General features: G+C 36.9%; 2 protein-coding genes across 5 annotated transcripts in view; one reads left to right on the top strand and one right to left on the bottom strand.

Annotated features, from left to right (window-relative positions):
* The window catches only part of LOC150086894 (sorting nexin-6-like), a 375,374-nt gene extending 361,536 nt beyond the window's left edge, over positions 1 to 13,838 (top strand). For all 4 annotated transcript variants that reach the window (XM_090371664.1, XM_090371665.1, XM_090371666.1 and 1 more), the window contains exons 13-14: positions 1,938 to 2,126; positions 13,681 to 13,838. In XM_090371664.1, the coding sequence (XP_090227790.1) occupies positions 1,938 to 2,102 (165 nt within the window). In that variant the 3' untranslated portion in view covers positions 2,103 to 2,126; positions 13,681 to 13,838. The remainder of the gene's footprint in view (positions 1 to 1,937; positions 2,127 to 13,680) is intronic.
* Positions 13,839 to 30,887: 17,049 nt separating this feature from the next.
* Positions 30,888 to 142,805, bottom strand: mRpL2 (mitochondrial ribosomal protein L2). Its single transcript, XM_090372791.1, has 4 exons — positions 142,757 to 142,805; positions 98,582 to 98,899; positions 78,964 to 79,212; positions 30,888 to 31,395 (listed from the first exon to the last, which is right to left on the bottom strand). Exons 2-4 carry the CDS (start codon positions 98,865 to 98,867, stop codon positions 30,977 to 30,979), a joined length of 954 nt encoding a protein of 317 aa, XP_090228917.1. The 5' UTR covers positions 98,868 to 98,899; positions 142,757 to 142,805; the 3' UTR covers positions 30,888 to 30,976.
* Positions 142,806 to 144,179: the final 1,374 nt, after the last annotated feature.

Below are 144,179 nucleotides of genomic sequence, written 5' to 3'. Positions count from 1 at the left end.
ATATAATGATCTGAAGAAAACTCACCTAAAAAAAAAAAAAAATGTGGAACCATTTTAAACTAGTAAGAGCTGGTTGAATAGATTTTAAAATCCAGGGAGAAGCCGCAAGTGCAGATCAAGGAGCCGAAGCTTTCAAAAAAGAACTTGTTAAAATTATTGAAGAGGGGTATTATGTGTTATACTTCTCAACAAGTTTTTAACATAGATGAAGTAGGAGTTTTGTGGAAACGAATGCCTAAAAGAAGTTCCATATTGAAAGAAGAAAATAATATGCCAGGTTTCAAAGCGGCGAAGGATTGGTTGACTTTATTGTTGGGTGGTAACGCTGCGGGGGATTTAAAATTAATACCCCTTTTAGTTTATTTGGAAGAGGGCCAAAGTTCAACCAAAATCGACACATTTTTCATGATTAAATTTATCAATTAAATTAAATCAATTTAGATCAATTAAATTCATAGTTTTAATTTGAATTTTAAGTTTAATTTTGATACAGAAGTAGTTACCACATAATTATATATGTATGTAATGCAGAATATTTTATATGTACAAATATTTGAATATTAAATATTTTGACCGACATTTGTGCATATTTTCACTACCGTTTATTATTGATTAGGAAATATCCTATGGCACCGACCGCAACTCACAAATACATATGTTACCTTGTGGGAATGTGGCGTTTGCTTAGCGCCGATTCACTTAGTGCTCTGTTTTTCCGGAACGAATTATCAGCGTTAAGCGTGGGTCACCTGTACTAGGAATCAAAATGTGACTGCTGGAAGGAGCTGGGATTGGTGCAGCATAAATAAACACTTTTATTTGAATTAATTTTTATTATAAACTTGGATTTATTAATTTTTTTTATTTGCATTTTCTGTGGCACATCTGAAACATACTCCTGGCACACAAGTTGAGAAACACTGGGTGAAAAAGTGCAATTGGAGGGTGAAAAAGTGCAATTGGAGGAAGCAATTAAAGTTTTCAGCTTGGAAATCCAGGACTTTAACTAAGAGTAGTCATGCAACTGGATTTCTGGAAAACTTTAACCCATGGGTGCTATGGCCTATAGGCAAGGTGTGGACCTTGGCTCCTCTTCATGTATTGGTAACATACAACTAAGACTGTTTCTAGGATTAGTGTGCAATTTAATCAATTTGATTTTGTTGAGCTATGAGATCATTATTTGGGAGGGCAGTTTTGGCTTTCTTAAGGTAGTGGATGACTGCTCATAATAATCAAAAATATTATTAATTATTCTACATGTACCACTTTGTTTTGGGAGAGGGAATTTGTTTATGAGTTCTCCAAAATAATTGCAGCAGTTAGGATGTCACTGATTTTTGGATTGACACTTTTCTGCATGTGAACTCAGCATTATCTTAAAATCTGCTTTACTTTGAATTGCTTTTTTGAAGAAATCTTTTGAATCATTTTTATTTTGCTCTACCTTGAATCCTTTTTTATGACTCATTCTGAAAATCATGTTGCCATCATAATGTGATTTGTTTGCTTGCTTGATTGATATATATTCAGTTTATCATATAATGCTTTTATCAACATTTTCAGTAATGTTAAATACAACTTTCTTACCTTGACTATGAACAAACTTTTCTCTTTAATACAGATGCAGTTCATCCATTTGTATATTTTTAAGATGCCAATTAAATTACATGCATACAGTAAATACCCATAATACTCATAAAACCAAGAGTTTGAATTAAGATGTGAATATTCATACTATAGAATGGAATGTTTCTGGTGCATTGCTAGTGAGGGGGACTAACTAAAGTAGATGAGCTATAATATTTAGTTTCAGTCTGGTCAGAAAAACATGTTTAAATATTAATAAATTATGTGCAAAATAGAACAGAAAATTTGAACAATTTTTAAACTCCTTTAAAAATAATTAATGTTCATAAACTAATACTTGTAAACAGATCAAGAAATTCCACCGACAAAGGGTTATAATTTTCCAAGAGAGTTTAGAAAAGTATGCAGAGGCCCAATTACGAATAGCACGAGATACATGTTCAATGTTCAGCAAAACTTTAATGAAGTTAAAGGAGTTTAGCCTTCCTAAACTATCAATTACTGAAGAATAAAGAAAATTTAAAGAGAATTTAATGGTAAGCTTCTTTTTTGAATTTTAATTATATGCTATGAATAAATGAATAATTTGTGTTATCAATTATTAGCTTAATTTACATGTTCTGTTTGTTAAAAACATTGTTAAAAACAGATGTTGTAATAGTAATGTACAGTAAATCCTTGATTTAACAGACAAAATTCTTCAGTGCTCTATATCAGTATTTCCCCACTATGTCATGTATGTATGTATGTATGTATGTACTTTGGCAGTTGTGCTGCTAACATAATGTGTATCTAGTCATAGATCATCCTATTGCAAATTAAATTTGTGTGGTGCTGTTTTGGTTTGTTCTGTTACAAATACAGTATATTTTTTTGCAAATTAATACACCATGTACAAAAAAAAAGAAAAAGGACAAATTTTGGTTGTACAACAAAAGTTAGAATTGATTGAAAATTGGAATCAGGAGTATCCATTGCCAGGAATATGGTGCAAAGTGACAACTGTGTCAGATATTTGCCAAGCAAAAGAGTTAAAAAAAAAATTTAAAAATAAGCAAAAAAACATAAAAATGGCACAAGAATCTTCACTGGAAGATGCTATGTTGCAACGGTATGTGCAACAATGTCCTTGCAGTGTTAACGAGTGGTAGAGTTCAAATCTGCACAAAACATGTTAGCAAGTCTCGTGAAAATCAATTTCAAAGTGAATGATTGGTGGCTTTGGTGATTATATAAATGGCATGGAATTATGAACAAGAGAACTTACAAAGAAGCTCTGAGTGCCCCAATGGAGGAAACAGAACCATTTAGACAAAAATTGACGAAAATGATAGAAGATAAACATTTTTTAAAGTCTCAAATCTACATGGGTGAAACTGGTTTGTTTTGGTGTTCACTTCCAGAAAACACTCAATCCTATGGGCACGAAATGTCAATCCTGGGAGAAAAATAAGTAAGAAAAGGATCTCAGTGCTACTGTGTGCAAATGCTGATGGTTCATGTCAAATCAATGCCAATTGTTATTGGCAAGTCACATCACCCAAGAGTCCTGAAAGATTGTATGAACCAACTACCAGTTATATATTATAATTTAAAAAAAAAAAAAGAAAAAAAAAAGGAGCATGGTTTATGTCGGACATTTTTCACAATTGGTTTATTGAACATTTTGTGCCAGAAGTAAAAAGATATGAAATTGAGGAACTGAGCATACCACCACAAAATGTAAAAGCTCTTTTACTATTAGACTCCTGCCCGTCCATCTGAGAGTGTTTTTTATGTACCCAAGATGGAAATTTTAAGTGTATGTTTTTGCCAAAAAATACATCATCCAGCCCTTGAATTGGGATAATTCTTGCAATGAAAAAACTGTTCAGGAAAGGTTTTTGGAAGGGTCAGATGTTTTAGAAGATGAAACTGACAAAAGCAAAGACATAAGAGGGCAATGTACATTACAAAATCTGAGGAATTACATTTGAGCAATTTTAAACTTTGCAGCAGTATAGCCAAACACAAAAATGAGAAAGAGAGAGCCAAACTCTCTTTCAAAACAGTCTGAACACGTGCCAACATCCATTTACTGTCCAACTTCAAACTCACAGAACCAACTTTTCATCTTCCTTGTTTATTCATTCAACTGCCATTTTCTGAAACAACCTTCCTTCATACGTATTTCCTGAAAATTACAGTCAGAAGTTCAAGTCTAATGTCAACAAATATCTTTCGTCTTCTCAACCTCCAATCCAAGCACGGTACTAAGTACTATAGGTTCTATTACGTCTTGTGTTTGGGGTTTTCATAAAAAAAAAAAACGATACTAAGGAGTCGTAAGCAGATACTTGAGCCAAACCTTTACATCTCATTTTTGAACCAAGCCCATTAAATAACTCAATTTGTGAATTTTCTAACGTTTGATATGAACGTATATCAAACTTTAATGCAGTAATCATCATCTGTATTCCAAGGAAAATGATTGACCATCGAATTAACATTTATAGGAACATTTGTTACTTGGTCACTAAATACAATCTAGGCAGATGAGGTGGAATACCAGGAGTGCTCTTCGAAAATGTTGAAATTGCATCATTTTTGAGAGATGCTCGACAAGTATTACATAGTCGTTACGTTATTTCAGTCGTTACATCTGCAATTGAAAATTCTAATTTTACATCATTTTCATACCATAATTAATCACAGATATCACAAAGAGCTCCAAATGTATTTTTCAGAAATTTTCGTTCAAATTCTTTATAGGAGTTACAGTCATGTTCTTGTAAATGATTTCATGCTTGACTACTGTTAAAACTTGTGGAGGGTCTACAACAGGCTTTTTGGATGATGCAATTGAAGCTGGTTGTTGTAGTATACACTGTCTAGCTGGTTAAGGTAATTCATTTGAACTCAAATCTTCTGGATCGAAATCTTGGAAGTTCTTGAATATAAATCGTGATGTTGACGGTCCAGCTTCTTGAGTAGGAGATTTTATTAAACTCTGCATTCTTTTTTGTTCTCTATGTTTTTGAACTCATTCTTTTGTTAACGTGGGAGGCTTCTTCGGTGGCTTTGAAGCTTTTATTCTTGCACGATATGCTCAATTTTGCTCGGCTGGAGTTTTTGTCAGCACCCTTTAGTGGTGGCCAATACGATGATCATTTAATTTTAAATTTAACATTTAATTTAATTGAACAGTTACAACTGAAGTTATGAATAATGTAATGTTTTATGCTCGTATTTGTATATTTGCAAATATTTGTATTGTCATGTTACTCTGCATTACTACTGCAGGAAGTATGATTGTAAGAATACAAATATTTGAACGCAACACTACAAATAAGAAACTAGTTAGTAGTGATGTTTTGTTTCGTATTTTTGTTACATTCCATTGTTAGGCACCACTAAACATGTTTTCACATAAAAAAGAGGTTCCAACATGAGAAATTCTTCCAACAACAGCAGAATCACTACACTCATTGTGTCACACTAAAAGGAACTGTTTCAGTGATGACATCACGAAATACCTCTTGACTGACAATTTTGTTTTTTGTTACAAATGAGTACCTCATGTAACCTACACTTGCTTCACTCTCGGGTAATAAAATAAATGTCTCAAACATCATTACTTTTCTGAAGATGATTAATATATATCACCTCCTTAGCTAATAAAAAAAAAATTTATTTTGTAGTCCTAGTTAAGAATCCCTATCTGCAAGAAATAACATTCATACTTACCATATATATGGTGCACTATGGCCATAGATGCCGATGCACCAATAAAAATCAACCAACCTCGTGTAGCCATAATCTGAAAGTTCATTCGTCTTGTTCTCCTTTGTGCCTATTATATATTTTATTGATTTTAACATTGGGTTTCAACTGTGAACATAACAATCCTTGAAGGATGAATCGCCCTCAATCTACATAGCAGGAACCTAAATCTAGATGTTGAATGTTGGGATCTCTGAAGGCATCATCTTTCTTATTGCAAGATGAATCTGGAGTTGGCCTTCCTCTCATTCTGAACTTCCTTGTAGCAATTATCAGGTTTAACCTAACCAGACCGAAGATCTTTTTAAATTTGGGTATTAATTTAGAAGTTTCTTCATCACCTTCTAGTACTTGAAGAAATCCATCAGTGCCAAAGTTCTTGGCACTGATGCATCTCTTCTGTGGGTCTTTATTTCACTCAGTTGTACAGGTCTTGAGTGCTAAGCTCTTCAGCATATGTTTCCGATTTTTCTTTGACATTCAGAGAGCTGCAAACTAATTGATTACTCAGTTTAGCAATCCCTGTCCTGCATTTCCTGTTAGAATCCAGGGAAAAACAGATATTCAGGTTACAGCTTCTTCCATACAGCATTCTGGGAATTAGGAACAGACTTAATCCATGATGATTGCAATGTTGTCGATTGCATTCTTGACATTGAAACTTTTCTAAAATTCCCTTGAAGTGGGCTTGTTTTTTCAGTCAGTTACTTACAAACATTTGGTGAATGTGGTCATATGGTAATAATGCTTGAAATCAGTGGCCACATTTTGATCCATGGGTAAAATGATGCAATCAACCCAGGGGCTAACATATGGTGAGTATGGGCTTGGCACACCCAAGGTCCTGAGCTGTATATATCATCATTCTTCTCTTTCTTGGTGATTCCCTTCTACTTCTCTCTCTCTCTCTCTCAGGGTAATTCAGAATTTTTTTTTTTTTTTTTTTTTTTTGGCTGGTGCAACAAAAGCCTCGGGCTTCCTTGCACCATTTGGCTAATAATAACCAACTCATCCAGCTTTTCTAGGTGGCCTAAGCATTGTTGATAATTGGTAATGCCTTCTCTGCCAAGTCATACTATGGTAAAGTTTGGCTGCAGAGCAGAAATGGTGTTAGAACTACTCTTAGAATAAGGTCATGGTAATCCTTTCTCTCCTCTTTTGTAATGAAGTTCTTTTGGGCATCTTCTTCCAGAACAGCCTTGTTCCAGCAGTGTTGAAGGCTTGTTTGGGATTGTCTCTGTGCTCCTCAAATAATTTGCAAGTTTGTTGAAATAACTTGGTTTGGTGTATTAGCAATTTAACTCACTAAGATACAAAGCCAAATCAGTCCAGTCCTTAATTTAGATTTATTGAATGAGTTTTTACTTGTATAAAATTTATTTATAGCTTCAAAATCAGCAGTAATTTTTCAGTGTTGTTTCCAAAGTGAGGAGTACTCTTCGCCTATTACCTTTCTCATTTGACTTTGTAGACGTGGGCATTGAGTTTTTAGCAAAAAAAAAAAAAAAAAAAAAAAAAAAATCGGCACTGAACTGGTTTGAAAATCTCACTAAGAGCATTCCTGATAGACCAACACTGCCGAATGATAAATGACTCAGAGAGAGAGAGAGTAAACATAACCGGTTCACATTTACGTGTTACATTTTTTCACATGTGGTTTTGATTATGTAGCTGATCCATTTGTCATTTTCTATTACTATCCTATAAATACATTTCACTGTAAACAGTGCTCTGTTTGAAAGTGAGTTTTCAATAAATATTTACAATTTAGGTTCATTTTTAGACCAGAGTACTACTATTTAATATTTTTTATGTTCAAGTATTATAGATACTTGTAAAAGCTACAAGTATGGAGATTAGCTCCTTCCCCTCCCAAACAAACTTCTTGCACTTTCACAATAGTAGAACTGTTAGTAACTCTAGATATTATCTCCCCCCCCCCATGCAATTTCTGAAACTCTGCACTTACGATACTAGAGGTGACCACCCAGGTATGAACCAAAGCAGGAGTGCCCTCTGTCTCACCAGGCAATACTAAGTGGTAGATGATTCTCATCGATTGTGCAATACCACCACTCCACTTTTTTGGCTTGATGTGGTGTAACCCATGTTTGGTCTCCAGAGCAGCAAAGTTTGAGCAACACCCATCTCTTCGTCATGCAGTATAATTGATGTTTTTTAAAGTTGTGATGGACTTCCTTATGTTTCATGGGTACAGCTCTAAAACAGTTTTTTCAGGCTGCTGCTGGATAGCCTTCCAGACAGAACATACTGATAACTTTCTAGGAGGCATCCAGATCAGCTAGTGTATAGTATATAACCTTGCTGCCTCTACTCTGCAAGCTAGTGACTAGGTGGTGTCCAAGCAATGTGCATGTGGGGAGCATTATCAAGGATCTGGATATATCTTGCTGTGTGTATGCCATATCTAGAAATTTTCATTACTTCATACAACGTGAAGTAATGAAATTCCTCTCTCACTTTATCCTACTGAAGTAATTTTATTATTTCAGTTCAGTAGGATGAAGTGAGAGGAATTATTCATGATGTATTTCATTACTGAAGTAATGAAATAGATCATGAATAAACTGATTGAACAAATTTATCTGCAAAAAAGATCTAAACCTCCCAAAAAACTTCATTTATTTCACTCACTCACTCACTCACCATTCCAATCTCAGTGATGCTCATTTCCATCTGTGGTCAGCCAAGCCCCACTTTTTATGGAAAAATCCCAATTATCAGTTGTCTCAAACACTGCTCATATCAGCTCCCCTAATTATTCACTCTACGATATGTCTCCTCTGATATTCCACCAAAGACTTACTAATTTGGAATATCCTCTTTTTGAGGAGATTCCATCTATCTTTCTATCCCATGATGGACACAACAGATGAAATTCATCTGTTGTGTCCATCATTCTCTGGAATCCACTAATTACTTGGAACTCTTAATTCTTTTCTTTAAAACTCAACTTTTTCAACAGTGAAGTAATTTTACCTTGGTGATTTTAATGTTTACTATTCCAGCTGGCGTCATTCTCAATTTTCTAGTCAAATGGACCCAGCTAGGCAAGATGCTGAAACTTTTAGTCACTGATAATCTTGCACAGATTGTTCATTTACATACCAGAATACCAGATTTTCCTAACGACACACACACACACACACACACACACACACACACACACACACACACACACACACACACTTACTTGATAATTTTCTCACAAACAACCCCTCAAAGTACAGTCAGTGGTCCTCTAGGTGCCTCAGATCATAACTTGGTGATGTTCTCTTCTCCAGTGGAGTCTTTCCTCTTGTGGCCATTCTCAGTCTCATGTTGTTTGGCGTTACAAGAATGCAAAATTGGATGACCTGAGAGAATTCTGCTCTCTTCTTTTCTTTGGTAGGATTAATGTTTTAAATCTTTTGATTCCAATGTTTTCTCATATCATGTCAGTGAAATTATTATTTTGAGGAATGAAATCTTTTATTCCACATTCCACCTTAAAATATCCTTCATCTAAACCATGGTTTTCCAATAAATGTGCTAAGGTGGTTCAAGATAAGAATGTTATACAGTATATTGCAATTTGCTTGCATCCAAATATCCAAGTTTGATTTCTGTCTTCACTACAGCTTGCTACAATTGTAAAACAGTTATTAATTAATCCAGCTTGGTTTTGAACAGGCTAAGATTAGAAAACTTGCTTCAAATCCAAATGGTAGTTGAGTATTCTAGTCTCTTTGCCAAAGCTACTGGCTGCAACTTTCATCTGTCTATACTTTCTCCTCTGTTGAAACCTGATATTAAAGCCAAATTACTAACATATTACTTTTCTTCTAACTCTTGTATTGACATTTTTGATAAGTCGACTCTTACCATTCCCAGTACACTCCTCTCAATGTGGTCTTCTGACAAAAGCATTAGCAGAGGGCATTTGATGCAAGAAAGCAAGGTTATGCATTATCAGCCAAAAAAAAAAAAAAAAAAAAAAAACTACTCCCATTTCACCCCTCCGTTCGTTCGAAATACCTGTCCAGTTGAGCCTTAAATTTGTTTAGGCTATCAGCTTCCACAACAAGGGATTGAAGTCTCTTCCACCAACCAACTACCTGCTGGTTAAAGGCAAATTACCGCACATCTATCTTACATTTCACAATAGTAGAACTGTTAGTAACTCTAGATATTATCTCCCCCCCCCCATGCAATTTCTGAAACTCTGCACTTACGATACTAGAGGTGACCACCCAGGTATGAACCAAAGCAGGAGTGCCCTCTGTCTCACCAGGCAATACTAAGTGGTAGATGATTCTCATCGATTGTGCAATACCACCACTCCACTTTTTTGGCTTGATGTGGTGTAACCCATGTTTGGGTTACACCACATCAAGAAGTTTCCTCAATTTGAATTTATGGTGATTATTCTGAGCAAGAGGAAGAATCCCATCAGCATTGAGCATGCTCAAACCATTCAAGGCTTTATACACTTCTATCAGATCACCTCGCCAGTGCCTAATCTCCAGACACTGTAATTTGCAAAACTTGAAGCCTTTCTTTGTAAGAGCAACTCTTTGTTCCATTCACTAATCTTGTTGCCCTTCTCTGTACTTGTTCCAGCGGCGCCTCCGTAGCCAGGTGGGGAAGGAGCAGCAGTGAGTAGCACACGCTTCTTGATTAGACCGGGGTTCGAGCCCGTCACCACCAAATACAGAGGATGCGGAAAGGTCAGGAATGACCACTGCATGTTCACGGAGCAATATGGCCTTAGTTGCTAATGCTCCTAAAAAAAAAAACCAAACCAAACCAACTTGTTCCAGCAGCTCTACATCCTTCTTGAAATGAGGCCTCCAGACCTGTATACAGTACTCAAGATGTGGCCTTACCATTGCCTTATACAAGGGAATAATCACCTCCTTATCCCTGCTAGAAAAATTCCTGTATATCATTGACAAGACACCATGAGCTACTCTTGCAGCCCGTCTGCACTGCTCAGAAAACTTCATATCTGCCTGCACAATTACCCCCAGGTCCTTTTCATTCTCTACCACTGTCAGTGTAGTACCACAGAGTTGATACGTTGCTCTGGGGTTACTGTTTCCCATATGTAGTACTTTACATTTGTCAATGTTAAACTTCATTTGCCACCTCTCAGCCCATCTGTTCAACCTTTCCAGATCCTGTTGCAGCAGCATAGCGTCAGTAGTGTCCTTAACAACCCTGCCAACCTTTGTATTGTCTGCAAACTTGGACATTAAGCTTGATATACCATCATCAATATCATTTATAAATACAGAAAACAATAATGGACCCAACACTGAACCCTGAGGGACTCCACTAATAACATTAGCCCACGATGAGCAGTGTCCATTGATTACCAATCTGTCTTCTCCCCTTCAACCACCCCTTTATCCATAGCAGCAATTTGTCTCCAATGCCACACTACTCCAATTTATGCCGCAGTATTCCATGTGCAACAGTATCAAAAGCCTTTCTAAGATCCAAATATATAATATCAAAGTTATTCCCTGCATCCAGTTCTTTTGTGACTGCATCATAGTATCCAATCAAATTGGTCAGGCAAGACTTTCCCTTAACAAAACCATGCTGTGTCCGAGCTATAACTGAAGTCTTGTCTAGATGATGCTGCAGTGCTTCTTTAACCAGTACCTCCATTAATTTTCCTGGAACAGAAGTTAAATTCACAGGTCTATAATTACTTGTGTCAGCCTTTGATCCTCCTTTGTGAATTGGGGTCACATTTGCACATCTCCAGTCTATGGGTACCTCCCCTGAATCCAAGGAAGCTCTCATAATTATGGCTAAGGGTTTGCTTACTTCCTTTGCTGCCTCCTTTAATATAACTGGATAGATCCCATCTATCCCGGGTGCCTTTTTTATGTTTATCCTCAACAATTTTTCCTCCACTTTCCTCTCAGTTATTACAAAATCATCTAGCACACTGCCAGAGTTTACTTCACCTCTGGCATCCCCCTTCCTGAATAACTCATGTGTGAATGTAGATACAAAATACTCGTTTAGTTTGTTAGCCACCTGAGCAGGATCCTCAACTGTTGAATCATCAATATCCAGTGGACCAATCTGATTCATCCCTTTCCTTCTAGAGTTTACATAAGTAAAGAACTCTTTTCTGTTTTTCTTTGCATCCTTTGCCAAGGTGCCTCCGTAGCCAGGTGGGCAGGAGCAGCAGTGTGTAACACACGCTTCTTGATTAGACTGGGGTTTGAGCCCGTGAGCCACCAAATATGGTGGATGCGGAAAGGTCAGGGAACAACCACCGCATATCAGCGGAGCAATATGGCCATAGTTGCTAATGCTCCTAAAAACCAAATAACAACAACAACAACAACAACAACAAAACCTTTGCTAAGGATTTCTCATAATCTGCTTTTGCCTGCCTAATGTCCTTTGTGATTTGATTACAGACCAACTTATATCAATCATAGGCTTCCATGTCACTCATTAATTTATATGTATCCCATGCATTTTTCTTCTCTGCCATATTAGTTCTGTCTTATTAGTTCATCTGAATTATAATTCATATTCTGTCTTATTAGTTCATCTGACTTATAATTCATATTCTGTCTTATTAGTTCATCTGACATCCATTTAGGCCTAAACATGGTTTGTAAATTGTATCAGTTACCAATTCAAATCATTAAAATGCACTACACTTTCATCGTTATCATATGTTCCATTATAAAATCAGTTTTAAACGCCTTTGTGATATTTTTCTAAAGCACATAAAACAACCATAAAACAAATCAAATAATTAGCACTTTCTGGTTTATTGGGCTTTTCTGTTACTGCAAGCAATTATAAACGGTAGTAAACTTGATCTTCTTGCATTTGTGAAAATACCAATAGCTGGAATTGTGTGGTTTTTTACGTGTTATTATCGTGAAATGTGTTTCCCCTATACTGAAATCTTCAATCGTATAAAAAACGTAAGTAAATTTTCAGAATGTTCTCTTCATTGCTTTTTTTTTTTCTTTTGAAGCTTGTTAACTTGCTACTCCGTGCGAATCATGTTAGTTGCAATTTGTGTGTGCATTTATGCATGCATGAAGGTGTGCTGGTCGGATGAGTCACGTTATTTACTGCACACTGTTGATGGATTTGGCGTCAACAATATGAGGCTTTTGATCCATCATGCATGGTATCAAAAGTGCAGGCCGGTGGAGGCAGTTGTATAGTGTAGGGGATGTTTCACTATCAGGAACTTGGACCCCCTGGTGCAGATGGAACAACGTATTACTGGTCTCCACTATCGTCAACTGCTTGCTGACTGTGTACACTTCGCTATGTTACACTTTTTCCCAAATGGCGACTGTGTCTTCCAAGATGACAATGCTCAGAGCCATCGGGCACATTGTTGTGCAGGGATGATTTGAGGAACAGTTCTGACTTCCAGCATATTGATTGGCCTCCAATATCAATCCCATAGAGCACTTGTGGGACACTATGGAAAGGCATATCACGCATCTGGATACACCAATCACCTCCAAACCTGCATTGCTAGCCACATTACACACAGCTTGCTTGGCCATACCTCCCGAATGCTTCCGACATCTTGTTGAATCAATGCCATGTCGGATAGCTGCTGTATGAAGTATTAGATAGGTGGTCATAATTCAGTAATCACTCAGTGTATATAATGTAGTAATAGGATGTTTCAGGATCAACTCAGGACCTGAAAACAAAGTTTGTATATACACACATCTCATTCTGAATGGTTGCACTGCTATGATGACTGTTTGAATTTTAAAAAATGGCTATGGAGTTTTCAATGGTAAAAAAATAACTAAAATAAGAATAAGCAGAAGACACATTAGTAAAATCTTTATTCATATTAGGTTTGTTTATTTTTATTTGTTTCCATTTAAAATTCCCGTCACTTTTTAAAATTCAAATTATTATTATTATTATTATAATTAGCCATATGATACAAGGAAGCCTGAGGCTTTTGCTGCACCATCCAAAAAAAAATTTGATTTACCCTGTGACCCAGAGAGAAAGAGAGAGAGAGAAGTAGAGAGAAATCACCAAGAAAGAGAAGAATGATGATATTCAGCTCAGGACCCTGGGTGTGCCAAGCCCATACTCACCAGATGTGAGTCCCTGGGGTTATAGCTCTATAACAGTTCAGAGTTGTACACATTCATACAGACTTTTTTTTCTTTGTGTTCAGGACCTGAATCAATATCTTGAAAGTGTGGCCCATGTATTATGAAACACAGTGTGCGTGTGTGGTTTAAGTAGAGGTTTGGTAACCTAATTTTGATCTTTTTTTTTCTTCTCCAGAAATTACAGAATGCAGTTTTGCTCATCTTCCAGTCATCAGGATTTGTGATACCAAAGCTCTGCATAAGAAACCTGACTCCTACAACAGTCAGTATAATGACTGTTGTGAATTGTAATTTTTCTGTACATATAATTAGAACTTTTCTGGTTGAAGACTACCTGGGAGTGTAGTTCTCAATATACTGAAGTTAAAAACTTCATATGAAGATAGCTGTCTTTAGAAAGAAATAATTTTGTATATTATTAAATAGAAGCATTCCTTTTTCTTTTCTTTTTTTTTTTAAATCTGAATATTTACATTTTATTTAAGAGAAAGCTATATTTGTCTATACTTTCTGTTATTAGGGAAAAAAATTCAAATCATTCTGCTGCTCTCCCTTACCTCACCCCAAAGCCATATTCTTAGTTCTTTTTATATGGAAATAATTAGTTAAAAAAAAAAGGAAACAGTGAAATAGGCTGATTTCTCTAAAGAATTTCCTTTACTATACTAAACAAGATCTACCTACCCATTTTTAACATTTTTACTCCCCTATCCCCAAACATAAGTATTTAGTCATGATATAATTATAAACCAAGTGCCAGTAAAAGTGTATAGAGATTTTAGTACACTATTTGTACATAATTCTAGACTAGTCCTGTTTCAGTTATCTTGAATTACTCTCAATGGTATTCCACATGGTTTTGAAATTTACTTGCACATAAAATGTTAACAAATTTATGTGAGATTTGTACAGAAAGCAAACTTTGTACCATTATTGTTACACAGCTTTATATTTGCACATAAAACTGCAAAGTGCGATTAAATGATTTGTAAAGCTTGAAAGGAAGATGTTTGGAATTAGTATATTCTCTCCTTTTTAATCCAAGGCTCTTTTCATTACTAGGATTTTAAGTTTGCTCACAAATGAACTTTTTTTTTTCATCATTTTCAGAACCTGAATCAAGATTAAAAGCCATATTAAGAGTAAAACCTGACTGGTCATGTATTGTTCTAGGATATTTTTTAATTATGTAATTAAGAATTTTTATCTGAATAACTAAATTGTATATGATGAAAGACAGGTGAACAGAAGTGATTGCTTTATTTACCTTTAGACCTTGCATATTTTCTAAAATTATTAGGACTAAGTGTTTTAACAAGTTTGATTGTCCTGCCATATCTTGTGAGGGGAAAAACTTTATGCTAATTATTCTGATGTACTGTTTATATATCAAAATTATGTTTGAGGTACTTTTAAGTGAGAACATTGAAATTTTAAATAATGTAGCATACATCATGAATTATTAATATATATCATAAAACCACTCTTATACCACATGGAGTTACTAATATATTTTATTTAAGCATTAGCCTAAAGTAATATACATTGGGTAACATTTCAGGTACCTTGCCGATACCCATCATCAGACCGTGCTGTCTGCTGACCGAATCCTCTTTTCGGGTTCATAGACCTGAAGCAAATGCATTCACTTCAGGTCTGTGAACCCGAAAAGAGGATTCAGTCAGCAGACAGCACGGTCTGATGATGGGTATCGGCAAGGTACCTGAAATGTTACCCAATGTATATTACTTTAGGCTAATGCTTAAATAAAATATTAGTAACTCCACATGGTATAAGAGTGGTTTATGATGTATATTAATAATTTGTAAAGAATAGCAACTGCGTAACGTCATTCCTAAACTATAATAGTATACATCATTTTGTTTCCTAGATTTTGTTGTAGTCATTTGTAATCTACTTTTGTAAGGTAATATATAAACTTTTCAATTCTATCCCCATAAAACTTTTATGGAGACAAAATCTTTAAAGAAGTGTAAAGAGAGAGAGAGAGAGAGAGTAATAGCTGAGATCTTTGCAAAGTTCAAAATGGTTTCTGTGTGAGGCTGTATAGTGTTGTCTCTTGTGTGTCCAGTGCATTTGTAAATTCTGTATTCAAAACAAAATTTAAGGAGATACATACTTATAGCTGAGAGCAAAATAATTGTGAATTTTAAAGTGCTTCTCCCACATTGCCTTATATAAGTCAGAAGTACCAATTATTAATAAACTTGTTGTTCATGTAGAGCTAAAATTGTTTTAAAATTTTCATCTGTTAAGTTTCTGAAGTTGCATTTTTAAATTAAATAAGTTTTGCTTTATCATAAGCTTGAATTAGTAGGTAATAAATATTCATTCACAGATATATATGTCATAAAATATTTAACCATATTTTTGTGATTTACATGAAAGAGAATATCTTCAAGTTTCCTAGTGCTGTTTTTACTAGATATAAGAGTTAACCACTTGAGCTATTTTATAAAACATACAGGAGCAAAAGTTCAGCTTGAACAACTTCTTTACTTTGTTTAAATTTTTGATCTACCATAACTATCTCTAACTAAAATATAAATCATATACCAGATTTTTCCATTTTTGCAACATGAATTGAGATCTAATGTTCTTTCTTAGCCATTTGTCTGGAAAACAGGTTTATTTGCTATCAGAATTCACTAGTATGTTCCTAATATGTATATTTAAGAATTGGGGGGTAGAAAAAAAGCGAGTTCGTAAAAGTGTTTGTTTTCTTAAAAAAAAAGTGGATACATTCTTTAACATTCCATGTAGCCATTTTGGTTTGTGTTATATGACAAAATTTATAACTACAAAGATTACATTTCAGTGCATTTAACAAATATTGATTTATGCTATCATGTAGAGGACCAAAAAACATTATTTAGCAATAAATGTGAAGTTATTGCCATTCTTATTTTGTATTTACTTCCTTTTCTCAGGATAGTGTTTGATTGAAATTATGTTAAAGGGATTTTTTTTCAGGATAGTGTTTGATTGAAATTATGTTAAAGGGATTTTTTTTCAGGATAGTGTTTGATTGAAATTATGTTAAAGGGATTTTTTTTCCCCCAATGCCAAATAAAAATAATACATTTCTTGTAATATACAGTTAGTAGACACTTTGAACAATCTTCACGTCAACTAACTGGTTATGGATAGCAGGCAAAAAAAAAAAAAAAAAAAAGTAAACTGCAGCCATTATCAACCCACTGCAGGATGGAAGCCTCCTCAACAATTCATGTTATGGGAAATAGACCATAATCTGCCACGCTGGTCCATTGTGGGTTGGCAGATCGACCGTATTTAGCAGTCAGGGGCTTGAACCCCGGTCTACTCAAGGAGCATGTGCTACTGCACTCCCGCTCCTGACCACTCGGGTACGGAGGCCTCTGGCATGGATAGCAGGTACCACTTTATAATATAACTTAATTCACATTACAGTCATATTCATTGCAATAACTATAAATATCATTTTACTGAATTTTCCTTCAAATTCACCATTTCATCTGCAACAATTTATATTTTTATCCTTAGTAGAATTTTATAATTGGAATTATATTGTTTAAGGTTTACCAGAACACACAGGATAAGAGATGACAAACATTTTGTTATAAAAGATGAAGTTTCTAATTGTGTTGGTAGTAAACCGTCTCTGGAATTATTCCCTCAATAATGTTGAGATTTCTTCTCTGGATTCTTGATTATGGATTACAAATCCATAATTGACAATCCAGAGAAGATCTAGGAAAACTATGTTTTCTTTTCCCAACAAAAGGAGCCATCTCACTTTTATTCAGCCTATCAAACTATATTTTTTCTTTACAGTTGCCAACTTTTCATATTTTTCAGAAAAAACCCACTCACTAACATAAGCAAACTTTTGGTGAAAGTAAAAAACACACTCCCTGACTAGTGAATTTTCCTGTATTGCACTTTTCAGAAGGTGACAGCCTGCTGAATGATTATCTGGTAATATCTTGTTGTTTGTTCATGTTATAAGATTTAAGCAAGAAATTTCCTTGTGATTAAAGGAAAGTAAGTTTTAAATGGCATCTCCTGGTATTCAGCTAAATTTTCATTTAGGCTTCTGAAGTAAGGGATTAAATGTAATTTGAACATTTAAGGTTTCTTTAAAGAACTGGCACAATATGGCCATAGTTGCCGATGCACCTAATAAATCCCCAAACAAACAAACAATCTTTAGAGAACAAGTTTATCACATTTGATATCCTAATTCAGGAAGAAACTTTATTTGGCATATTGGCTGAAAAGTAATAAAGTTTCAGCAGATTAGTAAATAGCAATTTTAGAGATAAAAACCTAAAATTTTTTTGAGGGAAGGACAACTCCCTCCTTGCTTCAAAAAATGAGGACATGACCCAGAACATCACTTACAGTAAAACCTTGTTAGTTCAAACTAATATACTAATGTATATTAGTTCAAAGGACTAATATACATTAGTTTCAATATAAATGGGTTTTTAAAGTAGCCATAATATTGAAGTATCTTCAGTATTAAGAGAAATACAGAAATTTCCCGACTTCGACTTTACATAAGTTTTAAGTGTATGTTTAAGTGCAAACTTAAAAAAATCGTGGAAACATATTTTGCATCCCATAGGAATAAATGGAGGTATCATGAAAATATTGTAATGTGAACCCAATAATACATTGGGTTTTTTTGTAATTCGTTCAGAGTAATTCGACCAGAATGGTACACAATCATATGCTTGTGTACCATTCTGGAAATCCTCGTGCATTTCTGATCGAACCAGAGAGCATGGATAACAATATCTCTATTTGAGGATTGGTTTAAATGCTGCCTCATTCCCAAGGTTGAAAAATATCGTAAAGACAATGACATTCCTTTCAAGATTTTGCTTTTATTAGATAATGCTCCTGGACATCCTACACGTGTATCTAGATGATTTCAATTCAAACGTGAGACAAATTTCGACCGCTAAACACAACTTCACTCATCCAACCTATGTTATTAGGTGTTACAGGGTGTTATTTCAAATTTAAAAGCTTACGCACATTTGCTCAGGCATTGTCTGCAGTAGATGATGAGAAAAATTTTACATTAAGAGACTTTTGGAAATCTTACAATATTTACCATGGCATCTGAAACATTAATAAGGCCTGGGCAGAAATTTAAGCATATTTTCTTCCATGGCCATTTAAACCGTTGTTTAAATGGTCATGGAAGAAAATATGCCCACAGCACGTAAAAGGCTTCAAAGGATTTGAAAAAGACGAATCATATGAAGAGGTTACAGATAAGACTGTAAAGGTTGCAGAGTTACTTCAGTTGGAAATTGATGCCAAAGACGAGGAGTTAATAGAGGAAGAAGAGAAGGAATTATTTAATGAACTTATTGATTTGCAGGCAGCAACAGTGAAAGAAGAAAATGCTGACGACGCTCAAGATGAACCAAATGAGGAGCCGAGATGCTTTTCGTGAAATTGCATCGGCAATGGCAAGGTTTGAGAAAATGGATCTTGACATGCTTGCTTGCTACAAAGAAATCTACGATGAAAAGAAAAAAGCCACCGTCCAGTCATCCATTAATATGTTCTTTCGTAAGGTTGAGCGGCTGACCCCTTCTAAATCTCCACAGCCCTCAACCTCTACAGCAGCGTACTTATCAGCTGAAGATGTCGATTCTGGCAACGATGCTCAAGAGGTAAAACTTACTGATGTTAAGCCTATCTCCTCTTTTTTTGTAATTTTATAAGTTTGAAATTTTTTTAAATTGCACGCTTTTCTAATTTTCCTGCGCATGAGATAAAAACTTGAATAAATACAATAAATAATTCTATTTACATGTCGTCGAACATTTATTTTTTTATTCAATCAATTCAGCGAGCACAGTTGCAACACAAGCACGGGGCAAATTCCAACTTACATAGCATTCTGCGGAACGCAACCCTTACGTATATCAGGGAGTTCCTGTGCTTAATAGTGCTAATCCAGCTAAAAATTTCTCTTAAGAGAAAATTTTTAGCTGGATTAGGCTAAAAATTTCTCTTAAGAGAAAATTTTTAGCCAAAGAAATTTTTAACCAGATTACCATTGTACTGAATTTTCACAATTCTCACAAAGAATCTTTTAATTTTGTTAAAGTTTCATTTTTGCTGATATGGCTAATTGTACAGCATATTTGTTTTTTCTCTCTCTCTCTCTCTCATAATGAGCATGTATATGTGGCTACTTAAAGGAAAGTCTCCATCGGGAAATCGCACATTTTGTATTGTTAGTGATCAGTGTATTTTTGTTTTAGTGTGTTACTTGTGCACCCAATAATGGTGATTTAAGGGTACATTAATTCCACATGCATTTCTTGGGGAAGAAGAGAGAAATGTAAAATTTAAAAGGTAGTTTCAAAAAAATGTGCATTCATTAGTTCCATTCAATTTCATTATAACAATGACAGCATTTTAATGGCCAAATGATGCAAGGGAGGTGGCTTTTTCTGTATTTGCTAAAAAAAAAAAAAAAAACACTATCATCCTCATCAAAAAGTATCTGTCCAACCAGCATAGTCTTCACATCTCTATCTGATGACTATGCTGGTCCCTATCATTATTGAAGCTGCATATATCAAATATCTAGAACCAGGGTCTCACATCTGGTGAGTTGGGCTTGGCACACCCAGTGTCCTGAGCTGAATATCATCATTCTTCTCTCTCTTTCTCTCAGGGTAACTTGGAAATTTTTTTTTTTTTTTGGCTGGTGCAGCATAAGCCTCAGGCTTCCTTGCACCATATAGCTAATAATAAATCTATTAGTTATCTGGTGAATTTTTTATAAATTGGTTTTATATCCTAGTGTACAAAGTATGTATTAAATCTAGTACTCTTCTTCTACAAGAAGATACAGTTCCTAGAACACTAAATGTCTGAGTATTAAGTTAGAACAGAGGATATGGATTTGACTAAACGTTTTAAATAATGGTTTGAAACTAGTTTCTGATGACCTGAGTAATAATCACTTGTACAAGTGAAAGAACTTGATCTACAGCCTTTATAGGTTGATCTGTGTACTCTCATAGTATCAGAACAGGTATGTATAATTGCTGATTCACTGCCTTTCTGGGCTCCCAGAGGCTTTTTTTTTTTTTTGTCTCATAACCTGAGACTATACAAGTCCTAAGTACTGGCCCATCTTCCTGTGGTGCGGACGAGTACTCAAGAACAGTATTCCAGGAAATTGCTGCTTCTGGGTAGCCAAGTGGCCAGAACATCATGATGTAACACATGCAGACAGTTTACTACACTACACACATATCTGGCCCTTTTTGCAGTCTGTTGCAACAAAGTAGATTTAAACAAACATTCTAGGTGCTAGCCCTACAAGTCCATGTGTCCAATTCAACTGAACCCTACCAAACTATCAATTTTATGACTGTTGCAGGCAATTCACTCCATTGATCCACAATACACTGCCCAAAAGTAAACTTAAGAGAGAAAGAGCCAGGGGACAAAATAACTTTATGGATTCCTCTCAGGGGCTTATGCACCTCTATCAGGTCCTCACCCCAAGCTGCAGACTTTGCAGTCTGCATCCTCTCCAGTTACCCTTTTCTGAACTCCTAGAAGTTCTGTCTTCTGTACCCAAAAATAATATTCCAAATGTCTCACCATTGTCTTACACAAATGGACAATGATATTCCCTTCCCCACTTGCAAAGGTCCTGTATATCACAGACAAGACACAGCGTGCGTCCCCAACTTCCTGTTTTACACTGCATGGAAAATTTCATGTCTGATTGAACCACAACCCCAGATTATTTTTCATCCTGGACCACTTTAAGCTTCGCTCCCCCAGCTTGTAATGCCTGAATTTCTCCTCACCAGGTGCAAAAAATTACATTTAGAAGCAAATGGCCCAGTTTTGGTTGTCCATATCCCTCTTATCTTTAAACAATCAGCAAACTTTAACAACTTCCTTATCAATGTCATTAATTAAAAAAGAGAACTGGCCCAACACTAGCTGAGGCACCCTGCTTGCTACACTCGTCCACCCTGAGTTAGGTCCATCTGTGACTACCTTCTGTCTCCTATCTTTTAGGCAGTCATTGCATGTCATATACTGGCTACCTGGATTTATACCTGACCCAGATTTTGGACCTTTCCCCACTTTTATATGATTAGAAGGATATAATTTTGTAAATAATCTCTTTTGACATAATCATACAAAGAATCTTGCCATTAATCTTAATTTCTTTCAGTTTATATAATAGGGAACTATATTGAAAGCTTTGCTGAAGTCAAGGTAAATAATATCAAAGTTGCCTCTTGCATCCAATTCAGTTAATTAAATTATTATGACTGTGTAATAAATTAACTGAGGTGGTCTGGTACGACTTCCCTTTCACGGACCCATGCCCATGTTCATCAAGGATACTATTCCTATTGAAGCAATCCCACTGTATCCTTAATCAGAGGCACTATGACCTTGACCACCATTGAGGTCAAACCCATCTGCACATCACACTCCTTGGACTGGGAAGATACTGCCTTGAAAGTATATTTGCCCAAAATATACTTCAACCTATTACAGTCCCATGTCTTGAAATTGAAGCAATCCTCTTTTCCCTTGACCACAGCAACCTCTTTGGACACTACCCATTTTTATATACCTTATATTAAGTCATTGGTTCTGTCATCAAATCTGCCAATTGCTTTTTCAGTCACTTCTAATAGAGATAGAAAGCTGAAATTTTGTACATATTCCTAATTCACATGACAATGCATTCTATCAAAATTTGAGCTAAATCACATGGTGCAGCCATTGCATGTCATGTATTGCCTACCTGGATTTATACCTGACCCGGATTTTGGATCTTTTCCCCACTTTTATGTGATTAGAAGGGCGTAATTTTGTAAACAATCTCTTTTGACGTAATCATACTTTATTTATAAAAAATGTATGAAAATTTCTATTCACTAAAAAAATAATAAATAAGAAAATAATCAAGTTTTTCAAAAATATACCTTTACACTTGCAACTTAAAATGTCTGATTTTAAAAAACAGTAATGGCCACACCTCATATTTTATCGGAATTAAGGTATATTTTTGAAAAACTTGTTTTTTATATGACATTGAGGTCACTACCTACTATTGGTTCCTGAATTGTAAAATTTTGGATGCAGTTTGATCCTTGTTAACACTGGAATTGGTTTTGGCAGTCGTTTTAAACTAGACAAGCTGTTCACATGTAAAATACAATTTAGACTTCAAATTTCATTATAGATTTATTTCAAATTATCTGTACTAAAATGCATATAACTGTATCATTAGGGAATATAGTGACTTTGAAATACATCACATTGAATAATCTGATATTAAATTAATGAGGATATATTTACTAGGTGTCAAAAATGCAATGCAATATCATTAGAAGAGCACTTTGTGCTATTTACTGATAAAAAAAAACAATACTGCAGCCATGACTAATGTTTATGCAGCAAGTTGTAGATAAATATTGAAAAGATTAGAATAACAAGTCACTAGATGTTGTCAGCGATAGTTGATGCATCTCTGGGACATCTGCCAGCTTGTTATTTGTGTTTCCTTCAAGTCATCTCTCTCTACACCCATTCTCCGTTTTTTAAACTCTGCCTTTTCATTTATTCCTACTATATCTATTCTCTATAAGGATTTCACAAACTTTATATAACTGGAGAACAGTTTTTTTCCCCCAGTACATTTTTGCAGCCCAAAAATATAAATCCATATAAACAATATTAAAAAATAAGAGTTTTTCACTCTTTATTTAATCTTTTAAATAAGTTATTTATTGTGTGTTCATTTTGTAGCTCACTTAACTAAGAAGAAGAGTAATGTGAATGGTGGTGTTTAACATCACATAACAACTGAGTTTGGAATAGAACTATCAATGGATTCTGGCTGGTTGGAATAAAGAGCAGAATGGAAATCATTTTCGTGGGAATATCTGTGAAGCAGCAGCAGCCTTCTTTAGTTAGCACCCATTTACCTATGGCAGGTAAGGGGTGCTAACTGAATATTGAAAAAAATATATAAAATAACAAAACTTAAATACCAGAAAATGTGTAACATCCTGCAGACTTTTGGAACATGCATGTAATAGATTTCAATATACCTCAAAAAAGATGCAGTTACGTCAAATTATGTACAAATTGATGAAAATCTAATATTAAGAGTTACAGATAAATATCAGAGTCAGGAATAACAAGTCACTACATGCATCAGAGATGGTTGATCATGTAACTTTTGTAAAAACAGGATACATGTTTACTTTTGCAATTGGCAAATATGAGTTCCATATTTTCCTTTATAAACGAACCAGAAATCACTGAGTGTTCTTGAACTTCAGTAGCTTGAATTATTCTGAATGAAAAAAAAAAAAAAAAAAAAAAAAACTCTGGACAGACAGATTAAGAAACCGCATTAGAATTTTCAAGAAAATGAATTTAATGATGGGTGTTACCTCCACCAAAATTCTTTCATTAACTGTCTGTGGCTCGTGCCTTAAATGGAACAAAAGTCTGTAAGACTTTTGTTCATTCTTAAATAAGTGTAAGACATTTTTAATTATAATTTTTTTTTTTGCCAAAGTTAAAACTTCTGTTAACTATGATTTAAAATTCAGTTTCAAAATATCAAACGAAAATAAATGAGAGAAACCAATAATAATGTTGTCATGGTATTTCTTACAGAGGGAATAAAAATTTCAGTCACTCTTCTCTCAAAAGGAAACACAGATGGTCATGTGGCATCTGCCAGCTGCCACAGCTGTTTATGCAGGGTCGGATTTACACATGTGCTAAACAAGCTACAGCTTAGGGCCTCACATTACAAGGGGCCTCGTTCCATCTTAAAAAATCCTTTTTTAAATATTGTCACAGGTAAGAGAGGAGGGCCTCATACCTGTTATAGCTTAGAGCCCCAACAAGTTTAAATCTGGCCCCATGTTTGTGTTTAATTTGAAACCAAATATCAAAGAATACCAAATATGGAAGATTAGACAGTTCTTTCCCTCGCTGATGCCAGGTTAGGAGTAAAGTACAAGACACGGATGATATCACAAGCCTGACATGTTAAAACCAAACAAAAAATAAATTTATTGTTATTCATAGTGTAGTATATCAAAACAATGTGTTCTTGTAAACGCTTCTCTGCCTATGTGGCTGTCCTGGATTATAAACAAAAATATTAAATTTAAAATACTGTATAATTATTTAAAGAATATTGGTGAAGAAAAGTACGAAGATTTGATTTATTTCCAAAGTTTTCTTTTATGTAAATATTTAAATTCAAGTTGTTAAAAATAGGACTGAAAACTGCACAATATCAACTGAATGTATTTTCTACTCAATTAGAACCAAGGAATCCATTAAAATCTGGTGCAATAAAACTGATATGATTAGCAAATAAACTGCATCAAAACTTACCAGTGCTAGAACCAATAATAGATACTAACCACAATGCCATAAAATAAGTAAGCCACAATTTTCATTTTCCACAGAGAAGCTATAGTGGATTGAGGTATTTCTTGGATTCAGTTAACTGAAGAGATAACTAAAAACTGTGGGATAACAAGTTCACAGAAGTATTCAGAGAATTTACCTTGAAGCCACAAATGGCCTTGTTCTAGTGGACAAGTTCCACAAAATGGATGGCAAGATGTTAAGGGTTCAATTGAGCAAAAGAAAAAACATCAGACAGTTACAGACTAACATGAGGATCATAAGCATGTATATAACAAGACCACAGATGAGAGATACAACAGCTGAAAGCTGAATATGAGAAATTGCTCAAAGAGAACTATGGGGTCAAGTTATATTCTTAACATGAACATAGAAAAAAGTCAATCAGATAGGTTCCTTACTTGACAAAGTGGAAGGATATCAGGAGAAGTGGCAGATGAATTTAATAGGTATTTTGCAATGATATTACAGTTGAAAGCCATGGGGTAAAAGTGACAAGGAGTCAGATCGTCATAAGTGATATAACTCAACTATCAGAAGTCTTCATCAGATTAAGTAAATACAGACACTGTCAAGTGTATTTACTAAGTGGCAGATTACTAATGAGTAGTTCAACTCTATCCTTCAGCATTTACAAGTTTCCAATACAGTTTCTTTAAAGAAATAAGGGTAACTATATTCATTAATGAGTACTAGTACATATCATAACACCAGGGTCATTCTTTATGTGCATTTCCTCAGTGACATAAGGAGTTAGCTGAATGGAAAATTTAACATTATGGTGATCCACTGAACTGCTAAGGTAAAATTAGGCCTTTCACAGAAAATGATATCTTCAAATTGTATGAGGAGGTGAGCTATCATATCTGTTATCCACTTGCAGAAATGCAAGCAATAGGCAGTGTTATTTGGTATTAACTCTTGAAAACCTTGTACAGGGAAAAACAATGCAGTTTCAGGATTAATCATACAGTAACATGGCTGCAGCAGCATGTCACTGTACTATGGCTTTTGGCAGATTCTGTAGAAAATGACTAGAGCTTGCTGTGTATGTTAATAACCCTGCTAGGGCTAGTCCTCAAGTTTAGGGGACCCAGGTACAAGAATTAAAGTTTGGTCCTGGGTGTTTGTACTCCCCTCCCCAAAGGACCAACCCTAGCCTCACTGTTGTGTGTACTAGTTTAGGATATTCCATGTTTCTGATCTGTAACAGAACCAGTTTTGTTTAGTCTTTATAGTACAGGCAATTCTCGTTTTACAAGTTCTTTTTTTCAAGTATCAACAAAATCGAAAATATGAACATTAATTGCAATAAATAAATGCTAAACCTTCATAAATATGAAATTTCAAGTCACGCACGTAGCTATACAATACTAAAGTATTACTGTAGTATTGTATAGCTAGGTGTGCGTCCTTTGTTTGTTCAGGCAAATGAGAGCTCTGACTTTACATAACATAAAGCAGTTACCATGCTGATGTTACAGAGTGGCTGTGTTGCTCTTCATTTTTGCTGTCTTGTATTATTTTAAATTTATCCTGCTTATTGATACTGTACAGTATGCCAAAACAAAGTAATACTACAGAGAATGATATTAATAAAAAGAAACAGCGAAAAGGAATAACATTGGAAACAAAATATGAGATTGTAAGCAGTCTTGATGCTAAGAAAGCTCCAGGTCCTGATGGTATTTCTCCACGTTCTCAAAACCTGTGCTCCTGAACTTATTCCTGTTCTTTGCCGCCTTTTTTCACTTTCTTATTCCAAAGGTGTTTTTCCTTCTGCTTGGAAATTTGCTCACATCCAGCCAGTTCCTAAAAAGGGTGACAAATTCCTCCCATCCAATTATCGTACCATTGCAATTACTTCTACTCTTTCTAAAGTAATGCAGAAATCAATTAACCGCCAACTCTTAAACTACCTCGAAACCTTCTGTCTGATCAACGATCGCCGGTATGGATTCTGTCAGTGTTGATCCACTGGTGATATTCTGGCTTATATTACCCATTTATGGATAAATTCAATGGAAAAGTTCGTGAAACACAAGCAGTTGCTCTTGACATCTCAAAGGCTTTCGATCGTGTTTGGCATAAAGGTCTTCTGAACAAGCTTCCATCTTATGGTTTGCCAACTGTTTTTTGTAATTGGTTATCCTGTTTTCTCTCCAATGGCTCACTGAGGGTGATGGTAGATGGCTCTCTGTCTTCTAACTTCTCCACTAATGCTGGTGTCCCCCAAGGTTCAGTTCTTTCCCCCACTCTTTTCCTCTTGTATATTAATGACCTTCTTTCATTGACTGGAAATCCTATCCATAGTTTTGCCAATGATAGCACATTGCATTCTACTTTCCATTTTGAGAAAACTTCCCTGCTCAATCAGCTTCAACTTCTCGAATATCTGCTACCAATTCCTTAAATGCCGATCTCCAGGTAATTTTCCAGTGGGGCAAAGACAACTTAGTTGATTTCAATCCTTCTAAAACTCAGTCTTGTCTTATATCTCGCAAAAAGGATTCTTCTGCTCCTATGCCTATTTTTGGCGACACTCAGATTTCTAGGCAAAATGATATATCTCTTTTGAGGATTACCATGACTTCTAATTTCTCTTGGCACAAGCACATTACAAATATTGCTTCCTCTGCGTCTAAAACTTGGTTTTCTCTTTCGCTCTTGGCGTTACTTTTCTTCCAAACAGCTGTTCACTCTGTACAAATTACAGATCCGCCCTACCATTGAATATTGTTCCCACATCTGGGACGGTGACCCCAATACTTCTCTCAGGCTTCTAGATTCCATTCAGAAGAGGGTAGTTAGGTTAATTAATGATTCATCTCTAACAGAGTCCCTCCACTCGCTGTCTCATAGATGTACTGTTTCTGCTGGATGCCTTTTCTACATACTTCCATGGGTACTGTTCTTCTGAATTGGCTTCTATAATTCCTGCTCTCTCTCTCTCTCTTTCAAAACAGTCTGAACATGTGCTGCCAACATCCATTTATTGTCCAACTTCACACTCACAGAACCAACTTTTCATCCTCTTCCTTTATTCATTCAACTGCCGTTTTCTGGAACAACCTTCCTTCATACGTATTTCCTGAAAATTACAGTCTACAGAAGTTTAAGTCCAATGTCAACAAATCTTCTTTCGTCTTCTCAACTTCCAACCCAAGCATGGTACTAAGTACTATAGGTTCTAATACCTTTCGTGTTTGGGGTTTTCATAAAAAAAAAAAAAAAAAGAATGTGATCTCATTATTCTTCATCATCATTGACTGATGATGATGAAGAATAAACATTCCTTTAACATCTGTATGACCATAGAGCACTTTAGGGCTATAAGCCTCGGGTTATGAAATAGTTAACTGACGTGTAAAGTGCAAGTGCATCATTTCTACATGCAGCCCCGCATGTAGAAATGATGCACTTGCACTAACTTACAAATTTGTATGACAAATAATTTCTTTATTATTATAATTTGTTTGATTTTAAAGGCTGTTTTCATTTCTTTGTATAAATTAATCATTGTTTAAGCATAAACTACTGTTTTGTTGACCTTTATTTAACATTACTATGATCAAATTTCATTGTTGAGAACATAACCTCTGTTTTTAACACTACATCTATGGGAAATGAATTTTCACTTTATGAGTTTTCACCTTATGAGTGCACGTGCTAGGAACGAATTAAGTTGAGAACTACCTGTATTTTACCAATGGAAGATCGGCTCATCTTTTTCCTGGATTCTTCTATGAAATTTAGTTCAGGGCCTCTTTCTTGCTTATTCCAGCTATGTGCAGCAATCCTAATTCAACCTTCTCTTTAGGGGTACATATCACAATTTAGACTTGCAAAAGATGAAAAAAACTTAAAACTCTCTGATGCTGGAATTTTTTAATACCCTTTACAATGTGATATATGTACATCACACACATATATTACATACAGAAGATACAATATATTAATAAATATACATGGTGAATATCACTTTATTAGTACACTTAACCTAATACCAAATTGGTTCCCCTCTAGCCATCAGAACATATGATTAATCATGGTATGGACTCAACATCATGGTGTCAAAAGTGTATTACAGAGATGCTGATCCATGTTGACTTAAATTGGTGGTTGACGACCTTTTTCTACAGCAGGTCACATCTTGTTTTGCGAATTTTTTTGATGGGTCATAACAGTTGATTGGTAATGAAAACTGTATACTGTGGATAATGCAGATTTAATTAATAAATAAATAACATTCACGAATCTCTTATTTTTAAATTCAATTCTAAATTTATTTAACTACTTATATTAATAATATTTAATGATACATTTTTAAATATAATTTTTAGTAATGAATTGTAAGAATTTTTAATAGATTCCTTCCTTGATGATGAATTTCTTTAGAAAGGTTTAATTTGAGAAAATATTTGTTTGCACATATCAGAAGAACCAAATGCAGATAAAATGGCAATTGAAATTTCGGGCATTGCATGCATATCAATATATCATAAACTCAGGAATGCAACCTGCTGCCACATACTACAACCATGCTTGCAAGGCACTTGAATTGAAATTGTGTTGCAGATTTTTAATTTTTTTAAATGAATTAAAATGTTCAGCTATCACTGTGTTGTGTTGTGTTGTGTACCATTTTAATTTGAAAGGTTTTATTTTACGAGTCAACCAAATCATGCTGGCGAGTCAGGTTGGTGATGCTGACTTAAATGCTTCCCACATTTGTAAATTGAACGGTTGCAGATATCTACTCTTAAGAGCTCATTCTACATCAAATGTAAGCACTTAGCTGAATTGAGATCTGATGACAGGAGGTCACTGCAGTAAGCTGAATTCACTCTTATGCTTCTGGAACCAGTTTTATATAATCTGGCTTTGTGACGTGGCACATTAGAACCAATTGTAGATAGGTACGCTGCGGCCGTGAAGAGTGTGCTTGGATGGAAACTATTTCTAGATCACCTGTTGCTTTCCTAATATCAAGAGGCCTAATGTACACCACAAAAACCCTCCCTACATCATTACAACAGCCTACATTATTGTAACACCTGGAAAGATGGGTCTGCGGACTTGTGCTGTTTTTGCCATATTCTGCTCCTCCCATCAACGGGAACCTAGATTTATCAAACCAGGTAACATTTTTTTCAATCCTCCAGTGTTGGCGTTCCTGAGCCCACTGTAACCCTACAGTTATAGTGGGCTTAGCAAAAAATAGTCTTGTTTTTGGCTGGCAGAAATGGAACCCAGTTTGTTCATCTGTGATGCATTGTCACTGAAAAGTACAATGAGTAATACATTCTGAAGTGCCTCTTTGGTTATCACCGACCTCTTGCATCAAGAAGCTGTTTCTAACCACAGGGTTGCAGTTTGCAAGATACTTATATATTGGCATTCTAAGTCACTTAAATCTTTTGTCTTACTCATTCTCACACTGAATTGTACACATACAGCATCCCTACATATTTGTCCACCTGCTTTATATTGCACAGTATGAACATATGATGCTGTTACTGAAGGAGCACTCAGTTTTATGAAAAGGGCCACTGAGTGCACTATACATATAATAACACAAAGGTAGTGTACCTTTTAACCTTTTTAATTCAAAAGGTTTTATTTTACGGCAAGTTCAATCCATTCATTTCGCCATAACTTAGCAATTCCATTATATTTCCCTTCATTCTAGTGTACATTATATGTCAAAAGTTCTTGCTTTATACACTGTCTTATTTTGTTCCCTTACAAAATTTATTTAGATTTTTTTTTCTTAAATTTCTCAAATTATTTTCAATAAGCAATGTTTTCAAAAAAATGTGATTAGCATTTAACACTTAACTAAAAAATTAATATACATGTATGTTCCTATGCTTCAACGCATAATACTGAAACAAAAACAAAGAAGAGTGGGGGGATTTTTTTTAAATTTATTGTACACTGATATATAAAACTATACTTATTTATATCATCAAAGCACTTCAAAGGGTTAACTGATATGGTTCAGGTGTTGGTAGTGGTTTTTTATGCTCCAGCATTACTAACAGAGGTGGTGGTGGATGAATCTTTCTTCCACAGTATCCATCTTTTCGATGCCACAATCCTGATCGTGGTCTTTTCCCCAGCCAACGATTTCTTTGGGCACTTCCTATGGGTCTCTTACCGTGGCCTACATCAGATACTCGTCCCACAACAGCCATACACTTTTCACTTAAAGACACTTCTTGTTTAGATGGCAACTGTATAATACACCGATCCTTAACTTTCCTTATCAATTGTGCACTTGTAAAAGCAGCACGACAATAACTTCCTCCTTCACCAGGCAACCTCTCTATATTATGAATCTGTGTCCCGATTGGAAGAGCCCCCAAAGGATGAGCATCTCCTTCATTAGGAGAAACTAGAAGAAAATGAGGTAAAACATAAGCTATGTAAGAAATTCAAAACTAATATAACTTTATAGAACATGTTTAAAATATCTTTCATCAGAGTTTATGACAACATACAGCATTCCTACTAATCTCAAAATGTCAACTAATCTAGAAAAGCATATAAAAGTAGACTTTCCTTTAGACAGTATTGTATAAAATATGTATTATAATCTGTAACATAAAACAATAAACACAGAAACAACCAGCAAATATCCCTTCAGGGCAGACTTATTTAAAGAATGCTAAAACTATCAGCAGCATTTGGTTATGGCACAAATCTTATTGGTTGAAGGAGCTGTCCCTACATGATAATGATAGCTCGGCTGTTTACATTTGGCTTTCATTATGATAGTGCAGGAACAGTCACCTGAGGAGTATCATGCTTTCATTATGCAAAGCATTTTATACAGGGTGTCTCAAAAATATTGGTACAAACGTTTAGTGGAGGTAGGTAACATCTAAAGGAATATGAATCGCATAGGAACCCATAACCGGAAACGTCATCACCGTAAGTCAGTACACTGCGCTGTTCATCAGTTCGCGAGAGGGAAAATTTCTGGTTTACTAATTCAAGCAGTAGTCGCTGCACGAAAAGCATGCATCGATATACTATGAGCTGGCAGACATTCACCTAGTGTATGGATTAGCAGAGGGCCCACACGGTATGTGGCACAACATCGCTTTGCAATAAATGTGTGGGCAGGTATGGTCGGTGACTGCTTAGTTGGCCCATATATGTTACCATCCCGCATGAACTACGCTAAATATTGGATCTTTCTTGAACAAGTTCTAACAAATGTGAGACGCAACATTTGGTTTCAACGGCCCTGGAGGGATTGTGCAAGGCTCAAGGGGTAGAATTTTTTTCAGCCTGGACTGTACTTGTTAACAGGAGAGATTGCTTCTACAGGGATGGGATACACTTAAATAGAAAGGGTGCAAGAATTTTTGCTGATGCTGTCGAGGCAGTGTTAGGTGGGTCGGAAAACTGCTAGTTGGGGGGGATACAAGGACTAATAGATTAACAGTAGCCACTGGCAGAGGTGGAAGTGATTCTTGCAGTGCTTCTATTCAAATGAGCAGAAGTCTGAAAAACAAGATGCAGGATATTTCAGAGACTGCTGGTAGTCATTGCGTTACAAGTAAACACATGGGTTGTGTTAGGGTAGCTAAGAATAGAAACAGGTGCATGTATACCTGCGTGTACACCAATGCTAGGAGTTTGGTAAATAAATTTGATGAATTTGAGGTATTGCTCAAAACATCAAAGGCAGATATTGTTGGGATATCAGAGACGTGGTGTCACACAGATATAAGTAATGCGGAACTGGAATTTGGGGAATACAATGTATATAGAAAGGACAGGAGGGGAGGAGGGGTTATGCTATTAATTAAGAAACACATAAAGTCAAAGGAAGTGAAGCCAGTTGACATCGATGGACAGGGCAGTGTCGAGTCAGTTTGGTGTGACTTAAGCATAGGGAAATCAAAATTGAGAGTAGGAGTGTGCTATAGGCCTAATGACTCTGATGAGTATAATAATATATTGTACAGGGAAATAGAGTGGGCCAGTAAATCAGAGAGTCTTATAATGGGGGATTTTAATTTCCCAGATATTGACTGGAATTTGTGGATTGGTCACTCGCACACTAGCAAGGCTTTTGTGGATTTATTGGATGATTGTTTTCTACATCAGCATGTTTGTGAGGCAACAAGAGGGAGCAATACTCTTGATCTGATTATCAGTAGTGATTCTTCATGCATTAAGAACCTGCAGATAAATGAACCACTAGGTGGCAGTGATCACAGTGTGTTGAAGTGGGATTTACTCAAGGAGGTAACTACCATCAGAGGTAAAGGGAAGGGCTTTTGTTTTCGTAAAGGCGACTATGATGGTCTGAGACAGTATTTAAATTCTATACAGTGGGACCAACTGATGATGTTACCAACAGCAAACTCAAAATGGGAAGCATTCAAGGAACTAATCTTGGTGGCTACCAGGCTTTACATACCAACTAAGAAATATTGTTCAAGGTTTAGGCCTAAATGGTTGTCAGATGGACTAATGAGACATGTGGCAGAGAAGAAAAATGCATGGGATACATACAAATTAATGGGTGACATGGAAGCCCATGATAGATATAAGTTGGTCTGTAACCAAGTCACAAAGGAGATTAGGCAGGCAAAGGCAGACTACGAAAAATCCTTGGCAAAGGATGCAAAGAAAAACAGAAAGGAGTTCTTTACATACTTGAACTCGAGAAGGAAAGGGATGAATCAGATTGGTCCACTGGATATTGATGGTTCAACAGTTGAGGATCCTGCTCAGGTGGCTAACAATCTAAACGAGTATTTTGCATCTACATTCACGCATGAGGAGTTATTCAGGAAGGAGAATGATGTAGGTAAAGTAAACATTGGCAGTGAGCTGGATGATTTTGTAATAACCGAGAGGAAAGTGGAGGAGAGATTGTTGAGGATAAACATAAATAAGGCACCTGGGGTGGATGGGATCTATCCAATTATATTAAAGGAGGCAGCAAAGGAAGTATGCAAACCCCTAGCCATAATTATGAGAACTTCTTTGGACTCAGGGGAGGTACCCATAGACTGGAGATGTGCAAATGTAACCCCAATTCACAAAGGAGGATCAAAGGCTGACACAAGTAATTATAGACCTGTTAGTTTAACTTCTGTTCCAGGTAAATTAATGGAGGCACTGGTTAAAGAAGCACTGCAGGATCATCTAGACAAGAATTCAGTTATAGCTCAGACGCAGCATGGTTTTGTTAAGGGCAGGTCTTGCCTGACCAATTTGATTGGATACTATGATGTAGTCACAAAAGAACTGGATGCAGGGAATAACTTTGATATTATATATTTGGATCTTAGAAAGGCTTTTGATACTGTTGCGCATGGAAGACTGCTGCACAAATTGGAGCAGTGTGGCATTGGAGGCAAATTGCTGCTATGGATAAGGGGATGGTTGAGTGGCAGAAGACAGAGAGTGGTAATCAATGGACACTGCTCAACGTGGACTAATGTTATTAGTGGAGTTCCTCAAGGTTCAGTGTTGGGTCCATTGTTGTTTTCGGTGTTTATGAATGATATTGATGATGGGATATCAAGTTTAATGTCTAAGTTTGCAGATGATACAAAGGTTGGCAGGGTCGTTAAGGACACTACTGACGCTATGCTGCTGCAACAGGATCTGGAAAGGTTGAACAGATGGGCTGAGAGGTGGCAAATGAAGTTTAACATTGACAAATGTAAAGTACTACATATGGGTAACAGTAACCCCAGAGCAATGTATCAACTCTGCGGTACTACACTGACAGTGGTGGAGAATGAAAAGGACCTGGGGGTAATTGTGCAGGCAGATATGAAGTTCTCTGAGCAGTGCAGACGAGCTGCAAGAGTAGCTCATGGTGTCTTGTCAATGATATACAGGAATTTTTCTAGCAGGGATAAGGAGGTGATTATTCCCTTGTATAAGGCAATGGTTAGGCCACATCTTGAGTACTGTATACAGGTCTGGAGGCCTCATTTCAAGAAGGATGTAGAGCTGCTGGAACGGGTACAGAGAAGGGCAACAAGATTAGTAAATGGAACAAAGGGTTGCTCTTACGAAGAAAGGCTTAAGTTTTGCAAATTACAGAGTCTGGAGACTAGGCACCGGCGAGGTGATCTGATAGAGGTGTATAAGGCTTTGAATGGTTTGAGCATGCTCAATGCCAATGGGATTCTTCATCTTTCTCAGAATAATCACCTCAGAGGGCATAAATTCAAATCGAGGAAGGACGGATGTCGGATAGATGTGCGGAAATTTGCCTTTGGCCAGCGGGTGGTTGGTTGGTGGAACCGACTTCCATCACTTGTTGTTGAAGTTGATAGCCTAAACAAATTTAAAGCTCAACTGGACAGGTATTTCGAACGAACGGAGGGGTGAAATGGGAGAGGGTTTTTTTTTTTTTTTTTTTTGGCTGATGCTGAATAAGCTTGCTTTCTTGCATCATATGCCTCTACTAATGCTAATGCTAATGCTGGGGCGCCTGCCCATTATGAAAGGTGTGTTCATGACCATTTGAACAGGCGTTTTCGGCGTCGATGGATTGGCTGTGGTGGACCCGTTGCCTGGCCCCAACGCTCACCTGATTTATCGAGCCTTGATTTCTTTCTGTGGGTGGGGGGGACCTGTGGAGACAGAAATGGATCTCGTGGCGAGACTCGTCTGCACTGCTACTACTGTCAAAGAAACTCCAGGTGTGTTCGATCATATCCGCCAATTCATGCTGCGTCGGTGTCACGCATGCATCGCTTCTCATGGTGGAACCTTTGAGCATCTGTTGTAACATCACGAAATGCATCCATCTCGTACTCCATTGTTAATATTATGTAAAATAAATGTTTGCCACTAATTACTGTCTTGTGTCATTTCTGCTTCTTGTGCCTTTGATACTACTTTCCCGTGACGTTTCCGGTTATGGGTTCCTATGCAATTCACATTCCTTTACATGTTACCTACCTCCTCTTATCGTTTGTACCAATATTTTTGAGACACCCTGTATAACTGATAGTGAGAATTTGCAATTGGTTTTGTTGTGATTTTTTTATGACTACATAATATGTATCAGTTTTTGGACAAAAACTGATGCATATCATAAAAGTAATAAAGTAGCTGTATGTAGTATTTTCAGTACTTGAATATGATCCAAAAAAAAAGTAAATTATAAACTGCAACAGATGCTGAAAATTTTTTTAATGTTATTGTCACTGCAGGTACAACCATTAAATTGAGTAAGCAATATATTTAAAAAAAAATGTTATAAGAGATCCTGCAGTAATGTACACAGATACTGAATAGTTTAAGAGCAATATAAGATAACCTGGAACAGTTAGAAAGTGACAAAAAAAAGCTCTCAAGCACACAAAGCATAAAGGGTGTTTCTATTAAAAGACACTAGGGGTAATCTTGTTTACCATTAGTTTAGACTATTTCCCATGTGGACCTTTTTCATCATTTTTTAAACTGAAATTTTTGAATTTGACGTTAAAATCTAATCTAATCAACTGCTTCTCATCCTCAGTTATTCTAAAAATATCAGAATACTACTGAAATAAATGTAAATTGAATTTATCTCAAGGGAAAAAAAATAATAATACAAGCGTTGTAGTATGAGGAGACATGGCACAACAGTAATCATGCAGCTAAGTGCACCGAAATGCAAACAATCATTGTATTTCTTTCTTTTTTTTTTTCCCTTCAAAGAAAATATGTTTATACCAGAAGTACGCCAATAACATTTTTAGACCAAACTGATAATAACAGGAAACAGCTTTTCCATTGAGATAAAAAGCAGCTGATTAAGCAAAATTTTAATTTATCACCAAACCCAAAATTTAGATGCAAATATGACAAAAAATACAAAGAAAAAACCAAATCAGCTTGGATGCTTACATTATACAGTGTAGAAGTCATTAACAATTTGGAATAATGAATTTAATGAGCCTTCACATCAATTTTTATAAATGAAAGTCCCTTCACAGCGAGTTTGATTTGATTTGGTAGTTGTTGGCGCATCGGCTTCTGTGGCCATATTGCACCTCCCAAGGTTTTTGCAGTACTTTGATCCAAGCCCGAGGCGGGAATCGAACCCGCGACCTTTGGGTTGCCGGGCAGGTACTTTACCCACTCGGCTAGCCCGGTCGGCTCACAGCGAGTAGAAACTGTGTTAGTGAATGTAAGAACTGTGAAATCAGTGATATGGAAATTACCAAGGCTTTCTTACTATAAAAAATGTTGAGCCTGAAGGCAAGTAAGAACCCCAGGGTAGACTGTACATAACCAGTTAAAGGCAGCAAGGGAATGCATCAAACCATTATAGTTAATCATAAAGGTTAAACTTGGATATATCACCAATCCATGCAGGCCATTCCAAGAATGAAATTGGACAACTACAGACCAGTTAGCCAACCTTCAGTGGGAGGAAAAATCATGGGGGCAATGATTAAATTATGCAATACAGTGCCAAATATGGTATTATCAATAGAACAGAGCACAATTTTGTCGATACCTTTAGTAAACTGTTATGACTGCTACAGGTCAGATGCAGGAAATAACTTTAAAATAATGTTTTAAATGAAACTAATGTTCTGCTGCTGGTACAGAGATAGGCATCACGAGAGCAGAAATGAATACTGTCACAACAGGGGCACAAATCAAGGGCAGCATATAAGCATGAATACTCTGCATCTTAGACGCTGGAAAAATAATTCCTGTAAAAAAGGGAGCAATAACTCAGGCAGCACAAGGAGGAAGCCACACACACATAGAAATAAGTTTATGAATAGAGAACCAATAGTTGTGGCCACCCTAGGACATAAATGGAATCATCCAAGTCAAGTGAAGTGTTATAGGTGTAGCAGATATGGGCATATAGCCAGATTCTGCCGGACCCAGATGGTGGATCAGGGATTTAAGTATGGGAACTCTGACCCCAGAAAATTGTGGAAGATCAAGACAGGTCGATTTTATCCGTGGCGCTCAGAAAATCTTAAACTCGGTCCAATAGAGAGTAAGGATAGGCCAAACATGAAAGGGATTAATTTAGAAAGGCCAGTGTGTGAGAGAAATGATAAGAGATCAAGCTCAGTAATGGAAAGGAAAGAAAAGAAGTGGAAGGAGACTGAAGAAATTGATGTGAAAGGGCGAAAGAAGGGACCCAGACGGCGGATTAGAACAAAAACACTACACGTGGGAACATTAGAAGTAAAGGAGCAAAATAAGGAGAATTCCGGGCAGAAAACGCATAAAGTGGAAGAAAGTGGCAGTGATGAGAATGACAACTTATTAAATGAATCAACAGAGCTGAAAAGAATCGAAGGGCCATGGAAACACAGAGCTGAGGCTTTCAATGGGGAAAGGGCCCTCAAATTGAAAGAGACAAACAGGCTACAGCAAATGTATTTAGGAGCAGCATTTAATGAAAGTATGGGATGGGAATAGTTTTAGTGTAGCCCAAAATATACATTTAATTAATGTACATGTATATAATTGTAAATATTTGTGTATTCCAAAGGGTAATCAGAATTGAGTATAAATCCTTCTGGTGTTAGAAGTTAATGGAGAGCTAATGTATATTAAAGAGATCTATAAATAGATGTAGGTGGTTAAATTCCAGGGAAAGTGATGGAGTATAGAAAAAAAAAAAAAAATTTTTTTTACACAGGTATGAAAATTTTTTTTGGAAAAGGGGCGGCAATTGTAAGATCTGAAAATCTTACAAAAATAAAATATTTTTTTTAAACTTTGGAAGTTAGTTTTCCTTTGATTCTTGCCGTTAATAGGATAAATGGGTAATATATGCAGTTTCAGAAATAAGAATTATTCTGGTAAGAGGTATAAAAATTAAAAGGGTAGTAGGATCGAAAACAGTGCCATTAGCTTTACATCCGTTAAAACTGGGAACTGACGGAGAATACTATGACAAACCCAGCAGGGGGTCCGGCGCTACAAAAACAGCTTAAGGTTTATGAGGAGTCACAGACCGGAAACGTATTCTGAACAACACACACTAGTTTCTAAAAATAGACGCTATGGTAGCCAGTGTCACGTTTTGTGGTTTTTTTTGAGTGCAATAGAGACAAGCTGTTATGAGACAGGAAGAGTTGTTTTGAAGTATTCGGCCGACATCAAAGAACACAACGGATGCCAACAGGTTGTAAAGAAAGGGGTATAGAGAATCACGTGCTACAGGGCAGGATGAACTAGGCCTTCCAACAAATGAAAAGAGAAAAATGAGAAAAAGAAAGGGTGATTGGAAGAAAACACTGTGGGGAGGCGTGGAAAACTCCGGGAGAAAATTGTGGATGGATACGGACACAAGAGGAGGGAGAGTGAAAAAGGGAGAGAAGGAGAGGGGAGAACTTTTTGAGCGGTGCTAGTGAAAGGGTGAGTCGGGAAGAGTTGCTTGAAAGATGATGAAGAAATAGCCGACGAAAAAAGTCGAAGTGGGGTTATCAGTAATGTAGTGAGTGAGAAATTAGGAGATGAACTGGAAAGGGGTAGTAAAAGGAAGTTCTGCAAACAGTGAGAATGAGAGAAGAAGATTCCCTTAGAACACCCAGTCTGCCGAGGAAGGCGATAATATCCTGATATAGTCTTGAAAGGCAAAGTAACAACCCTGGAACAGAAGGTAGCCGTCCTGACAGGAAAAGTAGGAGATCCTGAAAGCGGAGTAGCAGTTGCGAACGCCATATGATGATGCCCTGGAAGCTGTAAGATGTTGCCCTGGATGGCGGAAGATAGCAGCTCTGGATAAGGATAGGATAGAAGGCCCTTATGAAGACACCAGACCATAGAAATTAAGTAAGTGAAAGTTAATTTGAGAATACTGTAAGTTAACTGCTAGAGAAAGGACTGTAGTGCGATAATTGGGGAATTTAATGATAAAGATAAGATTAGATGGGTGAACCAAATAGGAGTAAATTCTACTCTAAGGCAATTATGGTTGGTTTAGGCAGTAATTTGGAATAAGGAGGATAGTAATGTAGATGAGAAAGTTAACGGAAGGAATTGTAGTAAAAATAGAAATATTAAATGTGTGGAGATAAAATTTATGTATATTGCCAACCCTTAAAGGTGTGTTTGAATGTGACATTGTATTTTGGTGATCAAGTTCTGTAACTGACAATGGTTAAAGAAATATATAAGAAAGAGGAATAGGGAATTAAAGAATAAATTGGTAGTTATGATGATACATAAAAGTAATATGATCAATGATATATTTAACTTTAATGATAAAAAAATGTTATTGATACCTATGAGGTATGATTTGATTGTGTTGTAATAGGAGCAGAAATAAGGTGAGCATATAAAGAGTGTAACTATTTAACCTGTGTATGCGTAATGAGAAAGGTGAGATAAAAAAAAAAAGTCAAGTCTGTAAAGGAGCCTGTTAGATAGGAAGAGACTGGAGATGTTGTAAGTACCTTGGTGTTGAAACAGTGAAATTCTATTCTTAATGAGATTTGTTATGATTTAACTGTAAATATGCATAATAAACTTGTTTTTTTGTATAACATTTGTGTAATTATTTGTTGTACTGGACACAAGCCCATCCGAAGGGAATAATATACATCTAGAAGTTTCCCCCCCAAAACCTGAAGTCTTCTGTGAAGTTGAATAGTCAGATGCGCAAGTGGGGAGATATTATAAAGGGGAGTTGTTTAAATAGGGGAATAAATTAAAATAATATAAATAATATGGGCGAGTTTGAACCCTTGGTTAGAAAAACTAGCACTGATATAACAGGAGCCACCCAGAAATTTGGGATGATGAGGATTGCTATGGCATTTATAATTAAAAAGTGAGAGATTACCTCAATCTTTTTCGTGGAATGCTTCTAGTCAATTCTCTCCCATATATATGACGAATAAAATAAGATGAAAAAAACGTGAAAAAAAAATGAATTAATGAATTCCCTCACTCATAGATATACGACCAAATCCGATGCACAACGGAATAGAGAGCCGAGAGCCACAACCCGACCCCGAAACACATCAAACCATCACAGTAAGACCATGAGTGAGAGAAGACATTGTGTCAGAATAAATAGTTAAAACTGCTTCCGATAATAAATAATTAAAAACACTATTAAGATTAAAAGTTACAATTTGGATGAATACTCAAATTAAACGAAATGCACAGCTGTTTCCCTTCCTTAAGCAGACCACGCTTTTTGGTTAATCGCCGTGTTCACAGGATGGGAATATTGCGAAGTGTTTGTATATGTATTTGACTCTGAAATTATGGCATTTATAATGCATTTAGGAAAGACAGACAAAATAAGAAGGGGTCATGCTCCTTATCAAAAACAGAGTGCAACAAAAGCATTCACAGATTTATAGCATACACATGCTAGCACAGAATTTGTGTGATGTGAGATAACTGGAAACAAAGGGAAAATTAGAGTGGATGTAAGCTATGGACAAGCAGGTTGTAAAGAGTGCCTCTATATGTAGATGGAATGTGTAAGTGTGAATGCCTTCTTGGTGATTTCAGTTTGCTCCTTATTGACTGGAGGAGGCTAGAAGAAAACTCATTATGGGGAAAAAAATTTTTAAATAAACTATTTGACCGATATTTACATCAGCACATTAAGGAAGTACTAGGGTAAGAATATTCTAGACCTAATCATCACTTATGATACAGATAGTATCATAGGACTGACATAAAGGAACCCTTAATCATGCAATTATAAGTAGGACAAAGAAAAAAGACTGCAGTTGGTAAAAAATAAAGGCAAGTGTTCCAATTTTAGACAGGCTCAAGACACTCTAAGATGCCATGTAGCCTTTGTTAATTGTTTACCTTCACTGGGCTACCGGGAGGGCAAATACAGGGAACCTATGTAACACAGAATGCCTTTAAAGAAGTAGTCAAGGAAAGCGTAAATGTATGTATATCATTAAGAAAATATAGCACAAGGAGGATGACAAGATGAACAAATAGCATAGGTAAGTTATTACAGGCTGTTGAAAAGTACAGTCAGTTCTGCTATAATGCCATTTTTACAACGTGAATTTACTCCAAAGCGACTGATGTATTAGGGAACAATGCAGTATAACACGATTTTACTTTGGCTCATGCGCGATTTCGCCTGCGAGTAACACCAGGTGAACGCAAAACCAGGCACCAAGCTGAACATAGTGATCTGTGCAGCAATACATACAAGTTTACGAAGCTTAAAAAATGTCAAATGTGTGAGAGCTATATTTCCATTTACTGTAGTTGTACTGGTCAGAGACACACTTGTCATTCGCTGTATTCACAGGATAACAGGTGATATTGTAGGCCAACTCACATTTTCAGCAGCTCACATTTTTCTGTTTGAACAGAAATTTCGTAAGGCGGGATACAGAAATTTCGTAAGGCGGGATAGTGTGAGCTGGGGAGCACTTTTCTGGAGATCAATACCATAAAACAAAAACAATTTGCAGTTCCCAGTTTATTGGGCTTTTCAGTTAGTTAGTGCAATCTAATTATAAAAGGGTAGTAAATTCGATCTTATTGCATTTGCAATAATACCGATAGCTGGAATTGTGTGGATTTTTATGTTATCATGGTGAAATGTGTTTGCCCTTCCATGAAAGCTTCAATCCTATAAAAAAATAATAAATTTTCAGAATCTTCTCTTAATTCCTATTTTTCAAGCTTCGTAAACTTGTCTCACTTGTGCAATTTGTGCGTCCTGTGTTCATCGTTATTGATTGCTTATCTTTTTTACTGTTTTAAATTTTACAATCCAAAAAAAAAAAAAAAAAAAAAAATCAGTGAAGAAATATCAGTCAAGCAAAACATATCTTGTCAAGGTTTATTTATTAGAAATTTAATATATTTAAACCTGTGTTAGCAATTTTATTGGGTTTCTAACTTTTTTTAGTGTTTTATTTACTAAGCTGAACGTGTTTTTTGAGTGCTCTGCCACTATCCCTATTTTTCCCATATGCCATGTTATTTTTAATGCGCAAAATACTATAACATGGAGATTTTTAGGAACACACGTACCGCATTATAGCAGAACTGACTGTACTAAAGTTTTCAATAGTTAGAAATTGATCTGTAATATTACGACAGAAAGGGTTAAGCTGGCAAAGGCTGCTTAGGAGTAATCATTGGCTAAGAAAGTAAAGAATGGAGATGACGTTTTCACATATGAACAGATCTGTAATAGTTGAAGAACAGAATGAATCACATCAGACCATTATGTAATGGACACAACCCTCCTGTGTTGTGTCCATTACACAACCGGCTGATGTTGCTGATAAAAGACCCTCTGTGGAGAGGAGAAACTGAGTGAAGCTGAGTGGTGTGTAATTAGCAATAATGAAATTACAGATGACTGTTTATTAGAAAAATGTTTGAACCTAAAAGCAAGTAAAGCTTCTGCACTGGTTCCACACACCCAGTAATTTTAATTAAATACCCAGTAATTATCACTACCATTATGATTAATCACAAATGCATCATTGGACTCAGAAGATTCTCTGGACTGGAGAAGAGCCAACATACTGCCAATTCATAAGGCAGTTATAAAAGCAACGTGAGTAACTACAGACTAGCAGTCTAACTTCAACATAAGAGAAAACTGCAAAAGTGATTATTAAATATACAATACAGAGGCATCTCCACAGAAATAGTAATTTAAATAAAACAAAGCACAGTTTTCTATTCTAGTTAGCCATTTTGAAAGAGTTACTCATCAGCTGGATGTAGGAAATAATTCTGAAATTCATTTGGACTTTAGCAGGGCATTTGAAGCCTGCATGAGAAGTTACTGTATAAACTGGAATATGTTGGTAATGGGGTAGGCTCCCTAGGTAGATTGCAGTGTGGCTGCAGGACAGAAGGGCAAAGGATTATGATTAATGGTTACTCTTCAGATTGAGCTAGCATTATAAGTGTCCCTGTCCCCTTCAAGAATCAATGCCGGACCCTCTGTTTCTTAAATGACACCGAAGAAGGGACATAGGAAGTGATGTAAAATTTGTATATAATGTCAAGACCAGGTGGGGGGATCAATATGCCAAGTGGCACTCCTTCAGAACAACTTGGATGGGCTTCAGAAATTATTAGTAAAGTGACAGTCATGTTTTCATGATGCAAAATGCAAAGTTTTATACTTGAGAACAACCCCAAAATAATTTGTAGATTACAAGGAGTTCAGTTAAATAGCACAGAAGGTGGGATTACTACCAATGCAGAAATAAAGGTCTCCATGCAGTCTAGACTGCAAAGAGGATCCATCATGTTCTATTGATGATTTATTGAATGTTTTCTTGTAGAGATTGGGTGGTTATAATCTAATGCTTCTATTGGAATGAGCAGCAGCCTGGAAAATAAGATGCAGGATATTTCAGAGACTGCTGGGAATCATTGGGGTACAAGTAAACAAATGGGTTGTGTTAGGGTAGTTAAGAAAAAGAACAGGTACATATATACTTGCGTATACACCAATGCTAGGAGTTTAGTAAATAAATTTGATGAATTTGAGGTATTGCTCGAAACATCAAAGGCAGATATTGTTGGGATTTCAGAGACGTGGTGTCACACAGATATAAGGAATGCAGAACTGGAATTTGGGGAGTACAAGGTCTACAGAAAGTATAGACAGGATAGGAAGGGAGGAGGGGTTATGCTATTAGTTAAGAAACACATAAAATCCAAGGAAGTGAAGCCAGTCGACATCGCTGGACAGTGCAGTGTCGAGTCAGTTTGGTGTGACATAAGCATTGGGAGATCAAAATTGAGAGTAGCAGAATGCTATAGGACTAATGACTCTGATGAGTATAATAAGAAACTGTACAGGGAAATAGAGGGGACCAGTAAATCAGAGAGTCTTATAATGGGGGATTTTAATTTCCCAGATATTGACTGGAATTTGGGGGCTGGTCACTCACACACTAGCAAAGCTTTTGGGGATTTATTGGATGATTGTTTTCTACATCAGCATGTTCGGGAGGCAACTAGAGGGAGTAATATTCTTGATTTGATTATCAGTAGTGATTCTTCATGCATTAAGAATCTGCAGATAAATGAACCACTAGGTGGCAGTGATCACAGTGTGCTGAAGTGGGATTTACTCAAAAAGGTAACTACCATTAGGGGTAAAGGGAAGGGTTATTGCTTCCGTAAAGGCGACTACGATGGACTGAGACAGTATTTAAATTCTATACAGTGGGACCAACTGATGATGTTACCAACAGCAAATTCAAAATGGGAAGCATTCAAAGAACTTATCTTGGAAGCTACTAGGCTTTACATACCAACTAAGAAATATTGTTCAAGGTTTAGGCCTAAATGGATGTCAGATGAACTAATGAAACATATGGCAGAGAAGAAAAATGCATGGGATATATACAAATTAACACGTGACACAGAAGCCTATGATAGATACAAGTTGATCTGTAACCAAGTTACAAAGGAGGTTAGGCGGGCGAAGGCAGATTACGAGAAATCTTTGGCAAGGGATGCAAAGAAAAACAGCAAAGAGTTCTTTACTTAAGTAAACTCTAGAAGGAAGGGGATGAATCAGATTGGTCCACTTGATATCGATGGATCAACTGTTGATGATCCTGCTCAGGTAGCTAACAAACTAAATGAATATTTTGCATCGACATTCACACATGAGGAGTTATTCAGCGAGGGGAATGCCAGAGGTGTATTCAACTCTGGCAGTAAGCTAGAGAATCTTGTAATAACTGAGAGTAAAGTGGAGGAGAAATTGTTGAAGATAAACACAAGAAAGGCACCTGGGGTGGATGGTATCTATCCAGTTATATTAAAGGAGGCAGCAAAGGAAGTAAGCAAACCCTTAGCCATAATTATGAGAGCTTCCTTGGACTCAGGGGAGGTACCCATGGACTGCAGATGTGCAAATGTGACCCCAATTCACAAAGGAGGATCAATGGCTGACACAAGTAATTATAGACCTGTGAGTTTAACTTCTGTTCCCAGAAAATTAATGGAGGCACTGGTTAAAAAGCACTGCAGGATCATCTAGACAAGACTTCAGTTATAGCTTGGACACAGCATGATTTTGTTAAGGGGAAGTCTTGCCTGACCAATTTGATTGGATACTATGATGCAGTCACAAAAGAACTGGATGCAGGGAATAACTTTGATATTATATACTTGGATCTTAGAAAGGCTTTTGATACTGTTGCACATGGAAGACTGCTGCACAAATTGGAGCAGTGTGGCATTGGAGGCAAATTGCTGCTATGGATAAAGGGGTGGTTGAGGGATTATTTTTGTTATTTGGTTTTTTAGGAGCATTAGCAGCTAAGGCCATATTTCTTCGGGAATATGCGATGGTCATTCCCTGACCTTTCCGCATCCTCCGTATTTGGTGGTGACGGGTTCGAACCCCCGGTCTAATCAAGAAGCATGTGCTACGCACTGCTGCTCCTTCAGGTGGTTGAGGGGGAGAAGACAGAGTGGATTACCACTCTCTGTCTTCTCCACAATGAGCAGTGTCCATTGATTACAATGGACACTTCTCATCGTGGACTAATGTTATTAGTGGAGTCCCTCAGGGTTCAGTATTGGGTCCATTATTGTTTTCTGTATTTAAAAATGATATTGATGGTGGTGGTATATCAAGCTTAATGTCCACGTTTGCAGATGATACGAAGGTTGGCAGGGTTGTCAAGGACACTACCGACATTATGCTGCTGCAACAGCATCTGGAAAGGTTGAGCAGATGGGCTGAGAGGTGGCAAATGAAGTTTAACATTGACAAATGTCAAGTACTACATATGGAAACCAGCAACCCCAGAGCAACGTATCAACTCTGTGGTACTTCACAGACAGTGGTAGAGAATGAAAAGGACCTGGGAGTAATTGTGCAGGCAGATATGAAGTTTTCTGAGCAGTGCAGACGGGCTGCAACAGTAGCTCATGGTGTCTTGTCAATGATATACAGGAATTTTTCTAGCAGGGATAAGGAGGTGATTATTCCCTTGTATAAGGCAATGGTCAGGCCACACCTTGAGTACTGTATACAGGTCTGGAGGCCTCATTTCAAGAAGGATGTAGAGCTGCTGGAACGAGTACAGAGAAGGGCAACAAGATTAGTGAATGGAACAAAGGGGTGCTCTTACGAAGAAAGGCTTAAGTTTTGCAAATTACAGTGTCTGGAGACTAGGCACCAGCGAGGTGATCTGATAGAGGTGTATAAAACCTTGAATGGTTTGAGCATGCTCAATGCTGATGGGATTCTTCCTCTTGCTCAGAATAATCACCTGAGATGGCATAAATTCAAATTGAGGAAAGACAGATGTAGGATAGACGTGCGGAAATTTGCCTTTAGCCAGCGGGTGGTTGGTTGGTGGAACAGACTTCCACCCCTTGTCGTGGAAGTTGATAGCCTAAATAAGTTTAAGGCTCAGCTGGACAGGTATTTCGAATGAACAGAGGGGTGAAGTGGAAGTGGTTATTTTTTATTTATTTATTTATTTTTTTTTGGCTGATGCTGCATAAGCTTGCTTTCTTGCATCAAATGTCTCTACTAATGCTAATGCTAACTGTATAAGGCAAGGGTAGAACTGCAACTGGAGTAGTGTCCAAGTATAGAGACCATATATAAATAAAAACATTAAGTTTCTTAAAAGGTCCAAAGACAGACGGTGATGTGCTTGCTGAAACAGGCAGAAAGGCACTCGTATGAGGAAAGACTGAATATGTGGGCTACAGAGCTTGGTTTTATGGGGAAGCAGTACAGAATGGATTATTCACTGGTGTGCAAAATTTAAGGCCAACACTATTTCTAAAAGTTACAACCACGAAAACAAATGAAACAGCCTGTGGCGATTCAATAGAAAGCTGGTGCACGTGCAAAAATTTGAATCATGGTGAGATGGCTCACATAAACATATAAAAGCAGCAGTTATGTGCAAATTACTGAATGGTGAGCACGATTGTTACAGACGTTCGATTGGTTTCATACAGTGCTACAGACAACAAAATGGCCAGTAAACAACGTCTGGATGACTTTACCCGGGGTCAAATAATTGGGAAGCTCGAGGACGGTCAAAGTGTGAGGAGTGTGGCTGCAGAGTTCGGTATCATCCATAGCATCGTTTCACATGCGTGGTCGGCCTTCAGAATGACAGGTACAGCTATTCGAAGGACCAGTGGTGGTCATCCACGAAAGACAATGCCCAATGATGACTGCTATATACTCCTACAGGCCAAGAGGGACTGACACCAGACAGCAGGATCCACTGCAAACCAGCTGCACAGGATGCAGGATATCGCGGTTTACTGTGGCCAGACGACTAAGGTGGACTGTTTACCCGACAGCCAGTACGTTGTGTCTCTTTAAACACCTGCCCATCGGAGACACCGTTTACAGTGGTGCATCTAACACAAGGACTGGACAGCAGCGCAGTGGGGTAAGGTATTCTTTACTGATGAGAGTAGATTCAGTCTCAGCAACGATTCTGGATGTCGGCTAATCTGGAGAAAGGTTGGCACACAGTATCACCCCGCAAACATCACTGAAAGGGATCGATATGGGAGTCGAGGTGTTCTCATCTGGGGAGGCATTATCTTGAATGGATGTACACAACTCCAGGTACTGGAAGGCGGTGCTGTAACTGGTGCACAGTACTGCACTGAGGTAATCCTTCCCCCGTGTGCGTCTGTTCCGAGGTGCCACTGACCCCGAGTTAGTGTTTATGGATGATAACGCGACACTCCATCGCACTGCAGCTGTTGATATGCTTTTGGAAAGTGAGGACATTGTTCGTATGGATTGGACTGCCTGTTTCCCCCGATCTAAATCCCATATGGGACGATCTGGGGAGATGCCTGGCAGCTCGTCCACACACACACCAGAAAATGTTCACCAGCTGAAGATGGTGCTGACAGAGGAATGGACGATGTTACCGCAAGAACTTATCAACAACATTGTTCTAAATATGGACAGGTGGTGCAAAGCCTGCACTGACATTGGGGGTGGCCGTATCTCCTATTGAGGACCACCTCTTCCCTTTGTTCCATCTTTGGCAGTTATGCATCTGTATCATGGCAGCCAGTGCTATGTTGCCATTTTTGAACAAAGTCCCTCTGCACCGTTTTGTTTCCATTGTTGTTTCCTTCATCATTTTTGTACCTCACGAGGTACCTTTGGTATGCTTTTCCCATATCCAGGCCACTCCTATGAGAAGCTACATGGGCACTAGTGTGCAAAACAGCTTAAGTTTTGCACACCAGTGTAGGTTTTCTTTTTAGCCAACAACTTGTATATTACTGGAATAAGCTGTCAGCCTCAACTACCTAGGGCAGTAGTTGAGGCTAACAGCTTGGGAAAATTCACAGGTGAGCTGTGTTTTTATTATTTTTTTATTGCATTTATTTTATTATTTTTTTTTATTTTATTGCATTTATTTTATTATTTTTTTTTATTTTATTGCATTTATTTTATTATATTGCATTTATTTTATTATTTTTTAAAAATTTTATTGCATTTATTTTATTATTTTGTTTTGCTGGTGCAGAAAATGCAAGGGCTTCTTTGCACATACATATATGCATATGTTTCTCTGTGTGTATATATATGTATGAACACTGGTTTTCTGAAATGAAAATTCAAAGTTTTAAGTTTAAAACAACTCAACTTTATTCTTATTTTTACGTAAATATATAATAATAACTTTATTTATCATCAATTTGCTATACATAGAATGAATAATTTGACCAGTTCCAGAGATTCTGTTTTTTGGACCCCCAGGGTCCGTGGATCCTAGTTTGGGAAACAGACTTAAACCATTGGGGAGGTAGGTCCAATGAAATGACTTTTGTGATTTATTTCCCCCACCCCTTACTTGTGTGTGTGTGTGTCAGGATTCAAACTTGGGTCCATCACATTGGTGGTCCTGCATTGTAGTCACTAGACTAATTGTGCTCTTTTTTTATTATTATTAGTAGTAGTGGCATATGACATAAGAAAGAAAGCTTATAAAGCATCAGCCAAAAAAAAAAAAAAAAAAATACACATCACCTGTCCAGCCCCTTCAATAATTTATCTAGTTCTTCCTTGAATTTATTTAGACTACCCACTTTTACAGCAACAGAAGGAAGTTTGTTCCAACAATCAACCACCTGCTCGCTGAAAGCAAACTGTTCATGCCTCTATCCTGCAACCATCTTACCTCAATTTGAATTTATGCCCCTTCATGTGCATAGTCTGAACAACAGGAAGAATGCCTTCAGCACTGGGCTTGCTCAATCCATTCAACACCTTAAACACTTCAATTAGATCACCCTGCAGATGCCTAGGCTCCAGACCTACAATTTGCAGAACTGAATGCATCATGTTCTACCCAAGTTGCTAATATCTCTTTAAATTGTATAGCATCACCAGAATAGTTGAATCCACCTGTACATTTAAAAAGCTGACACTGCCAGGACAGCTGTTTTGAAGTTCACTGGATTTTGATTAGCTGCTGTGTAGCCTCTGTTAGCAAATGTATACCAAACTGTGAATTATGTATTTTGTCTGAGTCAACAGCCAAGCAGTATGGAAGTAAAACTTCCATTTAATAACATAAAAATTGTTGTATTTACCTTTAATCCCTAATTGGGTTGTTTGTCCTACATAGTACAATAATAATTATTATTATTGTTGAATCCTATATTATTATACTGTGGCAATTATTTTGCTTCATGCAAAATAATTGCCAAGGTACAATAATATAGGATTCAGGAATATTTCAGAGCAGTGGTTCAGATCAAATCAAAATTCATTGATTTTGATCATGGAGAGACTTCCTAGAACACCCAAGTCATAAGCAATATGGGTTGGACTATTCTCAACCTAGAGATGAATAACATTATCAGTTCATGTGTCATTCATTAAAGTTTAAACCTTGAAGAATATTTCTTAGTTGGTATGAAAGACTGAGTAGCTTTTCATACCAACATATATGATTATTTTCCTGAATGCTTCCCATTTAGAATTTGCAGTTGGTAACACCATTAGTTGGTCCCACTGAAAATAATTTAAAAATTGGCTAATATCACCACAGTAATCTTTAAAAAAGTGAAATCCCTTTCCTTTACCCTTGACAAAAGTTTTATCTTTAAGTAGATCCCACATCGATATATTATGATCACTACCAACCAGTGGTTCCTTTATCTGGTGATTCTTAATGTATGAGGAGTCACTACTAATAATCAGATCAAGTATATTACTTTCTCTTCTTGCTCCCTTCTCTGACATACTGCTATAGAAAACAGTCATCCAATAAATAGCAGAAAAGTTCTGCTGCTGTGTGAATTTGTCTGTATAGTTGTTCATTATACTTTATTTCACAGTTATTTCACCTACATACTCCTATTATTTCATTTTTGTTTTTGCACAGCTTATGTTTGGTTTTTAGGAGCATTAGCAACTAAGGCCATATTGCTCCGGGGATATGCGGTGGTCATTCCCTGACCTTTCCGCATCTTCCGTATTTGGTGGTCACAGGCTCGAACCCCGATCTACTCAAGAAGCGTGTGCTATGCACTGCTCCTGCCCACCTGGCTACGGAGGTGTCATAGCTTATGTCACACTAAACTGGCTCTACCCTAGATTCTATATGCTTCTTAACCAAGATCATAACATTCACCATCCTGTCTGTCCTTTCTGTATACATTGTATTCACCACATTCAAATTCCGTATCCATTATGTCTGAATGACATCCTGTTTCTGTTATCCCTACAATGCCTGCATTTGATTACCGAACCATTTCTTCAAAGTTGTTTACTCCTACCACTGGCTGCAATATATGTGCACCTGTATTTACTTGTCCTGTGATGAGCTCCAGCATGCTTTTTAATTCCTGACACTATGCCTGGAAGGCATGGTGTCAGGAATGTTACTAAACTATGAATCTGTGTATTCTTCAAGATAGCAGTTTTCCAGTCCATCTAACACTGCCTTGATAGCATCAGCGAATATTCTTGCACCTCTTCTATTTAGTGTGTGTCATCCCTGTAAAAACAGCCTCTCCTGTTAACAAGGACAGACCATACTAAGAAAAATTCTATCCCATGAGCTTTGTACTGTCTCCCGAGAGCTGAATTGATCAACAGGACTCTGATCATGTACTCCCATCTTTTGTGTCTGGACAGAATTGTACACATTCAGATTTAATCTTAACTCATGACTTTCCTCAGCATTGCTGTGTGCCTGTTAAGTAAATCCTCAGATCTCCCATTCTTAATATCATTAGTACCAAAGTATATAAAAAATTAGTACCAAGTGTATATCAACTTTTATTTCCCCTTATAGGCATACTATGGTCCTATTCCCCTGTCCTTTCTACACAATCTATTTACATTTCTCTGACAAAAAGAGTCACCAAGCCTTCCTATGGTAAGTAAATCCTCCTGAGTCCTGTGTTGTGGCGTTAGAAATGGGACTGGTAGGTAGGTGGGTCCCATAACCTGTTGCGGCTAATGATTGCCTGATGGTCTTGGTGGAGGTGTTTCTGGCACCTCGTTAAAGTCTGCGGTGATTTGTGCCACTGTTGCTTGCTGGTTGGCTGAAACAATGCGAGGCAGACATCGATGGCTACGTTCATCCACCACCTTTCTCTGCCCGCAGCACTGTCCCCAAAAATATGGTAAAGAGCTGTATTAAGATTAATTCTCAAAAACCTTGAGAAACACCGTACTGATCAGGGCCTTAAACACCGCAATCAGATCTCCCTGCAGGTGCCTGGTCTCGAGACACTGCAATTTACAGAACTAAAGCCTTTTCTAGCTAATCGCACCCTTTTGTTCCCTTCACCAATCTGGCTGCCCTTCTCTGCACCTGTTCCAGCAGATCTACATCCTAAAGTGAGACCTTCAGACCTGTATACAGTACTCAAGATGCAGCCTAACCATGGGCTTATACAAAGGGCTAATCACCTCATCACTGCTAGCAAAGTTTCTGTATATCTTTGACAAAAATCCATGAACTGTCCTGGCAGCATGTCTGCACTGCTGAGAGAATTTCATGTCTGACTGTACAATAACCCATGACATTAGCATTAGTAGAGGCATTTGATGCAAGAAAGCAAGCTTATGCAGCATCAGCCAAAAAAAAAAAATAAATAAATAAATAAAATAAAATAAATAAATGAAAAATAACCACTTCCACTTCACCCCTCTGTTCATTCGAAATACCTGTCCAGCTGAGCCTTAAACATATTTAGGCTGTCAACTTCCACAACAAGGGATGGAAGTCTGTTCCACCAACGAACCACCCACTGGCTAAAGGCAAATTTCCGCACGTCTATCCTACATCTGTCTTTCCTCAATTTGAATTTATGCCCTCTCAGGTGATTATTCTGAGAAAGAGGAAGAATCCCATCAGCACTGAGCATGCTCAAACCATTCAAAGCTTTATACACCTCTATCAGATCACCTCGCTGGTGCCTAGTCTCCAGACACTGTAATTTGCAAAACTTAAGCCTTTCTTCATAGCACCCCTTTGTTCCATTCACTAATCTTGTTGCCCTTCTCTGTACTCGTTCCAGCAGCTCTACATCCTTCTTGAAATGAGGCCTCCAGGCCTGTATACAGTACTCTAGGTGTAGCCTGACCATTGCCTTATACAAGGGAATAATCACCTCCTTATCCCTGCTAGAAAAATTCCTCTTTATCATTAACAATACACCATGAGCTACTCTTGCAGCCCGTCTGCACTGCTCAGAGAACTTCATATCTGCCTGCACAACCACCCCCAGGTCCCTTTCATTCTCTACCACTGTCAGTGTAGTACCACAGAGTTGATACGTTGCTCTGGGGTTGCTGTTTCCCGTATGTAGTATTTTACATTTGTCAATGTTAAACTTCATTTGCCACCTTTCAGCCCATCTGCTCAACCTTTCCAGATGCTGTTGCAGCAGCATAGTGTCGGTAGTGTCCTTGACAACCCTGCCAACCTTCGTATCGTCTGCAAACTTGGACATTAAGCTTGATATACCATCATCAATATCATTTATAAATACAGAAAACAATAAAGGACCCAATACTGAACCCTGAGGGACTCCACTAATAACAATTAGTCCACGATGAGCCGTGTCCATTGATTACCATTCTCTGTCTTCTCCCCCTCAACCACCCCTTTATCCATAGCAGCAATTTGCCTCCAATGCCACACTGCTCCAATTTGTGCAGCAGTCTTCCATGTGCAACAGTATCAAAAGCCTTTCTAAGATCCAAGTATATAATATCAAAGTTATTCCCTGAATCCAGTTCTTTTGTGACTGCATCATAGTATCCAATCAAATTGGTCATATTTGATTAAAGTCACAGGTCTATAATTACTTGTGTCAGCCTTTGATCCTCCTTTGTGAATTGGGGTCACATTTGCACATCTCTAGTCCATGGGTACCTCCCCTGAGTCCAAGGAAGCTCTCATAATTATGGCTATAATTAAGGGTTTGCTTACTTCCTTTGCTGCCTCCTTTAATATAACTGGATAGATACCATCCACCCCAGGTGCCTTTCTTGTGTTTATCTTCAACAATTTCTCCTCCACTTTACTCTCAGTTATTACAAGATTCTCTAGCTTACTGCCAGAGTTGAATACACCTCTGGCATTCCCCTCGCTGAATAACTCCTCATGTGTGAATGTCGATGCAAAATATTCATTTAGTTTGTTAGCTCCCTGAGCAGGATCATCAATAGTTGACCCATCGATATCAAGTGGACCAATCTGATTCATCCCCTTCCTTCTAGAGTTTACATATGTAAAAACTCTTTGCTCTTTTTCTTTGCATCCCTTGCCAAAGATTTCTCGTACTCTGCCTTCGCCTGCCTAACCTCCTTTGTAACTTGGTTACAGATCAACTTGTATCTATCATAGGCTTCTGTGTCATGTGTTAATTTTTATGTATCCCATGCATTTTTCTTCTCTGCCACATGCCTCATTAGTTCATCTGACATCCATTTAGGCCTAAACCTTGAACAATATTTCTTAGTTGGTATGTAAAGCCAAGTAGCTTCCAAGATAAGTTCTTTGAATGCTTCCCATTTTGAATTTGCTGTTGGTAACATCATCAGTTGGTCCCATTGTATAGAATTTAAATACTGTCTCAATCCATCGTAGTCGCCTTTACGAAAGCAATAACCCTTCCCTTTACCCCTAATGGTAGTTACCTCTTTGAGTAAATCCCACTTCAGCACACTGTGATCACTGCCACCTAGTGGCTCATTTATCTGCAGATTCTTAATGCATGAAGAATCACTACTGATAATCAAATCAAGAGTATTGCTCCCTCTAGTTGCCTCCCGAACATGCTGATGTAGAAAAGCATGTTCAGACTTTTTCATTCTCCACTACCCTGAGTGTAGCAATTCATAGTTGATAAGTTACTGTAACATTACTGCTACCCATATGCAGTGCCTTGCATTTATCAAGGTTAAACTTCAACTGCCATTTCTTAGCACGTCAGCCCAATTTTCCTAGATCTTGTAGTAGCTCACCCTGATGACTATCTTTAACCACCTTGCCAACTTTGCATCATCTGCAAACTTAGAAATTCTAATATACCTTTATCAGTACCACTAATATAATATACCTTTATCAATACCACTGATCAGTGGCAGACTGGCCAGGGTGTCAGCTTGCCCGATGGCAAGTGCCATCAGGCAAGTGCCCCCTTGCAATAACATTACACAATATGTTAAAAATGTTAATGCCCTTTTAGTAGCTTAAAAATATAATAGTTGTGGGTGGGTCCCCTTTGTCTCCTGGCAACCAATATTTTTAGACCCAGTCCGCCACTGATAAATATTGAAAACAACAATGGGCCTAGCACTGAACCCTGGGGACCTCTACTAATAACATTACTCCGTGAAGAGAAGTGCCCATTGATAACCACTCTCTGTCTTCTTTCACTTAACTATCCCTTTATCTATACCAGTAATGTGCCTTAATGCCAAGTCTGTATATTATATTGTTGTTATTATTTTAGTTTTTAGGAGCATTAGCAACTAAGGCCATATTGCTTCGAGATATGCGGTGGTCATTCCCCTGACCTTTCCGCATCCTCCGTATTTGGTGGAGACGGGTTCGAACCCCAGTCTAATCAAGAAGCGTGTGCTACACACTGCTGCTCCTTCCCACCTGGCTACGGAGGCGCCGGAATTATGATATAAAAAGTGAACTAGGGTGGTGCAAAATGTTGACATTTGTATCAATTAAAACTGAACATGCTGAGTTTTGTTTAAATTTGAGTAGTTTGCAATGGTTCCTAGAAAACACACTAGAGAGCAGCAGTAAGTCACAGCACTTAAAATGCTGATGATTTCCAATGGGCTTCTGTAAGTAAGCAAAATGGCAGAAGAATTTGTGTCTTGCAATCAAGCAGAAGGTTAAAGTTGTGCTTCTTTTTGCCAAAACAAAGAGGTAACTGCTGCACATAGAAGATTTAAGACTATTTTTGAAATTCACTAGGCACCTGCAGGAATGCAAGAAACCTGACATTTCATTTATCCATGAATTTTGAAGAGGAAGACAAGGCAAGGCAGCATAAAGGCACAAAGACAACATCATGCAGCCATTTTTCATTCTGCAGAAAATATTGAAACTCACCAAGTTGCAATGTATCTTAATCCAGGAATTTCAATAAGAAAAACACCGGTGAGAGCAGCACTTGGCATTTTGTTCAATGAATGCACTGAACAAAATTTGAAAATGAATTGAACTGAATTTGAAATGTTAGTGCTGCAGAAACTTTCCAAAAATATAAGCAGAGATGATTTCAATTTGCTGCATGGACAGAGGAGAAAAATGCATCTTTTTTCAGATAAGCTTATTTCATTTAAATGGGACTGTAAACAAGTGGAATGTATGGTTTTGGGCAACAGAAACTCTTTGCCATCTTCATGAGAAAAATAGTCACAGAGAAAGTGGCCATGTGGGTATCCCTATCAAGTCATGGTTTTATTGGATCCCTTTACTTCAGAAACTGTTAACTCAGCTTTAGAATGATCTATTGCACTTCATGGCAAATGAGCATCCCATGGACATCCAATGATTTATGCAAGATAGTACTATACCACATACAACTAACACTGTGCTTGATTTTCTGTAGACTGTTTTTAGCCCTCTCATGTTGTCATACAGTTATCCTGACTATATACCATACTATCACAACTGCGCGTATTTTTAGCCACCTTTAAGTCCAGACTTAGATCATTTCACTTTTTCTTGAGGGAGTTCTTGAAAGAGAAGTTGTTCCATGTGTAAACTGCTATGCTAGCAGATTTTAGAGCCATGATTTTCGTGTCACAACTGACCAAGGCATTAGCGTTAGCAAAGGCACATGATGCAAGAAAGCAAGCTTATATAGCATCAGCCAAAAAAAAAAAACAAAAAAAACCCTTATTTCACCCATCCACTCGCTTCAAATGTCTGTCAAGTTCTGCCTTGAATCTATTTAAGCTATCAACTTCTACGACGACAGATGGAAGTTTGTTCCAGCAATCAACCACCACCTGGCTAAAGGCAAACTTCCGCACATCTATCCTACAACCATCTTTCCTCAATTTGAATTTATGCCCTCTCAGGTGATTATTCTGAGCAAGAGGAAGAATCCCATCAGCTGTGAGCATGCTCAAACCATTCAAAGCTTTATACACCTCAATCAGATCACCTCGCATGTGCCTAGTCTCCAGACCATGTAATTTACAAAACTTAAGCCTTTCTTCGTAAGAGCAACCCTTTGTAGTAGTAGTAGTGGCATGTGATGCAAGAAAGAAAGTGTATGAGCTTATACAGCATCAGCCAAAAAAAAAAATCACACCATTCCCTCCAAATGCCTGTCCAGTTCCTCCTTAAATTTATTTAACCTATCAACTTCCACAACGACAGATGGAAGTTTGTTCCAGCAAATCACCACCCACTGGCTAAAGGAAAATTTTCGCACATCGATTTTACATCTGTCTTTTCTTAATTTGAATTTATGCTCCCTTAGGATCGTAATCTGAACAAGTGGAAGGATCCCATCAGAATTCAGCATGCTCAACCCATTCAAGGCCTTATACACCTCAATCAGCTCACTGCGCAGGTGCCGAGTCTCCAGCCACTGCAATTTGCAGAACTTAAGCCTCTCTTGGTAAGAGGATCCCTTCATCATTCCTCTCATCAAGCTTGTTGCCCTTCTCTGTACATGTTCAAGCAAATCTACATCTTTCCTAAAATGAGGCCTCCAGACCTGTACGCAGTACTCAAGGCATGGCCTGACTATTGCCTTATACAGAGGGACAATCACCTCCTTTTCCCTGCTAGCAAAATTCCTATATATCATTGACAAAACCCCATGACTTGCCCTGGCAGCCTGTCTGCATTGCTCAGAAAACTTCATATCGACTGCACAATTACTCCCAGGTCTTTTTCATTTTCTACCACCTTAAGTGTAGTACCACACAGTTGGTACGTTTCTCTGGATTTACTTCTACCCATAGGCAGTACTTTGCATTTGTCAAGGTTAAACTTCAGTTGCCACTTCTTAGCCCATCTGCCCAAATTATCTAGATCCTGTTGCAGCAGCACACTGCCATTACTGTTATTAACAACCCTGCCAACCTTTGTATCATCTGAAAACTTCAACACTAAGCCTGATATACCTTCATCAATATCATTGATAAATATACAAAACAACAGAAGACCCAACACCGAACCCTGTCGGACTCCACTAATAACATTAGTCCACGAAGAGCAGCACCCATTAATTAGCACCCTCTGTCTTCTCCCACTCAACCATCCTTTTATCCATTGTAGCAACTTACCCTTAATACCATTCTGCTCCAATTTGTACAATAGTCTTCCATGCGCAACAGTGTCAAAAGTTTTCCTGAAATCCAAATATATAATATCAAAATTATTTTTTGCATCTAGTTCCTTTGTAACCACATCATAATATCCCATCAACTTTGTCAGACAAGACTTTCCCTTAACAACCCATGCTGTGTCTGAATTATTGCTGCAGGCTTGTCTAGATGATCCTGCAATGCATCTTTAACCAGTGACTCCACCATTTTACCCGGAACAGAAGTTAAACTAAGTGGACTGTAATTACTCGTGTCACCCTTCGATACCCCTTTGTGAATTGGGGATTCAGTTGCACATCTCCAGTCTGTGGGGACCTCCCCTGAGTCCAAGTATGCTCTCTTAATTATGGCTAAGGGTTTGCTTAGTTGCTTTGCTGCCTCCTTTAATATAACTGGATAGATCCCATCCACCCCAGGTGCCTTTCTTATGTTTAACTTCAACAATTTCTCCTCCACTTTGCTCTTGGTTATTACAAAATCATTAAGCACCCTGCTACAATTTGATAACCTTCTGCCATTTTCAAACCTTAATAACTCCTCATGTGTGAATGTAGATGCAAAATACTCATTCAGTTTCTTTGCTATCTGAGCAGGATCATCAACAGTCGAACCATTGACTTCAAGTGGACCAATCAGATTCATCCCCTTCCTTTTAGATTTTATATAAGTAAAGAAATCCTTGCTGTTTTTCTTAGCATCTTTTGCCAAAGATTTCTCGTAATCTGCCTTCGCCTGCCTAACCTCCTTTGTGACCTGATTACAGACTAGCTTATATCTGCCATAGGCTTTTGAGTCGCTTGATAATTTATATGCATCCCATGCATTTTTCTTCTCTGTTACGAGTCTCATTAGTTCATTTGATAACCATTTAGGCCTAAACCTTGAACAATATTTCTTAATAAGTATGAAACTTTTAGTAGCATCCACGATTAATTCCTTGAATGCTTCCCATTTAGAATTTACTGTTGGTAACATAGTCAGTTGATCCCACTGTACAGAATTTAAAAACTGTCTGAGACCACTGTACTCACCTTTACGGAAGCAAAAACCCTTTCCTTTACCCCTGATGGTAATTATATCTTTAAGTAAATCCCACATCAATACAATGTGATGTTCACTGCCACCTAGTGGTTCCTTTATCTGCAAATTCTTAATACATGAATGATCACTGTTGATAACCAGATCAAGAGTATTACCCTCTCTGGTTGCCTCTTGAACATGCTGCTGCAGAAAACAATCATCCAATAAATCCACAAAATCTTACTAGTGTTAGAGTGACCAAACCACAAGTTCCAGTCAATATCTGGGAAGTTAAAATCCCCCATTATAAGACATTCTGATTTACTAGCCCACTATTTCTCTGTACAATTGTGCATTGTACTCATTCGAGTCATTAGGCCTATAACACATTCCTACTCTTATTTTTGCTTTCGCAGTGCTTATGTCACAACAAACTGACTCAACAGTGCCCTGTTCATCTATATCAACTGGATGCACTTCTTTTGATTTTGTTTTTCTTAATTAACAGTATAACACCTCCTCCCTTCCCATCCTGTCTATCCTTTCTGTACACATTATCCTCCCCAAATTCCAATTCTGCATTCCTTATATCTGTGTGACACCACGTCTCTGCTATCCCAACAATATCCGCCTTTGATGTCTTGACCAGCACTTCAAATTCATCAAATTTATTTACTATACTTCTAGCATTGGTATACATGTAAGTATACATCTACCTATCCTTATTATTAGTTACCCTAACACATCCCATATACCCACCTGTTTCACGATGACTGCCATCAGTCCCTGAAACCCCCAGCACTCCTCACTCCAGGTCGCTACTTATTCTGATAGAAGTTGTGCAAGAATCACCTTCACCTCTGCCTGCAGCTACTTTTAACCTTTTAGTCTGTGAATCCCTCCAAGCTAGCAGTTTTCCGACCCACCTAACACTGCCTCGATAGCATCAGCAAATATTCTTGCCCCCTTTCCATTTAAGTGTATCCCATTCCTGTAGAAGCAGTCTCTCCTGTTAATAAACACAGACCACGCTGAAAAAAATTCTATCCCTTGAGCCTTGCACATTCCCTCCAGGGCTGAATTGATCGACAAGGCTCTCATCATGTATTCCCTCCTATCGTGTCTGGGCAGAATTGCAGACACTTTCAAATTTAACCCTAACTCACGACTTTTTTTTGCAACATTGACCTGTTTCATTCACTAATCTTGTTGCCCTTCTCTGTACTTGTTCCAACAGCTCTATATCTTTCTTAAAATGAGGCCTCCAGACCCGTATATAGTACTCAAGGTGTAGTCTGACCATTGCCTTATACAAGGGGATAACCACCTCCTTATCCCTGCTAGAAAAATTCCAGTATATCATTGACAAGAAATCATGAGCTACTCTTGCAGACCGTCTGCACTTATTAGAAAACTTCATATCTGCCTGCACAATTACCCCCAGGTCCTGTTCATTCTCTGCCATTGTCAGTGTGGTACAATCGAGTTGATACGTTACTCTGGGATTACTGCTTCCCATATGTAGTACTTTACACTTGTCAATGTTAAACTTCATTTGCCACCTCTCAGCTCAACTTTACAAGACCCTGTTGCAGCAGTGTTCTGTCATTAGTGTCATTTACAACCCTGCCAACCTTCGTATCATCTGCAAGCCTGGACATTAAGCCTGATATACCATCATCGATACCATTTATAAATACAGAAAACAACGATGGACCCAACAATGAACCATGAGGGACTCCACTAATAACATTAGTCCACGAAGAGCAGTGTCCATTGACTGCTGCATCAATTTGTGCAGCAGTCTTCCATGTGCAACAGTATCAAAGGCCTTTCTAAGATCCAAATATATGATATCAAAGTTATTCTTTGCATCCAGGTCCTTTGACTACATCGTAGTATCCAATCAAATTAGTCAGACAAGACTTCCCCTTAACAAACCCATGCTGTCCGAGCTATAACTGAAATCTTGTCTAGGTGATCCTGCAATGCTTCTTTAACCAGTGCCTCCATTAATTTCCCTGGAACAGAAGTTAAACTAACAGGTCTGTAATTACTTGTGTGCCCCTTTGAACCTCCTTTGTGAATTTGGGTCACATTCGCACTTCTCCAGTCCATGGGTACCTCCCCTGATTCTGGGAAGGGAAGCTCTCATAATTATGGCTAAGGGTTTGCTTACTTCCCTTGCTGCCTCCTTTAATATAACTGGATAGATTCCATCCACACCAGGTGCCTTTCTTGTGTTTATCTTTAACAATTTCTCCTCCACTTTACTCTCAGTTATTACAAGATTATCTAGCTTACTGCCAGAGTTGAATACACCTCTGGCATTCCCCTCCCTGAATAACTGCTCATGTGTGAATGTCGATGCAAAATATTCATTTAGTTTGTTACCTGAGCAGGATCATCAACAGTTAAACCATCAATATCAAGTGGACCAATCTGATTCATCCCCTTCCTGCTAGAGCTAACTCTTTGCTGTTTTTCTTTGCATCCTTTGCCAAAGATTTCTCGTAATCTTCCTTCACCTGCCTAACCTCCTTTGTAACTTGGTTACAGACCAGCTTATATCGATCATAGGCTTTATGTCACATGTCATATATGTATCCCATGCATTTTTCTTCTCTGTCACATGTCTAATTTGTTCATCTGACATCCATTTAGGCCTAAATCTTGAACAATATTTCTTTGTTGGTATGAAAAGCCTAGTAGCTTCCAAGATTAATTCTTTGAATGCTTCCCATTTTGAATTTGCTGTTGGTAACATCATCAGTTGGTTCCACCACAGAATTTAAGTACTGTCTTAGACCACTGTAGTCACCTTTACGAAAGAAAAAACAACTCTTCTCTTTACCCTTGATGGTAGTTACCTCTTTGAGTAAATCCCACTTCAGCACACTGTGATCACTGCCACCTAGTGGTTCCTTTATCTGCAGATTCTTGATGCATGAAGAATCATTACTGATAATCAGATCAAGAGTATTACTCCCTCTAGTTGCCTCCCAAACATGCTGCTGTAAAAAACAATCATCCACAAAAGCCTTGCTAGTGTGTGAGTGGCCAACCCACAAATTTCAGTCAATAACCGGGAAATTAAAATCCCCCATTATAATACACTCTAATTTACTGGTCCACTATTTCTCTGCACAATTGCTCATTATACTCATCAGATTCATTAGGCCTGTAACACACACCTACTCTCATTTTTCCTTTCCCAGTGCTTATGTCACACCAAAGAGACTCAACATTGCATTGTCCACCAACATCAATTGGGTGCACTTCATTATATTTTGTGTTTCTTAACTAACATCATAACCCCTCCTCCTTTCCTGTCCTGTCTATCCTTTCTGTACACATTGTACTCCCCAAATTCCAGTTCTGCACTGTTTATGTGTGTGACACCATGTCTCTGATATCCCAACAATATCTGTCTTTGGTGTCTTGACTAGCACTTCAAGTTCATCGAATTTATTAAATATACTCCTAGCATTGGTGTACATGCACCTGTTTCTACTCTTAGTTAACCCAACACAGCCCATGTATTTACTTGTTCCACTATGACTCCCAGCAGTCCTGGAAATTCCCATTGCCTTGATTTCCAGGCTGCTGCTCAATTGCATTGCAATACAAGTAGTGCAAGAATCACTTTTACCTCTGCCAGTGGCTACTGTTAATCTATTAGTCCGTGTATCCCCCAAGCTAGCAGTTTTCTGACCCACCTAACTCTGCCTCGATAGCATTAGCGAATATTGTTTCACCCTTTCTATTTAAGTGTATTCCATCCCTGTAGAAGCAGTCTCTCCTGTTAACAAGCACAGACCAGGCTGAGAAAAATTCTATCCCCTTGAGCCTTGCACAATCTATCCAGGGCTGAATTGATCGACAAGACTCTCATCATATAAAGGTAAAGAGCAGCCATTATCAACCCACTGCAGGATGGAAGCCTCCTCAACAATTCATGCTGAGGGAAATGGACCATAATCTGCCATGCTGGTCCACTGCGGGTTAGCAGATCGACCGTATTCAGCAGTCGGGCTTGAACCCCGGGCTACTCAAAGAGCGTGTGCTACTGCACTCCCGCCCCTGACCACTCGGCTAGGAAGCCTCATATATACTCCCTCCTATCGTGTCTGGGCAGAATTGCAGACACTTTCAAATTCAACCCTAACTCACGGCTTTTTATCAACATGTCACATCAGTACCTTCAGGAACTTGTTCATTGAGATGGAGGTAAAAATGAAGATGTGGTAAAATAAGAATATTTTCCAAGAATGTGAATGCAAAAATTCATAATATAAAAGACTAGAACGGCAGAGAATTTCAATGCAGAACGACTGAAATCAAATCAAACTTCACCTGCTTTACCTGCATTCAATTTTGAAAAACTTTCTGACTTTTCTTTGGAAAACTAGAGAAATACATAACAAAAGTTAATGCTATATGAATCTATTGCGAAATATGTCACAGATATGTAAATTTGTTATGAAGATTTTTAGGTTGTATATATTTGTATATTCATATCTTAACTTGCATTTTTCCAGTTCTCTCCTTTTTTTTTTTTATTTTATCTTTATATTTTTTTCCCTCTTAGCTCAAGTTGAGCTTCTAGTCTCTGTTCCATACTTTGTACAAGAAACCTTTTTTTTTATATATATAAGGTTTTAGTACCTGAGGTCCACCATGATGCATGCTTAGTTGTGGTTCACCTCCTGCGCAGTGCTCTATTTACGCCATCATGGTGTAGATGGGTTCTGAGCAAGCTTTCTAGGTAATTGCCTTCTTGTGGCAAAGTGGCCAAAAACAACTAAACACACAGATTTCACAAACAAAACATCACACACATTTCTAGCCTTTTAACAGAGTTCTGCATTCATAAATGCATTCATCATAGTGTACCAAGGCAGATTTGAACTCGCATTCTGGAGCTGCTGGATTTAAAATACTGTACAAGTCTTCATGACTTTACTTTTGGGGAGAATTTCAGCTTTCAGTGAAGACTGAGCACACAGTTCTCAGCGCTGATATATTTTTTAAAAGCATCACCTGAACAGGCAAATCTACTATTCATTTAAAAAGCTGAGATACTGTCAGGACAGCTGTTTTGACGGTTGTTGGCTTTTGATCAGCCAGAAGGTAGTCTCCATTAAAAAATACATGCCCAACTGTGAATAATGTGTTTCATCTAAGTGAACAGTCAAGCTGTATGGAAGTAAAACTTCCATTTAAAAAATATAACTGTTATGTTTACATTTACTCCTATAATTCGGCCACATTTGCCCTATGCAGTACAATATTTTAGGGATATTTTAATGCAACAGTCGAAATCAAATCAACAGTCATTCTCTTTACCTGCATTTGATTTCAATCATGGAGAGACTTCCTGCACTCACTGACTGAGCATCAAGGCTATGCATTTTTAAGGGTTGGACTATATTCATTTTAGAGATGAATACCATTATTAATGGTTCAAATTGTTAATTTCTTCATCAAGAATAGGTGAAATACTATATTGTGAAGGTGAGTGAGCTGGGTACTATTTTTGAGTGCTGCTAAGTTATTTTTTATTACCTAAAAATTATTGGTCTTTGTTTTCTTCTTAATTTAAATTAGGAGTTCAGTTATTATCTGCATTTATCTCATAAAGTAGGTGAAAATGTTTTTTATTTTGTGATATTACTCAAAAAATGAGGGAATTCTGTCACCATTGTTCCCTGAATAAGAACAATATAAATACTATTTAATATTCTACATAATTCAGTAGGAGAGTATAAATAATATTTTAAGTGTTTTTGTTTAATTCTATAAGCTACAAATTTATAATACCAATATGATTTTATCACATAACTGTTGTACATACATATATAACATAATTCTGCCACCACTGTTCATTGAATCGACATAAGAATATAATTCACAAGTATTTTTTTATGTCTATAAACCATAAATTTATTATAATACAAATGTGATTTTATAACATAATATAACATATAACATTATATATAATATAATATAACATAATATAACATATAACATTATATATAATATAATATAACATAATATAATATAACATAATATAACATATACTGAAAGGACAGAATTCACGGGATACCTGGTTCCTGGGCAACGTGATGCTGTCACCCCTCTCGCTAGTGGAAGAACCCTCCGCTTGGCAGGTATATAGGTGCACTGCATCATTGCATTCACGTGAGTGGGTGCCTGATGCATGGGTCACTCTATTGCGGAGGTGGTACAGAAATTGCACTATCACCGTTCAACAATATTGAGAGTGTATCGGGAATATGCCATTTCTGGAATAACATCTCATCGTGGACAAGTGTAAAGTGTGTTAGCTGTCTGATGGCACCGGGGGTTTCCCTCCCATCTCCGCGTTGTATTCTTTGTAAGTGACACAGAACTGTGGAGGCCAGAGATTTAAAAAGTGTGTAGGGAGTGGTTTGTTGTGTAGTGTTATGTTCTGTTGTTTCTCTGACCATTTAGCCATTGGGCCCCTATTGGGACCCACCGTTGCCCACACTTTCCACGAGGAAGCAGGTCAGGCACTCAGTAGATTATTTAAGTACTCTGGCAGGCCCTGCTACCTATTTTCTGAGGATTTCAGTGGCGAGACCTATATATATATATAAAAGGGGGGGGGGGGGGGTGAACACTAGAATTTGGAAAGGCTGAAATAGGTTTACGAGAAAGCAGCTGAATTTTTAGACATTGATTGCAATTTAGCAGCATTGTTAAGGGTGTACTCAGTCGGTTTAGTTAGGGGGGGGAGAAGACTGGAGGAAACAGGTAGAAGAATGAGGATGATAGAGTAGGCATCCCCAAAGAGGTCAGTGGGGATGAGCCCCACCAGGTGGGGGGGGGGAGATACCAGTCTCCTCCCTCCCCTACCTGGAGATGGGGTTTTAAAGGGAACCAATTCAGATCACCAAATGGCATGTTGGCAGCAAAGCTGCAGTATGTCTTCGTTGGTGATGGTTGTCAGGTCCATGTCTTATCGAATCCGGTAGGAAGATCAAACTGCCCATCCTGCTCAGGGGTGGGATATATTAGCCTTCAACCAGCTAACTTTCACACCAAACACACCTTATCATGAATAGTCTTAATACTGATAACAAGTTGATCCCATTATATCCTTATTGCTACTATTTTGTAAACCCTTTTTAACATAACGTCTAACCGCCATGTATATTTGTTCATGCTTGTAACTAGCAAAGCAATGTCCATTAAACATGCTATTCAGTCCATATGGATAAAGTGATTTTTGCTTTAGAATGTGTAAGTTTTCTAAACTCAGCCTATCATTATAATTACCTTCAATAGCAAGGATAGAGATCGAAATGTTATTAAAGTTATGAATTTGAAAGTCGTGCAGCTCAATATCATTTTTATTCCTGAAAGACCTGATATGAGATCTATGAACATTGATTCTTAGATGCAACAGCCCTCCTGTTTGTCCTACATATTTGGCCCCACGTTTGATTAGATAGATCACCCCACTAGCATGGCAAAAGGCCGGGAAGTTATTCGCTGCAGTATCCAACTGCGATGGGTTCATAACTGGACAGGTTAGACAGAGCTCTTTACCACAACTTCTAAACTTAAGATCATTAATATGTCCTTTGCACGTTGCTAAATGTTTCTGGTTGTATTGTTACAATCAAATCTACTGGGTGACACTAAATCGGATGCCTCATTAGAACTTAGAGCATCTAATGCTTCTTGGCCAGTAAAGTCACTTATCGGTTCACCCAGAGCTTTTGTCAGTAGAGGGAGCAATGGAAACCGTGGTACAGTTTAACCTACGCAACCGACATAGTATCTTATTATCTTTAGTGGTGTAAAAAATCATATTAACTATTGGCTTAAAAAATTATAAAAATTAAAAAACCTATAACAAAACTCCACTTTATAAAAGAACTAAAAGCAACCCTACAAGCTACGGAAAGGACAAAACTGCACTCATTATAAAGCCAAAGGAAAGTACATGTAAAATGTAAAAAGGAAAGTACAAGTAAAGGAATGTTAACGACAAACGTACGGATTTTAAATTTGAGACAATTAACCTCACACATTGGCATTTGAACATCTCCTGTAGAGTTCATAGCAATATAATTATATCGCAAGGATTAAGAATAATAAGAATATGTAATAGTCAAATTAATATTTTAGCATCACTGACTGATTTTTATCAACAAGCTATGTAAAAATGGCTTCCCTCTTAAATTTATATTTATATTTATAAATTTAAGAGGGAAATTCAATTTTTGCCCACAAGATATAATTAGGAATTTGAGGTTTCACTAAGGAGATGTTTTATGTTGAGCTTATGTATATATGTACATATTAGTACTTCTCATAGAACTGTTGATCTGTGTCTCACGCTCTGAAAAAGTTGTACCCATAGTTGTTCTATGGGAAAGGATAAACTTTTTTTTTTTTTTATCTTGTCCAGAGGTTGCCTTTGTTCACATCACTTCCAATTGGTGGATGCTATTTCTCTAATCGCATATGTCAGTAGAGGGAGCTTTGAACTTTCTTTCGTTTCACGCTGTAGCTCAGGTCAGTCCACGTCTTTGGTAGCTCTGAAGTATCAGTAAAATTTTTGCATTTTTCTGAAAGGTTGTCTTGCGGTGCTTGATACTTGCTTTCACCATGACTTTCATTTATGCATTTAAATCTTTTAATCTTAGTTGTAAGGTACATGTCTCTTTACACAATGAATTACCAGGAACCCAACTAAGGGACGGGGATTTACACCCCCGTTAATTTTCCGAAGTAGTTTGCTGTATTTGCCTCTACTTTTATCTATTTGCTATCTAATTCTCATATCTTATGCCTAAAAATCTATTAGAGTAATTCGAGGGAAATTAGGCGCTACTACTATTCCTGTTGCCTTTTCCTTTCGCCTATCTCTTGGGCCTATGCCCTTGCTTTGCTTTTCCTGCTCATTAAACTACAGAAACAGAAACACTCGTGTAAATATTCTAATAATGTAAGAATAAAGCTATCTGTAGGGCTAGCAGTTATATTTTGCCAGTTGACCGTTCGTATATATTTATATTGCAAGTTTCATTTTTTGCACGTTTTGCAATATTATGCTGTTAAATTATGCTATTCTTAACTTAAATTTAATTTTAAATTTGATCTTAAAGCTATTATGTATACTATATTTAGTATATATTAATAAGATTAGACTGGCATATAACTCGCAGAAACAGATGGCTCATGTTGTTATTGATGGCATATATTGAGAGACGCTAGCCCCTTGTTGACGTGCCTTTCAATGTAAGCCTTATGCAGTAACGGCATTATGATACTTTAGATTTGGTATTTTGTTAATATTTGATTTAGTATGACTTCGCTAATTATAGTTACTATTAGGGGCTTTGTAGGTTATGGTTATACACATATCTTAAGCTATTGTGTCTGAAAATAAAAAACAGTTCTTATATATATATATATATATATATTTTTTTTTCCCTTCTCACTCACTCATTCATCTATTTCTCACACACCAGGGGGGGGTGAAATGGTGTGTAATGTAATTTAAATACTAATGCTTAATAATTAAGCTAAATAAGAAAGAATATAAAAGATTAAAACTAGGGTTAGTGTGTACTTAACTGTAACATTTATGTTTTGTATTCCTTTTCTCACACACACTCTCATTCATTCTAGATTTCATTTCATTTGTTTGACTCTTGCTTTCTGCACTGCACTCTCTGGGCACCTCAACTTACTGTTATTCTTCAGTTGTGGTGCAGGCCTAGCTGCAAGTTTTTTGCAGGCCAGGTGAGAATGCAGTGATAGTGTTTGTGTTTTTAGTAAATGTTTGTTAGTATATATAAAGTAGTGTACGTTATTATTAACTTTGTATTCTTTCAGCCAATTACATTTGCTCTTCCACTCATTCCCATTCACCATAACACTCATTCACTCTCTTTCCTTCGTGCTGGGTCCATCTTTCTTTCACCAAAACTGACATTTATTCCCTTTTACCATAATTCCCAATTCACTCTTTCACTCAGTGACCAGCCTATTCATTCTGCCTTTCATTCTACATGCATCCCCTTGCTACCAGCTTACTGATATTTTTTCAGCTAATCTGCTTCCCTGGCTGCCTGTACACCTCCCTCCCACACATGGTTACTTATTTGGTGACTTGTTGATATGAATGTTGTAAAAAGTCCAGGGGCATACCACTTAGGTGGCTTTGGGCTGACCATTGCCACCTGTGGCAGAAACCTTTTGGTAACTAGACCTCTGGTTTCCTGCTCCCATTTTGTTTGCCATAACTCATGGAGCTTTGTGTCTATTCTTTTTCTTTCAGCATTTAAGGTGCTGACTGTATCAAGGGCTATACCCAGAAATTCTGTGGGTATGCCCTTTTTAAGTCTATAATACAAGCCTCTTATGGCTACTTCCAGGTAAAGTGGGAGAGCTCCAGCCAGCAACTGTAATGCAGGTGTGCTCACTGTGCGACATGTTCTGGTAATGGTGAGAAGTATTGTCCTTTGTATCGATTCTAACCTTTTCCTGTTTCTTACTATGGCCGAGCGGGTGAACCACACACCGGCTCCATAAGTGATAACAGGTAGGAACATTGCACGGTATATAATTTCCAGGATCTTTCTTTTGAGTTTGATCAACTGATCCCGACAATCATACCTGCATAATTTCTCACTTTCTTCGCCAAGTAGGTCAAATGAGGATAAAAAGTTAATTTTTAATCAAAGACTACTCCAAGATATTTAATTTCTGTAACTATTTTTATAGTAGTTGTGTTAATTTTAATTTGTGGATGTCTTCTTACATCCAAATTGTTTTTTAGAAGTATTTGTTTGGTTTTTTCAGGCGATATTTTGAGCATGTGCATTTGTGCCCACTCCTGCAGCTGCAAGAGGGTGGCACTTGATCTTTGCTCTACAACCACTCGTGTGTTACCTTTTACAAGGAAAATCATCTGCAAAGGCCAGCTTTCCACAGGGCCCAGATCCAAGGCCAAAAAATTCATCCAGAACAATGTTCCAGAAGAAAGGGCCAAGGATTGAACCCTGCAGGCAGCCTTTATTCACAGGGTGTGTCAATTCCTGGAACCTTGTGCACACTGAGATACTTCTGTCTGTAAGGTAGCTGTTTATTACCTTATATAGGTTTTGTGGGACATTTGCCTGGCGGAATCTCCTAAGGACACTAGCCCACCAGAGTCAAATGCCCCAGCAAAGTCAATAGAGATTGCCAGCATATATTTCTCCTCTGAGTTCTGGTGCTATACACCACCTACTGTTGTCAGTAGGCGGTGCATAGCATCTTCCATAGAGATGCCCTGCTTAAACCATACTGATTGTTGGAATGTAAACCTGCTTCTGCATAGTATTGAGCTAATCTGCTATATATTAGTCTTTCATATATTTTCCCTAGTACAGGGAGCAGGGCTATATGATTTGGGATCAGTAGAGGGTTTTTGAGAATTAATCTTAATACAACTTTTTTTTTTCTTTCATATTTTTGGGAATATATCTTCTGTCATACAGTTATTATATAGTGCTATTAATTTGTCTGGTGCTATTTCTGCTAATTTTTTATAGTGCTATTTCTAAGTCTTGTATAGTAAACAGAGGTTCAATATTGGCATTGTCATATTCACTGTTTTCTTTTATAACGTCCAGCTGGGTAGGGGAATGATCCCCAGTTTCAAGTCTGAATAATACTGTCTAGGATGTTATTTACAGAGTCTGCCCAACACAGGGTTGGGGTTCCATCTGGTTTGACAATAGTTTCTAAGACATCTCCTCTTGGCAGCTTGTTGGTCACTATTCAGTAGACAACTCCTCAAGGGTTATTGTTTCCAGTGGTTCCCACCAAGTGCCTCCAGCATTCCTTTTTCTTGACCCTTATGAGAGCTGTATATACTGCTTCCTGAGAGTTCAATTAGAATCTCTCAGTGCATCCACTTTATTTTGTGGCCAAGATGTTCTGGCTCTTTGAAAACTTCTCACCTGGTGCACCCTTCTCCTGAGTACAGTCAGTTCAGGGCACCACCAGGGGACTGTCAGCTTCCTCGATTTTTTCCGTGGGATAGACAGGTCTGCTGTTTTTGTTAAAATGTTTGTCATAGTCGGTGCTTGCTTGTCCGGGCTACAGTTGCCTGATCTAGACCACTCATCTTCCTGTTTTTGCAGCTGAGCTGCTGTATGTTCTGCAAAAATCTGCCAGTTTGCCTTTTTGAGGTTATACCTTTTGATATCCAACAAGGAGTGTTGGACTGTTTGTAATTGCCTGTTTAGTTTGAAGGTGATGGCTCTATGATTCGATGTAGTCCAGACTGGCTGGTCACAATAGTCTGCAATTTTATAAGTTATTGAATTGGTGCCAAGAGTAATGTCAATATCACTCTCCCACATGGTACTGCTAAAAGTTGGGAGGTTATTTGGTTGGTTTAGCACTTGAAAGGTAAGGTGGCTATATAGTCTGAAAGTATCTGGCCACTGTGTGTGTGTGTGTGTGTGTGTGTGTGTGTGTGTGTGTGTGTGTGTGTGTGTGTGTGTGTGTGTGTGTGTGTGTGTGTGTGTGTGTGTGTGTGTGTGCCTGCTCTGCCTTTCATTACAGCTATGCCATAAGGCTGACCGGCAGTTGACATCAGCACACACTATGATATTTGCAGTAGGTAGCAGGTATTCAATAGCTGGATTTATATCTTCACCTGGTCTAGAATATAGCGAAATAAGGTAAAATTGTCCTATAGCACTGGTGATATGGGCATATACTGCCACTGGAGAGCAGAGGTGACTAACCTTTGTGACTATAAGGTCAGTATTTTTAACTACTATTGCTGTAGAAGGGACACCTGAGGTGTATTCTATTATTTTATAGCCCCTTGGGTATCCTTGAACCCTATAGATAGTTGGAGTACCAAGATATCTATATTATTATCTTCCAATTTGAGTTTGATCTGATCTACAACAGCTCTTGCTCTTTGGGCATTCAATTGGATGAGATTTAGAGCCCTAGTCACATTTATGTTTTCAATCTGGCCCATAGTTGGTCCTAGATTATATATGTTTTACCATTTTTTTTTTTATAACGGGCATTTATCATCCCTGATACTATGTGCATAGTCAGTCAGCGGTGCTGCTTTATAGGTAGCACATTTTGGCTGGCTGCTGATTTTTATTTTGGCAGTTCTTGTAATTGTGGCCATTGACCTGCACAGTGGCCACAGACAGGGGAATTCTGACTGCAGTCTCTGGCAGTATGACCATATTTATAACAGTTAAAGCACTTCTGTACAGGAAAGAATTACCTGAATTTATGGCTGGTCCAGCCAGCATTGACTCTTTGCTGTCCTTGTAAGTTTTTCAAAATTCTGGGTGACACCTTCCACAAATGATATTGAATTGTCCATTTCTTTTGTTTTTTGTCCCTCTTTTTAGAAGAAATTTTTTGGCAAACTTGTCCAGTTCCATTATATTGATAAAGTTTTTGTTGGAAATCCAACATAAGATCTCTTTTCAGAGTTGTCTCAGGGATGTCAAATTTAATGATGTTGGGGTTCCTGCCCCTTGGCTTTTCTGTTTGCAGTCCCAATTTTACTAACTCTGGGTTGGTTTCAATCTTTTTAACATCTTCTTTATTTGTTACTTCAATTAAAACTCTATTATCTTTTATTTTTCCTCATGTTATTCACTTTTATTTCTTTCAAATGAGGTTTTAATTTTGTCATGACAGTATCCCTGACTGCCTCACTGGATTTGTATGTAGAGTCAAGTTTAGCCTTTATAATGATTATGTTTGTTTCTTTTGCCTTTGGTATTTCCTTAGTCTTATTGTTGGTTTGTTTAGTTTGGATGTAAGTCAAAGTATTTATTTCTTTATAATTATTCTTCTCTTCAGTCACTGTTTCTACTTTTGCTTTCAATACTTTGTTTTCTGTATTAAGTTCAACCACTCTATGTTCCAAAACAGACCAGCAGTTCACTATCTGCGATCTTGTTGCAGATGTAATCCTATTTGTCTGTTTATAAAGACACTCGTCCAGTTTTATTTCTTAAATTCGTCTTATGGGATCCTCTATTTGATTTATTTATAAGCTGAAATTTCCTCTCCTCCTCTGTTTTTGTTACCCGTGGCTCTAAATTATCATTCTCCTTATGATCTGTATTTTCTACCTGGTTTTTGCCTTTTCTAGCCCTTTTTACACTAAGGTGGCAAGATTGTAAGTCTTCATTTGTAATTTCTTCATTGTTTAGCACCTCCATCCCACAATCAGGCAGGTCCCTCAAGTCAGGATCGCAATCGATATTTTTTTAATTTTTCAATTTTTCCACTTGAGTTCTGGTCTTTGCCAGTCATTTTGCTGTTATTATAATGTTCCTTATATCCAGGGGAGTAATTTAAGGTATATTTTATAGTAGTGGGCCTATTAAAACCCAAGATGCAATGTTTTCCCATTTTGGCAAAGCTGTCACATACACAAAGAAAAGTACTCTGTGAATTCCGCTAAGTTTAATCTAAGCGGAATTCACATTTCCCCTTACAAATTACATGTATCCAACTATTTTGATTGAAAACTTTATTCCAATTTTTGGAATGAGGCATTGCAATATTGAAATCTGCAATGGTAGGATTGCTACCGCTAACGCTGTAACAATCATACTGCACATAAACACATTCAAAAAACCAACAATAGCTAAAAACAACTATAACTAACAAGCTTGCCTGAATAATACTAGTTGTTTTTGAAGCTGGAAAATTCAAGAAATCCTCCCTGCCGCCGTCGATCACTATCTGCCATTTACATCAAGCGAAGCTTCTTGCTAATGTGTCCATTCACCTCCACAACCATAGCACCCTCCCGCCTGAGGAGGACAGTGAAGCAAGTGGTCTGCCCCCATATGGCTACCATAAGGGAAGGGCAAGACAATCCAGCCCAACCAACTGGAAGTGCTACCTGAGCAAATGCACTAGTAAACCACCCAGAAAGGAGGAAAAAGCCAATGCATGAAACCGAAAATTGAAATAAATACGTTCATCACATGAGCATGCTAGGAAGTATCCAAGCTAAAGACCGATATGACAATGGACAGGAAGAAACTACACACCAAGTGGTTGGAACAGTTTCCAACTGTTCAAGTCACCAAACAGCAAATAGCAGACCAGAGACAGATCGTCATCATGAACGACTTGATAGCTCCTGCAACTCAAGCAGGATGCCAACAACCAAATACAAAGAACAAGAAATATGGACACAACCAAACCAGAACTAGAGGAGGAACAGCAAATACAAGAAGTACAACCCAGTGCAGCTGAAGTGTAAAGAGACGGGGTCACAATAATTCCAAATTATGAATAGAAGAAGAGTCAAAGAATGTCATAAAAGAATTATGAATAAACAGAATCCTGTCTATTGATAATATAGAAGAACAGACATAATCCTGTTTCAAGTTACAGACCAGCTCAATCAGCGAATAATACTGGATTATCCCAACAATGAGGTAATACTAGATACCATCCACACAGCCATTTACCATGGTGTAGCAGCCACCAGGATCAACGGAAGAGAAACCAGAGGCCCACAGAAAATCAAACACAAAGAACGATGCCAGTTTGGGAAAGAAGGCTAAAGCAGGAGATAGAAGAGCAAAGAGTGAAGATAGGCCAACTGGCCCAGTACCAACGGGGTAACAAAACTAAGAAGTTGAGCAGAAAAGAGAAGATCAACTTCACATCCAGAGCAAACATGGGACTTATAATCAGAGGACTGAAGAATACATTGACTCACTCAACCAGAACCTCCTGGAACTCACCAAGATATAATATAATATACATATATATATATATATATATATATATAAGAAGAGAGAGAGAGAGAGTGTGCCCAGAGGAAAACAGATAACTGGATAGAGGAAAACCAGAGAGCCTTCTACAGGAACAGTAGACATGAGGAGGAGGACAATGGACCCTTGATCACAAGGCACTCCACGAGCACTGGAGTAACCTGTGCAGCAGTAAAGTTAGACATAACAGACATTCCATCCCCTGTATGGACCTAGAATGGAAGCAAACCAAAGACATAAAGGAAATGACAGACTGGGAGATTTGGGAGGAAGAAGTACAACAGTCCGTCAGGAAGTCCCACAGCTAGCAAACCCCAGGAATAGATAACATACACAACTACTGGCACAAGAAGTTCAGCTGTACACACAGACATATAGTGGAGCAATTTACCCAGATGGTGAGGCATCCCGGTACAATTCTAGGGTCTCTGACTCGAGGAATCACTTATCTGAATGCTAAGTACAAAGACACCAGAAACTCAGACAGACAGACTGATCAGCTATCTCCCAACAATGTACAAGATCCTGACCAGCTGCATAACTAAGAAGATATCAGACCACTTGGAGAGCCAGAACTTCATGTCCGAGCAGCAGAAGGGATGTGAGCAGTTGAGCAAAGGATGCAAGGAGCAATTGACCACAGACGTGGTAGCAATGAAGAAAGAGCCTGCAAGAAGCACCACAACCTGTATGTGGCCTACATCAACTACTGTAAGGCCTTTGGCTCTATGCCCCATAGCTGGCTGAGAGAGACAAGATCTACAAAGTCAACCTGACACTGACACACTTCCTAGAAAAGCAACCATGGTAAAAGGGACGGCCACCATCAAGGACAACAACCCAACCAGACCGATCCCCATCAGAAGAGAAACCTTCCATGGAGATGCCCTGAGGCCACTACGGTTCTGTTCAGCACTCAACCCACCATGCTTGATAACATCAAATACAGATATACCCTAAAAGAAGGGAGGAAGAACCTGTACAGCCTTTCTCACCTGATGTATATGAATGACATCAAACTCTATACTGCAACCACAAATCAACTCCAACAACTAAGCCAGTTCCCCAGAAGTTCAGCACTGACATCAGGTTGCAATTTAGCCTAGACAAATGCAAACCCATGGATTGAATCAGAGAAATCCAGTCTGCTGTAACTATCAGCTGAAGACTAGTGAAGGAATTGAAGCCATGACAGAGGGAGGAAATAGCTGGGGATGATGTAGGCTCACAAGTTAGAACACAAGGAGACCATGGTCTGCCTGACTGAGAAATACTATCAGACACTGAGAAGCTTGCTAAAATCATAGCTGAATGGTGGAAACATAGTCAGAACCATAAACAACTACACAGTCCCAGTACTAATGTATTCCTTCGGGATCATATGCTAGACCAACACTGAGCTGAAGGAGAACACGAGATCGATCAGGATAATGATGACCATGTGCCATCAATACCACCCAAAATTGGCCATTGAAAGACTGACCACTGCCTGGAAATATGGAGGGAGGGGTTTGACTGACCACATTGTACAAGAGAAAAAGGCAATTAAGAACCTGCAGGATTACTTCCACAAACACAGTGCCAATCTACAAAGCCATAAGAAAGATAGACAAACGGCACACACACTGCTCAACCTTAACAAGAAGACTGCACTATTCAGATAGCAGAAACAAAGACATAAAAATGAGAGAAGGCACTCTATGGTAGATACTACAATGACCAGATAAGATGGCTTCCGATGCATGGCTGACGAGTGGGAGTCACTTCCCTGAGACCAGAGAATTTATGCTTGCTATCCAAGATCAGTTAATCAACACAAGAACTACAGGAAATACATTGCCAAGGACTCCGAAGTAACATATAATGCGTGTTAGTGATGCCACCTGACCCCAGAAACAAACCAGCACATTGCTGTGGGATGCAAAGTGATCATCCAGATAGAGTACACTCAGAAACACAACCAGGTCGCCAAGATAACATATCAGAAGCTAGTGCAAAAATATCAGTCGATCAAAGAAAGTGTTCGTACTTGTAATACAGTTTGTATTGTTTTACAAGTATGAACTTTAGGTTGTACTAGCAATCCCTACTCACAAACTATACTGGGACTGTGCCATAATAATGGACAAGATGATCCCACACAGCAAATCATATATAACCCTCATCAACAAGAAGGAAATGGATACCCAACCTGACCGAGATAGTGATGCCCAACACCAGCAACATCCAGAAAACCTACAAGGAGGAGATCAGGAAATATGCAGACCAAAGACAGAAAGTCAAAGAAATGTGGAAGTAATGACCATCTGATCACCATGTCAACCACTGGCACGGTGCCAAAGAACATAGAACCTAGTAGCAATAGGCCTACCAGAGAAAACTTGCATGGAACTAGAGAAAGTCACAATCTTGAACAACTGTAGGATAGTAAGAGTTCCTCAACCAACAATAATAATAATAATAGTAACCAGACACACCCAGTCACCCCACACACTTAGTAGCAATACCTGTCATAGGGTGGAAAAAATCTATAAAGGAGAAAAATAATAATAATAATAACTGGACACAACTAACCACCACATGCACTTGGTAGCAGTACCCATTACGTGGCGGAAAAAATCCCTAAAGGAGAAAAGTGTTTTTTTTATAATAATAATAATATAACATATATGTAACATATATGGTTAAAGGTATTCGTCTGTAAGTTGAATATCAGCCCAAAGCCTCATGAAGACTCAGTGCTCAGTCTTCATCAAGAGCAGAAAATCTCTCTAAAATCTAAACTGAATGCAATTATAGTGTATGAATTTTGATTTGAAATTATAGTGTTCTTAACATTTAATTAATAAAGGAATTTCTTAGGTTGGTTCAAATGCATCAACATTTCATGCACTACCCTGTAGAAAAGGTCACTTGAAAAATTGTATTCATTTACTTTGTTATATTAGAAACACAGGAGATAACCAAACGATCAATGCAATGCATAATCTTACTGACATATTTTCCTACGTTTAGATGTTGAGCATAAATTACCTGCATGTTCATTTAAGGAAACTAATTTCTTAAGTTCATTCCTAAGTTGAATATTCAACCTGATCTTTGTTTTGTCTTTTGTCACAAGGCAAATTAAGAAATTGTCACCCGTACCCCATGATCTGTTTTATAATAAGCAAATGAATGCATAGACAACTATGCTGGTTTATGCTGTGAATACAAAATGGCAATGGCATTTAATTACTACAATATCCATAACACTTCTCAATCTTTTACTTTTACTTACTTGCAATACGTGGAATATGCCCTGATGTCCTAATTATATCTCCAGCTTTAATATTTGCTGTTGCAATAACCCATCTTTTAAGATTTCCTGATGCTACAAGAGCAATATGAGCTGTTCGGCATGGATCATAGCGAACATGATAAACTTTTTCTTCAAGGGGTGGGCCTTCAGTTGGTCCTTCACGCTTGTAATCAACCCATCGAAATTTCCTTTTGTGTCCACCACCTATAGTCCTTACTGCTACTCTACCTTAAAATAAAAGAAAAAGTTTATGTTAAAAAAGCATGTGACACAAACAAAATAATAGCATTAAAACAAACAAATATAGCATTAAACTTACCACAACGCATGTGGTAAGTTTAATGCTATATCATTAGCAAAAACGAACAGTGATTATAATCAGTAATTAAAACAATGTAATAAAGTAAACATTACATTATTTTAAATATAATAGCAATAAGCTCTATATACTTAATGCCTAGCCACAAATAATCAAATTAGTCGATTCTGATGATATAGGAGGAGAAATGTTTTGCTCTTTCTATATCAGTGCAATTAAATTATAACCACATCAAAAATATTTATGTCCATCACTTCAATTCCGCAACCCACAACAAACTTAAGAAATATTACTATGAACTCTCCTATCATCTCTGGATGAACCTGCAACCATCCTATTGCAATTTAAATTTATGTACCCTCGTGTGTTATCTCTGCATCAACCTGTTCCAATGGATTCACATCCTTCCTAAAATGAGGCTTATAGACCTGTATGTAGCGTTCAAGATGCAGCATGATGACTGCCTTATACAATGGGGCAATTAACTGGTTGCAAATTTTAATTATGCACAGTATGTTTTAGTAGTTTTTAACCATCTTAGGTAAGATTTTATCAGACAATGTGTCAGAAATTTTTAAATTTTTACAAGCTGTTTGTAACTGCAAACATTAACTGTTGTGCACAAACAAACTGCCCAGTTATATATAAATGCATTTTTAATAATAACATGCATACTCTTGTTATTTACCTGTTTAGAGGTGTGCATTGCAATCAAGTAAAAAATGTAAATTTTCTTTTACTAAGGGAAAGTGTGGAAAAACCACTAATTAATTTCTGTGGTATAGTTGCCAGAGGTTGGCTGGGACCACCTAATACAATAAATTAAAAAAAAAAAAGGCCCATCCTAGAATTCAATTGCCCTGTGTACTCTACAGGTAAATGCCAAACATGAACATCTTAAAATGTTCATGGACACAGGTATTTTCCAATAACCAACAGTTTCACATGATAAGTGTCAGTATTTGCATAAATAACACTGCAAATCACTCCTTATTTAACCTAAAGCTGATTGAAAACCTTTTCATCACCACATGCAGGGGTCTTATTAGGCAAACAGTGCCACAATACACTCATTTCTTTGGTGTTATTTATATGCTTGAGTATTAAATCATGCTCTTGAAATATTTTTGCAAATGTATCTACAGTGGCGGACAAAAAAACTGCATTGCTTGTGAATTTTGCAAATAATGTGTTCTGCGCTGCATTGTGAGTTGCAGAAATGTTCAAATAAAATAAAATCCAATAAAAAGACTCCACATGATATATCTAATTGGCATAAATATCTTCCCAAAGGGTAAAATGCGTAATTACAATCTGTTACAAATGGGTAATTACTACAGCTTTAACAGAAGAAGAAATTGCTCAGTCTGTTACTGATAATTTCTCCAAGGAGAAGGAAAATGAAGATTAACCTGAAAGAATTCCAGTTACAAAACGGCAAACTTGTGAAGCTATAGCCATCCTGAGGAGAGTTGGATGAAACTGGTGCAAGTGGTCGTGAATACAGACTGTTATACAATATTGAAAAATCTATAAACAGACTTTGTAGTTATAATTTAAAGCAATCGAAAATAAGTGACTATTTAAAATTATAATCATATTACAAAGTGTTGTTTGTTTAATTAATATGTATATTAATTAAGCTACGTACACAAGGATAAATTTATTTTTATTTTGCTAACCTCTGGATTAATATTCTTCCGATTTTCACACATTTAATTGGTAATAAACTTTTGGTAACAAAGTGCAAATTGGTTCTTTATATCTTTATTTTTATAGCGTGTAGATAATATTTGTCAATTTTCACTTATTAAAATTGCAGTTTATTAGAATCAAAATTTAATTTGCAAATGTGATCATTATAATCGGCACTTACTGTACTTAAAAATAATTATAATACTAATAATTAAAATAATTATTTTTTACCCTGGTTAAAAATATATACAGTAGTGGACAAAAAAACTGCATCACTTGTGAATTTTGCAAATAATGTGTTTCGCACTGCACTATGGGTTGCAGAAATGTTAGAAATGCATTTGTTAGATGGGATATGTATCTCTATGAATGAAATCCAATAAAAAGACTCCACTTGATATACCTAATCGGCATAAATATCTTCCCAAAGGGTAAAATGCGTGATTAACAGAAATATGAGAAATCACGTAAATGGCAATCATGACAACCAAACACACATTTTATTTCAATCATGACAACCAAACATACATTTTATTGCATTTACGTGTACAAACTGAAATGACAAGTTAACGTAACAGTATTATGTACTGTAAATTAGCAAAATAAGTCCTCAATATTTTACTGTTCCTCCTCAAGTTGCAATTACAGCCTTGCAACGATCTGGCATACAGTTAATCAACTTATTAGCATTAGCATTAGCATTAGTAGAGGCATTTGATGCAAGAAAGCAAGCTTATGTAGCATCAGCCAAAAAAAAAAAAAAAAACCACTTCCACTTCACCCCCCTGTTCGTTCAAAATACATGTCCAGCTGAGCCTTAAACTTATTTAGGCTATCAACCTCCACCACAAGGGATGGAAGTCTGTTCCACCAACCAACCACCCGCTGGCTAAAGGCAAATTTCCGCACGTCTATCCTACATCTGTCTTTCCTCAATTTGAATTTATGCCCTCTCAGGTGATTTTTCTGAGCTAGAGGAAGAATCCCATCAGCATTGAGCATGCTTAAACCATTCAAGGCTTTATACACCTCTATCAGATCACCTCGCTGGTGCCTAGTCTCCAGACACTGTAATTTGCAAAACTTAAGCCTTTCTTCGTAAGAGCACCCCTTTGTTCCATTCACTAATCTTGTTGCCCTTCTCTGTACTCGTTCCAGCAGCTCTACATCCTTCTTGAAATGAGGCCTCCAGACCTGTATACAGTACTCTAGGTGTGGCCTGACCATCGCCTTATACAATGGAATAATCACCTCCTTATCCCTGCTGGAAAAATTCCTGTATATCATTGACAATACTCCATGAGCTACTCTTGCAGCCCGTCTGCACTGCTCAGAGAACTTCATATCTGCCTGCACAACCACCCCCAAGTCCCTTTCATTCTCTACCACTGTCAGTGTTGTACCACAGAGTTGATACATTGCTCTGGGGTTGCTGTTTCCCATGTGTAGTACTTTACATTTGTCAATGTTAAACTTCATTTGCCACCTCTCAGCCCATCTGCTCAACCTTTCCAGATCCTGTTGCAGCAGCATAGTGTCAGTAGTGTCCTTGACAACCCTGCCAACCTTTGTATCGTCTGCAAACTTGGACATTAAGCCCGATATACCATCATCAATATCATTTATAAATACAGAAAACAATAATGGACCCAACACTGAGCTCTGAGGGACTCCACTAATAACATCAGTCCACGATGAGCAGTGTCCATTGATTACCACTCTCTGTCTTCTCCCCCTCAACCACCCCTTTATCCATAGCAGCAATTTGCCTCCAATGTCACACTGCTCCAATTTGTGTAGCAGTCTTCCATGTGCAACAGTATCAAAAGCCTTTCTAAGATCTAAGTATATAATATCAAAGTTATTCCCTGCATCCAGTTCTTTTGTGACTGCATCATAGTATCCAATCAAGTTGGTCAGGCAAGACTTCCTCTTAACAAAACCATGCTGTGTCTGAGCTATAACTGAAGTCTTGTCTAAATGATCCTGCAGTGCTTCTTTAACCAGTGCCTCCATTAATTTTCCTGGAACAGAAGTTAAGCTCACAGGTCTATAATTACTTGTGTCAGCCTTTGATCCTCCTTTGTGAATTGGGGTCACATTTGCACATTTCCAGTCTATGGGTACCTCCCCTGAGTCCAAGGAAGCTCTCATAATTATGGCTAAGGGTTTGCTTACTTCCTTTGCTGCCTCCTTTAATATAACTGGATAGATCCCATCCACCCCGGGTGCCTTTCTTGTGTTTATCTTCAACAGTTTCTCCTCCACTTTACTCCCAGTTATTTCAAGATTCTGTAGCTTACTGCTAGAGTTGAATACACCTCTGGCATTCCCCTCGCTGAATACCTCCTCATGTGTGAATGTCGATGCAAAATATTCATTTAGTTTGTTAGCTACCTTAGCAGGATCATCAACACTTGACCCATCAATATCAAGTGGACCAATCTGATTCATCCCCTTCCTTCTAGAGTTTACATAAGTAAAGAACTCTTTGCTGTTTTTCTTTGCATCCCTTGCCAAAGATTTCTCGTAATCTGCCTTCGCCTGCCTAACCTCCTTTGTAACTTGGTTGCATATCAACTTGTATCTATCATAGGCTTCTGTGTCATGTGTTAATTTGTATGTATCCCATGCATTTTTCTTCTCTGCCATATGCCTCATTAGTTCATCTGACATCCATTTTGGCCTAAACCTTGAACAATATTTCTTAGTTGGTATGTAAAGCCTAGTAGCTTCCAAGATAAGTTCTTTGAATGCTTCCCATTTTGAATTTGCTGTTGGTAACATCATCAGTTGGTCCCACTGTATAGAATTTAAATACTGTCTCACTTATGGAATAGAATTTAAACACTGTCAACTTATGGATATACAGCTGCCCAATTTCGTGGTACCACACCCTTACAACGCTCTCCTGCAACTGAATCTTACTTGTTGGCTCCTTCTGAGCAATTTTAGACGACATTATGTACCAGCAATTTTCAATAGGGTTCAAATCTGACTGTTGGGGGGCCAGTCCAACACTGTAATGTCAGCATTTCTGAGGTATGTTGTTGTTGTTGTTATTTGGTTTTTTAGGAGCATTAGCAACTAAGGCCATGTTGCTCCGGAATATGCGGTGGTCATTCCCTGACCTTTCCGCATCCTCCGTATTTGGCGGTGACGGGCTCGAACCCCGGTCTAATCAAGAAGCGTGTGCTACGCACTGCTGCTCCTTCCCACCTGGCTACAGAGGTGCCTTCTGAGGTATGACTGCACCTTAAGGGAGAAAAACATTGGTGTAAGTGTTTTAAGCCTGTTGTCAGTGTGAGACAAGAAAACAAACTCATCATTAAATCTAAAATAGCATACAACTTACCAATTCTGTTGTGTGGCAAGGTGCTGAGTCCTGTTGAAAAATGCGGTTTTGGACATCTGTGTGGTGATCTCTAATGAGTTTCAGACACTCCTCCAAGATAGCAATGTAGGTTTCTGCATTCACCGTTCCATTAATAAACTTAATTTGCCCCACCCCTTTGCTTGTTATGCCTCTGGTTTTCGTCTTCTGACATTGCTTCCCATCCGAGCCATGCACATTGAATTTTGATTCGTCAGTAAAGATGGCAGTGTCTCATTGCTCTTTTGTCCACGAAACATGCGTTTTAGCCCAAGCAAATCACTTCCTCATTTTTTGGGTCAACAAAATCTTCTTGGGCCAATAGCATGCAGACCACATTCCAAAAGCTGTCTTTGGATAGTTCGTGCACTTGTTTCAACACCAGAGGCCATCTCAAAGTCCAGTTTTAGATCAGGAGCACCAGCATGACAATTATGAAGGCATAGCCATTTAAAATATCAATCTTGGGAAGGTGTAGTCACTCTCTTACAACCCAATTCAGGTCTTCTCTTCACATCACCGGTTTCACGCCTTAATTTCAGCACTCCGGATACTGTTGACTAGTGGTAGCCTATTTTATCAGCAATAGCACGTGTAGAAAGCCCTTCCTGGGACAGAGCAACAGCTACACTTATTTTTTCCCTTGGTGTCAACTGAACATATGGAGCCACGCTTACACCTCTGCAAAACAGGATACTAATGAGAGTGCATACCCTTCCAACGCCGGGTATACATGATCATCAGTATCCTTTTTTTTCTATTTATAGAAATGGCTGATGCAATATCTTGCAATTACTGTCTGATGCAATAGAAGCGTTATCTGATGTAATACCATTGCTTTGCAACAAACAAAATTCCTGTTATCAAACAATATCTTATACGTTTCACTACAAATGTTACTTTTTTTAAGGTGATGCAGTTTTTTGTCTGCCACCGAATGTATTCTTCTGCTGTTTCCTGATCAGATGATTTTTGTATGCCAGTATGTCCAGCTTTCTTTTTCTGTATCAAGTCTTGAACTCAGCTAACCAACCATTGGAAAATGGCACGCTCCTCAGTAAGCCCCATTTTTGTATACAATTCTTTAGCCTTTTCTATTAACATGGATCCAGAGATAGGTGCCCCCTTAGAAGGTTAAATCATAAACCACTCATGCATCACTACATCAAGTTGCTCCAGCTTAAGTTTCTATAGAACACAGTGTTCAATAATGGCTTTGGTTAATTTGGGGGCAAAATAAAACTTCAGCAGTTTCTTTCTGCTTTCATATGTTACAGGTTGTTGAAGATCCCATGCTGTATTCTTTCATTAACTTTTTATGGTTTTTACCATGCTCAAGCCATGGCAATCATGTATCTATTTTCTTCTATATCATTAAAATTACTCTTTTCTGCTTTTTAAATGCTCCTCCATGATAAATAAAAAAAAAAAAAAAAAAAAAGTGATGAAACAGTAAATATTCTGGGGACTGCTTTGTTAGCAAATTAAAGAAGCAGCTGGCATCACCACAATCAAGCTACCACTTTGAGAAATGAATGGGCTCTTGGAATCAGTGCCTGGTACTGCCAGTTGATGGAATAGTGAAATATAATGGGCCTCTTAGTCAATTCTAGTTAAAGAGTTTTCCAGATCATTCAGTTGCTGATAATGCAACTTTTAGTTATTATTATTTATAATTACATTATTATAATCAGTTATTTATGCATTAGTCCTATGGTCATGTACAGGTAGTTCCCAACTTTACAAGTTAATTTGTTCCTGGCACGCGCTCATAAAAACGGGAATTTATTTCCCATAGACAATGTTAAAAATAGGGGTTACGTTCTCAACAATGAAATTAGTTAGCTAATTAGTTTAAGTTTAAACAATGATTGATTTATCCAAAGAAATGAAAATGTAGTCTGTAAAATCAAGTAAATTATAATAATAAAAAAATTATTTATGACTTACAAATGTTAAAGAATGTTTATTCTTCATCATCATCGACTAAATGCACACTCATTGATCACTCATTATTGGCTCGGCACTAATTGGTTTGTTGCACAAGGAGTCATCTTCTTCAGAAATGCTTCAAGAGGCATTTGTTTCCAAGATAATCTTCTCTTTTCTTTATAAATTTCAATAGCATGCATAAGCATTTTTTAACGGCACACACAAATTGCAACTAACATGATTTGTGCAGACTAACAAGTTTACGAAGCTTAAAAAAAAGGAATGAAGAGAAATTCTGAAAATTTATTTGTTTTTTATATGATTGAAGATTTCAGTGAAGGGGAGACACATTTCACCATAATAACTTAAAAAACAACACAATTCCAGCTATTGGTATTTTCGAAAATGCAATAACATGGAGTTTATTACCCATTTATAATTGCTTGCAGTAACGGAAAAGCCCAATAAACTGGAAAGCACAAATTTTTTTTTAAAGCTGCTCAAAATTGGTTATCATAATTATGTTCTTATAACAGAACATAATTATGATAACGATGAAAGTGTAATACATTTTAATGATTTGAATTGGTAACTAATACAATTTACACTATCAAAACGAGCTTTTAGAGAGTTATATAGCGAAAATTTCAACTTTCCGAGGTCGTGGAACAAATTACCAAAAAACAATGTGTTATTGGGTTCACAATATGATATTTTCAAGATGTGATGGTGTCTCTGGACTGGATTAATATCGTAAAGCAGGGGTACACTATTTTATAGCTATGTGCGTGGTTTGAAATGCGGTATTTATGAATGTTTAACATTCATTTTTTGCAATTAATGTTCATATTTTCGATTTTGTTGATACTTAATACTTGGGGGAAAAAAAAAAAAAACTCATAAACCTGGGAACTCATAAAGCGAAAACTGCCTGTACAGTATAATTGTATATGTACAATAATATTTTGGCCATCTGATTTGAATAACAGTACGTGAATTCTACTGTTACAGCGATAACAGTAGAATTCATCTAGCCTAGCTACAAGAAGGGACACCCAAGCTGAACAGGTCCTCATGGATAGGAACCAGACCAAGAGGAATACCTAGGAGAAGGAAAACTCAGATACAAACCATAGTGGTGGACAGCAGCACTCATTATTACCAACCTGAGGCAGTTAATATTAACATTAACTAGGCTCAAGACTTGGAAACCTGAAGACTTAGGCAAGCCTATGGATACAGCTTATTTGTTAGGTTTTATTGGCGCATTAGCAACTAAGGCTATAATGCGTATGGATACAGCACTTTGATGTGGAAAGCAAGGGGAAACTACCACATTAATCATCCCATGAATACATGACCAGTTCGCAAAGCAAGAGGCAGTGTTGGCTGGAAAATGTTGGTCTCCAATGTTCAAATTGAACATGGAACCTGAAGAAAAAGATGATGAATTCTAAAATAATAATAATAAAAACATGCAGTTTTTATTCAGTAACAGAGATTGCTTTATTCTAGTTCATTTGTTTCTTCACAATTCAGCACATCATTCACCTCATGAAAGTTCCCTGAGCAAACAAAAAATTTTTTTTTTAATATAAAATAATAATTTTTATAAATTATTCATAAAAAATTAGAAAAAAAAAGTATGAATAACAGCAGCCATATCATCATTATTAAAAAGCAATGAAGACACATCAAGGGCAATGACCCTGAAGAGCCTTTGCCAATTTGGCTGCAAAATCAGACATATCACTTCCCCTTATCTGAATATGGTTGGGAAATACAAGAGAAGCGAATAGCAAATTCATATTCTGGAAGATAGCATGGCTGCTGCTGTACTCTAGACAAAACTGGATGAGGATTATACTCGTTAAGGTTCGCAAAACTTAGAGAATTTGCTTATATAATACATTTCTAGTGGTAGCAGATTTGTATGCAAAATTAAACCTAGGCTAATTCTAGTGTGTAACCATGTAGTGTATAAGCTGCACTCAAGGGAGATCTACATGGATATTTTGTCTGAAAAGACAGCAGCAAAACCCATAGACAGTTCCAATTTTGAGAAATCTGTATATAAACTGCCAAGAAATCAGCACATTCAGCTCAGTGTGCTCAACGGAGTTGCAGATAGACGGATGATGGAGCAACAAATTTCCTCAGCTCTTAAAGGAAAAATTGCTTGCTGGTGTGTAAGCATGCCATGTGATTGCCTTGGTGATGAGGCATTGATGTCAACCTTGATATATAGATCTTTGAGGATCTACATATCAAAGTAGTTCAATAGCCCTTGAATATAAATACCAAATAGATAGCTGGTAGTCTACAAGGCACTGTGAAGATTTTTACAGCACTGCTTGAAAACCGATGTACATGGGGATGATCTGGCAGGGATTTCAGTTTAAAAGCATATTATAAGGAAAACTGCTACTGTTAAAGGGATAATGATGACTCATTTGATTCCACATAGAAACTTTGCACAGGGGATGTTCAAAATGCTCTGGTAGTGATATGAATCATGTGATAGTGGTGCTACTGTTGAAGGGATAATGATGACTCATTTGATTCCACATAGAAACTTTGGACAGGGGATGTTCAAAATGCTCTGGTAGTGATATGAAACATGTGATAGTGGATTGGATCTAGCCATCAAAATACACTGTTTCTGGCATATATATACCTTGGACCCAAAATCTAGTTTAGATCATATAAGTGCATGCATGATAAAGGTACAGTAATGTGCATCAAGAGGAAAGAAGGACAGCATGGAGGATGTTCAAACTTCTCACATACTTTGTATGTAGTTTATAGGTGTTTAGTAGAAAAGTCAACTTTTTATCAAACACAAGCCCCAAAAATCTCAGATACTCCTGGAACAGCATTTTGTCTAAGCCTCAATTCAGGTTCAAGATGAAGATTATGCTTGCAACAAAAATATGAGAAGTCTTCTTCCTCTCATTTGTGGATTCAAATGAGAGAACCTGAAACCATTATCCAGAAGGTTCAGGTGATCAATGGTTAGTTGCCACTGTCTTTCCATAATCCTCATGTTACATGACTAGGAAAATTTGCTAGTCATCAATACAGAGGGTGCTGTTTACAGCTGGAGGAAGTTGCTCTGTAATGGATTTCATTTTGATGCTGAAAAGTCTTAACATTTAAAACTGATCCTTGAGAGTACTCCTTCCTCTTGGTAAAAAGACCACACCAGGATTGATCCTACATAAACTTGAAATGACCAAATGGATAAAAAAGTATTTAATAAAAATAAAACCATCTCAGATAGCTGATTCCATTCTAATAAAAAAATCCAAGGAAGAAAGATATTATATGTTGATATTATTAAATTTAATTCTGAATTGGAAATATAGTGGCGGCCAAAAAACTGCATCACCTTTAAAAAAGTAACATTTGTAGTGAAACGTATAAGATATTGTCTGATTATAGTCATTTTGTTTGTCGCAAAGCAAAGGTATTGAGTCAGATAACGCTTCTATTGCATCAAACAGTAACTGCAAGGTACAGCAACTCCCTGACTTATGTAAGGGTTGCGTTCCACAGAACTCTACGTTAAGTTGAATTTCACTAAATGCTTATTCAGCACTTGCCTAACTATGCATGCTGAATTTGATTGAAACAAAAAAAGAAATGTTCAACGAACATGTAAATAGAATTATTTATTCAATTTTATCTCATGGCCAGGAAAAATTACAAAAGTGTACAAAATTACAAAAAGAGAGAGACAGGCATAACATCAGCAAGTTTTACCTTTTGAGCATCGTTGCCAGAATCAGTCTCCAGCTGATAAGCATGCCGCTGGGGAAGTTGAGGAGATTTAGAAGGGATTTTTTCCAACACATCACAAAATTCCTCTGCTGCTGCAGAATCAGCATTGGTGATTTCACCACATACTTTAATGTTTTGGAAACCAGTGTGATGCTTGAACCTATTAAACCACCCGTTGCTTGCCACGAACTTGGTTTGGGGTTCATCGTACTTATCCTTAATGTTTAATGTCTTCTTAATGTCTTCTTTTGCTTAATGTCTTCATAAATACTCCTTGCTTTTGCTTGAATGGCCATTAGACTCAGGGGCACTTGCTTCTGAATCTGATTTTCCATCCATATTATTATTAGCTTTTCCATCTTCAATATAGCATCTGAACACCGTTTTGTGATCACTGTTGATCACAAAACGGTGATCAACAGTGATCACAACAGGGATCCATTAACATAATCATTTACATGCGCAGTGTCCTTTAAAGTAGCATTCACTATTGAAACAGCATGACCTAATTCCTGTACAATAGATGACAAACTTTGTCCTGCTTCGTACTTCTTAATCATCTTCATTTCTAAATCAATTTTGTTTTGTTTCCTAGCACTGCCACCACTTGCACTTTCCGTTGGTCACTTTCCCTTCACCATTGTAATAACTAAATATGAATGAAGAGAAGATTCTGAAAATTTATTTGTTTTTTATATGATTGAAGATTTCAGTGAAGGGACTCATTTCACCATAATACCGTAACCTAAAAAAAACACACAGAATTCCAGTTATTGGTATTATTGCAAATGCAATAAGATCGAGTTTACTACCCATTTATAATTAGCTGCACTAACAGAAAAGCCCAATAAACCCGAAAGTGCAAATTGTTTTTATTGTTTTATGGTAGTGACTTCCAGTAATGTGTTTTAGAAAAATATCACAAAGATGTTCAAAATCGATTCTTATAATGGAACATATGATAACAATGAAAGTGTAGCACAATTTCCATTATAAAAATGACCTTATAGAGAGATAAATAGCTTAGTTATATAGCGAAAATTTCAACTTCCGAGGTCTTGGAACGAATCACCAAAAAAAGAAAAAAAAAAAAAAAATGTGTTATTGGGTTCACATTACAATAGTTTCACGATACCTTCATTTATTCCTATGGAATGTAAAATACATTTCCATGATTGTTTTGAATTTGCACTGGCCGGAAAAAACTTATGTAAAGTCGAATTTCCGTAAGTCAAGTATTACGTAAGCCAGGGAGTGCATGTATTACATCAGCCGTTTCTATAAATACGGTGTTGGAATGGTATACACACTCATTAGTATCCTGTTTTGCGGAAGTGTAAGCATGGCTCCATATGTTCAGTTGACACCAAGAAAAAAAAGTGTAGCTGTTGCTCTGTCTCAGGAAGGACTTTCTACGCGTGCTATCGCTGATAAAATAGGCAGCTACCAGTAAACAGTATCCCAGGTGCTCAAATTAAAGCATGAAACTGGTGATGTGAAGAAAAGACCTGGATCAGGCTGTAAGAGAGTGACTACGCCTTCCCAAGATCGATATTTGAAACGGCTATGCCTTCGTAATCGCCATGCTAGTGCTCCTGATCTAAAACTGGACTTTGAGATGGCCTCTGGTGTTGAAACACGTGCACGAACTATCCAAAGAAGGCTTTCAGAATGTGGTTTGAATCAGCTCAAGAAGAAGCCTTTGTTGACTCAACAAATGAGGAAGAAGCAACTTGCTTGGGCTAAAACATGTTTCGTGGACAAAAGAGCAATGAGACACCGTCATCTTTTCTAAAGAATCGAAATTCAACCTGCATGGCTCAGATGGGAAGTGATACGTCAGAAGACAAAAATTGGAGGCATACCATCCTGACTGCATAACACCAACTGTAAAGTTCTGCAGTCAGATGGTCTTGGGATGCATAACAAGCAAAGGAGTGGGGCGAATTAAGTTTATTAATGAAACAGTGAATGCAGAAACCTACACTGCTATCTTGGAGGAGTGCCGGAAACTCGTTATTATGGATCAACACACAGACGTCCAAAACTGCATTTTTCAACATGACTCAGCACCTTGCCACACAACAAAATTGGTAAGTTTTATGCCATTTAGATTTAATAAGTTTGTCTTCTTGTCTTAAAAGGCTTAAAACACTTACACCAATGTTTTCTCCCTTAAGGTGCAGTCATACCTCAGAAATGCTGGCATTACAGTGTTGGACTGGCCCCGCAACAGTTCAGATTTGAATCCTATTGAAATTGCTAGTATATAATGTAGCCTAAAATTGCTTAGAAGAAGCCAACAAAATGAGATTCAGCTGCAGGAGAGCATTGTAAGGGTGCGGTACCATGAAATTGGGCAACTGTATATCCAGAAGTTGATTAACTCTATGCCAGATCGTTGCAAGGCTGTAATTGCAGCTCGAGGAGGAACAACAAAATATTGAAGACTTATTTTGCTAATTTACAGTACATAATTACTGTTACATTAACTTGTCATTTCAGTTTGTGCACGTAAATGTAATAAAATGTATATCTGGTTGTTGTGATTGCCATTTGCATGATTTCTCATATGAATTACATATTTTACCATTTGGGAAGATATTTATGTCAATTAGGTATATCAGGTGGAGTCTTTTTATTGGATTTCATTCACAGAAATATATATCCCATTTAACAAATGCATTTCGAACATTTCTGCAACCCACAATGCAGCGCAAAACACATTATTTGCAAAATTCACAAGTGATGCAGTTTTTTTTGTCTGCCACTGTATGTACATAATGGAGTCAAATGTGGGGAATAAGTTTTCAAAGAATTATGGCATCAATAATTTTATTAAGCTATATTGAATGCAGCACATCTTACTCTATATTCTTTATCATTAGAGCCTGTAAAATTTCTTCCCTCATGTTGGCATGTAAACATGATTTTATTATTAATCTTGAAAATACACATTTCACATGCTACTTGTGTGGATGACAGTGTCAATATATATTTTTACGGCATATATAAATTAGAATACATGCATATTGTATCGTCTAATAACATTAAATATATAATGAACACAACCTTTGCATGAATTACCCCTGTTGGTATTAAAACAATTCATTTTTTTATTTCTAAATTTTGATAATTTTTCACTATAGTGAATCAATTCATTCTGCAATTATTTGTAAAAGAATAAGAGAAAGACCATATTTCTTTTCTAAAGTACTGCCTTCAAAACAACATCGTTACAAAGTTTCCCAAAGGGTCAATTGAAATCATAAAATTTCGGGTGTTAAGCAACTAGCACTTGCCACAATGCATAATCTAGTTAATCTAGCCTTAAGATCTCGGTATTCTAATAAACAAAAATACCTTTCCCAAGTTAGGAAACTTCGCAACAAATTAAAAAATTATCTGCATCCTAACGATTGGTCTGTATTGAAGACCTCCATAGATGTGCAACGTGAAGAACAGGCCTCAGAAATAAAAAAACAGACAGGTCAACAAATTGAATACATTATCGGGAGGGTCAAGACACGTTCATACAAGTTCTAACTCATTGTTGTGAGCTTGCGACCAAATGCATACAAGTTCTAACTTGTTGTGAGCTTGCAACCAAATGCATACAAGTTCTAACTCATTGTTGTGAGCTTGCGACCAAATGCATACAACTTCTAACTCATTGTTGTGAGCTTGCAACCAAATGCATATAAGTTGTATGACAACACCCCCACATACGCACAACAGTCTACCACAGAATACTTCACTTAGTTTGCAAACACCCCTCTCCCCCAACATTCAACAAACCGACATATCAACAGGTTACAAATCTTTCCTCTTATATACTATCACAGGACCAGATTTCACTTTTATCCATAGGATGGATTAAATTACAATTTACCACCTTGAAAACTACCTAAAAAACGGTGCATAATTGATATTGAATTTGGACTTCGTAATGTTCCACAAAAAGATTTATTTATTAAACAAGTTAACCAGGTGGTGAACAACATAAAAGAAACACAACTTTCTAAATTGAATACACATGACAGTTCAGCTTTATGTGAACTTCGGGAAAATAAAGTCATTATTATTCAGAGAGCTGATAAAGGAGATACAGTGGTTATACTCCATAAACCTACAATAGACAGAATTAGGGTACAAGCTAAGGACAGAATACAAAAAAATACACCAACCAACATAAGGTATATTCGTGTCAGACGGCACCTGGGATTTCTCCCATCTCCGTGTGTGTTTCGCTGTATCGAGGACAGTACACTGTCAAGCCAGAGACTTGAAAGTGTGTGGGCTGTGTCTGTGTGGTGTGATATGTTGTGCCCATTGTTTATCTGGCTTATTGGCCGCCAGGCCCCTAGTGGGGCCCGACATTGCCCATACCCTGCCACGTGGAGGCTAGCCAGGTGTATCCAGTATCACAACAAATTGCTCTGGCACTGTTCAACATATGGGAGCTTGACAGATTTTAACAGATTTTAAGTTGTAGCCAGGCCAATACGGAAATTACACACTATACTGAACAATCGCTCAGTCCTTTCCTTGTTAGCAGCACAAATAAATGACCTACACAACATTTCACATTTCTTGCAGTGATTGTGACTCGTCTTATCAAGGTTCTACACGGTTTCCTCTGAATTTTCATGTTAATCAACATGCGGCCTCAGTTTGTGCTTCTCATTCAGCAGCGTCAGAATTAGCTTTTCATGCCGTTAATGAAAAATATACTTTTTTATTTAACGAGGCCAAAATACTTAGTGTCCAATGTAATTATACAAGATTATTAATTGCAGAAACCTTCAAAATTAAATTACGTGAGAATTCTGTTAATGTTCACCGGCCATATCTAATCTCCGACTCGTGGTCCTTTACGCACATGCGCAAAGACAAATAATCCCTATTTAAGTTTCATGCTCACCCCTATTCGGTGATTTTCATTCCTGTGATCACGAAATACGGTCTAAAAGCATTGTCAAGCTTCAGGAAGGGAAATCGTTTTGCAATTTTTTTTGTTAAATTAATTTTTTACTTAATTTTTAATTGCGTTAAATTGATTTTAATTGTGTTCATTTGATGAACACAATTAAAAATCAATAAGGTAGCCATGAGTGACTTCCCAGGCATTCTTTTTACCCTTCTGGGTCTAACAGCAAGGTAGTACAGTTCAATTTAATTAAGTGATTCGAGATCTCTAAAATATTTAATAAATTCATCTGTTTGTTCTCTCGCTTTTTCAAAATTATTGAACATGTTTTTTATTTGATTTTCCGAGGTTATTACAATATAGTAAGCTGGCATGAAGTCTATACCTTGCATCTGTAAATAATTAGATGCTGGTGATAACCTTTTAAATAATTGTAATAAAGTAAAGAAAAGCAAAATAGTTTCATATTTACAAAATATTTGTAAAAATGAAGATGCTTCCAGAATTGTGGAATAAACTTTATTCTGATTTTGAAAACTGCCAAATAAATTACAATGTGCATTACTTTTGCTCTACCATCTTGTCTTAGCAATATTTTTGAGTCTTTTAACTTTATTATCTTTTTTACTAGTTTTCCCAAATAGAAAATCTTTTATAGGATTCAAAAAAAAACCAAAAAAAAAAAAAAAAAAAACATGCTTTTCTATTAATTAACTCGAATATATATGATTTTATTTTTACATATGATCGTGTACTATCACATAACATACAACTAAATTTACATATGGGCTTAACACCATGTATATATAGCATTTGATGAAATTTCCTTTACATGAGCTTGAAGGCCAGTCAGTCAAACTAGTCAAAGTGATAGGAAAATAGTTAGCTGGAATTTTGGGAACCTTTTCCAGCTTAGAAAAGACAAGGATGATTGCCTTATGACAGGAACCTAAAAACTAATCCTCAAGAAAGATTCTGTTATAAAGAAAGATCAGATCTACGTATCAACAAAATTCCTGATATCACTGACAGAGCCCCCATGAGCTGTCTGTAATGCTCAGAAAACTTCATGTCAGACTGTACAATTTAACAACAGATTGTTTTTTCTTTCTACACTAATGCAAACAGTACCACCAATTCAGTGATATGCAAATCAGAAACTTTGCTGAAATCTAAGTATATGGTGTAAAACTTATTTTTTACATCCATTTCCTTTACTATAGTGTTGTAGTAGCCAGTTTGATTAGACAAGATCTTCCCTTAACAAATCTGTGCTGTATTTGCCTTATAACTGCATTCCTGTCAGATTATTCTCCAATTCTTCTTTGATCACAGATCTATAATTACTCACTTCTCCTTTTTATTATGGTCTCATAATTAAAACCAAACATTTACTTGGCTCTTTTGCTGCTTCATTTAATATAATTGAACAGATTCCATCAGCCCCATGCACTTTTAATTACTTTTAGCTTCAATAGTTCTCTTTGATTTTATTTTCAGCTCTCACGAAATCATTCAGCTCCCAGTTATAAATCAGTATACTTCTGGTATTCCCATTCCTAAAAACTTCTTTATGTGTTTATGTAAATGCCAAATATTTATCTAGTTTGTCTGTGGACTGAACAGGATCATTAGTAGTTATGCCATTCATATCCAGTGGCCAACATGGTTGATTCCTTTCCTTCTAGTGTTAACATAAGCAAAGAACTCTGCTACTTTTCTTTGCATTCTTTTCCAGATACATCTTATAATCTGGCTTTGCCTGCCTAACTACTTTTGTAACTTGATTGCAAACTAGTTTATATCTATTGTAAATTTCTGTGTCCCGTGATAATTCATAGTCATCCCATGCATTTACCTTCTATGTCATTAGTCCCATCAACTCATTTGTCATCCATTTAAGTCTAAACAGATGAAGAATGAATTGTTGAGAGATACCTGAACAGTATATCTTAGTAAGTATGAAAAGCTTGGTAGCTTCCATAATTACTTCCCTGAATACTTCCCACATAGAATTTGCAATAGATAACATTATTATTTGGTCCCACTGAAAAGAATTTAACTGTATAAGGCCACTGTAGATACCTTCACAAAATACATTCATTTGAAGCAAATCCCACATCAATACAGTGTAATCATTGCCACCTAGTGGTTCTTTTATCTATAGATTTAATGTATGAAGAGTCACCGCTGATAATGAGATCAAAGAGTATTGCTTTCCCTGAATGTTTCTCACGTACTGTCTCTATAACTTACTAGTGTAGAAAGCAATCATCCAACAAATCTAAATCTGCTAGTGTTTGAGTGACAGGTACACAAATTCCAGTCCATATCTGACTGGAATCCATCATACATCCTGATTTACTGGCCAACTCTTTTGTCTGTATATCTCATCATTATACTCAACACAGTCATTTCACCTATAACACATTCCTACCCTTTTTTTTTTTTTTTTTTTCAACCTTTCCACTCATGGCATGAAAATTCTTTCCAGGAAATCACTGAAATTAAATGAATTACAATGTCATTTAAGCTCTAAAACATGTGGGTAAGAATGAAGCATATGGACTAGTTTGCATAAAAAATCTCCAGCTCCATTTTTTGCATATATCAAAACTGACAAATGTTGTAAATTACAGCTTTTATGCTAATTACAGTTCCACAGTATCTCCAACCATTACTCAAAAAGGAAAAGGCAAATCAACACTAAATTTTCAGTGTTTTCTTGATTCCACTTAATTTTAATCCCATAGTCCCAAGTATTCCCACATTTCCACAGAAACATTACAATAAGTTTTAAACAACAACTCTAATCCTTTTCTAAATTTTAATCCTTCTTTAAAATATTCTTCTGAACCTTTGCACAAATTTAACGTTGTTAGGTAAACTCATATCTCCCTGTGCACCCCCTCCCTGCCCAAAAGAACTGCTCCACAGATCTCACCCCATGTCTACTCACTGTATGAACATCAATGGTAGGTTTTAGTAAACATTCATTGAGTATGGTATAGAAGATTTTAACCCTTAGGCATGTAATTTGATAACCGAACAATCCTGAAATATAATAAATCCTGAAATATACATAATGTGATGCATACATTACCTCTTTTTATTTTTGTAAAAAAATCTGATGTGACGAAGAAAAATTATTTACAGATTTGGAATTTTCAGCTTCCAAAAATTGTGCAAGTTCACCTATTTATGTTAAAAAGGCAGCATTTTTTAAAAAAAAAATGTATACCAATGTTATTATTAGTGAATCATCCAAAATCACAGCATAATTTTAACTAATATCAGAAAAAAAAAAAAAAACCACAGTACTTTGGAAAATTTTCTATGATAACTACTATAGACACTCTTTCCCTTAAACCACAAGTTTAAGGGAAAAAGCTGTATACTAAATTTTTTCAAAATCTGTAACAATTACAGCATATTGACAAAATTAATATTGAATTTTAAGCATAAATTCTTATGATCCAAATTTATTAGTGGTGTTTAAATAAGTGAATAAAAAATGGTATAAAATAGGTTACAAAATTGTGCAGATGTAGGAAGCAGAGCAAACCTGTTTTTGGATCTCGTCCTCCCAGCTTAATAATTGGTAGTCTTTCAGTAGTGTATTTTCCATCAGCTGGTAATACAGGTCTCCATCCATATACACTTGGTAATGGAACTGGTACATGAGGAGGTAGAGGCCTTCCACCCCCTCGTATTTTGCTGTACCGAAAGCGCACACTGATAATTTGAGGAACTGTTGCTTGTTCATTAACTGATTTTGGTATGATGAATGGTATTCTTGATTTAAATGAATCAATACAGAAGATGCGAAAAGCTAATAAAAGGGATGACATTGCTGATCTATTCTGACGTAACTTATTCTGCCCTAGAAGAAGAAGAAGTTAACTTTAATTTTTATGAAATGAGCTGACAAAGCAAAATATTAAATACTGCATAATTTTATACCTGAGAGAGAGAGAGAGAGAGAGAGAGATTAGATCTGAAAGTCAGAAATAGATGCACAAAAGAAATTTCTTAACTATACATTTAAAAATATACAATACACTTCCATCATAATACTTCTACTTTAAATGCTCCTTTCTTCTGATCCTATGGTTAATTGTACAAAGTACCATGCATTTTTTTTAATGGCTATAGTACTCCAGTTTAGAGTTTAAATGTTTTCTCACTTATATCACTTTTTATTTATTATTATTTTTTTAAGGTTCAAGAAGAAATAAACCCAGATATAATCCTTTAACCCTTTTTCCTCTTAATTTTTGGCTTTGTGAAAGGGAAGATATGGGGTTTAAATTCTGGGAATCGTGAAGTTTTGCTTACTTTGGTAACATGTCAATAAAATTAATCTTGCTAATAGATTTACTTCTAGATTTAAGTAAATCTAAGTAATTTAAGTAAATTTAAGTAATAGACTTACCTCTAGATTTTTAACCTAAATTTATTGCTTCTTCATCGCTGTTTTGCTGTGATAAACTTGCAACAGCATCTGGCACTTTTTGAAAAAAATAAGTTAAAATTGTTTGCTTAGAAGCACGCCTCTTTTCTCTATAAATTTTTTCATAAGGAACTAAAGCTAATGATAAAGTTCTGAAAAAATTTAAACTCCTCTCCAAATTAGGATCCATATCCAGAGCTTCTTGGCTAAGCTAATTTGCAAGTCTTAAAAACTCAATTAGTCTCTTTGCAGTCAAATTTTTATGTGCATCTTCGTTTTTATCATTTTTGTTGCCTTCTTCCTCACATTGCGAAAAAATATCGTCTACTGATAATTGTTCTCTATGAGATTCAAGGACATCTGTGATATCTGCTGGTTTCAGTTCTTCAAATCCCTCTCCACTAATCATTTTGCCAATTCTCACAATCTCAATTACCTCCGGCATTTCGACCGTGGCTTCTTTAGTGCAACGTTGGGGCCACAGCTTTTTTCACACTGCATTTATTTTTGAGTTCTTAACTTCACTCCACACAAACTCAATATTTTTTACAGCATCAAGAATATTATAATTCCGCCAATAATCTTGAATTGAAAGACTGTCTATTTCATCAGTAGCTTCTACCAATTGAAAAAAGATCTTAGGTAATAAAGTTTAAAGGAAGCTATAACTCCTTGGTTGGTTGAATTAACGAACTTGTATTCGCTGGAAGAAAGGTAACTTTCACATTTGAGTGCAGATCAGACACAAATGTGCAAGATGACTGGGTGCACTCTCAAGAATGAGCAAGATTTTGAATGCTATGTTCTTCTTCTTCTTCTTCTTCAGGCAATATCTTTTTGTTTCAATGCAAAAGCAATTTAAAAACCAATCCATGAAGATTTTGGCTGTCATCTAGGCTTTTTTGCTCAATTTCCAATTAACTGGTAAGGAGCTTTTTGATATTCCTTTAAAAGCACGAGGATTTTCTAACATATAAATTAGAAGCGGTTTTTTTCTTTGAAATAACAGAGGAGGAGAAAAAGCAGTATGTACTGGAACTGAAGAACAAGTTTGAGCTTCTGCAGACTGCTCAGGACCAAGATATCGACGAGGAATATTACAACTTTCTGAAAGTGATAAAGCCCAAGAAACCTATAGGGAAACAGAAATCCAAAGAAGAAAAAATTAGTCAAGAAACACTTGTCATGATGAACCAAAGACGACAAATGAAGAGCAAAAAAAACACTGACAGGGAGAAAATTGAGTATACTGAGTTATGCAAAGCCATTAGAAAGAGACTCAGAGAGGACATAAGAAGATTTAACACAAGAAACGTAGAACAAGCATTAAGGGAAAACAAAGGATTTAAATCAGCAGCCATGAGCAGTAATACAGAAAGACAAATGATACTGAAACTGAAGAATAGCGATGGTGTACTTATAAACAGCAGAGAAGGCATAATTCAAATAGCAGAAGACTACTATAGAGAATTATACAAGGAGCAAGGGAATGATACCAGCAGTGGGGAAGATGGATTGCAAAGTAGCAACACATACAACATACCCGATATTCTTCCTGATGAGGTAGAACATGCATTGAAGAAAATGAAGAATCGGAAAGCCCCGGGCGAAGATGAAGTTACTGTAGAGTTGTTAAAATTGGGAGGAAGAGACATAACACAAAAACTGGCAAGGCTCTTCACAAAGTGCATTAGAAAAGGTGTGATGCCTAAGCAATGGAATAATGCAATCATAGTTTTGCTGCATAAGAAAGGAGATAAATCAGAAATTGGAAATTATAGACCAATTAGCTTGTTATCCCACATCTACAAGTTGTTCACAAGGGTCATTACTAACAGATTAGAAAGAATACTTGATGAGAATCAACCGAAAGAGCAAGCTAGCTTTAGGACAGGATTCTCAACTATGGATCACCTTCACGTAATATCACAGCTAATGGAGAAAGCAAATGAATATAAAACACCATTATGCCTGGCATTTGTGGATTATGAAAAGACTCCATACAGCATAAGGCAATGTTTCGGGCACTGGAAAGACAAGGCATAGATACTCCATATATTATGATTTTGAAGAAAATATATGAGAGTGCTACATCCTTTATTAGACTAGACAAAGACAGTAGCAAATTTAAAATCGAGAAAGGAGTTCGACAAGGAGACACAATATCTCCGAAGCTGTTTACTGCTGCCCTTGAGGAAGCTTTCAGAAGATTAGACTGGTCGCAGAAAGGAGTCAATGTGAACGGAGAGTACCTAAACCATTTACGATTTGCAGATGACATTGTGGTCATAAGCCACGATCCCAAAGAATTAGAGGAAGATCTTAATCAGTTATGCACAGTTAGTAAGGATTTTGGACTAAAGATGAATATGGCTAAAACAAAAGTAATGATGAACAAGTATGCCACGGAAAGGGAAATAATGATTGAAGGAGCAGTAATTGAAAAGGTGGAGTCATATACTTATCTGGGACAAGTTATTAGCTGTAATAATGATAAATGGCTGGAAGTCAAGAGAAGAATAAATTTTGGATGGATAGCATTCAGGAAATATAGTCACATACTGAAGAGCAATATCCCAGTTTGTCTGAAACGTAAAATAATGAATCAATGTATACTCCCCACCATGACTTATGGAAGTGAAACTTGGGCACTCACCAAAAGAATGGAAGAGAAGCTAAGAACTACACAGCGAAGAATGGAACGAATTATATTGGGAATCAGACTGTTAGATAAGAAGAGAAACACATGGATTAGGCAGCAAACTCAAGTAAAGGACATTCTTATCAAAACTAAAGAACTAAAATGGTCTTGGGCAGGACACATAGCTCGAAGACATGATGACAGATGGACTAAGAAAATAACAGAATGGTACCCAAGAGGAGCTAGAAGAAAACCTGGAAGACAAAGGCAGAGATGGATAGATGAAATTCATGAGTTTGTGGGTAGTAAATGGATGGCCAGTGCTCAAAACAGAAGGAACTGGAAAGTTGCTGGAGAGGCCTTCATCCTGCAGTGGATTGAAAATGGCTGATGATGATGATGATACACCTAAAGTCACCCTCTGCGTCGCCACATAACAAAAAGTGTTAACCTATCTTTGCAGATTTGAAACCTGGGGCAGTTTTCTCTTCTTTTAAAATGAATGTTCAGCTTGCCATATGCTTCCAAAATAAGCCAGTCTCATCAGCATTAAACACTTCATTTGATAGATAGCCCTCAGTCACAATACAACCTTTTAAGTTTTCGGATACAAAGAAGCAACTTCCATATCTGCATTGGCTGCTTCGCCCATTAATTTTAGATTGTGAAGACTTTGACATTTTTTAAAATTTTCAAACCAACCCTTAATGACCTGAAAGGCTGGCTTCTTCTTGTAAGCAATTAAAAATTTGCAGAGCTTTGGTGTGAATAATATCTGAACTAGGAGGCATTCTTTTTTTATTAAAATCTTCTATCCAGAAAGAAAGTAATTTTTTAGTTTTCTCTATTATAGGATTTCTCACTTTTGGTGTGTTTTGCAGCCAATGATGTGGAACAGATAACTGAACTTTCAATTTTCTCAACATTTTCCCTAATTCATTGAATGCTAGATTCATTTATGCTGTATTTCTTGGCCAATGTCACAACCTTTTTGCCATTTTCCAACTCCTTAATGATTTTTAATTTCTCCTCTAAATTAAAATTTTTTTGTTGTTGTAGCTTTCTTCATTTTAGGCACTAATTAAACACACACACACACACACTTTATATAGACAAGAAATATTAAATCAGCAAAAGCAATGCTTACCGATTAAAACACTACGTGGTACGAACCAGAAAAAGATTCTGTCCGAACAGCTAACGTAGGATAACTGAAGAAAGGAATTTCCAAACGAGGAAGTTGTTTCAAAAATAACCAGACAAACACACCACCATTTATTGTTATGTTTAGTTCTAAGAATCAGTTTTGAATGCCTTTGTGATATTTTGCTAAAGACCATTCTGGAGGTCATGACCATAAAACAATAAAAACAATTTTCACTTTCTGGTTTATTGGGGTGTTCTGTTTGTGCAATCTATTATAAACAGTAAACTTGATCTTATTGCATTTGCAATGATACTAATAGCTGGAATTCTGTGGGATTTTACATAATTATGGTGAAATGTGTTTCTCTTTCAATGAAATCTTCAATTATATAAAAACATAAATAAATTTTCAAATTCTGCTCTTCGTTCCTATTTTTAAAGCTTCATAAACAAAAATCATGCAGGTAGCAAAACTCACTATGCAATCTACAATTCTGGTAGTAAATACCTGACTGCGCAATAAAAAAACATGCAACTTGAGGGATGGCTGTACTCAAAACCTTCACTATTTTTGATCAGAGCTTTTACAGAATTAGTCACGAGACCCAACTTAATGTGCAAAGGCAGAAGAAGCATCATTCTCTGCTGGGCCATTCCTTCACAATATAATGATGTTCTACTGTTCGACTATTCCATAAACACAGGTAACAACAATACTTAGTAAAACCATCCTGTAGTCCAAGCAACAAAGTGATTACTTTTAAATCACCACAGATTTTCCAACAATATTTCTTATAGTTTAAGGCATTTAATAGTAGTGACATACTATCGTAGGTTTCTTTCACAGTCACTGAATGAGCCACTGGGACCAACAGTTTGATATTACCGTTGTGTAGCAAAACTACTTTTAAACGGAGTTTAGAAGGTCGACGAATAATCTCCATTCTTCAGGATTGTGTTCAAACCCTAGTTCATCCATCAATCTGCTTACATCCCCTTCCATTTGATAATAACCCACAAACTTTTCATTTCAGTTTTCTAAACACAGAAATCCTTGTGGTTTTTGCCAGCAAATTTCACTGTTACAAGCTAGATCCTAATAGCCCAGCCTGTTGCTTTGAAAGATTTAAATCCCTAACCAAATCATTAAGTTCAATTTGCTCAATTAAGTGTGTTTTGTCATTTTCAGGATTGTAACTAGGATCAGCAGACGTTGAGGTGGGAGGTATGGGCTCTATTGGCTCATGCTCTTCTTTTGGAATAGTGATTTCTTCACAACTAAGTGGAGGAATAGGAATAGGGAATTCCGGCATGTGCGTGTGACACTGATCTTATTGCAGACAGAGGAGAGGGTTGGGGTATTTTATTTTAACTCTATTTTTCCTTAAAAACCCCTTAGTGTTTGTCAAGCAGAAATAACAATCTTTGAGGTGACTTGTTGATTCTCGCCAGATAATCGGAACAGTAAAAAGCATTTTAGAATTGTTCCCCTTCATCCATTCATTCAGATTTTCACAGCACACTATACAGCACATATGCAGTGCCCACCTTTTATCCTGATCATTCACGTGACAGCCAAAATAAAAATAATAAGCTTGTTTCACCTTATCTGTGATTGATTGACATTGTGACTTCACTGTAAATTGTCCACAAACATAGCAAAAACTGTTTGGCGAATTAACGCACACATGGCATTTTTGCCGTGTGTGCGTTAAAGAAAAAAAAAATCCTCCCATTTCACCCCTCCATTCGTTCCAAATGCTAGTCCACCTCAGCGTTAAATTTATTTAAGCTATCAATTTCCACAACAAAAGATAGAAGTCTGCTCCACCCATCACCTGGCTAAAGGCAAATTTCCGCACATCCATTCTACAACTCTTTCCTCAATTTGAATCAGTGCCCCCTCAGGTTCTTAATCTGAGCAAGAGGAAGAATCCCATCAGCATTCAGCTTGCTCAACCCATTCAAGGCCTTATACACCTCAATCAGATCACCTCGTAGGTTCCTACTCCAGGCGCAGGTTTCTAATCTCCAGAACCTAAGCCTTTGTTGGTAAGAGCACCAATCTTGTTGCCCTTCTTTGTACTCATTCTAGCAACTCTACATCATTTCTAAAATGATGCCTCCACATCTGTACACAGTACTTTAGGTGTGGCCTGACCATTGCTTGTATAACAAGATAATCACCTCCCTGTCCCTGCTAGCAAAATTCCTATATATCATTGATAAGACTCCATGATCTGCCCTGGCAGCCCCTCTGAACAGTTCAGCAAACTTCATATTTGACTGCACAATTACCCCCCCCAGGTCCTTTTCACTTTCCACTTTCCTGAGTGTAGTACCACACAGTTGGTACGTTTCTCTTCGGTTATTGCTACCCATATGCAGTACTTTGCATTTGTCAATGTTAAACTTCAGTTGCCACTTTTCAGCCCATTTTCCCAACTTATCTAGATCCATTTGGAGTAGCATACTATCTTTACTGTCATTAACAACCCTGCCAACCTTTGTAACATCTGAAAACTTGGATATTAAACTTGATATACCTTCATCAATATCACTGATAAATATACAAAACAACAATGGACCCAACACCGAAACCTGGGGAACTCCACTAATAACATTTGTCCATGAAGAGCAGTAGCAGTGTCCATTAATTACCACTCTCTGTCGTCTCTCACTCAACCATCCCTTTATCCATTGTAGTAACTTACCCTTAATGCCATACCTCTCCAATTTGTTCAGCAGTCTTCCATGTGCAACAGTATCCTAGGTGGTAGATGACTCTCATCAACCGGTGAAATACCACCACTTTGCTTATTGGAGGCTTGAAGTGGTGGAACCCATGTTTAGTCTCTAGAGCTAAGTTCCAGTCAACCCTTCCCTATCTCTTCCATCATGCAGTATGATTGATAACTTTTGAGGTTATGATGAACGTCATGGCAAGATCCAATATTCCTTACATTTTGAGGGTACAGCTCTAAAACGGTGTTCGCAGGCCGGCCGCTAGTTAGTACACCGAACCTATTGGTAACTCTCTAGGAGGCTTCCGGATCAGCTAGTGTATAATCTTGCTACCTCTACTCTGCCAGATAGTGACTGGAGGGAGTCCGAGTAGTGTGTATGCGGGGAGCATTGTCGAGGCCACATTATGTCAAGGATCTGGGTTTATTCTTACCACGTGTACACCATATCCAAAAATTTCATTATTTCATACAGCATGTCCCACCCACTTTTTCCTACTATTGAATACACCATGAATTGTCAAACTAATAGAGCAAGCTTATCTGCGAAAAGATCTAAACCTCCCAAGCACTTCCTAATTCATTTCACAAATATACGTGGTCTCAATTCTAATCTCAACGATGTCCATTTCCACTTGCAGTCTTCCAAACCCCATGTACTTTTTCTGACAGAATCTCAGTTATCGGTTGATTCAACTACTGCTCATCTCAGATGCCCAAATTATTCGCTGTATGATTCGTTTCACCTCAAAGGTGGTACTTGTGCATATGTTCGTTCTGATATTCCCTGTCAGAGACTTGACAATTTGGAATCTCCTCTCTTTGATCTTCTCTGGCTTAAAATCTCTCTACCTCGTGTCAAATTCATCTGTTGTCTCTACCGTTCTCCCAACTCCACTAATCACTTGGAGCTCTTTGACTTCCTCTCTTTGCAACTTGACTTTCTCCAGTCCAATTTTTCTAACAGTGAGGTAATTTCCCTTGGTGATTTTAATATATTCACAACTCCAACTGGCTTCCGTTTTCTAGTCACACCGACTCAGCAGGTCGAGATGCTGAGGCTTTTGAAATTACTAATGACCTAGCACAGATTGTTCATTTACCAACAAGAATACCGGACAATCTTAATCATACAGCCAATACGCTTGATCTTTTTCTCACAAACAACCCTTCTAAGTACATGGTCGAAGTGAGACGTCCTTTAGGCACTTCTGACACAACTTGGTGATTGTCTCTTCTCCAATGGAACCTTTATCTCATGGCTATTCCCAACCTCGTGTTTTTTGGCATTACAAGAATGCAAAATGGGATGACATGCGAGACTTCTTTTCTTCTTTTCCTTTTCCTTTTCCCTGTTTCAAAACTTCTGATGTCAACGTTTGCTCAGATCGTGTCAGTGAAATTATTCTTGCAGGAATGGAATCCTTTATCCCACACTCCACTTTAAAATCTCATCCTTTATCTAAACCTTGGTTTTCCAATAAATGTGCTAAGGCTGTTCAAGAGAAGAATGTTGCATATCATAATTGGCTTGTTTCTAATTCTTCAGTTTCACTTTCTGCCTATACAAATATACGTGGTCTCAATTCTAATCTCAACGATGTCCATTTCCACTTGCAGTCTGCCAAACCCCTCAACAATTGTAAAGCAGTTATTAATCAGTCCAAACTAGAGTTTGAACAGGCTAAGAGTAGAAAACTTGCTTCTTGCCCTAATGGTAGCCGAGCATTCTGGTCTCTTGCCAAATTGGCGGCAACTTTTGCCCATCAATGTTCCCACCTCTGTCCAAACCAGATGGGTCTGTTGTCACTTCAGCCAAGGATAAAGCTGACCTGCTAGCATCCCATTTTTCTTCCAGCTCATGTATTAATGATCTTGGTAAAACACCTCCCACCATTCCTAACACGCTCCATTCAATGCCTCCTGTGGTCTTCCGTTAAAAGGATATCAGAAGGATTTTGATGAATCTTGATGCTAAGAAAGCTCCAGGTCCTGATGGTATTTCTCCACTTGTTCTCAAAACCTGTGCTCTTGAACTTACTCCTACCCTTTGCCGCCTTTTTTCACTTTCTTATTCCAAAGGTGTTTTTCCTTCTGCTCGGAAATTTGCTCATATCCAGCCAGTTCCTAAAAAGGGTGACAAATCCCTCCCATCCAATTATCGTACCATTACAATTACTTCTACTCTTTCTAAAGTAATGGAGAAATCAATTAATCGCCAACTCTTAAACTACCTAGAAACCTTCCGTCTGATCAACAATCGCCAGTATGGATCCCGTCAGTGTCGATCCACTGGTGATATTCTGGCTTATGTTACCCATTTATGGACTGATTCAATGGAAAGGTTCGGTGAAACACAAGTAGTTGCTCTTGACATCTCAAAGGCTTTTGATCGTGTTTGGCATAAAGGTCTTCTAAACAGGCTTCCATCTTATGGTTTGCCAACTGTTTTCAGTAATTGGTTATCCAGTTTTCTCTCTGATCACTCACTGAGGGTGACGGTAGATGGCTCTCTGTCTTCTAACTTCTCCACTAATCCCTATGACCTCCAAGGTTCAGTTCTTTACCCCACTCTTTTCCTCTTGTATATTAATGACCTTCTTCCATTGACTGGAAATCCTATCCATAGTTTTGCTGATGATAGCACATTGCATTCCACTTTCCATTTTGAGAAACCTTGTCCTGCTCAATCAGCTTCAACTTCTCGGAAATCTGCTACCAATTCCTTAAATGCCAATCTTCAGGTATTTCTCCAGTGGGGCAAAGACAACTTAGTTGATTTCAACCCTTCTAAAACTCAGTCTTGTCTTATATCTCGCAAAAAGGATTCTTCTGCTCCTATGCTTATCTTTAGTGACACTCCGATTTCTAGGCAAAATGATATATCTCTTTTGGGGATTACCCTGACTTCTAATCTCTCTTGGCACAAGTACATTACAAATATTGCTTCCTCTGCATCTAAAAAACTTGGTTTTCTCTTTCGCTCTCGGCGTTACTTTTCTTCCAAACAGCTGCTCACTCTGTATAAATCGGAAATCTGCCCTACCATGGAATATTGTTCCCACATCTGGGGTGGTGCCCCCAAAACCTCTCTCATTGATTCCATGGCTTCTTGATTCCATTCAGAAGAGGGCAGTTAGGTTAATTAATGATTCTTCTCTAACAGAGTCCCTCCACTCGCTTTCTCATAGACGTATTATATCTCCTAGACATTTCTGCTGCATGCCTCTTCTACAGATACTTCCATGGGCACTGTTCTTCTGAATTGACTTCTATAATTCCCGCTCTCTCTTTTAAAACAGTCCGAACACGTGCCGCCACCAGCCAACATCCATTTACTGTCCAACTTCAAACCCACAGAACCAACTTTTCATCTTCCTCATTTATTCATTCAACTGCCGTTTTCTGGAACAACCTTCCTTCATACGTATTTCCTGAAAATTACAATCTTCAGAAGTTCAAGTCCAATGTCAACAAATATCTTCTTTCGTCTTCTCAACCTCCAACCCAAGCATGGTTGGTACTAAGTACTATAGGTTCTAATACCTCTCGTGTTTGGGGTTCACATAAAAAAAAAAAAAAAAATCAAAAGCTTTCCTGAAATCCAAGTACAGTCAGTCCTCGTATAACACGATAGTTGTGTTCCTAGAATGCAATGCAAAATCGTGCAATATAAATAACAGGCCCTATGGGGAAAATAGAGTTAGGTGCCGATCACCCAAGATTGAACACATTTGTAACCAAAACATTACCAAACACGATAAATAATTGTAATGAAATATGTACAGTCAGGTCCTCGTATAACATGTGTTTACACTACACGAATTCGATCATGCATGATTTATAAATAGGGGAATGATATCATATATAACACGAACCGAATTCGCTTATGCACGATTCGCTGTTGTGTTTACAAGAAATTGCAGTCAAACGCAGAATCAGCCCAACTGAACGCTGTACGATAGGAATATAGAGAAGATTCTGAAAATGTATTTATGTTTTTTATATCAGTGAAGGGGAAACACTTTTTGCCAAAATAACGTAAAACACCCACAATTCCAGCTATCAGTATTATCGTAAATGCAATTAGATCGAGTTTACTAACAGATTCCAGTAGCAGGAACGCAACTGGAATTTGTTTTTATTGTTTAATGGTAGTGACCTCCAGAAATGTGCTTTACTAAAAAGTGAGCTAGTGAGGTGATAATAGTATTTCTGCGTTTACAGTGTTGTTTATTCAGTTGCTACACACGCGCAGCTTTGTTTATGTGTATCAAGCATGCTCCTCATTTTGTAATTGTGCTTTATTCCCTAAAAACGCGTAAAATACTTAAAGGGTGTGACAAGGAAGCATCCAGTTGAAGACACTACAGATTCAGAGAGAAAAAGAAAAGTAATATCGATAGACAGAGACAGACTGGGTCAAAATTTCTTACCTGGGAAAATTTGTAGCGGCCTCATACTAGTGTTTATGGCCAAAATTACACCAGCCTCCATCAGCTTCTGGCCTTCGGCCCACCGAGGTTTCCCTGGTAAGGCTTATGGCCAGTCGGCCTCTGGCGATAGAGAAAAAATGTGAAATTGTGAAACGCTTTGAGCGAAATGAAAGAACATGTGATATTGCACGTGCTACAGACCTATATGAGGCAATGCGGGAACAATTAGAAAGAATGCAGAGAAATAAAAACAACTTTCATAGCAGGAACAGCTCAGTGTAATAAAATCCATTAGATAAAGACAAAGAAATGGAAGAGATGTAACGGCTGTCATTTGTTTGGATAGAAGATCAAACAGAACAAGTTTGCTTATGATAGAAGCAAAAGCATTAACAATATTTTATTATGTAATGATTGTAATAAAATACAGTCAATCCTCATATAACACGATAGTTGTGTTCCTAGAAACCCTCGTGCAAATTTATATTGTGCAATATAAATAACAGGCCCTATGGGAAAAACAGGGTTAGGTGCCGACCACCCAAGATTGAACACATTTGTAACCATAACATTACCAAACATAATAAATAATCGTAATGAAATACATATTTTATTACAATCATTACATAATAAAATATTGCTAATGCTTTTGCTTCTATCATAAGCGAACTTGTTCTGTTTGATCTTCTATCCAAAAAATGACAGCCACTCCATCTTTTCCAATTCTTTTTGTTTTGATCTAATGGATTTTATTACACTGAGTTGTTCCTGCTATGAAAGTTGTAAGGATTTCGTACTAAAAATGAATAAGGCTAAAACAAAAGTAATGATGAACAAGTATGCCACAAAAAGGGATATACACATTGAAGGAGCAACAACTGAAATGATGGATTCATATACTTATCTGGGACAAGTCATTAGCTGTAATAATGATAAAGGGCTGGAAGTCAAGAGAAGAATAAGTTTTGGATGATAGCATTCAGGAAATATAGTCACATACTGAGGAATAATATCGCAATTTGTCTGAAATATAAAATAATGAACCAATGTATACTCTCCACCATGACTTATGGAAGTGAAACTTGGGCACTCACCAAAAGAATGGAAGAGAAGCTGAGAACTACACAGCAAAGAATGGAACGAATTATATTGGGAATCAGACTGTTAGATAAGAAGAGAAACACATGGATTAGGCAGCAAACTCAAGTAAAGGACATTCTTATCAAAACTAAAGAACTAAAATGGTCTTGGGCAGGACACATAGCTCGAAGACATGATGGCAGATGGACTAAGAAAATAATAGAATGGTACAAGAAGAGCTAAAAGAAAACCTGGAAGACAAAAACGAAGATGGAAATTCACACGTTTGTGGGTACTAAATGGATGGCCATTGCAACAAAAGTTGCTGGAAAGGCCTGCGCTGGATTGATGATGATAAGGCAGCTCTTTAAAACTCACTTCCTAGATATTTATTGTTGCATGCAGATGCTCTCCTGAATGCAATGATAAATGGCTGTTGGTTTTTTTTTTTTTAATTCGACATTATTTGTTCACATTCCTTATTGATATAGTAATTAGTGTATTTTATGTTCAGTGTGGCATCAATAAATTTCATTAATGATAAAATCACGTTAATATTGCATTTATCACTTTTATTAAGTAATACTCAAGATATGTTTAGTTTTAATAAAATATTTTAAAAGTTTTTCATTTATTTTAAACAAATAAAAAAGAAGGTACAAAACTTTCATTTCAATACCTATGACATTTTCCCAGCCACATATAATTTTCAGATTTTCAACTTAATATAAACTATTACTTCATGAACATCATTAAAAAAACTAGAAAATCAATGCTATCTACCAAAATATTAGGAAAAAAATAGCCTCCAACAAAGGATGAGGACTCCTACTTATAGGGCTATTTAGACCAGTCCCTTCAAAACACTATAATGGAAGTGTACTATATATACTAGCAACCCTCCCAACAGAAACAACTACAAGAGAGCCATTCTTCATAGGCTCATAGATCCTGAGTTTCAGAATAGGCAATCTTATGACATTTACACAGCCACATTTAACTTTCAATACTATCATAGGTTAAGTTGTACTTTAAACAAGTACAACTTATCTACCATCAGGTAGATAAGCTGTACTATAACTACCATCAGGTGTAAAGGGATGGGTTTTATCTTTCATAACAGTGGTCTCAGAGATTTTTTAATTTCTATACTGTGTGCCCAACAGATGATGTTAGCAACAGAAAATTCTAAATGGGAAGCATTCAAGGAAGTAATTTTTGAAGCTACTAGGCTTTTTGTTCAAACTAAGAAATACTGTTCTAGGTTTGGCCCAAATGGATGTCACAAGAACTAAATACTTGTGGCAGAGAAGAAAAATGCACGGGATGCATATAAATTATCAGACGACACAAAAGTCTATGGTAGATATAAGCTAGTCCGTAATCAAGTCACAAAGGTTGTTCGCCAAGTGAAGACAGATTATGAGAAATCTTTGGCAAAAGAATCAAAGAAAAACAGCAAAGACTTCTTTACTTATATAAACTCTAAAAAGAAGGAGATGAATCAGATTGGTCCACTTGATATCAATGGTTTGACTGTAGATGATAATTCTCAGACAGCTGCCAAACTAAATAAGTATTTTGCATCTACATTCACACATCAGGAGTTATTCAAGCAGGAGGAGGTCAAATGTTTATAAAACTCTAACAAGGAGTTAAATGATTTTGTAATAACTGAGAGCAAAGTGGAGGAGAAATTGTTGAAGTTAAACATAAGAAACACACGTGATGCATGGGATCTATCCAGTTATATTAAAGGAAGTAAGCAAACCCTTAACCATAATTATGAGAGCATTGTTGGACTCAGGGAAAAGTCCCCACAGACTGGAGATGTGCAAATTTATCTCCAATTCATAAAGGGGGGGATCAAAGGGTGACACAAGTAATTACAGACCTGTTAGTTTGACTTCTGTTCCAGGGAAAATAATGGAGTCACTGGTTAAAGAAGCATTACAGGTTCATCTAGACAAGACTGCAGTAATAATTCAGACACAGCATGGGTTTGTTATGTCTGGCCAATTCAATTGGATATTATAACATGGCCACAAAGGCACTGGATGCAAAAACTAATTTTGATATCATATACTTGGATTTCAGGAAAGCTTTTGATACTGTTCCACATGGAAGACTACTGTACAAATTAGAAAACTATGGCATTCAAGGCAAGTTGCTACAATGGATAAAAGGATGGTTGAGAGGGAGAAGACAGAGTGGTAATTAATGGACACTGCTCTTCGTGGACTAATGTTATTAGTGGTGTCCCTGAGGGTTTGGTGTTGGGCCCATTGTTGTTTTGTATATTTATCAATAATATTGAAATAGGTATTTCAAGCTTAATGTCAAAGTTTACAGATGATACAAAGGTTGGCAGGATTGTTAATTACAGTAATGACAGTATGCTGCTGCAACAGGATCTGGAAAAGTTGAGCAGATGGGCTGAGAAGTGGCAACTGAAGTTTAACACTGACAAATGCAAAGTACTGCTTATGGGTAAAAGTAACCCCAGAGAAATGTACCCAACAGAGTGGTGTTACACTCAGGTTAGTGGAGAATGAAAGAGACCTGGGGGTAATTATGCAGTCAGATATGAAGTTTTCTGAGCAGTGGAGACAGGCTGCCAGAATAGGTCATGGGGTCTTGTCAATGATATACAGAAATTTTACTAGCAGGGATAAGGAGGTGATTATCCCCCCTTCTATAAGCCAACAGTCAGACCAAACCTTGAGTACTGTGTACAGGTCTGGAAACATCATTTTAGGAAGGATGTAGAGTTGCTAGAACAAATACAGAGAAGGGCAAGAAGACTGCTCAGGGGAACAAAGGGGTTGCTCTTATGAAGAAAGTAGTAGTAGTGGCATGTGATGCAAGAAAGCAAGCGAATGAGCTTATGCGGCATCAGCCAAAAAAAAAAAAAAAAAATTAATGCCATTCCCTCTAAATGTCTGACCAGTTCCTCCTTAAATTTATTTAACCTATCAACTTCCACAAAAACAGATGGAAGGTTGATCCAGCAATTAACCACCCACTGGCTAAAGGCATATTTCCCCACGTCTATTCTACATGTCTTTCTTCAATTAGAATTTACGCTCCCTTAGGTTCATAATCTGAACAAGTGGAAGAATCCCATCAGAATTCAGTATGCTCAACCCATTCAAGGCCTTATACACCTCAATCAGATCACCTTGCAGGTGCCTAGTCTCCAGCCGCTGCAATTTGCAGAACTTAAGCCTCTTTTGGTAAGAGGATCCCTTCATTCCCCTCACCAATTTTGTTGCCCTTCTCTGTACACGCTCAAGCAAATCTATATCCTTCCTAAAATGAGGCTTCCAGATCTGTATGCAGTACTCAAGGCATGGCCTGACCATTGCGTTATACAGACAGAGAGCGAGAGAGAGAGAGAGAGAGAGACAATCACCTCCTTTTCCCTGCTAGCAAAATTCCTGTATATCATTGACAAAACCTCATGACCTGCTCTTGCAGCCTGTCTGCATTTTTCAGAAAACTTCATATCTGACTACACAATTACTCCCAGGCCTTCATTTTCTACCACCCTAAGTGTAGTACTACACAGTTGGTACGTTCCTCTGGGGTTACTTCTACCATATGCAGTACTTTGCATTTGTAAATGTTAAACTTCAGTTGCCACTTCTCAGCCCATCTTCCCAAATTTTCTAGATCCTGTTGTATTAGCATACTGCCATTACTGCCATTAAAAACCCTGCCAACCTTTGTATCATCTGCAAACTTCGACATTAAGCCTGATATACCTTCATCAATATCGTTGATAAATATACAAAACAACAGTGGACCCAACACCGAACCCTGTGGGTTTCCACTAATAACATTAGTCCACGAAGAGGACTAACATTAGCCCATTGATTACCATCCTCAACCATCCTTTTATCCATTGCAGCAACTTACCCTTAATACCATTCTGCTCCAACTTGTCCAGTAGTCTTCCATGCGCAACAGTGTCAAAAGCTTTTCGAAATCAAAGGTATATGATATCAAAATTATTTTTTGTTTTTAGTTCCTTTGCAATCACATCATAATATCCAATCAGATTTGTCAGACAAGACTTTCCCTTAACAAACCCATGCTGTGTCTGAATTATTGCTGCAGTCTTGTCTAGATGATCCTGCAATGCATCTTTAACCAGTGACTCCCTTATTTTATGTGGAACAGAAGTTAAACTAACTGGTCTGTAATTACTCGTATCACCCTTCGATCCCCCTTTGTGAACTGGGGATACATTTGCCCATCTCCAGTCCGTGGGGACCTCCCCTGAGTCCAAGGATGCTTTCATAATTATGGCTAAGGGTTTGCTTACTTCCTTTGCTGCCTCCTTTAATATAACTGGATAGATCCCATCCACCCTAGGTGCCATTCTTATGTTTAACTTCAACAATTTCCCCTCCACTCTGCTCTCAGTTATTACAAAATCATTAAGCACCCTGCTTCAATTTGATAACCTGGCATTTTCAATCCTTAATAACTCCTCATGTGTGAATGTAGATGCAAAATACTCATTCAGTTTGTTTGCTATCTGAGCATGATCATCAACAGTCAAACCATCAATATCAAGTTGACCAATCTGATTCATCCCCTTCCTTTTAGAGTTTATATAAGTAAAGAAATCCTTGCTGTTTTTCTTAGTATCCTTTGCCAAAGATTTCTCGTAATCTGCCTTCGTCTGCCTAACCTCCTTTGTGACTTGATCACAGATTAGCTTATATTTGCCATAGGCTTCTGTGTCGCCTGATAATTTATATGCATCTGATGCATTTTTATTCTCTGCCACGAGTCTCATTAGTTCATTTGACAACCATTTAGGCCTAAACCTTGAACAATATTTCTTAATAGGTATGAAACGTTTAGTAACTTCCACGATTAATTCCTTGAATGCTTCCCACTTAGTAGTTGCTGTTGGTAATATCATCAGTTGGTCCCACTGTACAGAATTTAAAAACTGTCTGAGACCATATAGACATCCACAAGTCAGAATAAATTACACCCTCCTCATTAACTGGAATAGCTAAAATTATCCATTATAATGAGGAATGTTTTAAACATTTGAATGAATGCAAGAAATGTATCAAAAACAAAAGATTATGAGATTTGGAGAAATCAAATTTTGAATTATATGAACATTAACTGTTAATTCTGTTGGCAAACATTATTTCAGGAAAATTAAACCAAAACAATATCATATACTATAATATAATTTCCATTATTAGTTTGTTTACTAATTAATTAGAACAGACAACTCATAGTTGTTTCGTTTCAAATGGGGGATCAAAAGACAAGTTTCATCTTAATTGTCCTCCAGCAAAACTAAAATAGGATTTCTCTGTAATATAAGAAGTTATTATTTGTTATTTGGTTTTTTTTTTAGGAGCACTAGCAACTAAGGCCATATTGCTCCAGGGATATGTGGTGGTTATTCCTCGACCTTTCTGTATCCTCCGTATTTAGTGGTCACGGGCTCGAACCCCAGTCTAATCAAGAAGCGTGTGATATGCACTGCTGCTCCTGCCCACCTGGCTATGGAGGTGCCAATATAAGAAGTACAAGGTTTTATTTTTCTTAGCCTTTTCATTTTCCTTAACTATTAACCTTAACAAATAAGATTATGGCACATTCCTGAAAACCTCTGCATGAAAATTATCAAAACATTCAAAAATATTTTAATAGTATCCTATTGAAATACAATTAGACATCAACACTTTATTACTACAATCTTGTGTTCACTTGTATTACTGGTCAGGTCAAGGATCTCAAAGGTATAGGTGCTGCCTATTATTAATCTACAGCTGACAGAAGAATACCAATAATTTTTCAAACAACTGTGAGCATATTATAGAAACAACTGAAACCCAATAATGCAACCTAAAATGGAATCTTATTTTGTAACCAAACCAAATATTTAGGCTAATCCTTTAATACTACTTCAAAATATAATATATCATTTTAAGGAAAATTTCTTCCTTCCCTTCAGTCACTGCTGATATGTTCAGAGATTGAAAAAATATATTTTTTAACAATTTAAAAAAAAATAGTTTATAATTTTTAGTATTTATCAAATATCTTAAGTGTGTCAGTGTTATTACAGAGATTGTACACAGATATATATATATATATATATATGATTGTTCCACTTTCAACTAGTGTTAAGTGGCAATCTGTTTTGCCATGAACAATATGGCTGGCTACTATGGCCTCTTTCATGTTAAGATTTTGAATATCATCCATAGCTAATAAAAAGCAAATTTACTTTTGGATAAAGATTCATTGTTAGTTTTTATACCCAAATAAATTTTTGATTGTATAAAGTATCTCATTTTAGGTAAAAAACATAAAAAACAAATAAATAAAATAGTATCATCTTGTATATCTAATGCCACTTTCAGTAATTAAGCAATCAAAATAAACCTATATGATATTATATAAGACAACGGTTAGGCTGCATCTTGAGTACTGCATACAGTTCTGAAGGCCTTATTTTAGGAAAGATGTAGATCTGCTGGAATGGGCAATGAGATTGGTGAAGGGAATGAAAGGGTGATTGTTGTTGTTATTGTTATTTTGGTTTTTAGGAGCATTAGCAACTAAGGCCATATTGCTCTGGGATATGTGGTGGTCATTCCCTGACCTTTCCGCATCCTCCATATTTGGTGGTGACGGGCTCGAACCCCGGTCTAATCAAGAAGCGTGTGCTACGCACTGCTGCTCCTTCCCACCTGGCTACGGAGGCGCCAAAAGGGTGATCTTACCAAGACTGGCTTCAAATTCTGCAAACTGCAACATCTGGAGCCAAGGGCACCTGAGAGGAGATCTCATTAAGGTGTTTAAGGCTTTGAATGGATTGCATTAACTCAATGATGATAGCATCCTTCCTCTTGAGACTATACAAAAATGAGGGGGCATAAATTTCAAATTAGGAAAGGATGGCTGCATGTTAAATGTGTTTGTTTGCTTTTGGGCAGTGGTTACTTGATTAGTTGATTACTGTAACAGGCTTCTTCCATCTTGCATTGTGGAATTCATGAAAGAACTAGAGGAAATTATCAGAGGGGATGTTCAGGTGATGTGGGAGGGTTTTTTTTTTTTTTTGCTGATGCTATATAAGTTTGCTTTCTTGCATCATTTTCCACTACTACTAATTATCCCCCAGTCTTCTACTTAAAAATGAAACTGCATTTTGTATGCCAGTAGTTCAACCAACACTTCTATGTGGGAAATAAATCAGATCCTTTTTAAAACTGATTAAGTGCTACCTTAGCAGGGGAGGCGTTGTGAAAGTGTTTGAACAAATTTGCATTTACTAACTTGAAATTAAAAAAGTTAATTTATATTTCATTATTCACAATCACCTTTAAGGGGAAAAAACTTAAAAATTTAAATACAGTCGATTCTGGTTATTTGGGACACATCAGGACTAGTGCATTTTGGCCCAACTAAGGTGTTGATGTATCCTGATGAATGTGCACCTGTTGGGCTGCGTTCAGCAGGGAAATGCTTCTCGGTACAAACGTGCAGCCTTGAGTGCACTGCCGTTGGCTTTACCATACATTGTGTATATCCGCATACTCTTCGTTGACTGTCCTTTGACAAGTACTAGTATGCCTGCTACATCTCAGAGCATTGGGAGAGGGGAAAGGGAGAGAATGAGCATGCGTATAAACAAACAAGTCAGTGGTGGATCCCAACTAGAAATGTGCAATATCTCAAAAACGATTCAAAGTCCTTAAGTGAATCATTTGCAAAAAAACATAAGCAAAAAAAACCTAGTAAAAAACCATGTTTACTAGGTTTTTTTTGCTTATTGCAGTCTGTACAGTTCACCTTTAAATTATTGATCATCACTTTTAAAACACCCTGTGTATATATATTATATGTTATTAGAAAAGAATTTATGCGTGCCCATCAACGTGGGCATAAATTTATCATAAAATGAAATAAACCAATAAGATATTTATTAATTAAATGCCACATTACAATAATCAATAATTAATGTGATAGATGTTGTTGTTGCACCACTGATGACAATTCATCTATGTTCAGTAGATACCTGGTTATTTTTGAAGAAATACAAACATTGTAAGAATCATCAGTAAGTTGGCTGTATATTTTGGACATGGGTAGCAGTATTACCAGAATAACATCCAACTGTGTGGTACCAGAGTAAATCTACTAGACAATGAAAAAGAACTGGGGATAATTGTACAGCCAGACATGAAATGAAGTCTATAAGAAAGTCAGACACCAGCTCATGAGGTTTTTTCAATGATATACCATAATTTTTCCAGCAGGAATAAAGAGATAATTATTCTGCTGTATATAGCAATGGTTAAGCCACATCTTGATTACTGAATGCAGGTCTGGAAGCCTCATTTTAGGAATGATGTGGATCTGTTGAAATGAGGTTAGTGAGGGGAAACAAAAAGCTACTCTTACCTAAACAGACTTCAGTTCTGCAAAATGTCTGGAAACTAGGCACTTAGGCATCTTAATCCATTCAGAGCCTTAAATATTTAAATACTGATTGAGCCATTTAAGGCTTTGTTTGGATTAAGTAAGATAAATGTGGATAGCAATATGTATATAAGGATTGAAACTGAGGTGAGTTTGGGTGCATTAGAGCCTTTGTTACTGATGTACTAGAAAAATATAAATTTAAGGAAGAATTAGGCAAATTAAAGGGGATGGATAGGGGAAGTTATATATATAGACAAATATATTAGATAAGTGTATGAGTAGGGGTGGTGACCTGTCAGGTGCAGTTACAATGGAAAAAATTATTAAAAAGTGCCTGAAAAATAAAAGCAGATTACATAAAATTAAATAAAATAAATGAAAATATACAAATAGTACTTAATGCTTAATCCTAAGATTTTAATCAAGGGCTGGCAGCCAAAACCAAAGGAAATACTGCAAAAAGCAAGGCCTCTGTCCATCTATTTATGGCAACTTACTATCAGGCCTGGCATGAGACGGTGAAATGGGCTGATGGAAGCGAACACATCAAGGCTGTATTGGAGACCAAAGAAGTTAGCCGATAGTTCCCAGCAAATTTATAACTGTTAAAGTAACCCCTGTGTATGGGGGGGGGGAGAAGAAGGTGTAAATAGGCCAAAGTAAACCTTACCGGTGTGACGGGGACATCGGCAATTAAACAAATGAGGCAAATGGACCAGCAAAGGGGAGAAATCAATAACTAACAAAGTAGCACTGAAAAGACACTACACTTTGTTGTAGAAGAAAAAAGGAGCAATAGCAGAAAAATAGTATCTCGAATACTGCTTTCGGCGGCCTAATCGCACACGAGATATAAGATGTAGTGTTTAAGAACAGCAAAAAGTAATTGGAAGAAGGAGAATATAGCAGTGCTCGGGCAGTCTGGGATTGCGTAACCCATACCAATAGTAGATCCCTAGACATATGCCTTGTGTTCAAGTCTGTAATGGTATTGTTTTTACAAATACGAGACTAAACAATTTCAGAAAAGAAAAAAACAGCTAAAAAGACCTAACTAACAAAATATAATGCCCTGTGGTTAGCCAATCAGTGGGCACAAGCTTTCTGCACTGTGAGACACGAAAGAGGCTAGGGGATATTTGACTATACAATATGTACATGCCTGAATGTAAAAGGATATCAACCAGCAATTATGTTGTTAATATCAGTATGGTTGTCAATAAGCTTTTTATATTTCATGATATTTAGTGTTTTCCTAAAATGATGGTAAAGGAAGGCTAAAGGGAAACTATTACCAAGTAGTTTGTTATGGAGTAATTTGATATTATCTGAAAAGAGTTTGTTATTATTATATATGGTGGCAATTCTGATGCATTGAGAAAATACATTTGAATGCAATTTTTTTGAAATGTTGGAGTGCCAATGGGTGAAGCTGACTACATTAAAATGAAAAGTATCTCTTTTATTATATATGTTAATTGCAGTATGCGGACTGTTGATATTAATGTCCAAGTCTAAGTAATTAGCTGAATAGTCATTCTTATTAGTTTTCTCCAGAATAAGTTCTGGAGGATAAATGCCAGCAATGTCCTGTAGAAATGTTTATTATTTGGGTTTTTAGGAGCATTAGCAACTAAGGCCATATTGCTCCGGGATATGCGGTGGTCATTCCCTGACCTTTCCGCATCCTCCGTATTTGGTGGTGACGGGCTCGAACCCCGGTCTAATCAAGAAGAGTGTGCTATTCACTGCTGCTCCTTCCCACCTGGCTACGGAGGTGCCTGTAGAAATGTAGGGTAGTTGATTACTAACACGGCTACCCATAGGGATACCTTTAATTTGCTAGTATACGGTTTTGCCATCAAATATGTAATTATTGGAATTGCAGAGATTTATGAGATTGTTCCAATACACAGAATTACAATTTATAATGTGTTTATAGTTCTTGTAAAATTCATTCATGACTGATTTTCAGTTTGTTAGGTCTATGCTAGTAAATAGGCTATTAAAGTCAAACGTTTGAACATGAAAAAGTATCACAGAACAGGGTTACTTTAACAGTTATAAATTTGCTGGGAACTATCAGTTAACTCCTTTGGTCTCCGATACAGCCTTGATGTGTTCGCTGCCATCAGCTCATTTCACCGTCTCCTGCCAGACCCAACAGTAAGTTGTCATGTTCTGGCTATACCTTTCGTCTTTATAATTACACTTTCTTTGTTAAAATTCAAATAGGGCTGTTTGCTATTCATTCAATTTTTTTTTTTTTTAACTGGAATTAATTGGTATTAATTTTAGCTTAATATTGCATTTTACTTTTATTTATTTTAAAATTATATTTGTTTGGTTTTTTATTCCTTTTCTTTTTTGGTCTCTGTCAGGTCGACTATGATATATGTGTCTGCTCGCTTTTTGTCTGCTACGTATATATCATAACACAAACAGAGGCCTTGCTTTTTGCTGTATTTCCTTTGGTTTTGGCTGCCAGCCCTTGATGGCATAGTTAAAATCTTAGGATCTATAGCATTAAGTACTATTTGTATATTTTCATAATTTAATTTAATTTTATGTAATCTGCTTTAATTTTCAGGCACTTTTTTAATAATTTTTTCCATTGTAACTACACCTGACAGGTCAGCAGGAACTCATATACTTTGGGGGGGTGGGGGGCATCCCGAGGCGCCAACATTCAAGGGGCGCCTGAAAACCTGAAACTTACATACACGTATGAAGAAAATTTTAAAGGGGCACACCAAATTTCTATTGCTACCTGCGCACCACATACCATAGGAATCCCCCTGCATACACTTATCTAATATATTTGTTTATACATGTATTTCATTATGGTTGCTGGGTATTCGGTTGTTACTAGCAGTGTTCCGGATCTATAAACCAGCGCAATATATTATTAATTTTTTCATTCTTTATCAGACGTTCCAATTTTTTAATACAACTTATCATTATTATTAATTATATAATATATATATAAATGGTACTGACAACATGATTATAAAACTGTAAGGAACAATTTAGATTATTCAGATGTTTAAGAAATATGAAATTGGTAATTACAAGTATTATTCCAATTTTCTTGAAGGCAAACTTTTCATACTGGTGTCTGGACTTGATAGGTAATCAACCACATGAGATGGACAGTAGTAACATATATACCATAATTATTAGCAATTTAGTGGGATGAAAGTGGCGTTAGCTGTTATATTAACAATTTAGTTGGGTTTGGTTTTTTTTTTTTTTTTTAGGAGCATTAGCAACTAAGGCCATATTGCTCCGGGAATATGCGGTGGTCATTCCCTTGACCTTTCCACATCCTCCGTATTTGGTGGTGACGGGCTCGAACCCCGGTCTAATCGAGAAGCGTATGCTACTCACTGCTGCTCCTTCCCACCTGGCTATGGAGGCGCCTAATTTAGTTGGGAGAAGATGGTGGTAACTGTTATATGATCAGGAGGAGTCTATTATGGGGCACAAGATATAATAGCTGTTGCAATTCTGTAATCACTGATATTGGTGGGGGGGAGGACTTTCTCCTCTGATTTCCAGTTTTCCTTCTGGTTGCTCGCTGCTAGTGATAGTAGATGGCTCTCTCCCTTCTATTTTCTTCACTAATGCTGGTGTTCCCCAAGGTAGAACAAACCTTGGAGAACTTTAAACAGGAACTTTCCAGTTTAAAGAAAGCACAGGATAACAACAAAAGTCATTAGAGGGCTCTACACACACACACACATGCACACAAGACTTACAAAATATGAAGTACTAAGGCACTCTAAATGTAGTGTTTTTATTTCATTTAATCACCTTAAAAATAAGATGAGATGAAAACTCAAATTATAAGTCTCACTTATTTGGAACTCTTGTATTTACAGTATTTCGGATCAATTTATGAAATAAACAAAAAAGTGCTACAATATTCTGAATGATGTATTTTTATTTGAGTCCATGATTTTGAAACAATACAGCTGTCACACATTGTAACTATCAATCTCTCATTTAGAATTCACATTTACAATAAAATCCAAACAAAATTTACAGTGCAATGTGAAGGGGGCTCCCAGTATATTTTGATGGAGGTATTATTATTTATCTGCAATCTTACTTGAGAATATCAGTAGTCTTTCTATCTCCATGTACCACTTTACGGCTTCCATTATCCAGAATTGAAAGATGTGTAAAGTTGGCTCCATTAGTTTTACTTCTGATTACTAGTTGTTTAGTATTGTTGTTGACAAATATTGAAATACTGCAACAGAGTGTACAAAAATGCAACCAATCATTTAAAAGACCTAATGATTTACAACAATACTCAGTCATCAGACCTTCATGAGAATACCTGAGCAATCTTTCTGCCTCCTTATACCACTTCATTGCTTCACCCAATGATTCATGTAGAAATTTTAACATTCACTAGAAGCAACAAAAGGGGAGGTTACATCAACCCTTAAATTCTACAATTTGTACAGTGCCCTAAAGAAAAACAGCCACCTCCTCAAATGAAATATGAATAGTTTCATTATCCTCAAATGAAATATGAAACTATTCATATTTCATTTGAGGATAATGAGGAAAGTTTGCAAGTTCACTGGTAAAATTGATGGGTTTATTTATTTTAAATAAGAAGCAGTTTAAATAAAAAAAAAATAAAAAAAAAAAAAAAAGCAGTTCAAACAACTGCAATAATAAGAAGTGTTCAGTAAGTTTACTTACAATAAAAGAAGAAAAATAATAACAATAAGGAGCAAAATAAATTTTAAAAATATATAAATAATTAAAAGAAACAAAAAAAAACATATAGGTTTAATGAGTTTTAATCACAGAATGATTAGAACTCCATTTAAGGTTGCAGAATAGATGTAGAGTTTGCCTCCAGCCAATGGACTGGAGGCAATCTTCCACACATCTATTCTGCAACCTTCCTCAATTTGAATTCATGCCCGCCCTAGTCTAAGCAAAAGGACGAATCCCATCAGCAGTGAATTTGCTCAAGCCATTTAAAAGCCTTGAACACCTCAATCAGATCACCTCACAGGTGCCTACTCTCCAGGCACAGAAATTTGCAGGACTGAAGCCTTTCTTGGTAAGAGCACTCATTTGTTCCCCTCACCAATCTCATTGCCCTTCTCTGTACTCATTCCAGCAGCTCTCCATTCTTCAAAAAATGAGGCCTCCAGACCTGTATACAGTACTCAAGATGTGGCCTGACCAATGCCTTATACAATGAGAATCACATCTTTATCCCTGCTAGAAAAATTCCTGTATATCATTGACAAAATCCCATGGCAAATACTGCAATATTTACTGTGGACTATACTGGCAGCCTGCCACTACTGTTCGGAGAACTTCATATCAGACTGCACAATGCTTATTTAGATAAGTTTGATAAGCAGTATGCTTATAACATCGGGTACAACTATGGAAAAGAGAGAAAGAAAGCAAACTATACTCCATATAGTTGTCTGAAAATAATCATGTCTAATCCGCCAGCAACTGGAGATGTTCATGGTAAGAAAGATTTTAAAATTAGTTTCATTTTCAGAAAAATATTTATATTTAAAAAAAAAAAAAAAAAATTAAAAGACATTTATAAAATTAGAATAAGCATTCATTAAATGTAATATATCTTTTTGAACCAGGAAGGTTGCTCTTGTGTTGGTTTCCATTTTTTTTTTTATCTTGTTTTACTTTATCTTGCTGTTTTTGTAATAATAAAAAAAAATTGATTACTCTTATTTTTCTCTCCCTCATATTTTGCACAAGGTTAACATGATATATTTGTCCTTTCCATTATACTATTATTGCTACTCTGCCTGAAAGCAGCCATATTATCTATTTACCAAATGTCTATGCAAGCATCTGGTTAAGATCCACTGATCAAATAGTAAAAAAAATTGTGAACACTGGATAATTATGCTGGTTAGTTGGTAGATAAGCTCTTTTTGATTTATCCTAGTGATGCCTTCGATTTTGATCTGGCACTCTAGGCCAGTCACGGTATAGCTGTAAGTATTAATTAAAAGAGTCAGGGTTGCATTTTGATACAGGTGTTGACATAATATGATAATAAATTCCAGTGACAGTGAAATGCTTGATTTTATGCTTACTTTAGAAATAACATCATTTTTTATATATATATATATATGTATATATATATATACACACATGATATTTTGTTCACCATTCAGCACAAGGTTCAGAATTGAGGCTAAGTATTGTCTGATAAGAAGCAAGTGAGTTTGAAACCGGTCATAGCAGTGCCTTTAAGTTTTTAATGAATAAAGTATTTGCATTCTTGATGATGATGCTAATTGATTAAAAACTATATTAGAAATTTTAGATCATTTCACAGATAAAGATGTAGTTTCTAAGGTGAGCATAAGCCAAAGAAGGCACAAAGCTTCCCAAAGATATCAACACAGAAAAATATAAAGCAGAGAAGCATTTATCATATTATAACTGTAATAATTAGGTCTGTCAAAACCAGCCCTTGTAGTTAATGTGTCAACCCTTTCCTTGTGATTTACAAAGAGTGACTATGACTACTGCAGTTGTAGTAATCACCCTTTGTCACTTCATTAAGAATATCTAGCCTGATATTTGTTTTCCAGACTAGCTTTGCTTTCCCACTAGCTTTGCAAAGTTTTGGGTTCCCAATCTATATGTGCTGAACTAACCTTCTTCTCTTTTTGAAAAATGTAAAACAAATATTAATGCAAGTAAACAGATTTCACTTGTAGATTAAAGTCCCAGTATTTTATATATTTTTTTTTTCTCGGATTAAATTTATTCAACATTTTCTTTTACTGAATTCAATCACTGTTCGTCACTCCATGTTTAATTAAATTTTACAAACATCCATAACTGCTTTGCAAGGTTGTTTGTACAAAGTGTGGTATACATTTTATAAAAATGAGATATCCAGTATGTGTCTTTCATGAGAGTATAGTAGGGTAATTCCCTCTGAGTTATTCCAGGTTTTTCAGCCTGTACAACATATAAATCAGCCTGTGAATACACATTAGTCTAGACATAATATACTGGTGCAGTATATCCTAAGATATACTGCACCAGTTTACAACATATAGTGATATGTTGTAAACCCAAAAATTATATTCAGTATGAGAGTTGAACACTGATGGTATTAATCTTTCTACTATTGAGATTAGTGCCTTGTCTGCAGTTCAAATTTAATGTTATCATTCACTTTAAATCCTGCTGTAACTATATCCATTTACAGTGATGTGCACTGAATCCTGTAATTGAAACACACAAAACAAAATTATCATTAAGTTTGCATTACTTAAATTCTACATACATGTTGTTTCTTTAGTTCCAGTTTTGATATTGTTACTGTTTCAAACTTTCTCTCATGGAGTGCCATCAACAGCGATGATACATTATTAACAATTCATTATATCCTAACAAATATGAAATACATGGTGTACAAAGTAACGGTAAATAATTATGACAATGTATATATTTATTTATTATTATTATTAAATATAATTATATATATATAAAAACATACACTCAGTGATCACTGAATTGTGACCACTATATCCATAAATGGACTGTCACATAGCTTGTAGTATAAAAAACAACAGCTTCGTATGTTAAGAGCAGTGGTAACTTGCATCTGGTTGTGCAGTAGCAGTTATCAGATGTAGTGAAGATATCATGTAATTTCAAAAGGTGCATAATTGTGCGAGGTCGTGCGCCAGGTGCTTCAATATTGGGAAACACATCTTGTCGGTTGCTCACAGCCCACTGTGTTTAAAGTATGCAAAGAATAGTGCCAAATGGTTCAAACCACCTCCCACCGACAGAATTGTAAAGGATTACTCAAGGCGGATGTTCGTGGTGAACGAAGAGTATAGTGTGTTGTATGGGCTCACAGGTAGGTCACTGTGTGACAGTTCACATTGCAATACAGTTTGGGGAATGCAAGAACAGTATCCTAAATAACAATGTACCACACACTCAGATGTATTGAGTTCCATAGCAGACAACCCAAGAGACACTCTCTCCTCACTGCTAATTATCATTGACAGCAAATGCTGTGGTGTCAACAGCACGCTGGTTCGACACTGGAGGAATGGAAATGAGTGTGCTGGTTGGATTGTATACAAATACCTGGTACAAAATGCCAACATATGTTTTTGTGTGCGGTGCAAGCAACACGAGTCCATGGACCCACTGTGCATAGTGCCCACTATCCAGGAAGGTGGCAGTGGTGATTGCTTGATATGGGGCATGTTTTTCTGGCAAGAACAGGAGTCCTGGTGCATATGAGCCAATGTTTCCCTAGTGAAGTTTACTGGGAGCTCTTAGGAGACTACATGCATCCTGCCATGTTGCATTTTTTCCCCCGGACACAAACAGGTCTTCCAAGACATTAATGTGCCATGTCATCCAGCCTGCACCTGTGCACGAATGGTTTGGGGAACACAGTGAAGATATCATCCACCTTTATTGGCATCAAAATTTGCCCGGCCTCAATCCAATTAAACACCTATGGGATGTTTTGGAATGGGAAGTGAGGTATATGGACATGCAACCATCATCATCATTTCCGACATTGTGGAAAGCCCTTGCAGGCAGCATGGCTGCAGATGCTAGAAGTCTTCAGACATTTAGTGGAGTCAATGCTTAGGAAAATAGTGGCTTTTATCCATGCAAACAGGGTATTAGTTAGGTAGTCACATTTCAGTGATCACTGAGTGTATATACTGGTGGTAATATTCTACACTGGAGCACCTGGTTCTTGAGGTTGTCACAGATATTCTCTCAGCTCTGCCAGACAAGCAGTACTTGCCTGAGGGAACTGATATTCGGGTGACACTCAAGTCAAGTGGACTCAATTTCGGTGAAGTCCAGACGGTCTGTGACAGCCAAATCCTCTGCCTCTGACAGCCAAATCCACCTTCATGATGGTGGGACTGTTAGTAATCCTAAGTATAACCTCCATGCATAAGCTCACTGTGAGTGACCACCCAGATGTGAACCAACATAAGCAGGGGTCGAGGTGTGGCACTCACACCACACGGAGGAAAGCTGACCCTCTGTGTTACCAGGTGGTAGATGACTCTCATCAACCGGTGCAATACCACCACTTTGCTTATTGGAGGCTTGAAATGGTGGAACCCATGTTTAGTCTACAGAGTTAAGTTACGGTCAACCCTTCTCCATCTCTCCCATCATGCAGTATGACTGATGACTTTTGAGGTTATGATGGACATCAAGGCGAGTTCCAATCTTCCTTATATTTCGAGGGTACAGCTCTAAAACAGTGTTCGTGGGCAGGTCGCTAGTTAGTACACCGGACCAAACCTATTGGTAACTCTGTGAAAGACGTCTGGATCAGCTAGTGTGTAATCTTGCTACCTCTACTCTTCCAGATAGTGACTGGAGGGAGTCCAAGTAGTGTGCATGCAAGGAACATTGTCAAGGCTACATTATGTCAAGGATCTGGGTATATTCTTACCATGTGTATGCCATATCCAAAAATTTCATTACTTCATACAGCATCCCCCCCCCACTTTTTCTCACTATTGAATACATCATGAATTGTCAAACTAATAGAGTAAGCTTATCTGTGAAAAGATCTAAACCTCCTAAACACTTCTAGTTCATTTCACAAATATACTTGGTCTCAGTTCTAATCTCAACGATGTCCGTTTCCATTTGCAGTCTACCAAACCCCATGTACTTTTTATGACAGAATCTCAGTTATCGGTTGATTCAATTACTGCTCATCTCAGTTCCCAAATTATTTGCTGTATGATTCATTTCTCCTCAAAGGTGGTACTTGCGCATATGTCAGTTCCGTTATTCCCTGTCAGAGAATTGTTTTTAATTTGGAATCTCCTCTTTTCAATCTTCTCTGGCTTAAAATCTCTCTACCTCATTCTGTCAAATTTATCTGTTCTCTCTGCCATTCTCCCAACTCAACTAATCACCTACAGATCTTTGACTTCCTCTCTTTGCAACTTGACTTTCTCCAGTCCAACTTCCCTAATAGTGCGGTAATTTTCCTTGGTGATTTTAATGTTCACAACTCCAGATGGATTCCGTTTTCTAGTCACAACGACCCAGCTGGTCGAGATGCTGAGGCTTTTGCAATTACTAATGACTTCGCACAGATTGTTCATTTACCTATCAGAATACTGGACAATCCTAACCATACAGCCAACACACTTGATCTTTTTCTCACAAACAACTCTTCTAAGTACATGGTCGAAGTCAGAGATCCTTTAGGCACCTCAGATCACAACTTGGTGATTGTCTCTTCTCCAATGGAGCCTTTATCTCATGGCTATTCCGGTGTATACCTTGTATTGTTTGGCATTACAAGAATGCAAAATGGGATGACCTGCGAGTTTTCTTTTCTTCTTTTCCTTGGTTTGATTACTGTCTCAAACCTTCTTGATGTCAACATTTGCTCAGATCATGTCAGTGAAATTATTCTTGTAGGAATGGAATCCTTTATTCCACACTCCACGTTAAAATCTCGTCCTTTATCTAAACCTTGGTTTTCCAATAAATGTGCTAAGGCTATTCAAGAGAGGAATGTTGCATATCATAATTGGCTTGTTTACAATTCTTCAGTTTCATTTTCTGCCTACACCAAAGCTCGCAACAATTGTAAAGCAGTTATTAATCAGTCCGAACTAGATTTTGAACAGCTAAGAGTAGAAAACTTGCTTCTTCCTTTAATGGTAACTGAGCATTCTGGTCTCTTACCAAAGCTATTGGCTGCAACCTTTGCCCATCTCTGCACCCACCTGTGTCAAAACCAGATGGTTCTGTTGTTACTTCAGACAAGGATAAAGCTGATCTGCTAGCATCCCATTTTTCTTCCAACACATGTATTAATGATCTTGGAAAACACCTCCCACCATTCCCAGCACGCTCTGTTCAATGCCTCCTGTGGTCTTCTGTCAAAAGGATGTCAGAAAGATTTTGACAAACATTTATGCTAAGAAAGATCCAAGTCCTGATGGTATTTCTACACTTGTTCTCAAAACGTGTGCTCCTGAACTTACTCCTGTTCTTTGCCACCTTTTTTCACTTTCTTATTCCAAAGGTGTTTTTCCTTATGCTTGGAAATTTGCTCCTAATATCCAACCAGTTCCTAAAAGGGTGACAAATCCCTCCCATCCAATTATCGTACCATTGCAATTATTTCTACTCTTTCTAAAGTAATGGAGAAATCAATTAACCACCAACTCTTAAACTACCTAGAAACCTCCGTCTGGTCAACGATCACTAGTATGGATTCCGTCAGTGATCCACTGGTGATATTTTGGCTTATGTTACATATTCATGGAAAAATTCAATGGAAAAGTTCAGTGAAACACAAGCAGTTGCTCTTGACATCTCAAAGGCTTTTGATTGCGTTTGGCATAAAGGTCTTCTAAAGAAACTTCCATCTTATGGTTTTCCAACTGTTTTTTGTAATTGGTTATCCAGTTTTCTCTCTGATCGTTCAATGAGGGCGATGGTAGATGGCTCTCTGTCATCTAACGTCTCCACTAATGCTGATGTCCCTCAAGGTTCAGTTCTTTCCCCCACTCTTTTCCTCTTGTATATTAATAACCTTCTTCCATTAACTGGAAATCCTATCCATAGTTTTGCCGATGATAGCACATTGCATTCCACTCTCCAGTTCGAGAAACCTTACTCTACTCAAACAGCTTCAACTTCTCGAATATCTGCTACCAATTCCTTAAATGTTGATCTCCAAGTAATTCTTCAGTGAGGCAAAGACAACTTAGTTGATTTCAATCCTTCTAAAACTCAGTCTTGTCTTATATCTCGCAAAAAGGGTTCTTCTGCTCCTATGCTTATCTTTGGTGACACTCCGATTTCTAGGCAAGATGATATATCTCTTTTGGGGAATACCCTGACTTTTAATCTCTCTTGGCACAAGCACATTACAAATATTACTTCCTCTGCATCTAAAAAACTTCGTTTTCTCTTTCACTCTCAGCGTTACTTTTCTTCCAAACAGCTGTTTACTCTGTACAAAGCACAAATCCGCCCTACCATGGAACACTGTTCCAACATCTGGGGCAGTGCCCCCCCCAAAACCTCTCTCAGGTTTCTAGATTCCATTCAGAAGAGGGCAATTAGGTTAATTAATGATTCATCTCTAACAGAGTCTCTCCATTCGCTGTCTCATAGACTTACTGTTTCTGCTGCATGCCTTTTCTACAGATGGGCACTGTTCTTCTGAATTGGCTTCTATAATTCCTGCTCTCTCTTTCAAAACAGTCAGAACACATGCTCCCCCAGCCAACATCCATTTACTCTCTAACTTCAAACTCACAGGACCAAGTTTTCATCTTCCTCATTTATTTATTCAACTGCCGTTTTCTGGAACAACCTTCCTTCATACATATTTCCTGAAAATTACAGTCTACAGAAGTTCAGGTCTAATGTCAACAAATATCTTCTTTCGTCTTCTCAACCTCCAACTCAGGCATGGAACTAAGTACTGTAGGTTCTACTATCTCTCGTCTCTGCGGTTCTCATAAAAAAAAAAAAAAAAGACTGCACAATTACCCCCAGGTCCTTTTCATTTTTTCACTACCCTAAGTGCAGTACCATGCAGGTGATATGTTACTCTGGGATTACTGCTACCCATATGCAGTGTCTTGAATTTGTCAATGTAAAACTTCAACTGCCATTGCTCAGCCCACTGGACTAATTTTTCTAGATCTTGTTGCAGCAGCATACCTTCCTGACTATCATTAACTGCCCTGCCAACTTTTGTATCATTCACAAACTTAGACAAAGTTTAATATACTCTCAACAATATTAATAAATACAGAACACAATAGGTCCATCACTGAAACCTTTGGGACTTCACTAATAAGGGCAGTGTCCATTGATAACAACTGTCTTCTCCCATTCATCCATCCCTCTATTCATTGCAGTAACATTCCCTTAATCCCACATTGCTACAATTTGTACTGTAGTCTTTTATATCCAACAGTATCAAAAGCTTTTGTGAAATCCAAGTATATGATATCAAAATTATTTTTTGCATCCAGTTCCTTTGTCACTGCATCAGAGTATCCAATCAAACTGGTCAGACAAGATCTCCCCTTAACAAAAATATGCTGCAACTGATGTATAAATGTACTTCTGTCTAGATGGTCCTGTATAACTTCTTTAACCAGTGACTCCATTATTTTCCATGGAACAGAAGTTAACCTAACAAGTCTGTAATTACTCATATCACCCTTTGATCCCCTATGTGAATTGGGGTTACATTTATACGTCTCCAGTCCATAGGGACTTCCTCTGAATCTAAAGATGCTCTCATAATTATAGCTAAGAGTTTGCTTACTTCCTTTGCTGCCTCCCTTAATACAATTGGATAGATCCCATCCATCCCAGGTGCCCTTTTTATGTATAACTTTACCATTTATCTTCCATTTCCCTCTCAGTTATCACAAATTCGTTTAGGTTCCTGTTAAGAGTTTGATAAATTTCTGGGCATCCCCTCCTTAAAGACTTCCTCAAAAGACTCCTTAAAGATGCAAAATACCTATTTAGCAACCTGAGCAGGATCATCCACAAAGCCATTAGAAAGAGGCTCAGAGAGGACATAAGAAGATGTAACACAAGAAAAGTAGAACAAGCATTAAGGGAAAACAAAGGACTTAAATCAGAGCCATGAGTAGTAATACAGAAAGACAAATGATACTGAAACTGAAGAATAGCAATGGTGTACTTATAAATAGCAGAGAAGGCATAATTCAAATAGCAGAAGACTACTATAGAGAATTATACAAGGAGCGAGGGAATGATGCCAGCAGTGGGGAAGATGGATCGCAAATTAGCAACACATACGACATACCCGACATTCTTCCTGATGAGGTAAAACAGGCGTTGAAGAAAATGAAGAATCAGAAAGCCCCGGGGGAAGATGAAGTTACTGTAGAGTTGTTAAAATTGGGAGGAAGAGACATAACACAAAACTGGCAAGGCTCTTCACAAAAGTTATTAGAAAAGGTGTGACGCCTAAGCAGTGGAATAATGCAATCATAGTTTTGCTGCATAAGAAAGGAGATAAATCAGAAATTGGAAATTATAGACCAATTAGCTTGTTATCCCACATCTACAAGTTGTTCACAAAGGTCATTACTAACAGATTAGAATGAATACTTGATGAGAATCAACCGAAAGAGCAAGCTGGCTTTAGGACAGGATTCTCAACTATGGATCATCCTCACGTAATATCACAGCTAATGGAGAAAGCAAATGAATATAAAACACCATTATGCCTGGCATTTGTGGATTATGAAAAGGCATTAGACTCCATACAGCATAAAGCAATGTTTCGGGCACTGGAAAGACAAGGCATTGATACCCCATATATTATGATTTTGAAGAAAATATGAGAACACTACCTCCTTATTAGACTAGACAAAGACAGTATCAAATTTAAAATCGAAAAAGGAGCTCGACAAGGAGACAATATCTCGAAAACTGTTTACTTACTCCTTTCTGCGACCAGTCTAATCTTCTGAAAGCTTCCTCAAGGGCACCTTGAGGAAGCTTTCAGAAGATTAGACTGGTCGCAGAAAGGAGTCAATGTGAATGGAGAGTACCTAAACCATTTACGATTTGCAGATGACATTGTGGTCATAAGCCACGATCCCAAAGAATTAGAGGAAAATCTTAATCAGTTATGCACAGTTAGTAAGGATTTTGAACTAAAGGTGAATATGGCTAAAACAAAAGTAATGATGAACAAGTATGGCACAGAAAGGGACATAATGATTGAAGGAGCAGTAATTGAAAAGGTGGAGTCATATACTTACCTAGGACAAGTTATTAGCTGTAATAATGATAATTGGCTGGAAGTCAAGAGAAGAATAAATTTTGGATGGATAGCATTCAGAAAATATAGTCACATACTGAAGAGCAATATCCCAGTTTGTCTGAAATGTAAAACAATGAACCAATGTATACTCCCCACCATGACTTATGGAAGTGAAACTTGGGCACTCACCAAAACAATGGAAGAGAAGCTGAGAACTACACAGCAAAGAATGGAACGAATTATATTGGGAATCAGACTGTTAGATAAGAAGAGAAACACATGGATTAGGGAGCAAACTCAAGTAAAGGATATTCTTATCAAAACTAAAAAACTAAAATGGTCTTGGACGGGACACATAGCTCAAAGACATGATGACAGATGGACTAAGAAAATAACAGAATGGTACTCAAGAGGAGTTAGAAGAAAACCTGGAAGACAATGACAGAGATGGATAGATGAAATTTATGAGTTTGTGGGTAGTAAATGGATGGCCATTGCACAAAACAGAAGGAACTGGAAAGTTGCTGGAGAGGTCTTCATCCTGCAGTGGATTAAAAATGGCTGATGATGACGATGATTTAAAAAAAAAAAAATGTATCGCAAAAAAATTGTAGCTTATGGATGGCAATGGACTGGAGGAATTATTCCACTTTGCAAATATAATCGCAATCGAATCAGAAAGTTAATTAAATATGCTGGATTATTAAACCGACTTTTCAATCTGGAATTTCTTAACGATTTAGCACTAATGATCGACATCTTGCAGGAGCTCTCTTACCTCTTTTACCGAACAGATGTGAACAATAGAACAGATGTGCGGAAATTTGCCTTTAGCCAGTGGGTAGTTAATTGCTGGAACAAACTTCCATCTGTCATTGTGGAAGTTGATAGGTTAAATAAATTTAAGGAGGAACTGGACAAACATTTAGTGATTTGTTTTGTAAATTTTTTTTTTTTTTTTTTGGCTGATGCTGCATAAGCTCAAACACTTGCTTTCTTGCATCACATGCCACTATTACTACTACCACCTTTCAGAAGCTTTACAGAATCACAATGGTGAATGCAGATTAATTATTCTAACTATCAATGCTATCACTAATTTGAAATATTCTGAAGGAAATTATAAAGCTAAAATTTAGAGCATGTTGAAGTTGAAAGAATTTGAAGGAATCGAAAGTAAGAACACATTTAAAAATTTACCTCGTGACACGTTATTAAGGATAAGTTATTAATGCAACAGAGTAATTTTAAATTAAATAAAGAAAATAATGATACTATTGACAATGAGGAATTGAAAGAAATTTTAAACATATGCTACCTGGAATCGTGATATATGAAAAAACTTTCTCCGTGGCAAGACGGTGAAAAACGAATAACAAATTTAAGTTTTCTGATAAAATATGAAATAAAAATTAATGATTTTAGAGATTTTGTCGAATACAGTTTATCTTTAAAATCGAGTGAAATTCCCTCTTCAATTAAGAAAGCCAGAAATATCTTTGAAACCATTGCGATTAGCAGTGCTTTCAGCGTAATGAATAATATTGTATAAATGAATGAATAATGTTGACAATTAAACACATTACAGATTATGATTACCATACATCTAAATGGAAAACCACTTCTTCAATTTGATACGGATCATTACGTCAAATCATTCCTCTGTAATCATTACTCAGCTACTGAGCAAAGCGGAAGTTCGACAACAAATATTAATAAAAAAGTAAACTGTATGTGGCAATTTTTAGAATAAATTTTTCTTGAATATTTGTATAATAATTTTTTTTATGTAATCTGTGATTATTGTGTACCTTTTCTAGAAGAGTTTGTTTTTTATGTAATATTTGTTTTTATATTGTAGAATGTTTTGTGATAGTTTTTGTGATATGGGAAATATTTCGTGTTATTTTTTATTCACAATATTAAAATTTTATCATGAAAATAAAATGCATCCATTATATTTCTCTAATTAAAAAAAAAAAAAGAGAGAGGAATAAAAAAAGTGGCATGTGTCCCGAACACGCATGGTACATGGTTTTATGTGAATCCTTCGCGTTTCTTTTAGGTACAGTATTTTGATTTGTATATTGATTACGAAATAAGAGCTTTTGTATTGTAAATATTTTATTAAACATTCGCAAATTTTTATAATTTGTGGAAAACAAGATACAATGGATTTATGATAACTAAAGTAGCTGATGTGTACCTGCAATTGCAACGTATCTAAATGACTCTAGAAAATAGCATCGATTGAAGTACCTTGTAGTTGAAACAACATATGCCACACCCTTCGGGGCACCTAACAATGGTACGAAAATGCGAGATGAAAAAATAAATTGTTGACAAATATTTGTATTGTTGTAGTCAATACTTACTTCAGGAAGTATGATTGTGACCTATACTATTAAAAGGTTAGAACTCGAGATAATATTGTATCCAGGTATCATCGTAAAGAGGAGTGGGCACGAGGACCAGGCAGACTCGAGATATCACACCGGTCATGAAAAATGCGTCACGCGCTCTAATCACATTACTAGTGAGTGCTCGGCACAGACTAGTACTGTGAAAGTGGAAAGCGCCTCTGGCGGAAGCCTGCTGCGCATGACGTCACGTCACTTCTGCGGATTCCTGCTGTAAGTTGTTTCATATCAAAAAGTCGGCAAAACTGCGAGCCCATTGTTAAAGTATTCACAGCTCACCACTGCATAACACCCCCCCCTATTGTCGTGTCTGTCCTTTCTATATACATTATACTCCCCATATTCGCATTCTGCATCCCTTATACCTGAGTAATCTGTCTCCGATATCCCCAAAATGTCTGCATTCGATGACTTGACCAGCAGTTCAAATTCATCAAATTAATTTCTGCAAGTTAAGGTTACCATTTTAAAATATATTATATTTAATGTCAATGGAACTATTCATTTCATGTTTCATGCTTGTTATTATGCTTCTTCCAAATTGGGATTCTGTCCATCTGTAAGTTATATAAAAAGTGAAATAGTTTATTTTACTCTGGATTTAGCTGTTAAAATAGTCTATCAACTCTATTCATTGTTCTTATTTGGATACACTTATTGGCTACTCATAGTGTTTTGTCATCAATAAAATGAATTAAATAAAACTGCACAGCAAATTTATATCAGAAAGTTATATATATCATTGCACAGAAAATTTATGTCAGAAAGTTATATATATCACTTCACTGGCAAGTGTGGCAAGCTTTTGGAGGCAAAATAGCTCCACTGGAAATTAAAGCTCATGTAATTTTTGACCAATGGGCAAGGTTCAAAATGGAAAATTTAAAAAAAAAAAAAAAAAAAGGAACACTTGCTAATAAAATACTTTATTTTTAATAATAATGTAGGTAAATGACATTAGCAATGTGTGTGATAAATCAGAATGGTGTTCTGGTGCACTCTTTTCCATTTGCAAAGATAGGTATTCCAGATACAAGAATAAAAGTTAAAAAAGAAAGTAAAATTTCTTTACCTGATTATGAAACTGCAACTTATTATGTGAAACACTAGTCTAGAACATGTGGAAGGAGAACAAGCTCCAAAGCAAATAAATTTTGTAATTTACACATTAATATAAATTGAGGACTTCAGAAAATAAAATGGCATTTATCAAATAAGTATACGAGCCAATAAAATTAAATAAAAAAATGATTATTTGTCAGTCAACTATGATTTGATGGGCATGTACTGGGAAAAGAAGTTGTTGAAGTGTGCCACCTCGTCACAATTCTGATTTTAATGAAAAGTCTTGGGGGGGGGGGGAGAGGGTTGAATGCTGGTGAATATAGCCTCCACATCAATTCCCAGGGTAATGGAAAAGCTTGTAGTTTGTACAATAGCTCAGCAATGTTTAAAATTGAATATGGATTTAGAGTTGCTAAAACAAGTACAGAGAAGGGCAGTGAGATTGGTTAGGGATGCAAACAGTTGCTCTTACCAAGAAAGGCTTAAGTTCTGCAAATGGCAGCATCTGGAGAATAGGCACTGCGAGGTGATCTGATTGAGGTGTATAAGGCCTTGAATGGTTTCAGCAAGCTCAATGCTAATGGATTCTTCCTCTTGCTCAAATTATGTACCTGAGGTGGCATAAATTCAAACTGAAAAAAGACAGTTGCGCAATAGATGTGCAAAAATTTGCCTTTAGCCAGCGGGTGGTTGATTGCTGGCACAAACTTCCATCTGTTGTTGTGGAAGTTGACAGCTTAAATAAATTCAAGGCTGAACCAGACAAACCTTTGGAGTGGATGGGTGAGTGAAATGGGAAGGGTTTTTTTTTTTTTTTTTTTTTTTCCGCCTGATACTGTATAAACTTGCTTTCTTGCATTGTATGCCTCTGCGCTAATGCTAAGAGAGAGAGAGAGAAGTTATTAAAGGTGATTCAGTATTTTTTTAAGTTAAATATTTGAACTATTCTCATTAATGTTTTGTTCTACAGTGATTTTGATTTCTCTTTACTTTATTCAGAATTTCTAATGTAAGGCTGCCCAGCATCCTGTATACACAAGGATTGTCCTGCATTTTTCTGTTTTATTTTTTAAATTTTAGTCCTGTAAAAGTTCCATCAGGATATGCAATTGTCCTTTAGCCAAACAGGCAACCTTGACGATTTCAGGTATATGTTATAAGATAACCAATCATGGAATTTGAGAATCATCATCAGTTCAGTTCACTTGTCACAGTGCAGGCTATTGTATTATATTTATTAGTAAGTGATCGCTGTTTAAACTAGTAAAATGCTAAAGTGCAATATATTTTTATCAAAGATTACTCTAACTCTACACTGCATACATTAATTAACTTGTTTACTGTTTAGTAAACAAGTTAATTAATGTATGCGGAGCAATACATTTCAGGCTTTTTTGATTTTTGTTCTTTTTTCTGTGGTTAACAGAAGTGAAAAGTAAATAATTATTTTGTTAATTAATTACTAAGATTATAACTTTATGGATTAATTACTAAGATTATAACTTTATGGAACCACACGTAATAGAGCTTTATGATTTTATTCAATTCAATTCAATTACAACTGTATAATATTTATTACTCTTCTTGAATATACTTTTAAGTCTCTTTTCTCTCTCTCTCTCTTCTCTCTCTCTCTCTCTCTCTCTCTAGTCTTACATAACAATACATGCGAAGCATGCACAAACATTCATATACTTACCTGGGACAAGTCATTAACTGTAATAAGGATAAATGGCTGGAAGTCAAGAGAAGAATAAATTTTAGATGGATAGCATTCAGGAAATATAGTCACATACTGAGGAGCAATATCCAAATTTCTCTAATATGTAAAATAATGAACCGATGTATACTCACCACCAAGACTTATGGAGGCGAATCTTGGGCACTCACCAAAAGAATGGAAAAGAAGCTGGAAACTACACGGCAAAGAATCAAACAAATTATACTAGGAATCAGACTGTTGGATAAGAAGAGAAACACATGGATTTTGAATGCAAACCATACAATATCTGACTTTCCACCATTTGTAATTCTAATGGGCATCACAAAGGGTAAAAAGCCAGATACTGATTGCACATACATATTAAGTGAATCTTCTGTTGCAGTGTTCAAGATCTATTGCCAGTTATTTTGTGAAAGGAGATTCATGCAATGAAACCAAAGCGATTACAGTTGCTTTTCATGCCATCAGACATCAACATTTCTTCAATTCCACTAACACAGTTAGTGGAATTGAAGAAAAACTGGAAATCAAAGACTAACATCTTTGATTTCCAGTGGATATTCTGTAATACAGAATATCCACTGACACAAGCAACCACAATGCCTAGAAACTTTCCCATTAGTGTAAAGTGATCAGACATCCCGGATTTAAGTCATTTGCGTCACATTGCAAACTGTCATGGAAAATGTAACGGATTGGACATGTAGCCTGGATACTTAATGGAAAATTAATGCAAATCATTTGCATTATGTTTGTAGGGAACCAATGGTACAATGGAAACAGTTTTTTAAGAAGTAAATATGCTATGGATGTCAACAAAAACACAACTGACAGTAGAAACCCTGAAAGCAATACTACAAGTTAAGTGCAATTTTGCTAATTCTTGTGAAGAATTTTACGAAGAAATAGCATATAATGAAGAATTATTAAGAAAAATTCACTCAGTAGAAAAATATATTTAATTATAATACTTAATTTTTCTTGTTTTTTTATTGTTAAAAGAAGTATGTATTTTTATTATTAGTATTATTTTACAGAAAAAAACTTAACCTTTTTTCACTAAAAAAAAAAAAGAAAATCGATTAAAAACATGCCCCCTCCAATGACCTGTATATCATCATTCTTCTCTTTTTTGGTGATTCCCTTCAATTTCTCTCTCTCTCTGGGTAACTCAGGAAAATTTTTTTTTGGCTGGTGCAGCAAAAGCCTCAGGCATCCTTGCACCATATAGCTAATGATGATGATAATGAAGTGTTTTTTTCCCCTTCTTATTACAATTATTTTTCTCAGTTCACATCCGTCATGCAACCTTGTGTTCATTACGTAGCGTAACACGAGGGGTACCGTATACTGAATTCAGCCATTCTGTGAAAAAAAAAAAAAAATTATGTATATATATTTTTTTTATATATACACACACGCTATACATATACACATACACACACACTATGTTTGGTTTTTTTTTTTAAGAAGTTCGATATTTTATTTTATTAATTTATGTCAAAGAAGTCAATGTATTTAATTTGTATTTTGTATGAGAATATTTTTTTTATATAAAAAATTATAAAGAATGTGTATATTGTTTCTAAGGGGGTTGAAAAATTCCCCCAGATGTCCCACATTGAATGTTAAGCATCTGGTCACTTTACATTAATGGTTCAGTGCTCTACCTATGAAAAGGGATTGCAGGTTGAATCTCTGTGAATAAGTTCACTGCTTAAAGAAACTTCAGAAATAATTGTGAAATTTTCAATTCACAAAATATCATCCTTCAGAAAACATGGAAAAGTATGCTACGTATTATAGAATTGTGAAGAAGTATACCCTCAGTGTTACCACAATGAGATCACAACATTCTCTCTAGATTTTGTTACCATTTTGATTTTCATTTTGAGAAAAATGTGATATTGCCTAACTGCTTACCAATGAGACCCCAAACATAAGGAACTCAGATCACGGTAGGCATGTCGGCCCAGCAGGAATTTGGAGTTCATTGGTTTGTAGTGACCCCTTCTGATTCACTTGAGTGGTTTGCATATCATGTCTGTCTTTCCTTACTAAACTTTTTGCTGTCATCTACTGTCTAACAGAAGTCATTTTGGTGACCTCTTCTTATTCACTCCAGTGATTCACATCTCATGTGTGTGTTTGTTATGGGGGTTTAATGGCACATAAGCTTCTGGGGCTATAGTGCGCCTTCACATCTCATGTCTGTCTGTTTTTCCTTATTACCAACTTTTGTTGTCATCTACCAACAGAGGTCTTTAGAGATTTGCTGTTCTTTTTTTCATCCCAAAATTAAAACTCATGTCTGTGCAGTAGCAAATACTAAAATAGCAATACAATTCTCCAGCGGAGGTGCACATCGCCAAGGCAACACGTGGCGAAGGTGCCTCCACAATATGAGATCAGTACACAAATACGAAAATCAGCATTGGTAATCTCATGTAATATTTTACACCATTCTATTCTAACTTAACCCATTTCTTGGTTCTGCCTCAGGTGGGGGGGGGGGGGTAAAAACTACGTCATCCATCCACGCGATGTGCTGCATTATAAACACAACTCTGGAAATCTTATCTTGCTATGGTTTTCACAAATGAGGCACTGATCTTTAGGACCCAATACGAACAATTTACAATTAATATTAACCTAAAGGGATTTAACAGTAATTTTATCAAAAGGCAAATTAAACAGAATTACCTCCTTTTACATGCCGCTTACACAAGCACCAACATTTTACCCACAGTGTAGTACTCTGCAATTTTACCAATAGATGTTGTAGTAATACTCTGTAAACAGTGTTGCCAATTTAGCGGTTTTCCCGCTAGTTTTAGCGGAATTGCTTCAGGTTTGGCGGATTAAAATATGTAATAGCGGATAGCGATTTTTTTGGCGGAATGAGTTTAAATGTAAAAATTTTAAATATATTTAGCATTTTATATATTTTGGTAATGTCACATTTAAATTAAGAAATATTTATTTAACAATATAAATATTTCATAATTGAAATGTTTTATTGATATACATCGTAAACATAGTAGGGATATCTTATTTAATAGTTTTTTTTTTATAAAGCGAAGAATCGGTTTTATATTATTCAGGGATCCACTGAGGGGAACCACAACAATTTCAGTCCGTAGTTACATTCGCGGTCAAACGATATGACCGTTGGTTCATAGCTTTAAATTACTGAATCAAATCTAAAAATATGGAAAATTTTTCTAATGATTTAGCCCCACCTTTTTTTGAAACCGCGAAGGAATGCCATTGGATTATTTTTCTTCATCGTAATTGAATCATCTGGAGAAACAAAATTATAGCGATGAATAGCCTCATCATAGGTATAATTAATGTCTCAGATCTTTATATGCAAACCATTCAACACTGATGATTCATGTACCTGACAATATTCTCTTTCTTACAATTGATAATAGTGTTTTATCTCTATTTTCTACCGGAACTAAAAAAACATCGTTTGGTAATTCTTTAGAATGCACCAAAAACACATTGTGTTATTATTAGTCGTCCTCTATTATTTTATTATTAGCTATATGGTGCAAGGAAGCCTGCGGCTTATGCTGCACCAGCGGAAAAAAAAAAAAAAAAAAACAATTCCGAATTATTGGGAGAGAGAGAGAAGAAGAAGGGAATCACCAAGAAAGAGAACATCGATGATGATATCCAGCTTGTACCCCAAGCCCATACTCACCAGATGTGAGTCCCTGGCGTTATTATATATTTTCTTTTGAAAAATGCTGATTCATCAATTTCAACTTCGATAGGTATTCCATTTTCTGAAATCCCCTAGTTAACTATCTTAATCAATTATTGATATCATGCAGCTCTCTCTCAGATCTTTGCATTTTCCAATAACAGTGTTTTTTTTGTTTTTTTTTTATTATTGATAGTTAGGACCAGAAGTATAGAAATAATAAATTTTGAGATAACGCTAATGTACTATCATCAAAAAATGATTTATGTCTAATACTCTTTGTTTTACGGCAAGGTTTCTTACAACGCCATCTAAACATATGAGTTTTACATTTACTTTTTGTTAGCCACATCTGAAGTTTGCAAACTTCACCAAAAGCTGTACTTTGCAAAATGTGATTTTTCGACAACC

Source organism: Mastigoproctus giganteus, chromosome 4, assembly GCF_048544385.1.
Source record: "Mastigoproctus giganteus isolate SK-2022 chromosome 4, ASM4854438v1, whole genome shotgun sequence".
Lineage (NCBI taxonomy): Eukaryota > Metazoa > Arthropoda > Arachnida > Uropygi > Thelyphonidae > Mastigoproctus > Mastigoproctus giganteus.
This window is presented reverse-complemented; position numbering and strand designations above follow the sequence as displayed.

Excerpts from the sequence above, each read along its gene's own strand:
- mRpL2 (XM_090372791.1), bottom strand. The coding sequence starts at position 98,867 with ATGTCATCCCTTTTATTAGCTTTTCGCATCTTCTGTATTGATTCATTT. Across the intron at positions 79,213-98,581 it reads AGGACGAGATCCAAAAACAG|GTAGAGTAGCAGTAAGGACT; the intron begins GTTTGCTCTGCT and ends TTTTATTTTAAG. Across the intron at positions 31,396-78,963 it reads GCATATTCCACGTATTGCAA|TTTCTCCTAATGAAGGAGAT; the intron begins GTAAGTAAAAGT and ends ATTTTCTTCTAG.